The sequence below is a fragment of the Alligator mississippiensis genome, chromosome 2 (genome assembly GCF_030867095.1).
Source record: "Alligator mississippiensis isolate rAllMis1 chromosome 2, rAllMis1, whole genome shotgun sequence".
Taxonomy (NCBI): domain Eukaryota; kingdom Metazoa; phylum Chordata; order Crocodylia; family Alligatoridae; genus Alligator; species Alligator mississippiensis.
The window spans coordinates 152,016,629-152,160,807 of NC_081825.1; the positions used below are offsets into that span (position 1 = coordinate 152,016,629).

At 44.8% G+C, this 144,179-nt stretch overlaps 1 protein-coding gene and 1 pseudogene across 1 annotated transcript; both read right to left on the minus strand.

Annotated features, from left to right (window-relative positions):
* Nucleotides 1–437: 437 nt before the first annotated feature.
* Nucleotides 438–91,802, minus strand: GPRIN3 (GPRIN family member 3). The gene is made up of 2 exons (XM_019488100.2): nucleotides 91,542–91,802; nucleotides 438–8,989 (listed from the first exon to the last, which is right to left on the minus strand). The coding sequence occupies exon 2, from the start codon at nucleotides 8,878–8,880 to the stop codon at nucleotides 6,436–6,438; it is 2,445 nt and encodes an 814-aa protein (XP_019343645.2). The 5' UTR covers nucleotides 8,881–8,989; nucleotides 91,542–91,802; the 3' UTR covers nucleotides 438–6,435.
* LOC132248951 (5S ribosomal RNA) lies at nucleotides 69,638–69,756 on the minus strand (annotated as a pseudogene).
* Nucleotides 91,803–144,179: the final 52,377 nt, after the last annotated feature.

Genomic DNA, 144,179 nt, shown 5'->3' on the forward strand with positions numbered 1-144,179 from the left:
AGCCATTGAAGAGTTTATCTTGAAACAGTATTTTTATAGAATGTATTGATTGGCATGATGCTTTGTTGACATCCACAGTCTTTCCAAAGATGCCTGAGGGGATATCTGGATGCAGCTCCTTGGTAGTCCAACTTTTAAGTTTCAGTTTGCATGTGTATTGGTGGTATTTTACTTAAAGAGAGGTAATTCAGTTGTGATGAGGGGTGCCAAAGCTGGTAAGTGTACAGAGACAAAAGCAGCTGTAAGGCACTAGGAAAGATCTTGCTAATTCTTTATGAAGCAGAATAATTCCATTGATCAGGTCACCTCTATGTGTTTATCCTTTCCATCAAGCACCAAGACATTTTGGTCTAAAATAATATTCAGACGTCTAAAGGGGTTTTTTCCTTTTTTATTTTTTGCACAGCCCGACTAAAGGAAAAGGCCATGGAGATCTGTGAATATTCCGTAGCCGTTTATTCTTCTCCAGGATAATTTGAACAACTTATATATAGTCTCATATCAATGCATTTATACAGGGACAATTCAGAATAACTCAAATCACAGAATTTTATACTGAGAGAGATCGTGGAGGAACGGACAGAAGGTTCCTCAATTGACATCATTTCACAGGGGGACAAGCAGGACAAAAGCTAGTGAACACTTGGGTAGAACTGAGCCAAAGGCACAAGAATAAATAGCACAAAGACTTAGACCTAAACAGGAGACAGTAAACACAACAGGAAATACTGGGCACCTCTTCAGTGCCAACTCAGTCAGGAAGATGAAAAGGGATGCCAAATTAGTTGACTAACCTAACCAGCAATGATGCCAACATTTACTTCCATTCCTGTCCTCATAAAATTCAGATTTTAGACAATACTAAGAGGGGATGGAAATAAAGGAGTTCTCTCTCTAGCAGGTGTAGATGGGAAGAATTTCCTTATGTAGCAGCGTAAATTCAGCAGCAGATTTGGATGAGTGTGGTAAAAGGAAAGTTAACAATCAACTCAGTACTAAACTAAGTAGTAATAATTTTCGTTAAATTAGGATTTGAATATTGTAATGTACATAAGCTTTATGGGACCTTCATTCACCTTTGGAGATAAACTCTGTCCCAAAACAGCAGTTTGGAAGGCCTGAAAGCTGATGTAACCATAAATTTTATTCTTAAAAAGGTACTACCTCAGGGCTGTTTCAGAGAAAAAAATTGCAATATGTTTCCACTGTGTAAGGTTATAACATGATGCACAGCATAAAGGCATGTGACATTACAGATGGAAGTAAATTATCATTATGATTCATGAACAATCTTTAGTAGAATAAAAATAATTCCTATTTAATAGTCATCTTCGAAGGGATTACAAAATCCAAATCCACAAAGCTTTGCAGAGTTGAAAACTACAGCCATTTCCCCATATCTCATAAACTGTATCAGAAGTAGAAAGTTAATGGGAAATAAATTTCAGGCCTAGAGAATACTGTAAATCCTGCAGATGTGGGAAAAATACATTTGAGGCATCACTATATATTACACTTTTGAAGAAATAGTCATAGTGCTACAATTTATTATCCAATACTATTTATCACTTTTCTAATATTAACAATATAGTAAAGACTGTCTCAAGGACCTCTGTACATCTGCAAAATAATTATTTCAAATTAAAAATATAACATATTACAATATAAACAGTGTAATGTAAAATATGCACAGACAAATCACATGGAATGGACTTTATAAAAGGCAGCAATAGAAGCTTCTATTGTGAACATACTCCAAAAACAGATTTAGACAAGAACTCAAAAGAAAAAATCTGAACATTGTATAAACATGAGACAGCCAAATGTACCAGATTTACTGCATGGCCTCTTTCTACCTCAAAACTCTGGGGTGCATCATTAAAGAAAGACAGAGTCTAAGATTTTCAGTGGTGAGTTACAAAAGGCAGGTGGCTCAACATTTTCAGAGATTCAGTCTCCTTTCTACTGATTCAGGTTGATCACCCAAGACCACCAGCTACCACTTTTGAAAACTGTGGCTCAAATATTCTAATGCAAGTGATTGCGCACAGTCATCGGGTGGGAGTAACTCTAGCTAAATGCTCTTTCACTTTTCACATAATATAGTCTGTGGGCACGTCTACACATGCATATTAATGTGATGCAATAAACTCTGGTGCTTTTGTGCCGGAGTTTATCACTCCAAGGCACTGTGTTTATACATGCGCTTCAGACCACAGCATGTTCAGCCTGCCAGCTCGGGGCTACTCCAACTTAGCTCAATGTGCTGTGGAGGGGTTGGCTGGGGGACGAATGTGCTCCATTGTGGGGCTAGCTGGCAGGCAGCCCCCACACTGAAGCACCCTTCAGCCACATAAGTCAGCATCTACACGAGCTGCTGAGGAGTAAAAAAATTCTGCAGCTGCAGAGTTTATTAGTTTACTCTAGCCTAATAGCTCTGCATGTATAGATGCCAAGACGTACACTGCAGAGCTAATTAGTCTACTCCGCAGTAAACATCACATGTAGATGCAACCTGTATTGCCTCTGTGTATGGTTCACAAACTATAAGCACACATAACTGAAACAAACTACATTTCAGTAAAAGGCTGACTTGAGGTTTGTGTCATTAGAGGTTTGTTAGAAGTACTGAGCCTTCCTGTGTTACTCCAGTTTGTAAATTAAAAGTGGGGTAGAAATCAAGGATTCTGGAAATTGCTAAGAACACTCACAGAAACACATGCTAAATAATGAAATCTACACTTGGAAACCAATAACATCCCCTTTCCAGAGTTAGAAATGTCTTATTTGTAGGAGATATCACCTAAAGCACATAACACAAAAGGTACTCTCTCACAAGATGGTATAATACTGTCTGCATTATTCCCACCATTCAGGGCCAGATCCAAAGTCAACTGAAGTCAACAGGGATCTTTTTATTGGCCTAATGGAGTTTTGCACTGGGTGTTTAGGGCAATAAATTCCAAAATCAAAGTTAGGACATGCTTTCTACAAAACAGTATAATATAAAAACAATAATAATAACACAAGGTAATTGCTCTGCTCTATAGTTTTAATGCATCAGAATGAAGGGTTTTAACTTGGCTGTTATTTTCAGGTTTAAAAAAGCAGGACAAAAGTCCACAGCTTAGACCAAGAAAGGAACTCCTTTGCTCATCAGTGCATTAGGGTAATGTAAAAATGCTAAGAAAACTAACAGTCAGCAAGAACACCCAACATATAACCATAAAACCAACTGAATTCCATCATCACAATTTGTTGCCAGGGTTTCCTCAATAAAAGCCATTATCAAGAGGGAAAAAAACATTTTTTACATACAATTGAATGAAACTCTGCTGCACCAAATTTTCCCAGAGTGATGTGTTTATCAGGAACTCACACAATTAACAAGATTATCACGCTGTGATATTTACATATAGAAGGTCAGATCTTCAGCTGGGGTAAACCCACATAATTCCATTTACTTCAGCTGAATTTCTAGTTTATTGGGCCACCATATTTCAATACACATTGTGATATAATAAATATATGGCAGCCTATATTGTCATGTTACATTACATTACATAAACAGTCTAAATACACGTATGCCATGAAATACATTACGTTATCATGTGATAGCAGAGTTGTCACCTTACGTTGTATCGCATTGTATTTTATTTTTGGAATGTTATTGTAGAAAATAACTTATCTTTGAGTTTTGGTATTCAGCACCCTAAGGGCCTGATTCTGTACTGGTTTTGCCATCGATTTCAATAGGAGAGCATGAAGTCATACAGCAGTGGCAGAAATCACACATACATAAAACTAACGGGCATATTGCATATTGCTTGAACAGGACTGCAGGTCTGGGTGCAGTTAAAAGCTCATAGAAACACCTGCTCTACCCTAACCAGAGCAGCAGATGACAGGAGACATTACCACTGAGTTCCAATAGTGTTTCATGTCCTGTAACTTTGGGTATGTATCTGTTGAATTAGATATACCTGACAAAGGAACATGGGGCCGGAACTGTAGCAGGTGTAAAACTGGTTTAACTCTAGTGAATTCAGCAACTTGGATGAGTCTACTGATGTAGACTGGCACTGTACCTGTGGAATATCTGAAAGCAGATCAGTATTTCGCTCTCAATTATTTGAATTTGTTCAAGAAGTAGCTATTATATCTTTATTCCCCAAGTTGAATGCTAAAAGTTTGCTGCGTGTATTCAAGGTCACGTACTTGAAGCTCCTTCGGCTAGTAGGGCTCTGCTTTCTGAATGTGTAACACTAATAAATCAAGTGAAGGAAGCAGATGGCTCTCTAGGGCAAGGTAACATAAATCTGAATAGGGAATTTTAGACTAATTTTAACTTCTTTGTCTGTAGGTCACCATAGACCTTGCTGGAGTCATCTCTAGAAAAGGTGGGCGGTTGTAAAGTTTATTGTTGGGTAAAGATTTTAAATATAATCTCTCATCACAGTCACTGAAAGTAATGTATAAATGTCTATGGTTTCACCTGCCATAAGTGTAATGCAATCTATGGCTGGTTGATTTAATTTCTTCTGTTTAGTTACATTTATATGCAACACCCTGCTGGGATAAGCAGGGTCATACAATTTATAAAATGTATCCGTTCTCAGTATTTGTATGCATAAATGTGAAATGTATTATTTAAAAGCACCTGGGATTCACTTTTCAAGAGTGTTTCCATGAGTGAAACATAACTGCAAGAACATCTATTTAATGGGCTTACATTGCTTAGTATCTACAGTTTCACAACTAAAGTTCTAATCCTGCAAGCCCTGCAATGGAACTGCTCCTATGGGACATGGGCAATACTTAAGAAACTGCAAGTTTGTGACTAGGGTCTTAATCCTTCTGGCTCTTCTCATTTTGAACTTCTGAGTTGTAAGACCAAAGGATAATTTGTGATCAAGTAAGTTTCCCCCATTTTCAAAGTCTAAACAAGGTAGCCCTCCCCAGAGTTTGGAACAAAGATGTACCTTCATAAAAAAGTTGGTTTACTTTCTGCTGCAATTAGCCATAGAGTATGGAATAGGGAGTAGCAGGTTTCTCTGGAAGCTGTGATGATTTAAAAGCGCACACTGCATTTGACTTGGCCACCACACTTCTGTTTTGGAAGCTTATTTTTTGAACCCATTCTTTTTCTAAACAGCATTGTAAAACATACAGAATGTCTTGAATATGGCTTTTTTACTTTGGCATATTAAAAACTGTGTGTTGATTTCCCCCCTTTTTATATAGAAAGAAAATTACTATTCTCTATTGAAAACAAAAAAACTGTTACTGCTGCTGCAAAAAATATGACCTATGTGCCACTATAGACATTTTTGTGGTGGCAAAAAAACTAAGCATGGATGTTTATAGTCCATTGTCATGTCCCAAATGCCCAAATTTGTGAGCACAACCACACTTAGTGCTGGGAGGCGGGAGTCAAGAGCATGGCAATGAGATGCATGTTCCTGGGGAATCCCCTGACCGGGGATTCCTAGGGCACACCTGTGCCAGTGGAAAAACTTAGGGTTCCCTTGCTTACACCGGTATGCTCTCAGTTGGGGCATTGCCCCTAGGGCCATTTTTGCACAGGATCAGGTACCTGAAGCCCCGGGAGTGGCAGGGACTCAACCCTGTGGCACAAGTGGTCTGCAATGCCTGTAGTGGATCAGTTGTGTTGGGACACATCCTGGCACAGCTGATACTACTCCACAGAAGACGTCTGTTTATACCCTAGTACTAACCTTCATGACTTAACGTCAGGAATATCACCTATTAGAAGATGCTGGGATTGTCAAGGTAGCCTAACAGAACTAGGAAACCAACTTGTGTGATGTTTCAATGGGAGCAAAGCACCTAACTCCTTTAGATTCCTTTGAAAATTCCACTTGTAAATGTTATTAATAGAGAATGGTAAACCCTCTTATTCCTTTCATGCACTTCACACAAGACAGGTAATTTGATTTTAAAAATATTTGCTTTCTGGTGGTGTTAGAGAATCTCTCTGTTGACAGTTTTTCAGCAGTTTAAGCACTATCCGCATCCTCCAAAAAAATCCCCTCCAAGACCATGTAAAACTTTGCAATACATCAAAAATCACTTTTTAAAAATACATTTTTGCTAATCTTCTCTCAGTTTCACCTCTAATCAGGAGACACTACTCTCACTGCACTAAGCTGGCAATTGAAAATTGTGCTTTTGCTAAGTGCCTAACTCTTTACAGTAGACTAGGTGAGAGTACACTATGAAAATAGTAAGAGGGGGCAATACACCAGCTGTGGAAATAATATAGGTATGATGTAGCAACCAACTGGAAAACAACAGATGGTCATTTCCAAGTCACTGCATCATGAACCCAAACAGAACCAAACAGCAAGGTTTATTTTCCACTTCCGGGAGGTGTACACATCTTTGGACTCACACGGCCCGAAGCACACCATTTCAATCTAGTACAGAAGAAGGAGCAGGACGGACACAGCATTTGGGGTGTCTGAAATTCTGCAGCATGGCCTGGAACATGTTATGCTGCCTTCCTTTCAGTTTTTTATTTGAAGATGTATCTGAGGAAATGGATTTCCGGTTCTGAGTGTTTTGAGCCCGGATCAGTTTCTCGTGTTCTCGTATTTGTCTTTGTAAGTGATTTTGGATCGCTATACCCAGTGACTCTGGGTCAAGGGATGCCCCATAAACCTCCCACGTCATGCCTTGTTCATCCCATACAACATCCCTGATGTGTTTAGATTGCTTCACACGTACTTTGGCTTCCATGGCTGGAGTGGACTGTTTCTTCTTTTCTCCAAGTTTTAGCAAAGGCTGAGCTGAGGCCAGGTCAGGCATTGCATTTAGCTTGGGTTCATTTCTGGTGTCATTTGCTGGGCTGATTTGTTGCTGTGGAGCTGCATGTGCCCCCAGCCCAGAAGTGCAGTGAGCAGAATATCCACTCAAGTCAGATGTCAGTCCAATTTGCAGACTCAGACTACTGGCTTCCTTTGCCTGAGTAATTTCTCCCTGGACTTTATCCTGTTCTTTTTTAACGGTGACTGGTGTATATACTCTGATGTGGCCACAGGCAGCTGCAGCACTGATGTGCATCTCTCCTTTAGGATCAAGAAGCATTAACTTTTCTTCTTTTGGTTTCATATCCATTTTAAATGGGCTGGTCTTCAATTCATCACCACTCTTACCTTGCAAAGATTTTCTGTCAGGACAACCACCAGCCTTGGTGCCCCAGGTCTCTCCCTGCCCACTTTCCCTGTGTGTTCTACAAGATATAGGTGACTGCTTATTTCCTGCATCACTGACAATGTGCTGAAAGTTACTGTTGACTTTCGGAGCAATTGCAGAGGGAAATGGGATGGGCTCCCCATCTCTAGACTGCTGATGTACTGCAGGTTGATTATTGGTGTTAACTGCAATCTGGTAAACAGGTTTTGCTTTCTGTGATATTGGAGCATCTGAGAGCAACTGAGGAATATCACAGCTGTCTCTGACTGGACAGACTCCTTGTTGTCCTGCCCTATCAACAGGTGTTCTATGGGTATTACTGGCTGCTTGTGCACATGGATAGGCTTTTGTGTTATCTGGTAATGCTGGACAGATGGTGTCAGATGGGTCTCCTGGGTGCTTTTGAAGTTTGACAGTCTGAGCTTTTACTGTCTCCACTGCAGCTGGTGGAACATGCAGTTCTGGCATGACACCAGGACAACAGGGGGACTTTTTCAGTGATGAAAAGCTTTCAACATCCTCTGAGTGGGTCAGCTCCCCACAACCCTGATAAATGAAGTGCAAATTCTCCTTTTCCTCTGCAGGAAGATTTCCCATTAAGAATGCAGCAAGGATACTGGGACTGGTGGAAGCTGATTTACTCTCTACACTAGCCACAGCCTGAACCTCAGCATCTTGCCACATCCTCTTACTTGCTTCCTCAGCTAAAGAACTGCTCTCAGGTTGGATTGTCATTGTACCTATATCTCTGAACCTGGAGAGCTGCTGCTTGTCTACCCTTGTTTTCTCAGTGTCTGCATTACATGCTGGCTCCATGGCCTCAAGTCTGAATTGGGATGATGTCTCATCACTCTGGTCTAGGGCAGTATTACCTGTGGCACATGATTTCACATCCGTTGCAGCCCTCTTTTCTGCCTCCAAAGAAGCCTGAGGCCCTTTGCTCAGACCAGTTGCAAAGTCCTTTACCGGAGCAGTTTGCTGAGGGAATCCAGAGTCAATTACTTCCAGTCCCTTCTCCTTTTCCATGGGTACTCTTTGCAGGATATTTGTTGGAGCGCTATGATGACAGGAGTGACTATTCTTCATAGTGTTGCCTGGGGAAGAAGAATTTAATTCACCAACTGATCCTCTGACCCACTGGTCTGACTGATCCTCTGACCCACAGGTTTTCACTGCAGAATCATCAACTTGTGTCAGTGAACTTGTCTTTGGCTGGTCACTGTGCATAAGCTTGGAATTCTGGGTAGCTGGCATTGTATCTGGTACATGTCCCACTGTATATCCTTTTGTTACAATTTGCATGTGCCTGATGGGGGTGCTGTTGTCTTTTTGCTCAGAGGTACTAGCCGTCTTTGCGCACACAGGATATACTTCTTGATTTTGGCTGAGGGACCCAGAAGAACGGATGTCCTGCTGGCTGGCAACATCCTCACAGAATTGTTCTTGCCTCTGAACATTGGCAGCTGTCATATCTTTCAGGTCAAACAAGCACATGCCAACAGATTCAGACATTGTATGAGAAATGCCATTACTGCTCCTCTCTACACTTGGTTGTTTGTGCTGGTGCTTGGTGGACTGCAAATCTCCCAGGTGATCTTCCTCCTCAGAAGCTGAAACCAATGAAACTTTGGCAGACCTCAGAGGATCTGGTACAGTCCCCATGGAATTTCTTTGACCTGAAGCTTGCAGTCAGCTTTCTCCAGCAATGCTCTTGGGGAGCAGTCTGCACAACAGGGAAGGCAGTCAGGAACAACTTTTCTTTAGAGTTAACCTGTCAATGAAAAAGAAGAAAGCACAGTGTTAAGACCAATTAGGTTAAAGCATAAGAAATACCCAGTTTAGATTTAGAATTACAGGGGAAGTGTTCAAAGTGATAAAGGGTAGCTAAATACCTGAATGTCATTAGAAGCTGCCCCCCCATGGCCCCCTTGGGCCTAAGAAAATCTCCCCCTCCAATTATTTTTCAGTTTTAGAACAAGGGCTATTGGAATTTCACATATTTTTCACATGAACATTTTCAAAGTAGTATCCTAAAGAAGAGGTAGAGGCTAGTGCATCCAAATGTGCCCTGTTGCTCAAAACACGATGGAAAAGATGACACACGAAGACAACTGTGAACTAATTTGATAATGTCATTGACATGGCACCTAAAGTTTAAAAGAAAAAATAGTGAGAAGTGATGCTTGAGCTAATGCTGTGTGGAAAACATTCTTTAGTCAGAATTCACCAAATACTGTAACAGTTATATCAGCTTGCCCTGTGGTTAGAGTATTAGTGTATAGGACATTGGAAAAACAAGCATGGGATGTCCCATGTCAGCAAGTCATGTATTGTCTCTGCATCTCGGTTCCTCCTCTGCAGACTCAGCCACGAGAGCCCTTCTAGAACCTCACAGGGATGCTGAGATGCACACATTCAGGACAGTGAAGTACTCAGACAGGGCAATGCAAGTACAGAGGATACTGACAGCAAGTTTCTGGTAGCATCAGAATAATACTGGCGATGTGAAACCTAACAGCTAAACAAAATTATGACACGGCTGCGGATAGCTGATAGTTCAGATGCAATAGATATAAGTAAAAGGAAAAGAGAGCTTGTTCTAATAATGCTACAGGAGCATGCTTACACTCATAAAAATGAATTATTTTAGCTTTTCATACAACCTTCTGGAAAGTTTCCACAGGGGCTGACAAATGTAATAAACTGATGCACAGGGTGGGCATCATATGCAACACTCATTGTATACACTGCTGAAATGTAGCCATTTGAAGGACCAAATATAGAAACTTCAGAGAACAGCAGGGAACAAGAAGCAAAGGAGAATATCGTATCCCAGTGAAACCGCTGGGGGAATTTTAAATGCGTAGAGCAGGAGTATCCAGATTGAAATTAGGCCAGGACATAAAGGTACCTATCATTTCAAATTAGGGAACTGTTTCCAAATTTCTGATTCCTTTTGAGTAAAGTCAGTCAAAAGGAACCAGCAATGCCTGGTGCAGTTCCCACTGAAGTCAATGGTTTGGCTTCTGCTGACTACAGGAGAACATAGGCAGACAAGAGATGAACACTTCTGAAAATCCCACTATTGTACTTTTAGCCAATCAACTTTGACTCCCAGGAGGCATTCGTTTACAAGCCCCACTTGGACCTGTGCTGCCACTAGAGCACTGCACTGGCATTTGGGAGGCATGGGTTCCATTTCCAACCTCTGGCATTGGCATGCTGAAGGACTTTGGGTAAGTTACTTCACTGCTTTTTGCCTCAATTTTCCCCACCTGTGAAGTGTGGATAATGATACTATCCACTTTGGCAAAGCAGTTTGACAGCTATTGGAAACGCACAAGAAGGGTAAGAAACCAGTGCAGCTGAGCTGCTTCTAGCATGCTAAAAATGCAAAAGGAAAGCATACAGGCAATGGAAAGATTGGCAGGTCACCAAGGAAGCATATCAGGAAGCCGCAAGAACCTGCAGGGGCAAAATTAGGGAGGCAAAAATAAAAAGTGAGCTGCACCTGGCAAGGGAGCTTAAAGACAACAAGAGGGTTCTATAAGTATGTTGGCCAGAAAACAAAGACCAGGAAATCTGTGGGTCTTCTGTTAAATAGCCAGGGTGAACTCTCAGAAGAAGACACAATGAAGGCAGAACTACTTAACTACTTTGCCTCAAAGTTAAGCTGCAACAAGACACCTAATAAGGATTATCTAGATAAGGCAGGGGAACAACTGGAGGATGAAATAATAAGGAATCTTGTCAGAGAGCTTTTGATGGGTTAGAATGAATACAAATCAGCAGGGCATGATGAACTTGATCCCAGGATATGGAGGGAACTGGCATGGGAGATCTCAAAGCCCTTGGCAATAATATTTCTGAAGTTATAGGAGATGCGCAAGGTACCAGAGGACTGAAAAAGGACCAACATAATGCTTCTCTTTAAAAAAAGGCAAAAAGAAGGACCTGGGGAACTACAGACTGGTTAGCCTTATCTCAATACCTGGAAAGTTACTGGAGCATATTACAAGTTAATCTATTTACAAGCATCTAGGTGAGGAAAGGCTGATCACAAGCAGCCAGCATGAATTTATTGAGAATAACTCATGCCAAAGAAACTTGATCTCCTTTGTTAACAAAATAGCTGCTTTGGGGGATCAAGGGAATGCTGTAGATCTAGTATAACAGGACTTCATCATTGCATTTGACAGACTTGTATGAACTTCTCATAAATAAGTTGTAGAAGTGTGGGCTAAACAAAAATACTACAAGGTGGATAGACAACTAGTTCAATAGTTGTAAGCAAAGGGTAATTATAAAAGGATCCATGTCATAATGGCAGGATCAAGGGTCTGTTCTGGACCCCAAGCTGTTCAACGTGTTTATCACTGATTTGGATGCTGGAATTGAGAGCCTCTTGAGCAAATTTGCAGATGACATGAGACTGGGAAGCTTTGCAAACATGTTAGGGGGTAAAGTGCAATTCAGAAGGCTGTTTCTAGATCAGAAAGCTGGGATGGAGTTAACAGGATGAAGTTTAATTCTGAAAAATGCAAGTTGCCACACCTTAATCAAAACACAAATGCAAAGTGGGTGACCCATGCCAGCACTATGGAAAAGAATCTAGGAGTCTTGGTAGATCACAGACTCAATATGAGTCTGCCATGTGATGCAGCTGCACAGAAGGTGAATGCGGTTTTGGGCTGCATCAATAGAAGCATTAGGTAAACTGTGGAGGTGTTCAAGAAGAGGCTGGACAAGTATTGGTCAGGGATGATCTAGGAGTAGCTATGCCTATGTTAGGCTATAGGTATTAGGGCTGTGTGAAACTTTGGGTGCCGATTCGATTTGGAGGAGATTTGGCCCAATTTGGTGGCCAAATCTCCAAATCCGAATTGAATTAGGAGACCAATTAAACGGTCTGAATCGATTTGAATCTCTCCGAATTGATTCAGAAAAGATTTGGAGAGCTTCGGAGATACGGGCAGTCCCTGCTCACTGCTGCACGGAGCTGGACCTTGACTCTGTGCTGGTAAGTGGGGAGGGGGAGAGGGGGTGGAGGAGAGGGGAAGGGGACCATGGGGAGACCCCTGCCAGACCCCATCCCCTGCCTACTCCCCCAGATCCCCCAAGCACCCCCTGACCCCTGCCCACTCTCCCAGCCCCCACATGGCTGCCCCACCCGACCCCAGCTCCTGGCTCTTCAAAAAAAGCACCCCCATTCACCGGCTGCTGCAGTAGCTGTTGGGGCTCCTGGGGGCTCGTGGCAGAGCCCCCATGACAGTGGGGGGCAGCAGAGATTGCCCCCCGCCTGGCAGGAGCCAATAAGTGTGGGTTTTTGGGGTTTTTTTTCAAAGACCGGGAGCTGGGGTGGGTGGGGCAGCCATTGACAGGGCTGGGAGAGCGGGTAGGCGATGGGACCAATTTGGAGATGTGGCTGAATCTCCGAATTGATTCGGGTCAGTGATTCGAATCACTGAATCGAATCACTGTCCCCTGAATCGGCTGAATCCAAATCCGAAGTGAATAGTAGCCGCTTCACACAGGCCTAATAGGTATTGCCAATGCTTCTTTACTTTGCTGGTTGTCACATGGGGCCAGGAAAGCTTATCCTTCCTGTTGCTAAATGTGTTGGTTTTTGGTTTATTTTTTTTCCCCTCAGAAGCACTGGGTGTTGGCTGGAGCCAAGGTTGGGGATATTGACTGGAATGAGCCAATGTTTCCGCTGGGATGAAAACCTGGAGCTCCTGGCTAGAGGATCTCATCCCTCCACTCAGGATCAGACTGATTGCCACATCTGGGATCAAAATGGATTTTTAGAGTGCCATGCCTTGTAGTTGTGTCAGGATTGACTGTGTGGTTTTACTAATAGATTAAACATGGTTTTGTATGGGATGATTTGGCTAGAGATGATCTTGTCTCAGGCAGGGGGGTTGGATTAGATGACCTTCTACTTTTCTGTGGTTGTATGATACTGATCCAAAGGGCTGTAAATGTGCACCAGCATATACTGCTCTCTCCCTATTCATTCCCTGTAAAGTTCTCTTCCTCTATCTTTGCTCCAGAGTTGCATTAGTCTAACCCATTGACACAGCAAAGCTACTCCAAATGTTCAATGCATCCCTGTGAATGAGTCAGGCCCAAAGACCTTAATGAAAACGAATTTGAAATGAATACATCCAACCTAGTTTTGTGGATAGGAAAACAGTGTTGCTCATTACTAATTCATTAAGTTTTATGCCCTCAAGGTATAAATAATTTATTTAACTCTGAATCTCTAATCTGAAACGTTCTGGAGCTCTACCTAATCAAAAACAAGCTCAGTTCTCTGGATAAAGTCAGTCCTGGGGTCCTGTGGATATCCGACCCACAGCCCTTTTTTTTTTTTTTTTTTTGGCAATAATCTTACAGTTGAAGCCCATGAAAACCGAGAAATCTAAATTAGTTCAGTGACAAGTATTGATGAGCTCAAGAAGTGGGGAGTGTATAAAAAAAAATTAACCAGAAAAGCCTCTTTGCCTGTGGCTGCAAGTCCTCATTGCTCATTCATTGCTGAGCTGGGAGCTACTGTCATGTGGAAAATGAAAGCTGCTCCAGCTTCAGGCAGGAGTAATTGTCCTGTCCTTGACTATTGTGACTCCAACCTTTAGTAACTGTGCTCTGGGGAATGGCTGGGTTTGGCAGACCATCTTCCAAAGTTCCCTTCTCTTTCCCTCTCAATTTACTATCAATATCTGTGGAGCTAGTGCAGAGAAAGCCAACCCTGGGCTGGGCAACATTTTGGACTAATATTTTTATTTGCCAACAAATGCATTTTGAGGCTAACTGATAAAATGTAGGATTTGGGGTTGAATTTGGTAAGAAAAATTGGGGGGGGGGAATGCTTCAGAAAAATCAAAACATTTTATTTCAGCATCTTAGATATGAAACAGTTCCCTTCTTGTTCATCTCAAACTAGCATTTGACTTCAAAATGTGTCCTGCTTTAATTTTAAAGAAAGGGCAATAAACACCTAGAAATGAAGTGAAGTGAATACAATTTTATTGGTGAATTTGATATCTTTTATTAGACCAACCCAAATGGTTGGAGAATAGTTATTAAGCAAGCTTTCGGGTTCAAAAACCCTTTGTCAGGCTAAGGAAGCTTCAGCAGTTGGTGTGTGCTCTTTATTCACTTCATTTCATTTCTAGGTGTTTATTGCCCTTTCTTTAAAATTAAAGCAGGATACATTTTTAAGTCAAATGCTAGTTTGAGATGAACAAGAAGGGGAACTGTTTCATATCTAAGATGCTGAAGAAAGAAGCCAGACTCAACAGCAACATATATTTTCTAAGCCTTTGCAAGAAACACATCATTCCCCCAGGACTAAACATCTACAATCCCCTGACTACTCCACACAACTCCAAATATGCTTCACAGCTATGCTGAAGAACTTCAGAGAAAATTAGAAATCATCTACTTCACCTGCTCTACTCCAAAAGAGACCAACTCAGGAAGGAAATCTTCATACACTACAACAACTTAAAAGATAAAAATCCATGCATGTTCCCTGACAATATACAGTGGATACAAAGAGACTACAAAAAACTTTCTACAGCATTCATCCTATATAAAAAGAAGAAATGGAACAAATTACTCCAAGAACAAGCTCCCCAGCCACAAAACAACCATCAGAGGAACAACACCAACACCTTACAACATTCCAACCTCAGACTTGATGAAACTGAAAGCAGCAACCTACCCACAAATATTATCAATCTCTCCACACACACGCTTACCAAAACTGAAAAATCTGTCCTTTCTAAAGGCCTAAATTTCTGTCCAGAAAAATACCCTAATAAAATACTTTAATGTGGAGAACTAGAAGATTTCTCCTGACGCCTGTGCCTCAAAGAATATTTCCACGACCAAACTGAACCCACTCCCAACAACAACTCATCCTCTGACAACATTCAGGAAAGGATCAATGCCAAAAAGCCCCCCAAAAACATCAGATTGGACACCTCGCAGTGGACAAAACCCTAACCTTGACTGCTACATTGACTACTTCAGGGAAAGAATGAACAATGAAATAATCAGCAACACGCGCCACCACAACAACCTCTCTCTACCAGAGAGAAAGGCCATAGAATCCCTAAGATCTAACCACCAAATAGTAATAAAACCAGCAGATAAAGGAGGAGCCATAGTCATCCTAAACCGTGAGGATTACATAAAGGAAGCCAACAGACAGCTCTCTGACACCACCTACTACAAAGAACTACAAGAAGATCCTACTCCCCTTTTCACCAAGAAACTCAACAATACCATCAAATCATTTCCATCAAGACTACAAGAAAAACTACAGACCTTGATCCCCCCACTACCTAACACGGGGACTTTTTACATGCTCCCTAAAATCCACAAACAAGGGAACCCTGGCAGACCTATCATATCCAACCATGGGACCCTAACTGAGGAAATATCAGGTTTCATTGAATCCATCCTAAAACTGCTTGTCACCCACAGAGCAAGTTTTGTACAAGACACTACAGACTTTCTACGGAAACTGAAAAACATAGACCACCTTCCCAGCATCACACTCCTAGTCACCATGGACGTTACCAGCCTATATACCAACATCCCACACCAGGATGGCATCCAAGCCTGCCTTACATATCTACAGGAACAAGATTACAACTCAGAATACAGGCCCAAAAATATTACTGACCTTATACACTTTATCCTCACACACAATTTCACTTTTAATAATCAACACTTCCTCCAGATGATGGGAACAGCTATGGGCACTAAAATGGCCCCACAGTATGCCAACCTTTTTATGAGCCACCTGGAAGAAGATTTCCTCAAGAACTGCACCATCAAACCCTTACTATACCTAAGATATATCGATGACATCTTCATCATTTGGACTGAGAACCTGCAATCTCTGATTGAGTTCCACCAGAAATTCAACAGTCACCATCCCTCCATCCGATTTTCTTTAGAATACTCCAGCACCAACATCTCCTTTTTAGACACAATGATCAGTATCCAGAAGGGTAAAATACAGACCACAGTATACAAGAAACCCACAGACCAACATACATATCTGCACAGAACCAGCAATCACTCGAAACACACCAAAAAAGCTGTGATATACAGCCAAGCCCTCAGATACCACCGCATCTGTACTGAAGAGAACACCCGGGATCGCCACCTCACCGATCTTAAAAAGGCTTTCACCCAGCAAGGACACTCCTCCAGAGAGGTAGATCGCATGTTTGAAAGAGCCACCTGGATACCATGTGAAGAACTGCTGCAGTACAGAAGAAAAACACCCACAAATCGCACACCGCTGGTTATGACCTATCACCCCTCCCTTGAACCTGTACAGAAAATCCTCAAAAAATTGCAACCCATATTAGAAAGAGACCCTATTCTTAAAAAGATCGTCCCAGAGCCACCCATCCTAGCCTTCAAACAACCACCAAACCTCGCCAACCTCATCACCAGAAGCAAACTTCCTCGAGCCCAGAACACACCAAAAGGATCCAGACCGTGCCAGGACAAGAAATGCAAAACCTGCCAACACCTCTCCACCACCCCCACAATTACTACACCCCACAACAGAGCCATCAGCATCCTAGGATCTTACAGCTGCACCTCCAGAAATGTAATATACCTCATCCAATGCACCAAATGCCCCGATGGAAGATATGTAGGAGAGACCAGACAACAACTGCGCACCAGAATGAATGCACACCGGAAATCCATCAAAGACAAAAATACCCAATTACCGGTGGGGGCACATTTCTCACAGGAGGGCCACTCTCTCTCCAATCTCTCAGTCCTGATCCTCAAGGGAAACTTACACAACACTTCCCAGAGACGAGCCTATGAGCTCCATTTCATCAACCTGCTGGATACTAGAGATCATGGACTAAACATAGACATTGGATTTTTGATACATTATAATCTGCCTGGCAACTGACTCCCCAGCCCAGCCCCTGGCTTCTTTACTTTTCATTCCATCCCATCCAGGAAGAGCACACACCAACTGCTGAAGCTTCCTTAGCCTGACAAAGGGTTTTTGAACCCGAAAGCTTGCTTAATAACTATTTTCCAACCATTTGCGTTGGTCTAATAAAAGATATCAAATTCACCCAAGGAACCTTGTCGGCCTATGTCCTTAGACCAACACGGCTACAACCTAAACCCCTACAATTTTATTCATTTTTTTCCTCTCATTTCTGGCCAACTAAAAAGGATAGTAGTAAAGCTACAACCATGCATATGCCAAATGAAGGGACTAGTGCCAGGAAGGATAGGGGTCATGAACTTGATCACTCTATACTACAGAGTAATTCTGGGCAGGAGAGTGAGAGCCAGCACAGAGTGCATGCAGGACAGTGCCTAACTGGATAGTCCAAAGCTGCAGAAGTAGGGATATTCCATACCGAGAATTACTAGTAGCACCTCTGACCGCAGAATCCAGCAGTTTATATGAAGCAGCTTCAGATCTGTCAATTAATCTTTGAAGTTTGTGAATATACTTGCCAAGTGCCATAACAAACCCAGTAGGAAAAAAAGAAAAACACAGAAGCAGCTAAATTTAAGTGGCTCCCCCTTAGTAGTGGCATACTGGGCAAATGCTGCACCCACCAGCAGGATTCTCCTGTAAATCAGGCCCAAAGCCACAGCAAAGCAAAGCAAATGAAGTGAGATAAGATCAGAACTACACCTTTTCTCTTGGCTGAGTCTGCACTGAGTGGATTGATGGTGGAAGGAAGGAAAAGGGAGGAGGAGGAGGGAGAGAACCTGTAAGCAAAAAAACAACAAAAAGAAGAACACACTTGTTTCAGTAGCAGATATTACTCAGCAGCAAATCTTTCAGGCCTGGATTGATATAGCACACTAACTTGTGGTGGTTTGGATGCTTACACTTCGGCAGGCCTAAGGACGTGATGGGCCAAGGCAACAACAGCATACCCATCTTCTTAATCCCAAACCGTCATGGGAAAAAAACTCAAACAACTGTCTGACAAAGAAAAAGGTTCCAGAGTCCTGTATGCATTATCAGGGAGATGCTGATGAAGGGCTGAGATGGGAGCCCATGGCAGAGAAGGAAATGCTCCTTTACGAAAGGGCACATTTCAGGTTCACTTGGATCTCAGGGAGGGTTTTGCCAGATTTCTTTTCATTCTGCAAACCTGCTAGTCCCAGCCAGGTCCATGATTTTTCCTTTACTTGATGTCATTTTCTGGGCACGCAGAATCGTCTAGTTCCCTGCACTTACAATAGCTTAAAAAACCACCTAGCTCAGGTATTATTTCTATTACCACCAAGTGTGTTAGAAGGTGGCTAGCTGCTCGCCTAACACCTGCTTCATTTGCATGGGATAAGCCCATACAGAAAAATGCACGCATACCCGAGTTAAGTAGCGTGCTGGAAACAATACTATCATGTTAATGCATGTTCCTCCTAGCTACTTAACACAGTAAGAAATGAAGTATAATAGTTGAGGCATAGCACCATGTTACCATGGCTATATTGCTAATGGCATGCAAGCTAACTTGTTCAGAATTATCTTAGGTATTTCTGCATGGCACTGTTCTCAACTATGAAGCCTTCAAGCAAGCTGGGCATGTGCCCATCACCTTGAATGGAAAAGGTTTTGGAAGCACAGCTCATGGTCCTGTGTGATGTCTTTCAAAGATACCACAGGTTACCTGCATTTTATTTTTATATTAAAAAGTATATGCTTTAAAAATCATCCTTCTTATATGAATTTTACCCTCCCTCTGTCCACTTCCCTGGTCTCTTGTCTTTGCTTAGTTCAGTGGTTCTCAACTGTTTTGTACCTCATATCATAGTACTTACCTCCCTGCAGAGGGGCTGAGCATGGGGGGTAGAGGATTGGTTAGGCAGGGACAAGCTTGAGCCTGCCCTTACCTGTGTATCTCCTCATACTTTGCTTATCACCTCACACCTCAGAGCACCCTTCAAAGGATCTGGCAGCACCCCTGTGTGCTGCAACACCCTGGTTGAGAATCACTGTCTTAAAAGACACAGGAGAAGGAAGGGAAACCTGTAAAACAGGAGAAAAATCTTATGGCATTGGAGATTGCACAAAACAGGTTGATTTGAATGAGTGACAAAGACTCTTCCTGCATAACTGGAACAACACTTTGGGTGAGAACTCTGAATAATATTACCCAGCTTTTATACAGTCTTTTTATCCTTCAGTCTCAAAGTGCTTCACAAGGAAGCAAGTATGATTTTTAGGGCTGAAGGGGACCTCAGGAGGCCACCTAATCTAGCTTCCTGCTCAAGGCAGGATTGGCCCTGTCTAAACACAAGACAAGTATTTGTCTAACCTGCTCTTACAAGTTCCACGGATGGACATGCCACAACCTCAGTATGGGGCATGCCCAACCATGCCACAAAATCTGCTCTAGTGCTCAAATATCAGAAGGGGAAACAGACAGGGGCCAACTGACTTTGCCAAGAACACCTAGTTCAGTCAGCGTTTGTTTGAGAACTGAACCCAGGTGATTTGCATCCTCATGCCACCCTCAGTCCAGCAGACAAATACAACCACACTAAATCCCATCATATCTATCTATTGAGATTGTATGACACAACATAACATTAGGTATTCCTCCTTTTTCTATTATTTGAGTATCTTCATTATTACAAGTTCATAATCAACAAAATAAAATTAGTAGTCAGGGTGGATTTTTACCAAACAGTGAATGGTCTGGACCCGATGTGTTTATGGCAGTGGTGTTTAGCTTTTTGGCCTTGTGGGACAAATGAGTAGTGCAGGACCAGGCCACAGGCTGGATTGGACCCTGCCCCCCCAAAACTGGACCTACATGCCCAGACCTGGACCACACTGCCCCTGCCTGGCCCTGTATGCCAGGATTGGGGTCCCAGGACTCCATGCCACCTCCATTAAGTCCCATGTTTCAGGATCTGGGCCCTTTGTTTGGGCCTATTACTTTGTTTCACACCTTTCTCCCCAAACCTCAAAATAATTTAATAGCAGAATCACTAGGATTACCATATTTCTAGGTCCAAAAAAAGAGGATGCCTGTCACGGGGGAGAAGAGGCACAGGAGGAATATGACGGTAGAGGGGTAGTGACACGCCAGTGCCCTGCCCCTGCCCATTCTGTTGCGCCTCACTGACAAGTCACAAACCCCCAGTGTTGCTGCTGCCCCTCACTCTGGACCCACTGACCCCAGCCCTGCCAGTGCCCCTCACTCTCAAACAGCAGTACCCTGCCCTATACCCCTTGCTGGTGCCCTTCAGTCCCAACCTGCAGCCCCTTGGCACCATCAGTGCCCTGCACACCCAACCAACAGCCATTTGTCTCGTTCCTCGTGCCCCTCACTCCTGATCCACAGCCCCTGCACCTCTCCCAGCCTGCCAGTGCCCCTCATTCCTGACCCGCAGCCCCCTGCCCTGCCCCTTAGCTCGGTGGTTCCCCTCATTCCTGACCTGCATCCCCTGCCTCCCCAGTGCTGCCAGTGGCCTGTACTCTGGACCTGCAGCTCCCCCCTCCTCCCTCTCTTTCTCGGCTTGCCAGAGCCCTCACAGGGTGCACGTGACCCCCGACAGCCAATCACCTTGTCCGCTGCTCCCAGACCCAAGCAGCCAGTCCGAGAGAGAAGAAAACCCAGACATTTGTTCTTATTTTAAAAACCCACCCAGACGCAGCACAGGGGTCCAAAAAAGACAACCTATCCAGGAAAACCCAGATGTATGGTAACCCTAACAAGCCCACTGATTTTTCAGTTTGTCCATTTTCCACCCATGGAGATGAAGGCTACACGGTAAAGAAACACTGATATTAGCCACAGCCTACTGTGTCATTTCACTGCAAAATCCAGAAAAAGAAATTCGGCTCCCTATCCTTAGCACCCGTGTAATGTACCTAGGGCTATTGTTATTAAAGTCCAGAGAAGATCTCTTGCACAATACTGCATCTTTTCCGTTTACAGACACTTGAAACAAAAACAAACAAAGAAAAGGCATATGAAAAAGCAGATTGATGAGAAACAACAGACATCTGCCAGAGTGGAAACAGTACTTTATTGATGAGCTAATTTATAAGGAAATGCTAATAAAAATAATGGGAAATACTGATTTTGCTGTCAATAAATGGGAACTATTTCACAGTCCAATTTAAGCACGTGGGTCAAATGCTTCACTCATTCAGTTTGGTGAAACATCACTGAAGCCAATTGGGTTGCACGAATGCAAAAGAAAGCAATGCTTAGATCACACCCTTTGTATTATCTAAGAATAGTAAAAGAACAACAGGAACTATAGTATAAAGGTTCAAAATCAGAAGCAAACAGAAATACTGCATGAAGAAATACAAATGAACAGACTACAGTACCTTGAAGGAATCTTTATTATTGCCTGGAAGTAAGGAATTATACTAGGATCCTTGTTTAAACCATGCATAAAATTTCACTGGCACTGCAATAAAACTTCAGACTAAAAGAAAACCTGATGCACATGAACACTAGTAAAAGACTGTGAAAATAAAACTAGACATTAGGATGGAAAACTTGCCAAAACAAACCAAAATTTCTAGGGAATTGCCCAGGGGAAATATGCTCAGTGTTTAACTTGAACAATCATCCAAGATTTACTTTTATTAGAAAGAGATGCTAATATTTCAATAAAGCTTGAAATCAATTTTCAGTAATTAGCATGGATTTTCAGTACTATCCTCCCTCTAATTTCATTCAAATTATATCAGTCTGCCTGAGAATTTCACATCCCTTCCTTTCCTACAGTAGACCTTTTTTTCTGGACATTTTGCAACAAGCAAAAGATATTTCTGAAATCTCTCTTTGTCCAGGCATGGCTATTATGCTTTGACACAGTGACCTGCAGGGTTGCAGACCTCCTATCACTAAATATATATAATGGTTTTTTAAACCTAAGGAATTGCCCAGGCAAGCAGCTTTGTCAGCTTCACGTTATAGTGGAAGGAAGCTACCACTTATTTCAGCCAAAAGCCCTTTTAAAACAACATATCATTCCCTCCTTTGCCCAAAATGAAACCCAAACAAAATCAACAGCCTGCAAATGTAAACAAATCCTGAACTTCCATGTTAAGTTTCTATTTTTAAAAAGGCCACAAATATTTAGAAGTATGCAAAAACATACATGACATCATCACTTGTTGTAAACCTCAACATGTCGAAAACCAAGAGCCAGACCCTCAAAAGTAAGGAAAATTGACTTTAAAATCACAAGAATATTTGTAGAAACCTGGTTTTGTAGATGCCATCTGTTTTTTTAATCCCTAAGGTTTCATGTTTTCAAGCTTTTCTCACAACTGTGAGGGCTGGAAACTTTTTCTCCACACGACTGAAAGCAGAGTAGAAACCTCATCACACGACTCCACAGAATATCATAAGAATCGTGATAAAATTGAAAGAGTAGACAAGACAGAAGCCGAATGAACTCTGCCCACTTTGCAATACTAGAATTTCCTCTTGGTTTCTAATTGGTAGAAATGATACTGGCTGTTCTACAATTTGCAGTTGACTATGCAAAAATGCAAACCACAAAGCAGTTGTTTCCCATTAGATTTACACATAATACAACTAATATATGAAAACTGGTGTTTTTTCACTTCAGCCCTTCAGTAGCTCTTTCCCAATGAGTGCAGTCATTTTCATAGATTTCATAGACATTAGGGCTGGAAGGGACCTCGGAAGATCATCGAGTCCAGCCCCCCGCCCAAAGGGCAGGAAGTCAGCTGGGGTCATAGGATCCCAGCAAGATAAGCATCCAGTTTCATCTTGAAGGTGTTCAATGAAGGCGCTTGAACAACCTCCGGTGGCAGGCTGTTCCAGACCTTGGGGGCTCGGACAGTAAAGAAATTCTTCCTTATGTCCAGCCTGAAACGATCTTGTAGTAGTTTGTGACCATTTGACCTCGTCATCCCTTGGGGCGCTCTGGTGAACAAACGTTCTCCCAGATACTGGTGGTCACCCCTGATAAACTTGTAGGTGGCCATCAGATCACCCCTGAGCCTGCGCTTTTCCAGGCTAAAGAGCCCCAGGGCTCTCAGCCTGTCATCGTAGGGTCTGCTTCCCTGACCTCTGATCATGCGCGTGGCTCTTCTCTGGACTCTCTCAAGCTTCTCCACATCCTTTTTGAATTGTGGAGCCCAAAACTGGACGCAGTACTCCAGCTGCGGCCTCACTAAGGCCGAGTACAGGGGGAGAATGAAGTCCCGGGATTTGCTTGAGAAGCATCTATGGATGCAAGCCAGCGTTTTATATGCTAATATAAAATATTATATAATAGCATATTTTATATGCTAATACTTTACACTGAAGGCCACACAAATACTAATTGGCCTAGTGTTGTTTGGCTTAGTGGAGCAGTCACACCTTAAGGCAAAAATCCTTCTCTGACTGTCCTTTACATGCACAGCTCTGTGACTTGCCACTGAGCAGGGGTGGGCAAAATCTGGCCAGCAGGCTGGATTTGGCCCACAAAGGGACTTTGTCCAGCCCGCAGTGGGTCCCTTAGTCCCTGCCTAGCCCACCTGGTCTGTGGTGCATCCTGCTGCCCTCTAGGCACAGTAGGGCTGGGGAAGCTTTGCAGCTGGACTGCCTTTCTAGGCAGCTCAGTGGCAGCTGCTCCTTCTAGCTGCTGCCGCCACTGGCCCCAGCCCCATGGTAATGGCAGGGACTGGCGCACACAGCCCCGATCCTGACCCACCCTATGCCCACTCCAGACTTGGCTTGATGGAGTGGACCAGCTCTGGACCAGCCAGAACCTGCGCACACAGCCCTGATCCCTGCATGCCCCATGTCTGCTCCAGACACTCCCGCCCATGCTGAGCACAGAAGCAGCGGCAGTGGCTGGGCAGAAGCTGCTGCTTGGCACAGGGGAAAAGCAGCCCCTCCCTTCACCATGGCTGGACCCTTCTTGCTGCGGGAGCCCAGAGCCTGCACCCGGGCTGCCCAACAGCTTCTCTGTACTGCACTGCTGTGTAGCCTGGAGGCAGCAGTGACAGCAGTGGAGAGGAGATGCAGAGCAGCCCAGGTATGGGCTCCAGGCAGCTGCAGCAAGAAGGGCCTGGCCATGTTGGGGGGCGGGAGGGAGGCACTTTTCCCCCAGGCCCAGCAGCAGTTTCTGCCTAGCAACTGGTGCTGCTCAGTGTAGGTGGGCGCAGTCTGGAGAAGGCACAGGGTGGGCCAGGTCAGGGCTGTGTGCATAGGTTCTGGTGGCTAATCTGGAGCTGGGCCGATCTGCCGGGCTGAGTCTGGGCTGGGGTTGGGCTTGTGCATCCAGGTCCCTGACAGTACCATGGGACTGGGACCAGCAGTGGTGGCAGCCAGATGGAGCCACCACTGCTGCCTGGCCTGCCTAGAAAGGCAGAGAAGGCCGGGGTCAGGGCTGGGGCTATGCGCTGTTGACTGGTAGTGGGGAGCTGCAGGGTGCCTGGGGTCTGAGCTATTGTGGGCGGGGGGTGCTGACCGATCTGTGGTAGCTCCCCAGCACTGCCCGTGTGGCTCTTGGGCCCAAATAATTGCCAACCTCTGCACTAGAGGCTTGGTGAGCAGGGCAGGACTAGGAGCTAGGCAGAAATGGGCAGAAAGTAAGCCCACCACCATGTCATTTGTAGAAAGACCAGAGACCTGAGGAAGCAGCTTCCTTGGTTCTCACTGGTCTTGCTGAAACTGACAGTGGCTGTGCACTGAGAGCAGGGCCGTTGGGCCTAAGCCCTGGCAGCCCTGCTCTCAATGCATAACTGCCTCAGTCTGATGAGACCAGAGAGCCCTAGGGAAGCAGCTTGGTCTCTGGGGCTATGGTGCCTGCTTTGCCTTATGTCCCCAAAGGGCGAGGAACCATACCTGGCCCCACTGCACCCTGCCACCCCCACTTGCCTTGACTCAGGAGGGGCTACTGAAATCTAGGATGCTGGAAGACTTCAACTCACATGGAACAGATGCCTGGAGTGGCCAAACTTTAACGGAACAGGAGCAAAATTAGGCGGATTAGAGATAATCCTGCCTTGGAGAGGCATAATTTAAAGCCAAATAATGAGTGCATTAAGCCAGTTAAAAAGGTACCATGTAGCCAATCCAGGAGTTATGAGCCACAGAAACCAGCTAAAATTATTGTGTAACAAGGCCCTTAAAGTTGTGTTAGGACCTTTTTGTGCTGACTTATTTAATAAATTGTGTATCTCTGGGACCTAGGAGTAGAAACTGAGTGAATTAAAGACCAATGGAAGCTCACTGAAAATTAGAGAAATTCAATTAATTTGAAATGAATTACCTGTACTAAAGACACACAGGAATCTCAGCAGTCAAGCTAGTTTTAGGTAAACAGCTGAAAGAAAGGATGAAGATCCTTAAAAGATGATGCTGTTCTACGCTTACACTCGTGGGATGGCGAAAGATGATATGACACATGCAACTATTTGTATTTCCTTTGCTTTGTAGGGAAAGGAGGCATAGCTTTTCAAAATAAGGAATAGTCAAAGCCACCTCTCTCATTTAGCAGGCTTCATCACAAGCAAACCAAAGTGTAAGCAAGGATTTAAAGCTCCATTTGCCTTCTTCACTGGGAACACAGCTGTTAGTAGTACTGGTGTGCAAACAGCAGTCCTCAGAAGGACAGTGTGTGCTGGCAGGATGGGCTAGTGACAAACTTAACAGGACTTATCCATGATGCAGCTGTTGTACTGATTTCATAGTGACTATATAAGTCTCCATAATGTGCTCAGAGAGGTGTGCTGTTTTTCATTCAGGCTTGCCTTTCTTTCTGAGTACGTGTGTGGTAGGGAATGCATCTGAGATGGATCAGTTGCTGAATGAATGACGTGTTCATTGTGGATAGGACTAAGGCTCCTTTTGCTGTACTTTTGGTATTTCTAATTATAACTTGGCTCTGTATTTCTGAAAATCAAAGTGGATCCAGGGAGAAAAGCCACACGTGTATACAGCAGATTCACTATACTAGAATTCAGCAGTTGGCAACTTATTCAGCAGTTGGCTGAAACAACCCACTGGTGGCTGAGGGTGCTGGTATTCCAACCAGCTGCTGGTGCTACAGTGGTGACAGCCTTTCCCTGCCACCACTTTTTGCTTGGCCCCCTCTCCCCCTCCTTCCCTCTTCCTTCAGCTGATGCACTGGCACACCTGGCTCTGCTTCAGCTCCTTGACACTTGGCCCTGGCATGGGCACAAATGTGGGGAAAGCTCCTTGCTGCTGAAGCATTGCTGAACACCCCCAGCTCCACAGGGCAGTTCTGGCCTGCAGGCTGTATGTTGCCACCTCCTGTATTAGATGGGTCATGACTGAAGCACTCCCTATACAGATTTCTAAGAAACCAGTGACCGTATCTGCTGGCTTGCTTCTGACTGATCTCTGTTGTAGCTTAAGCCTCTAGGCTGCAGCTTAGTAAAACTGCCTGAAATGCTGCCAGGCTATCCACTTTCCCTTTACCATAAGGCCTGCTAATGACAAAATTATGATATTCATTTCAGGTGAGAAAATGAGTACAATGCTGCATATGTTCTCTCCAGGGAATACAGTACATTTTACTCATCACTACTCCTTTAAGCTACATATGCACAGTAGAGGGATATGGGGGGAGGAGGGGGGCATATTTCATTTATCTCCACCTATCTAGACTTTTAAACTGTGCTCATCACCAGGGTATCCAAGTACCTTTATTGGGGCATCTGAGATGAATGCTACAAGTGTAAAGCCACTTGTTGTATGAAAGGTCTCCAAGAGGTGCACCAGAGAGGATGGTGCAATGTTTGGGTAAAAAGCTGCTCGGCTTTACATAGAACATCTGCTCTTGCTGGGGGTATAGGTCTCCTCAACGAATACAACTTATGGAAAGCCTTCCCCGTCACTTAAGGAGCTTGTTAAGGGATGATCTGTACCATAATGAATGGTGTGAAGAAAGTAAATAAAGATTTACTATATGCCATTGCTCACAATACCAGAAGTGGGGATATACAATGATATCATCAGGAATTAGGTTTAAAACAAACAAAACGAAGCTGTTTTCCCATAACATGTAATTAAATAGTGGAATTAATTACCACTAGACATTGTAGAGGCTGACAATTTAACTAGGTTTAAAAGAGGATTAGAGAAATTCATGCAGGATTGGTCTGTCACTGGGTGTTACACATACAGTCAGAGGTGCAAACTCCAAATTAAGACTTTTTGCCTCACTAATGCTGTCAGCTGTAAGCTGAGTGAGACCCTCTTCCTCCTAACCTCTATGCTCTGACACTGAAACACAGGATACTGGGCTAGATGGACATATGGTCTGACCCAGCATACTACCTCTTATGTTCTGATGCTCTAATTCAGGCATTGGTTCAAATATGAAGGAGGCAGCAATGAGAAACTACATTGCTTCAGGAACAGTTCAAGAGAATGGGAGAAAGAGCCATACTTAAGGGATCTCTCCAGTATGTTGGGGAGTGCACAGCTTCACTATCTTTCTCTTATTTACCTGGATCAGATAATATGGAACAATTGTGAAACATTCTCCCCCCCCCCCCCCCCCCCTTTTGCCTTTTTGGGCATTAATTTATGAAAATGTTGCCACTGGGCACCACAAATAATTAGCTAGTTCTTTCTCAACTTCACAATTTTTTTCCCGAACAGATAGATTTAGTTCAATTTAGTTTGTTAATTGTATTAAAGAGCTTGTATATAGCACAGGACAAAAAATAAAAATGAGGATTTGTTCCCAATTCTGAGTATGCAGAAGTCATACCATTTAAGAGCATACAAAGCATGCCTTCTATGAACTACAAAGACTTGCTTTTAGCTAGACAGGGTTAAATCTGAGTTCTGTACAATTCTATGGTCAGGCAACACAGCAACAGTTAGATGGGAGGACTTTACAATCAGAGGAAACGTCAGTGCCCTAGCTTTATTATTGCTCTCTGGATCACATTGTTAGCTGGCATGAGTCAGTACAGCTCTGCTGAGGTCAATGGAGCTCGGAAAAGGCACAGGCCAGAGGATCTGGTTTGTTAGTTTTTAATACACCTTCCTCTCACCCCCATAAAGTCCAAATACGTCCCAGCACCTGTGCATAGCTCTCAGTACCTTTGACACAAATTATATCAATCTGCTGGAACCATTAGCTAACCCTGTCATCACTCCCCAATAAAACCTGACCCATGAGGAGAGCTCACAGAAAACTGCCCAACTCACAAACCTCAGCCTCTCCAATTCCCTCTTCCCAAATATCCACTAGTTTTCTAGTCCCAGTTTGAAGACACAATGCCTAGAAAAGATAAAGGAAGGGGAAAAAGATGAGGATGTGAGCCTCAGAGGAGCAACTGGGGAAAATACTTAGGAAAAAAGTGTCAGCTTGTGCTCTTTTGTAAGGGTAATGAGTGTATGAAAAATTAGGTGAGAAATCAAGGGTAAAATGCTAGGAATGAAGCATGCTCCAACATGGACTGCCATTTCTGGTGAAAGGACCTGGTTGCCAATCATTTTGCCAGCTACAAAAGTACATTTAGCATTAGTACAAGAAACATGGTTATAATGGCAGCTGAGCCCTCTCCTGAACACCTAGCTCATTGTTACAGGATTTAGCCCTACAAGGGGACTAAGCACTGCAGACCTGTTCTAGCACAGTGTGTGCCTACCTGTAAGTCTGGAAGGAATCCACCTGAAGTCTGTTACTGCGAGTCCTGTGCTTCCTCACATTTCATCCTGTATCTCACTACATTACTCCACATCCTGTCACATTTCCATGTTTCCACACACCTCGTGTTCCCTTTCCCTTACACCACATCCTGTTTCTTTTTTTTTGACTATTCTCTATATTCCATTCCTCATCCCAGTTCTTTCTGCTCTTCAGTCACATTTGTACACATTGCTTCTGCATTGCTGTACATGTCTCCTGTTTGTCCTCAGTGAAGCACATGCACTGTCTCACATCAGCTATTTTGTAAACCATTTTCTTCTATTGTAGCCCTCTGTTATTTGGGATCCATTTCTGGCTTGTCTCTACTTTTGCAACACAGCATAATGTCACTGGAGAAGAACACACTTCATCCAGTCTTTCCTCTAAACCTGCTGTGTCAAGACAACACACTGAAGTAGTAAATAGGAATGGGTTTAAGGCTGATCCTTACCTCAGGCCAGGTCCATACCACCTCCCTGCTAAGTTGGAGTCCCAGGAGAGTCTGAGAGTGGCACTGCGGAAAGTCTTCAAGAGAGGTACATAGACATGGTCATGAAGCTATTACAGGAAGAGGATCACTGTATCTACAGCTGTTTCTCAATATTTAGGACTAGTCTTTCTGGGACTGCACAACCACAGGCATTGCCATATCAATGCTCTAGGAACTCAGTCCCCTAAGCCTCTGTTAAGTCTGCAAATACTCTTTGCATCCCTCTCTGTACTTCTCCGGCAATCTATTGTTGAACTTCCTGGAATAAAGCTGAATGGGTTGCTGCTTACTTGAGGCAACTGTTCTTCACTACTGTCTTTCATTGATAATTCTCTGCAGGCATTCCATCATGTGACTCATTAATTTGATGGGCTAATATTTACTATCTTCTTGTACATCCCCTTTCTGCCTGAAGATGGGGAACAATGCACTTTTCTTGTACTCATTGGGCATCCAGAGAATTAAGTTGAAAAATGTCGCCATCTTCAAATTCCCTTTGGGTCCAATGTTTGAAATGCTTCCATTAACACAGTTTCCCCATTCCCATTATTTATATTTCCCTGGACACACTCTCCCCAGGTCTCTTTTCCCTCTGGCTTCAGTGCCAGTGGAATACAGGGAAGTAAAGATCATCTCTGCTAAGGCCAACTTAAACCAGCAGAGACTGTAGGGAAATGGCCTAACAGAAGGCAACTTGTGACTTCAGTCCCAACAACTGCAAAAAGAATTATTGAACATGCTTGAAAAATGACAGTTATGAAGAATAATGGTAAATAATACTGACCATTAGTGTTTTTTTAATGACCTATTGCACCAGATATATTCACAAATTTCCTTTCTGCAAATATTTATGAATTATTACCATTTTAATTACACTATGGCCTAGAGGTCCCAGGTAAAATTGGGTCCCAATTGTGGTAGGGGCTGTAAAAACACACAGTGACAGTTTCATCATGAAAGAGCTTAAAACACAAGACTGGCAATGCTATTTTCAAGATGCATGTTAACAAACCACCCCTGAAAATCTGGCCTGCTTTAGTTAATCTTAAGTGAACTTTAACAGTTTGTCTGTTAAAAATATAGCACAGAAAACCAAACAAAAATTCTACAGAAAATGTTGCAAAACAAAAACTAACATCATGTGAAATGTGTATGCATAGGGAAAAACAAGAATCTCTGTCCCATTTTAAACCCACTTCAAAACAGGCCCTTTATTATGGTGCTGTGCCCTACCTCTTCCTGATGCACACAATTATACCTGGTTTCTTCTACTATCCTCAATTTGCAAATGAAAAAATGAGTTAAGAGATCCCTCAAAAATAGCACAACACTCTATGGGCTTTATCCAAAGTAATGGAAAGACTAATTGATTTCAATGGGCTTTGGGCCAAGTTTTAAATAGGCATTTCCCAGAGTCCACATTAATGTAACAGATGATTAACCCCAGGAGGCCAGATATAATACATTTCTTGATTTATTTCACATATCAACTTTCCTACTGATGAAACAATCCCTTCAGACCATGTGATGATTGGTCAAACTTTGTTTAGGTGGTATCTAGGTGCCAGACAATGGGCTGCAAGCTGCAAAGTTCTTAGTGTTTTTTTGGTGCCACTGAAGTGCACTTGCCTCTCTCTGAATTCAGTAGCAATGTTAAGTTGCTAAGTCTTGCACAGGAAGTTTTTGACATCTGATTATAAGACTGGGGCCTTGAACATAGAACTAATAAGTACATGGCAGTGAATGTGAGAGCTGGTTAATTATGACTTCTGCATACTCCACTTTAGTGTGTAGCCTTGACAATGGATATACACTTATGCAGAGAATGCACTTACCTGAACTTAAATAACCAGCACTCCTGACACACACAGTGCTATCAGTGCCATACTATGAGCTGGCCCAAACTGATCAGGGTCCCCTCATTTTCAAAGTCCCTAAATACTTAATTTCTGGGCTGCTGTTAGAAATGTGTAAATGATGGGAGCCAGCCAGTTTTGTGGCTATTGATAGAACAAGGCAGAGAGCACTGTGTACTTACGAAGCATTATTTACAGAGCTGTCAGTGGTGTGGCACTAGCAGCTCTGAACCTTACCAGCTACTGGCATTTTCAAGATTTTTAATAGTAACCCTTGGCAGCTGCTCTCCCTTTATTTTTCTGGTTCAGTGAAATGGAGTACAATTAGTTAAAAAGCTGACAGTTACAGTGTGTATGCAGTTAACAGGAGTATACTTAAGGCCCCCTCCACACTTTACATTTAATTAACATGTTCATTGTGGCATAATTTGAAAGGATGCTACAACTGCCCACAATTTAAGAGGCCATAAAATAGTAGATCAGCCATAAAATATTCTACATATAATGTAAAATATTTTTATGGCTGGTTTGCATGGTGCCTTAAATTGAACACGTGGTACATCCAGGGCTGCTTTAGGCCCAGCACTGACAATCGCAACACCTGAGCTTTTGGCATGGGGTCTGGCCTTTGGCATGTGAGTGGCTCTGGAGCCCAGAGGGTGAGCACTGCACATGCCCTTCTTTCACTTGCTGCTGATTTCAGTAGGGAAAGGGGTAAGAAGGAAAGGGCAAAGAGCAGCAGCACTCATGCCCCGAGGTCTAGAGCAGAACGAAAGCAGGGGCTCCAGGCAGACCTTGCCCTGATCAGCTGCAGAGCTCAGAGCTCACTGCTCATGTGGAGCTCCAGAAGCAGCCCACGCTTACCGGGCAGTGAACATAGAGCTCACTGCACGTACAAAGCACAGCCAAAGGGGCATGTGGCTATACCTCCTTCCCCATTTCTGGATCTGCCACTGAGTAAGGAAATATCATTTCAACTCTGCTACAAGACTATATGTTCTAGGCAAATTCCCATCTGGTAGCACCTATTTTCCCCATGCTAGTGGAATTAAAACAGTCCCTTGCAGCTTTAGCTCATATTCTTACAGTGCTCATGAGAACTTGCTTACTATTCTCAACTCACTGGTATAAATGGGAGTTCATGAAATGTGGCTCAAAGTTCACTCTTTTTGGGGAGGGGGGGGCTCCTCTGGCAATAATTATTCCATATCAGGTTAAAATCAGCTTCTCTTTCCTCTCCTGCAGCTTAATGCATTGCACTTGGTTACAGATGATCATACCAGTCTTTTACACTCATGTTCCCATGTATCAGCCTACAGACTCAGATCTGATCTTACAAACAGATCCACCTGGAGGACCTTTACTCCTACCTGATTTCCTATTGAAATCAATGGGGCTTATGTGCTGGTGAAGGTCAATGTTGCTGAACTGCTTTGCAGGACTGGGGCCCTATGGCTATGAAATGTTTTAAATTATATCTGGCTCATGAAAATGTGTTTATGCTGATGACTCTGCCACCCAAGCTCGTGACTTTTCAAGTGTCGAACTCACACTTGATGGAGACATGAGACTGATGTCAGAGTACTGCCTAAAGTGGCGCCTCAAGCCAAATATCTCAAAGACTGTCTCAAGTGTTTTTCATCTGCATAATGCCAATGCTAATCATGAACTCACTGTCACTTTAAATGTCAGCCTCTCAAATTTGAAACCCACCCAGTTTATCTTGGAGTCATCCCTGACCAAATGTTAACTTATGAATCAAAACTCCAGAAAACTGCTTTAAAAATCAAAACAAGCAATAACCTACTTGCCAAACTTGCAGGCTCTACTTGGGGTGCCAATGCCTCCAAGCTACATTCACCTCATCTTGCACTGTGTTATTCAGTTGCAGAATATTGTGCCCCTGTACGTGTTCATTCATGACACAGAAAACTAGTAGACACCCAACTGCATGCTACAATGTGTCTTGTGTCAGGCACCTTGTTCTCCACTCCACTCCCATGGTTACCAGTCCTTGGTAACATTGCTCCCCCCACCCATCTCTGCTGCAGAAATGCTGAAGTAAACTACTATCCAGACCCCATGATAATGCTACGCTGCCAGCACACTGCAACATATTCCACCCACTAATAAATAACATGGCTCCCTTCAAGATGCCCAATATGCTCCACCCTTTCAAAATCCTCTGCCTTTTCCTTACTCAATGGCATGCAGAATAGTCAGCACAAGCACCAATCAATCACCACATCATCTCCGACCCTACAGTCGGTCAACCAGGATTGAACTGGCCACACCGTTATTGGGCAATTCTCAACCATTTTTGAACAGAACCAGGTCACTGTGCCTCAAACCTATACCAGTTGGGCCTTCGCAATAAGGCCCTTGTGGACAAGCTCAAACCATCCCACATTGTTGACTCACATTCATTTACAGTGCTACTTGGTGGCCTTCAAGCTCTTCACACTGGTGATGACATAGTCTTAAGATGGCTGAAAGAATATGCCAAAACTGTATACACTAATAAAATATCTGAAAGGTTGAAAGTAGAAGCTTGAATTTCATTTAGAATTTCAAAAACATTCTGATCTTGCAAAGGCATTTTAAGTTCCTTTGTGAAAAGGGTCCACTTTTACTCAAATAATGGTCTGACTTTGAATGGGAAAACTAATATTTAAGAATATATATTGTTTAAAATCTGGTAAATGGTCATTGTGACATCACAGGTTTGTTTTTTTGAGGGAGAGGGAATGCGGAATTTGAAAAAAAGAGCAAAATTCCCAGGTCACAAAAGTCACCTGAGGTAAAATACTGAATATTTTTGGTGAAGTTTCACTGGATAGTTTTCAGCACTTCTGAATACCAGGGCTGAAAACTGCTTGCTTGGTTTATGAAAGGAGCTTGCAGCCCATTTGTATATCAGATTCCTCTTGCAAGGTGATCCAGAACCATGGTGGGTGGATTCATCACCCCCAGGTTTTGTGCAACTATTTATATAACATTCCTTGCCACAAGGATACCACCGAGACTATGACTACCCAGGTGTCCTAGGGCAGGGCTGCTCCGTTAAGGGCTTAATGGGGTAAGAGGTCTGAAGGGGCAGAGAGCAGCGGAGAGAACCTCGGGTGAACAGAACTGTGGGAGGTCTTGGGGTAACTTGAAATGCTGAGAATCCCAAGGGTTCAAATATCAGGAGTCCTTTATTTGCCTTTGAGGACTTGAGTCTTTAGAGCATTTTCAAGGTTTTTCTGCAATCCCAATTGGTTTTGTTTTGTTTTTTGGAATTCAGATTCTTATCCAATCACAGATTTCTAAGGAGCTGGTACTTTAGGCAAAACGCTAGGCATTGTAAGACTCAGAATATGAGCACAAGAATTAGACACATGGTTGCAGGGGAAGAAGTACGCTGGGCAGCCTCCCTACTTCTGCTTGTCCTTCCTATTAACTTCCTCCTCCTCTGTCTGCTTTCAGCTCTTAACCACTTGCCCCTTTTCAGCTCTTGGCCCCCGTTTCTGCTCCTTATGTTTCCTTACTTCAATCCTGCAATTTGCTCTCTCTCTCTCCCCCACTCTTGTACTCTGTCAATCCCATTTTGCCTATGTGCTCCCACTCTGATGCCTCACCCTCCTTTGCTGGCATGGGACACCATGTGAAAATATACTGCCTTGTCAGCAAAGCTCTGTCTTCCATCTCACAAGTATGCAAGATTCCCTTTTATGTTTTCTTCTTGAAAGTGGCAATTTTCATCTCAATAGGTGTTGACCATGAAGACTCACAGCTGATGCTCTTATAACAGGTACAGCCAAAACCAAAAATGGTCTGCTTTCCTTTACTGTTCCAAAGGGTAGCAGAGAGCCTCACTCTGCAGTGCTCTCTGCAGACTTGATGCACTATGTACACAGGCTTCATTCCCACATTATTGTTTGTGTTAAAAGCACTTCTTTTTTTGGAAGGTGTGTGGAAGTATGAAAAATTCCCTGGTAAAAAGCAACCTCATTACACAACACTCCAAGAAAATGGAGCAATCATTTTTCTCCAAGGTGAAAGGAAAGGATAAATGGTTTACAAGGATTTAAAAATAGCCAGATCAAACAATAACTAGATACACTTCCAGTCAACTACAACATTATAGTTCATACTGTTGGGAAGTTTATTGCCAAAGCTCCAGGCTTTTTTTTTTTTTTTTTTTTTTAAATTGCACACTTTTGCCTCCCTACATATCAGCAGATTCTATTTTATCTTAATATCTGGTATCTGAGGTTACTTAAAAGGTAGCATGGGATCATTATATCTATGACTGATTTCTGGGGCAGACAGTTTCAGTATGCATGCATGCGCATGAATGCACAAAGTATTTAAAGGACAACAAATCACCTTTTATACAAGTAGAACTTGACTCCCTGGGCTAGAATACATTCTGCCTATTAAGCATTTAAATGGACATCAGCACCTAAGTAAGGTGTAACATTTTTGAAGTGCTGCACATGCCTATGTGTGCTTCAAAGAGTCAGCTGGACAGTAACCTTTGACATGCTCAAATAACCCTGAAAAAAGCAAGTACCATTTCTAAGTGCTTCAAAATGAAGTGCTTCTCATTACATATGCACATTCTACATAACATGGCAAAGGACCCCTGGGTCCTCCAGCATCTCACAGTGCTCTGTCCTTCCTTCCCTTACCTGACACGGGGAAAGTGGGGGTGAGCAGGGCACTGTGTCAGTGATCTTCAGGGATCTGGGTTTTCCAGTCCCTGCAGAAAAAGAGTTAGGATTTTCCCTTTTAACTGAGAAAAACACGGATTTTTCCTTTTTAATGGAGAAACACGTGGATTTTCCATTTTTGCAACCAGTTCTCTGTAGGCTGGCAGAGTTTCAGCCTGCAAGGTGCTGGAGAGAGCAGGAAGATGGCACTAAGTTAGGCAGGTAGCACTATGTGCATATGTGTGCTGACACATGCACATTAGGGTTGTGCAAAGCTTTGGTAGCCAATTTGATTCAAAGGAGATTCGGTCCAATTTGGCGGCCAAATCACTGAATCCAAATTGAAATGGGAGACCTGTTAATCTCCCCGAATCAAATCGGAAGCCCACAAATCGATTCAGAGAGATTTGGCCATGGACTGTGCAGGCAGGCACTAAACTGTGCCAGTGGGAGTGCTGAAGGAGCACCTGGATGAGCCCCGGCTTGAGCCACAGCCCTGGGAGAAGCCACAGCTTGTCTGGCTTCTCCGCCAGGTCGGGGAGCTGGGGGATCAAACTGGGAACTGGGGAATTGAACCGGGAACTGGGTGGAAACCCCTGTTCATTCCCCCAGCTCCCAATCATTCCCTCCAGCCCCGACAGCTTCTCCCAAGACTGCCAGCACTGCCTGCCTCGCCCTGACCGGGGTGCAGCCAGGGGAGCAGCCAGACAAGTTGTGGCTTGAGCCTGCAACCCCAGGAGAAGCCACAGGAGCTGGAGGGAATGATCAGGGAGCTGGGGGAAACCCCCAGCTCTTGGTTCAATTCCCCAGTTCCTGGATCAATCCCTCAGCTCCCCAATCATTCCCCCAACCCACATGGCGTCTCCTGGGGCTGCCAGCACTGCCTGCCTCATCCCAGCCAGAGTGGGGGGTAGCCGGCAGAGCAGCTGGACGAGCCGCAGCTTCTCCCAGGGCTCGTCCAGCTGTTCCCCCAGCTGTGCCCACCATCCCTGCCTTCCTATATAGTCTATGGCCAAATAAGATTTGGCACTGAATATCTTTGGATTTGTCAAATCAAATCGGGACAGCAATTTGAATCAGCAAATCAAATCACTGTCCCTCCGAATAACCGAATCTGAAGCAAATACTTTCCTCTTCACACAGGCCTAATGCACATGGCTGCTAGGCAGCCTGGAGAGCATCTCCCACAGGTAAGTCTGGTGGGACGGGGGAAAGGGGGATTGAGGCCCCCATAAGGAGGGAGGGAGAGAGGGGTGGGGCTGAGGCTGCTTCCCAGCTGGGGCAGTGTGTGGGGCTTGGGGCCCAGGGCTGAAATACACAACCACAGGGCCCTGGCAGGGAGGGGGAAGGAGCTGCAGGTGGCTCATCAAGAGGGTGGGAGCACCTGGCTCCCCACCACTGTGCACATTCCTGGAGGGGCATGGGGAGCACATGCCCCCCAGGTCTGTGTGCAGGGTGGGGGTGGATGTGAGCTGCCCACTGTGTGCTCAGGCTCCCTGCCCTGCTTGCCTCCCCCTGGGACTTCTGCAGCCCAGTAGGTGGGACCCAGCATGGCAGGGCAGAGCAGGGCTGGGAGGGAAAACAACAACAACAAAAACCAACAACTGCCCCTCACTTTAATTAGAGGGGCTCCAAGATCTGCTCTAAAGCGCCTGCTGTATCTCGTGTATCAGCTTCCCCGATCTTCCAAGTGGCAGGGGCGGGTTTCACTAAAGCTTGTTAAATGAGCTTTAGTTTAAAGTGCCCCCACTGCCATTTTGAAGTGTGGCAATGCTGATGCACAAGATGCGGAGGCTGGCTGGTGCACACTAATTATCATGCTCTAGCAGATCAATTAATTAAGTCTGCTCCAACATGCTGCGATTACAGCACGTCAGAGCAGCCTCCCTCCACATGTACAGGCACCCACTAGTCCTGTTTTGCCACAGAACAAGTACAATAAGCTTCCCCACATGACAATCCTATTATGGCTCAATCCTCATTCAGAGGACTATTGTCATCATGTCACCCCTCCTAATAGACTCTTTGAGGTGAAAGCATATTACAGTCTCAGAGATGTAGCAATTCTTCTCTTTTATGCCAAGACTGGATCCATTAATACCAACTGGGCTTCTATGAGGAGCACACATGGCTGGTGGCAACTGCACTGAGACCAACAATCCGTTCTCTTTGGGCAGGAGAGGAAAACGACTTTGTGTCACTAGTGAACAGCATTGGATTTGAACCGTTGACTCAGGAGGTTGAGTCTAATATGGTTTCAGTTGTCCAAATGTAAATTTCCTGAAACTACATACTCCTGTGGTATGTTTAAAAAAGAAACGATTCCTTGGTGAGTCAAATGTAAAAATCCAGCATCTGGCTGAGAAAAAGAACAGAAATAGCAGTAGCATCCAATTCAGTATGGATGGTTTAATCACAATCATTTTCTAGAGAAATGTACCATATTACCATGCTCTGTAATTCTAACAAGTTAAGAGATTCTGCCATTGGAAGAATCCACAGCAGGAGGTCACATATTGGAGCAATGGACCGATTTCCGTTTTCTATTCTAAGACACTGTTTGAAAAGTCAAGCCTTCCCCACGTTGCTACTTTTGGAAAGAAAGGTGTACTCAGTTTTGCGAAGGGAAACAGGTACACGTGGGGAAAGAAGTGCATATGCACAATAGTTTACAGCCATTACCTAGTGCAGAAGAATTACCCCAAATAGTGTGTAATTAGAAGAGGAGGATGCTTTGTCTAGCCAGCCATTACCATAGCAGAACTTTACTGGAGGGTGTGATTACCCCAGGAAAGGCACTTCTTTGATGATGATCTCTTGCCTGCAGGCTGAGAAAAAACACAGTTCTTGAGACGAGAGACTGAAACAGCTATCACAGTGGCTTTTATAAAATGGTTAAAAATATCTTCCTTCTTCCTGTCTGCCACCTCAGCTGTTGCTTCCTGTTTCTTCGTGTTTTTACCATGCTTCACTCACTACTATTTGTCAATGACAATGAGCAGAGGAAGAAGTACAAAATAACCTCTTCAGTAAATTGATAATCTCCTCAGTAAACTGTCAGCTTCTAAACACCTTTTCTAAAAACAGAGAGATAAAATACAATGAAGTAGAAGTGTGCTCCCTCTGATATACAGTACTGGGGCTCTGCAGGAAACCAGGCTGCAGGTCAGCAGCTTTCAGTGTTGGGTTAAAGCCGGGGACGCTCTTTTAAGGACACTGAGTCAAAGCTGTACATCACACTAAGCATAGAAGGCCCAAACCTGCTCACCTAAGCCATAAAAGTTCACTGTATCATTTCACAAAAGGCAAGCAAGAATTGGCCTGACTCTCTCAGATTCTTCTCTCACTGCTTGTGTTGAAGCTATTTGCTTTATTTGTTCTCTTCATAATTTGCTGGGTTTAGCCCAACAGACCTCTTATGCATTTCTGTGTCTTTTAGAAAACTGACTTAACAGAGAAAAAGAGCTAAGATGCTTATTCATTATAAACATTTTGACTAAGAAGGTGCCTCTAGTGCAGTGGTTCTCAACCTTTTTAGGCTCAAGGCACCCCTATTAGACTCAAGCTACCCCTTGAAAAATGCCAGCTCCTACTTTTCATGCATTTGACTACAGAAAGCCAATTAAGTAATTTTTTTCAGCTCCAAAGAGCACAGAAAGACCACAACAGGTCAGAAATGTTTATGACACTATGGATTCCTATTTGAAATCTCTAGGTTTATCTCATGAAATGTGTGTATGTGTTTGCACACCTAACAGTGGTGCAGTACCACATGCCACCCTTAAAAGGATCTCACAGCATCTACGATGCCACAGCACCTTGGTTGAGCATCACTGTTGTAGAGTGCCAAGCAGCACATGGAAAGTTATAAATCAAATGACAGTATAAAGTATTCCTGTCAGCAGGGTCTCTCCATGTAGTTCCAGGGGAAATTATATACTCTTGTTATATTGCTAAATAAATACATAATACTTAAAAAGAGACTTACATACACAAGCACCTCCAATTCCAAAATGATTGCAAAGCACATTGTAAGTTTTTAATTTACTTCAATGGATTTTGAAGTATCAGTGGGTAACTACTTATACATAGTGTTACAGCCTTCCCTGTGTTTGAAAGAAAATAGCTAAGCTTAGCATTTTCCTTTAATAAGGGACTTTTTAGACAAAGGCGCCTGGAAAAGTTTCTACTTTTGCAACATATAACAGAGTTTGGTCTCTACACAGAGCTGACAGATTACTGGTTTTGAATGTCTGAGAGTCTCATATACCTCACGCTTACTATTATCATGTCAAACCTGAGAAGATGAGACTGACTGTGTGAAACGCACCATTCTTTCCTTAAAAAAAAGAAACAAAAAAACAAACCCCCCAGAAAAGGTGAATTCAGCATTGGTAGGACATGCTGGATTGGCAAGATTTCTAACGAAAACCTTCTGTTTATCCAGAGAGGAGTAACAAAACAGGTTATGACAGCAACACACTCCCCATCTGCTCCGCCCATGTGCCTGAACACAGAACTGACAAAACCAGCCGTGGACTTTGGGAGACAGCTCATTCTTCATGTCCTTTGCTTCGCAGCAGATAAACCAAGTGCTAAAAGATTTCCTGTGGGTTTACAGACTCCAGGAATTAGTTCAACAACTCATTACATACTGCCCACCTCAAAATCATCTGATAGTAATGACTTTTTAGCATTATCTATAATAGACTTGGACAGGTGACCTAGAGATTTAAGATTATATATTAAAAACCTATTTGATCCATTTTCCCTCTGATTAGATTTGTTTTCTAATTATCTACTTATTTAAAATTAATTCATTTTGTGGTTTTGCTTATATTTTTAGATCAAGTTTCCCTTATCTCTTCATCCTCAGCAAAGTGGGTTAAGGCAGGAATTGGCTTCTAGCTTTGTAGAACATGTTTAACATTTATCATTTATGTCGGCTTGTGTGATAATTACATTCTTTGTTGTTAATGATCTGCTGATAAATTCTGAAAATAGTAATAGCTATCAGATTAATCCTTGTTCACAGGCTGACTTACACAGACAGTAGATATGAGAGAAAGGCATGGTAAAAAGAGATCTTTCATTACATTTTGGCTCCTGCAGTCTTGAAGTATTTTATTGGATCACCCATGTTCTGAAACGCTTTAAATTTTACTGCAGAGTAAGGGATCACCCAATAAGCTTACTCTCGCAGAGTACAGATTTTTTCTCTTTTTTTCCAAGCCAATAATCATAATTGAGTATGGGTTGTGGGCCAGATTGTTCTCCAAGTGTGTGTGTGTGTACATGTGAAATTAATGCAGCGCAATACATTCTAGTGCATATCACACTGGAGTTTATTGATCATGGGCACTGCTTTTACATGACCAAAGCATGCTGAGCCAGGTTGGAGCAGCCCCAGCTGGTGGGAGGTCCAAAGAGGGGCAGGGGGAAAAGGGAGAGTTGGAAATCATCCTGCCTGCCTGGGGCTGCTCTGACCCAGCTCAATGTGCTGTAGAGGGGATGGCTGGGGCATGAGGATGCTCCAGTGTGGGGCTGGCCAGCAGGCTGCTGCACACTAAATAATGCTGTTATAGGATAATACTTGTGTTTACAAGTATTAACTTACAGTAGAGTTAATTAGTTTTTTGTGGTTTAATAGAGCCACATGTGTAGATGCTGAGACTTTACCGTGGAGCTAATTAGGTAGCTGCACAGTATATGTCTTGTGTAGATGCGCCCCATTGCAAATAGTTTAGTACCCAGTGGCTTTTATGAGTAAGGAGTCACACTGGTGAAAGATTTGGCCCCAGATATATGAAATACTGATGCTTTCTAGAACAAGTAATTTATGTTTTTCACTATGCATGAATTCTTTCTTTTTTTTCTGGCATTCTTGCTAGTTATATTCTTGTGCACTGCTGCTCATAATAGTTGAAGACCAAAAATTATCCAACAGTAGGCATCACAGGGACAGCATCAATGCAAGCTTCAACTACAATGGGCCTCAACCCTGAGTTGGGAGATGTAGAGAGAACAGTCATTATCAAAGTATTTTTCCTGGTAAAATATTTTAATGATTACAGTTAGCATCAGCTGGTATTCTGGGGGATATGTCAGGTATATAGTACCCATGTGCACCAAAGCCAATGATTTATTACAGACGGGTTTCTTGCACCATTTGGCAAATATTGTCTTGCATTGCATTTGAGCTGGTGATCTGGAGATGAAAACTGTATACCATAACCACTCCAAAGAGCCAGATACTTAACCCACACTAACTCCAAACATTCTCATGCTGTCATGATATTCATTAATTACTGGCAGGCAAAGTTGGCATCAAAAAGCTCAAAAGAAATTATGTTAATATGGTCTGAAATAATTTGTTACTTAACACCCAGCTACAGCACACCAATCTAGTGCTTCTTTTTCTCCTTTCAAGCAGATATAGCTGTGCCCACTCCAACAACTCTTCCAATTTAGTCTGTAAGTCTTAAGAGTGACCTGAGGTCATGCTGTTCCTTGCTAGAGAATAGTTGTGAATGAGGAGGGCCTTGTGATATTTCTTTGTCCTTGTTTCTGAGTCAGCTGGAGTAGAACCTGGCAGAGTGTGAAAACAGATCATTCACAGTTTAGATTTCAATTATTGGCATCAGATTACAAGCAAATGCCACACGGACAAATGCCTACCTGAGAAACTGAGACAATATATGCCACTTTGCAGCCATCATGAAAAGTCAGATACTACAATTTATTTTCATACAGTGACCTCTGTGTAGACCATCACAAAATGCTTCGCAAGTTACTTGTCAGCTACAAAGAAAAGCAAGACTTTAAAATGGGTTTGAGACAGAGAGACACAGACTGTTTTTTGACGTTTTAAACATTATAAAAATATTAAAAATAAAAGATAAAAGTACAGAAGTGTGTGGCTCTCCCATGGAAAACTTTCAACAGTAAAAGCACGATATGCAGCCCTGCCTTCCATGAGATTACGCATTTAGGATTAGCTGTCCATTTTCCACCTTGCAGAGTGTCCCCTCAGTGCCCTAGTGTGATACAAACTGGTCAAGAGACAGGCAGCCCAAGCAAAAATATGTCCCAGCCAGAATAAGGAGTGGTGGAAGTGGCAACCAACCCAACTTCTTTTTAATGCTTCCCTTTTTATGGGCATATTTTACCAACACACAAATCCGATCTGTATACTTCCACTATTTTCTGTCTGAATAACTAATTCAAGGCTCCTAATTCAAGACCCCGTTAATGCTTACAATCTCTGGCCTTGACTAGGGCACCATTGATGTGGATGCTGTACATGCACACAGTAACAGTTACTATTTATAGTTAAATAGGACAAACACATAAAGTATAGGCAGAAGTCAGTTCTGTGATATCCATTCTACATAGAGGGAATGGAGAGACCAAGTGACCTGACCCAGAGTTGCACAGGAAGTCTGTGGAACTTCTTCTGCTTCGTGTCACTTGCTTAGGCACCTAAACAGGGCCTTAGGAATCCACCTTTAGGAACCTAGACATGAAGAGGTTTGCTTGATTAGAGCCATAGGGAAAGACTTGGATTAGGGTCAGTTCAGTCACAGCTACCTTCATATTGCTTTGGGGTCATCAAAGCTGAACCTAAGAAAGCAACTTGTTAGTTGATAAAGAAAGCTGGAACCAGAAGGACTTGCTGTCCTGCTAGTGACCTTCTTGAAAATGGTACTTCAGGAAAGAAAGCGTCCTCCTGGAAGCTCAAGCACTAATGCTCTTGCTGTTATTGCAACTCCATAAAAGTTCCCACGGAAAGCAAAAGGCAAACATGCACTATACTGCCCCTGCAAAAACCTCACTCCTTGGGAGGGAGGTAATAAAAACAGCAAGGTGACTAACAGAACAGCAGTCCAAGACGAACTGGGTATCAGGTACCTGGTATATATGTTTTTATTTAGAGGTATCATTTTTTTATTCTAGTGATGGGTGGTCTGATGCTTGCATTTTGTTCTTAAATTTCCTATTTATAAATCTGTAGAGAGCTAACAAGAGCAGAGAGGTTTGGAAGGAGACCAAGAACAGATGATGCAAACAGAGTAAGAAGCTAGGTGGGTCAGAAAGAGCTGGTCCAGCACTTGCTGGAAAGTCTGGAAACAAAAACAGGGCTTTATGATTGATATAATATTATTTATTTGTGTTACCATGGCAACAGAAAACTTCTGTATGGATAAGGATCCTGCTGTGCTTTGTGCTACAAACACAGAACGAATTCAGCATCCCTGCCCCAAAGAACTAGCTGTAGATAGGCCTGGTTTATACTAGTCCCCAGATTCTTAACCACACATTAAATTATTACAGTAAAAAGTAATTTCTTCAAATTTGATCCAAGATGGTTCTACAGGATCACTCTGCTCCCTAATTTACTAAAAAATTACAGACTGGGGGCTTGAGCAGCCATGGGAAAATGATTGCATTTACTGCACATTGAGCTAACCCTGTCCTTGGGACTGAGATAGGCCATGGAGGTGGCTAGAAAAATCAGCTGTTCAGCCAGAACCGCAGACAGACAGGAAAATCCCATCCCCCTACTTCAAACCTCTCGCCCATTTTTTCCCCAGTAAGATGCACATCCTTTTTTCTTCCCTGATAATTGTGAGGAAACTGACTTTTAATTTAGAATGAAGGTTCAGGCCACTGGAGAATCATTATCTCCATTGTCTCCTTTATGGGGAGTAGAACCAGGCTAGATAATCTAGCTAAATTTCAAAATTATCCAAAATTAAGCCTGTTCTACAAATTGAAAACAGGAAGCTAGTTCAGTATGGTTTGTTTCCTTGATTCCAGAAACAATGTCATTCTCCAGCACTAAGCGAATGAACTCTTACCTTAGTTGTTGCACATGTCTATTTGTACAGCCTGTGAGTGCGTGTGGAGCTGGTATGTAGACTGGAGGGAAACAAGAGGTGAAGGCAATCACTGCCTTCCTGGGAAAAAAGGGCAAGGGGGAGGAATGTAAACTATCCTCTTTAACAGAAAAATTTGTTGGCCCTTACCTCTGGGGCCTGAGCTTGAGTGCTCTTCCAGCTCTGAATCCCAGTGTGTTGTTGCTTTGAATTTTCTTGCCAGACTATTTCTCAGTTTAAAAATCTCCAAGCCAGGACATAATTCATGATATTCAACTTAAGTGGACAGTATCCTGGGTTTTCCCATAATTTTTAATTATCCCATTCTATACCTTCAGTGACAAACAGGAAGCGTAGCCTCAAGGGGCATGTCCAGATGAGCGTGGCCGTGCAGTAAGTGGCACTGCAAACACATTTGCAAAGCCACATACCGCACAGCCCGGTCTTCTCCTTGTTGCAAGTGTGCTACCTGATGCACTGGGTTTTTGGGCAGTGTGTGCTGCTAAAAAGCAAAGCTGGGCCACCTGGAACTGTGCTGAAGCTACCAGACAGGCTCTGCATGGCAGAATTGCCTCGGCTGCAGTCCCGGGAGGCCCCCAAGTGAGGCTGCTGGAGCCAGCCCAATGCTGGCCCCAGCCTACCCTACCCCACCTGGGGCAACTTGTCGCATGCCAAAGCGCGCACATTGCATGGGTGTTCCCCACAGACAGCTAGCTGTTGTGCAAGGTGCGTCACCGCTAGCTGTCCCTGGGGAACCAAACATCAATGCACACCTGGACGTGCCCAAGAAGGGCAGATTCAGTCTCTTGGAGCTGACAAGAGCATTAGGGAAGAACTGATCAGCTTCTTCTAAAATATTGAGAAACTGATTTTTTAAATGGGGAAAAAAAGAAAATCATTGTTGATAAAATCATAAAAGACAAGGACTGACTGATTGGTGTAGATACAATCATAATACCAAGCCATTTGGATCTCTTGGTAAGCTGGGCCCATTAAAACAAAGTATGTTTTAATCCAGTTTATGCAAGGTCGTACATTTTTAAACAAAGAACCATACACATACCATACATACACAAGGGGAGACTAAGCTGTAAAATACAGACTCTGAAAAGTATTTCAGGATCAGAATACATAATCAATCCATTATGAGTTCCCAGTGTTATGCTGTAGCCAGAAGAGTTAATGCAATCATAGAACCATAAAAAACAGGGCTGGAAGAGACCTCAAGAGGTCATCTAGTCCAACCCCCTGTTCAAGGCAAGATCATCCCTGTTTCAGTCATCACAGCCAAGTGTTTGTCTAGCCTTCTCAAATATTTCCAGTGATAGAGACCCTTCCACTTCTCTAGGTGACCTATTCCAGTGCTTAACACCCCCCCCCCCCCCCCAGTAGTTAGAAAGTTCTTCTTTCCTAATCCTTGGATGCATGAAGAGCAGAGTAATGCTTAAGGGATGGGAGGAAGGTAATTTTACTTCTGCTTACAGCAATGGTGAGACCAATTCTAGATCACTGTACAAAGTTCTGGTGTCCACATTTTTAAAAGGTACCAGAAAAAAAAAAAGAAAGCCCCACAAAAATCAAGCAAGTACTAGAAAAGTGCCTTAAAAGGGAGCGAGAGCTTGGTCTGTTCATTTGATCAAAAAGGAAGTAAACAGGGGACCTGATTGCAGTGTATAATTACTCTCACAAGGAGAAGGCACCTGGCACCACAGAGCATTTTAAACTTGTACAGAAAAGCATGACAAGAACCAAGGACTAGAATCTGAAGCCAAGCACAATGAACAGATCCTATGGCTTAAGTTAGTTTGAGTGCCTTTCTAGTGAATGGCAGATCTTAGGTTCAAATTAAAAATAAGCACAACTTTTTAACAGTGAGTAGTATTAACTATTGAAACAAACTATTCAGGGATGCGATGGGTTCAAATCTGGACAATTTTTATGGAAGATGATAACCTGTGCTTAACTAAAGTATAAGCTTGCTTTGGGTAAAATTCTACAGCCTATATTATAAAGGAGGTCAGACTAGATATTTTAAAGCACCTTTTTAGTTTAAAAGCAGAGAAGAGGGGGAAGAAAGGAAGGAAGAACATTACATAAATGGGACTTTTCCCCCACAATTGCATTCAATTTTCAAATGTCCCTGCAAACCAGACCTAGGATTAATTAAACTGAGTATATGTCACTATTTTTTTTTATTACCCTTTCATTGACTTGCCAGTGTGTGGTCATCCAGGAAAACAAAACAACACAAATTTAAAAACCCCAGAAGACAACCCTGCTAGGCTTGGTTTAATTCAAGAAGTGAGGAGAATGTGGTTCAATAACCACTAAGAAATAGAGGTAACAGAAAAAACACCATCTGCAAACAAAGTTAAAATGGGAAGCTTGCTACAGCACCCACTTATTTCTCCTTCCCCAAGTTTCCTGCCTCTCTAGTTCCAGATATTACAAACCACTGTTCCGAATACTTTGAACTTTTAACACTTGTACAAACACACTGCATCCACACACAGCAACTGACTCAGGTAATCTAGAAACATTAGTTGTACTGTTCTGTTGCAACACTTACAATGAGATCTTTAGCTGTGTTTCCACTACACAAGTGCATTATAAAATGCTTTCTTTCCAGCAGGGGTTTAGGTTGTAGCTGTGTTGGTCTAAGGATATAGGCAGACAAGGTTCCTTGGGTGAATTTGATATCTTTTATTAGACCAACCCAAATGGTTGGAGAATAGTTATTAAGCAAGCTTTTGGGTTCAAAAACCCTTCGTCAGGCCAGGAAGAGCACGCAGCAACTGCTGCAGCGTCCTTAGCCTGACGAAGGGTTTTTGAACCCGAAAGCTTGCTTAATAACTATTCTCCAACCATTTGGGTTGGTCTAATAAAAGATATCAAATTCACCCAAGGAACCTTGTCTGCCTTCTTTCCAGCAGGAGCAGAAGACTGATACTATATTTGCAAATGTTTGGCTGGTCCTCACTTTGTCCCACAGTGTAGATGCGTTTCATGATGTATGCCTATGTGGAACAAGTTGCTAGAATGCCTAAATTGTTATAAAAACAAATGCTAGAAAAATCCACTTGTCTAATCACTTGACTGCTACTGTTACTATTTAATTAAAGGGAGAATTGTTTGCACTAAACTCCTCTTTATAATTCCCCAAGGTCACAGGTGTTTGCATTTTCCAGTGTTTTTCTAGAACTTCTGACGATCAATTGCTGCTATTTCTATAAGATGGCTGCACGCCCTTGCAAATTCTAAGAGCGTTTGTGGGATCATCTAATTGTAATATAGAGGACAGGGATTTAAAAACTGGACAGATAGAGTGTAGAATCAACTAGTCCATCAAAACATCTCTAATTCATCTGCCCTCATTTCTTTCTGAATCAGCTCCCTATATTTAATCTGACTGCAAGGACACTGTTGATTGACCTCTTGTGTCAGGATGCTAATGATGGTGCTTTGGATAATTATATGAATATTTGTGTTTATACAACCCCATTAGCAGGCCAAATTTAGACAGGGTATAAGCTAATGTAACTGTATTGATTTCTATGGAATTATACCCTTTTAAATGGGTCAAATTTTGCTCATTTCATTAATTAATTCAGAGCAATTGTGCTTGCTAGCTCTAATGTGATTAAAAATAATGGGTATTGCCTTGGTTGCTAGCTTGTTGAACTATTCGAGTTGAATAAAGAGTGGTTAGAGGCTAGTTTTCTTGTGAAGCAAACTACTTGCTAAGACCACAACTAAATTAAAACTGTAGATATTTTGAAAAACTAGCTGATGTTGAATAGGTAACATTTGTCTTGTAAAGGTAGGTACCAGCCTTTTAATAGTAACTAGGATGTCTTAGAGTGTCAGTTCTGTATGACATTAATTATTCTCTTACATATTCCACTGTTAGCAATCTTAACAGAATGAAATATATCTTGTGTCCCCTTCCTTGCTGGCTACTTAAAAAGCTATTAACAGTTCTGTCCTCCTTTTCATCTTTTTTGCCTCCTGGGCAATTAAGATATGCAACTCAAGTAGATGCTGCATGGGTTCTTTTCCTCTTGTCTGCATATTTGGTTTGGCTACCAACACAAATGTCTGCTCACATTCTTACAAGATCCTACAAATTCAAACATCCATGGTGTGTACAAGAGACATGCTAAGGAAACATCTCAGTGTATCATTAATACAGTCTGTGCATTTGTCTTGTTTTGAGGGGCTAAGCGTGAGCATGCTGGGTGCCTGTTCCCTTGGCAAGGAGTTCTACCTTCCTATCTTGCCCAATTGAGAGAGGTATAATTCTAAAATGAATCACTTAGGATAGCGGGGGTTAACCTTTCTGGAAGATGTGCCACAACTTAAGGCTCATGATCTCCTGAGTGTCACTCTGATCCCCTTCCCCTGCGCAATCTGCCAGTCTGCTTTCTGTTCCCTGACCTGTAGCCTCATCCTGATCTGCTGTTTTGTTTTCTGATTGTGCCTTATTTGCCACAGTGCTACCTGCCCCTTTCCTGATCTACTGTGTGCTACACACAGAGCTGCCCATGCCTCTTGTGGCACGTGCCACAGGTTGGCAACTCTTGACTTAGGAATAAAGAAATTTTTTCCAGTGGCGATCTCCCAAATTATTCATAAAGTGTCTTGCAAATGGATGCACATTGCCCACAATTTCCCCAATACCAAGTCCGTACTGGTATTACCAGACTCAACCTGATTGAAATTTAGTTTCAAAATGTATCATTTTCCACAGGTACATTCTCAAAGGAATACTGGCGAACAACAGCAGACTCTCCCTATGCCTGAAGAGGGGTGTTTGCACTTGAAAGCTTGCAAAGAATAATTTTTCTACCTATTTAGTTGGTCTAATAAAAGTTACCACATTTACCCAAAGAACCTTGTCTTTACCAAAGGAAGGCTTTCCTGGCCTTTTTATCACTTGGTTGCAAGATTTGATTTCCTTACTGTGCTTGTAGATAGCAAAAAGCTATACTATCATAAGGACTGGGATTGTCTTTACCTCCTCCTCATCCCTTTTTGGGTGATATTCCCCCCTGGATGTGGCTAGGATGAACAGGTACCTAGTCTGCTCAGAACAGGGACTATTATTTCATGTCTTCATGCCCAAGATGCATGGGGGGGAGAAGAAGGCTGCCTGCCCCCTTCCCTTCTTGGAGATCTATATGAGGCCAGGTCCAAAATGACGCTTGAGGTTTAGTTAATTTCCCTGCATTAGGCACAGATGGCCAAACTAATCAGACTGATCCCTCTGTAGCTCCCTATTTCTGAAACCTTTCCATTGCAGCTGCTGATAAAACCTGTCTGACTCTCCTGGCCGGTTTTCACCCCTTAGTCACAGCTTACTGAACCCTCCTTCATGTCTAGTATTCAGTGTGACTACAGATGAAGGAGGCTGCATATAGCTGAAACCGAAGACAGAATTAAATCCTGAGAACTGTATGCATACAGAACAGGTACACGAGGAGCAGTAGGAACTCCTGGAAACCATCCCATCAATTGAAAGGGTCCAAAAGAGGGCCACTCGCATGATCCGGGGACAGCAGGGCAGACCCTAGGAGGAGAGGCTACAGGACCTTAACCTGTTCAGCCTTCACAAGAGAAGGCTGAGAGGGGACCTGGTGGCCATCTATCAACTTACTAGGGGGTACCAGCGGGGAATGGGAGAGACCTTGTTCCCCCGAGCACCTCCCAGAGTAACAAGGGATAATGGCCATAAGTTGTTAGAGAGTAGGTTCAGACTAGACATTAGAAGGCACTACTTCACAGTCAGGGTGGCTAGGATCTGGAACCATCTTCCATGGGAAGTAGTGCTGGCTCCTCTTACCTTGGGGGTCTTTAAGAGGAGGCTTGACGATTACCTAGCTGGGGTCATTGAGCCCAGTTTTCTCTCCTGCCCAGGGCAGGGGGTCGGACTAGAAGATCTGCAAGGTCCCTTCCGACCCTATGTCTATGAATATCTATGAATGTGCCTCAAATCTGGCCTAGAGTAATCATTTAAAAAAAGGAAGGGTTCAATCATTGACTGAGAACAAGGGTTCCAATTAATGCTTGATGTGCTAATGTGGGATGCCACAAGGCCCTTTAATTATACTGTTCCCTACTCTGCCACAGACTTGTTGGATGACGCTCGGAGTCACTTGACCTCTCTGGAAAGTCGTTTAATCATCTGTACATTAGGGCTGCGCAAAGTTTCGGTTTATGATTCCATTCGGAGAAGATTCGGCCCAATTCGGAGGCCGAATCTCCAAATCCGAATTGAATCGCTAGATGCTTTAAACTTTCCGAATCGATTCAGAGCCTCCGAATCGATTCGGAAAAGCTATGGTGATTCAGAGGGCAGTCTTTATGGGGAAACAGAAACTTAGAAGAGGGAGGGGGAGCAGAGGGGGAAGGACTGACATCTCTAGCTGGCCAGTGACTGTGACTTCTTTCTGACTGCCCTTCCAATCACAGTGTCTGGGGGGAGGGATATAGAAGCCTCTGTCTGCAGGCTTGCTGTGCCTTTTGTGAGCTGGTTCTGAAAAAGCAACAGCATCAGAAAGGTACTATACTGCCTGGCTTGCTCCCTAATCAGTCAGTTGCCTGCTCTTTTTTGTTCTTAGAAAGGATTGGATAGGATATAGCTTAGCTTAGCTTAGACTCTCTCTACTTAATACTTATCCAATTCATTTGTTTCAATTTATATTTGTTCTCTCTCTCTTTTTTTTTTTTTGCAATACTTTAAAAAAAGAAAGAAAGCCCAGTGTTTTCCCTTGCAGTGTGATCCATCAATGTGCAGGGAAGCACACATTACACACACACACACACACACACACACACACACATAGAAGTCAGATATTCATAGAAGAAGAAGAGATTCAGAATCAGATTATATAGTTATTAGTTATTACTATTATTATAGTTAGTTTACGTACAGACTAAAGACAGCACAGAAGTCAGATAGAGATTCAGATCGAGACTAACACAGAATTCAGGCTCACAGGCTGCATCTCATAGTCAGGGATGCCTTGGAGGGGGACGGGGCTGCTGATGATGGTGCTGCCACCACTACTGCTACAAGCCAGCTGATTTCAAAGTGCAGGAAGGTAGAGGACAACTTCCACTGAAGCATCAAAGGGGGCAAGATGCTGTGGGAGAACTAGGCAGAGCTCAATATCCTGCAGCACAAAATCATGCAGGATGTGGAGACTTGGTGGAACTCCACATACCTGATGCTCGAAAAGCTGATGGAGCAACAGAAGGCCATCCATGAGATGGCCTTGCTTGGGGAGATTGGGATCAGCAGCCCTCTAAACAGAGCTGAGCGGGGTACCATCTCCCAGATCCTGGTGGTCCTCAAGCCCTTCATTGAGGCCACCAAGTCCCTTAGCGCTGGAAATGCCCTTCTTAGCTAGGTGATTCCCATAGTGAGGGAACTTGAGAACCAAATGGAAAAGTTCCAGGGGATCAATGTTCCTGGCTGGGGCAGGCTGCTGTCACCAGACGTGCAGGCACTGGAGAGGTGGCTAAAGGAGGGCATTAGGAGCCTGCTGGATCCCTTGCAGTCCAGTACAGTCCACATGTTGGCGGGCATATGTCTCCCAAGGATGAAGGGAAGCATGTGCACTGGCAGCACTAAAACCCTCGATCACTGGATGCAGGTGCTTGTCAACAAAGTCAGGGAGGCCGAAGGGCAGAGGCGAAGGGATGTGGAAGAGGAGGACCACTTTCCTGTGCCAGCACTCCCAGCACCAGCATTGGCACCAGCACCAGCACCAACCAGTCTTCTCCATGTCAACCACTGCCAGTGTGGGCCATGGGCATGGCTTCAATGGTGGGGTCCAAACGCACCAGAGCCCAGCCTCGGGCAGGTGGCGCTGAGGCTTCGTGGCTACCTATCTTGCCAAGGATATGGAGCCACTGGACTGCAACCCCTTGGCCTACTGGGCAAGCCACAGCCAGATGTGGCAGGATCTGGCCACGGTTGCCCAGCAATACCTGTCCTGTCCGCCAGCCAGTGTTCCAAGTGAAAGGGTGTTCAGCATTGTTGGGGATGTTGTGACCCCCACTGCACCTGCCTGGATCCTGGTTTGGTGAAGCAGCTGGTGTTCCTAAAGGTGAACCTCCCGCTGCTGGGGTTCCCCAAGCTCCACCTGCAGATGGAGTGACTGCCACCCTCCTCACTCTGTCTGCATCAATTTCCTTTTTTCATTTTTTTAAATACCACTTAATGCTCTGCTCTCAGATGGAGGAGGCAGTCACTGCATCACCAGCCAGCAGGGGAAGAACATGCCCCTGCTGAGCTCACTCCCCTGCCAGGATGAACTTGGAGGTATGACCTGGAACTATGGGGAAGGAGGAGGCCCCAGGTACTGGGCATGACCACTGAAACTGCACCCTGCCAAGGTAGGGAGGCCTAGTGGAACTGCTGGCGCCGCGGCAGCCCCATAAATGCCAGGACCAATGATCCCCTGGTGAAAGGCAGGTAGGGGGTGCCGTAACCTCCAGCTAACGCATGCATGCACACAGTCCTGGCTGGGCAAAGCCCAGACCTGTCACGTCTTTGACAGGCCTGAGGCTTACTGGTTGCAGTGCAGTTGTGCGGCTCTGGGTGAGCTCAGCTTAGCTGCCTGGGATGCCAGCTTTTGCATTGAAAAACCCTTTGTCAGGCTGAGGAAGTACCTGCAGTTGGTGTATTCCTGGTCCTGGATGGAAGGAATAGTAAAGAAGCCAGAGGCTGGCCTGGCACGCAATGCAGGCAAAAAAGCCAGTCAGTGAAAATGAAAATGGAGGAATCAGGGGGTGAGGGACAGGCTGGCGGGGAGGGGATGGGGGATGTAGCAGCGCAGGTAAAAGTGCAGAGGTACCTGGGGAGTCAGATGTCTGGCAAGTTGCAGTGTGTCAGAACTCCACTGTCTAATCTATATTGAGTTCATGAGTTTCTGTACTTAGGTGGCTGATGAAGTGAAGTTCATAGGCCCAGCTCTGACAAGTGGTTTGTAATTTGTTCCCACTCAGGATCAGGCCTGAGAGACTGGAGGCAGAGTGTGTTTTTAGTGATGAATGTGCCCCCACAGGTAGTTGGGTATTGTTGTCTTTGATAGATTCTGGTGTGCATTTTGTGGGGGTACTAGAGATAGTTGGTAGGTTTTGTGTTTGGAGCTGTAAGAAGTTCGCTTCAGTTTTGGTGCTTGGTGCTTCAGGTTAGGTGCTTGTTTGAATGTACAAACCACTTTTCAGAGCTGGGCCTATGAACTGCACTTCATTAACCTCCTAGGCAATAGGTACAGAAACTCATGGACTCAATATACACAGTGGAATTCTGGCACACTGTGACCTGCCAGACATCTGACACCCCAGGCACCTCTGCACTTTTACCTGCGCTGCTACATCCCTCTTCCCCTTCTCCACCCCACCCTTCCCCCCCATCCCTCACCCCCTGACACCTCCATTTCCACTTTCACTGACTGGCTTTCTTGCCTGCATTGCCAGTCTCTGGCTTCTTTACTATTACGGACAAAGGGTTTTTCAACCCAAAAGCTTCCCAAGATATATTTCTCTAACTATTCTGTTTTTTTTCATAATAAACATATAAACATAAAAACACAAGATAAGCCATCACACACTACGACTAACATATATCCAACACAACATCTTTACTTCTTGCTGTCAATTCCTTTATAAAAAGAAAGGCTCTGTGACAGTTCTGTTTGGCTACCTTAGATGCTGCTGGTGCTACTGGTGCTGACTGCTGAATCCCCTACGTTATTTTTACCTGCTGCTGTTTACAGGGGTGGACCGGTTGAGGCTGTAGGGGAGGAGGAGACCTCACAGGGGCACACTGCCATGTTGTGCAGAGGCCCCAGTGCCAGGAGGGGCGCACCTGAACACAAATACACATAGTCTCACAGTGAGGGCACATTTAACAGACATGCATTAGGTGCTCCTACTTGAAGGGAAAGAAGGGCTGACAGTTCAGTTTGCCTACCTTAGATGCTGCTGGTGCTATTGGTGCTGAGCCACCTACGTTATTTTTGCCTGCTGCCATTTACAGTGGTGGACCAGAATGAGGCTGTAGAGGAGGAGGAGGCCTCACTGGGGTACACTGCCACGTTGTGCAGAGGCCCCAGTGCCAGGAAGGGTGCACCTGAAGACACACAGTGTCACCCAGCCATGTCACAAGTTTTGCCTGCCTGAGGCCAGAGGTGCAGGGCCCCAGAACCCAGACTCCCCCTGCACCTATCTCCTTGACAGCTGGCAGTCTTTGTGGCTGCCTAGCAGGCCTGCAGTTTTCACACCCCTCCCTGTGCCTTGACACACACAGTGTCACCTATGTCACGAGTGTTGCTTGTCAGCAGTTTGAGGTGTAGTTTCCCAGAAACCCCTGCATCTATCTCCTTGAAACTTGGCAGGCTTTGTGGCCTCAGCAAGAGCTACCACCCCTGTGGTTTTCACCCCACTGTGGCTTAACACACACACATGTGATATGAGTTTGGCTTTCAGGACTTTGAGGTGCAGTTTCCCAGAAACCCCTGCACCTATTACCTTGAAACTTGGCAGGCTTCATGCTATCAGCAGAGGCTACCATCCCTGCAAGTTTCATCCAACTCAGCCAAAGAACAACAAAGTTATAGATATTTCATTGATTCCCCATTATACTCTATGGTCGAATCTCCGAATCTCTCTGAATCGACGCCGAATCCAATTCGTCCGAACTAAATCGGAAAAGCGATTTGAATCTCCAAATCGAATTGCTGGCATCCGAATAGGCCAAATCCGAATTGAATAGTTTCCTATTCGCACAGGCCTACTGTATATATGCATATGAAAAGTGCTAAGTATTACTAGTACAAGATTTGTGATGCAACTTATTTTATAGTGCGCTGAAACAGATTGGCTAGCAATACACCAGACAGCTTTAGAATATTTGCTTGTACTAAAGCATGGGTTTCTCATAATCCCATGCTGAATTCAAACGCACCTTCATGGGCTTTTAACTGATTTTCATTCATTGCTATTCCTGCAGAACGTAATCTCACTTTATTTTAGTAATTTCAAAATGCCTCAGCATGATAAATTACTATTACATTTTTAGACTGCTCTTGTGAAACACTAGATTTCCACAGTGGTATGTCACTGTGTTCCCACAATATGCTGCTCAGAGCATCATTCTCCTTAAGCATGTTTTATCACACTTGTTCTCCCCTCTCCAATGCCACCCTGCAAGTTTACTATGTTTTATCATTTTCATAACGACTCATCTCTGAGATTAAACATATCAATCATGAAATATTTCCCAAAATGGATGCTTCAGTATGATGAGAGCAACTATAATAAGTGACCCCTTGGCTGCTATAACAGGGACTCAGACAAGAACCCTGTTACTTAGAAGATCGGGCCAAGCTGACCTGATGGTGAACCCAGCCAGGTGGGGGGAGTTGCACACCTGGGACACGACGAGGGTGATTAGCCTGCTGAGCAAGGCATATAACCCATGGCGGGAGACAGACTGATTGCCTTCGGGCACTAGAAGAAGATGTGAGGAGCGATGAAGTTCCAGAGAGAAAGGAAAAGACTTACCGGTGATCTGGACGGACTCCGGGAAGAGTGAAGACCTGAGGTATGTGGCAAGTTGGTGATGAAGAGGATCACCTTGCCGGGAATCCTGCTGGGTGGGAAAAAAGGGAAAATGGAGATGCCAGGTGGCGGATTCCTGAGGGACGCAGCAGGGCAGCAACGAAAGAGATTACCTTGCCAGTAAACTCTGCTGTGCTGGTGAGTACAGGGAAAAGCGGAGATGCCAGGTGGCGGATCCACCGGGACTTCTAAGAAGAAGGGATCGTGCCCCTTAGTGAAAAAATGGGGGGGGGGTGGGGATTGGGGTCATCCCCAAGTCTGAAGTCCAGGGGGACGGTGGAAGCTGGAAGCAATATGACAGATTGTGAGAGAAAGTAGCTAGAGACTACTCTCAGGGTCGTGCACCCGCGAAGAATGAGGAACACAGAGAGTATATGCCGCTAATGAGATAATTAGCGGAGAAGAATCTTTATTAAGTACCTGGTTTGAGTATTTCCTGATTGTAACTCTGATTACCCTTGCCAATGAAGTAATTGGCAAGGACGTTGTTATCTCACCACTGTTAAGCTGGAAATAAAACACACACTGTGACATAAGGGTGACATTATTCTACCCAAGAAACATGAAAAAGCAGTAACCTCCTTTCTTTTCTCTTTCATCCAAGTCGTGGCAGACGAGTCTAAAGGAGAGACGGGGAGATAAGATTGCCTATCCCGCTTAGAGCTGGATTAAAAGTTAAAATGTTAAATACTGCATTTACTTGAATTATTCTGAGCACCCCCCGCCACCCATTCAACAGCAACAGTGTGGGGGGGAGCCCTTTGTCTTGGATTTGAGTACAATGCCAGGGAGAAGGCAGCTCTTGAGGCTCCATCTCCAGCCCTGACTCAGGGAACCTGCAGCTGCTGCCAAGTAATTTTCAGATTGCTAGCCTTAACTTCTTTGGGCCTGTGAACTCACTTTAAACAGCAATCTCTGGGGTAGACTTGGTTTAATATCTGTTCCTTGACATTATTTACTTCTAAGGCAATGGTTTCAATGATTTAGCAGATCTGCCCCCCCCCCCCAAATAACATTTAACACTCATTTCAAGGATCCAAGGAGGTGATTTTGTCTCAAGTTGCAGCACGTTCCTTACTTCATGAAAATCATTTCCTCAGAGAACTGCAAGGCAGCATGAAATAGAGTCAATATTTTAATATAGTTTTATATTTTATCTTGTTCTTGTATTGCTAGTCACCCTGAGCCTTTTTTGGCAGATAGCAGCATGAAGCTAAGAAAATGAAAATGAAATTTAAAAAATATGTTGCAAAGACTGAGTAGTTCTTTGTGTTCTTATTTACTTGGATTGTCTTCCTCTCATACTGAGTTGAGTAATGTTTACCATGGCTTAAGAACTACATTTCTGTTAAAACAATCAAGGAAAAAAGGAAAAAGAAAAAAGGTGTAACTTAAGCGAGAGATGATTGCATGGATTTAGAAGCTGATGGTATTTTTTGCCTTTCTAGGAAAATGTTCATGGGCCACATGCTATTGCATATACTTGTTTATATCAGCTGAGGATCTAGTCCAATATATTTATTTCAAGAGGAGGCTAGATAGTCATCTGACCTCGGTCCTCTTTCCTGTCAGGGGCAGGGGGTCGGACACGATGATCCATTGTGGTCCCTTCTGACACTACAATCTATGAAGCTATGAATCTATTTTATTGCTTAACTTGGTTTTGAAAATATCTCACAGCCCTGACCCTGCTGCCCAAATGCAGCAAGACACTTCTCTTGAATTATTTGAGCTGTCAACTAAGATCACCTGGATGAATCAAGTGCCCAATGGATGTAAAATACCATCTTTCAGCACTAGAAGCTCTCCACAGTTACTTTATGGAGGTATCAATGACTACATAAAGGTGAAAGTAATGAGCAAATCTCACCAATTGAGGACCCACCAATCAAAGACACAGCTGAGCAGTTCTGTGCTGTGGGCGGCAGCAGTGCACAGAGCAGTGGCTAGATTGCTTTGGTGGTGGCTGCTATTTTTGCATCCCTTTTCCTAAACTGGCACCCAGGACTAGTACCCTGCACATCCCCCACTAGCCATGCTACAAACACCAGTTCCCTAATCTCACAAAACTGCACTTTGACTTCATCCCCACTCATGTAAATAACCTTACACTATCATCCCTTTTCCAGGCTTGTAGGTATTAGATTAGAAGTCAGAGCAGTAGCCCTTTCCAACCAATACATTCTCAACATCTTTAGTTTCATGCTTTGCTCATACCCAATACTAATTTGAGCCCAATTCCCTCTTTCACCAACAGTAGTTTTTTAACGCTGATTTCTCCAGGTATCAGACAACAATCAGGACCTTTAAGTATTCCCTGCCGGAAATTACAGTTGATCTCTACAGAAAGACAACCAGAAGCTCCAGGGGGATCTAAAAACAAAACAAAACAAAACAAAACAAAACAAACCCCAAACAAAACAAAGCTATGTCAGCTTTATTCCAGCATCACCAGACTTAGTTAATAAACTGGAACCCTTGCCCCTGATTGGAATCTTAACCCACCCCCCGCAACCCCCCCAAACATTCCTAGGGCACTGTCTTCTCCATTCTTGCCGCTTCTCATCCCTTCAGATGAAGAGATTGCTCTTCACAACTATGATGTACAGCAGGGCTGTGCGAAACGGTACCATTCCATTTCGACTTCCATTTCAATGGGACAGTGTTTTGTTTTGTTTTGTTTTGAATCCTCTGTTCCATTTCATCAAAACTGTTTCACTGTTTCGCCCATAGGCTATAATGGGGAAGCACGAAACTGCCTATAACTTTGTCATTTCTTGCCTGATTAGGATGAAACTTGCAGGGACGGTAGCCCCTTCTGAGGCCATGAAGCCTGCCAGGTTTCAAGGAGATAGGTGCAAGGATTTCTGGGAAACTACATCTTAAATCTTCATAGATTTCATAGATTTCATAGACATTAGGGCTGGAAGGGACCTTGGAAGATCATCGAGTCCAGCCCCCCGCCCAAAGGGCAGGAAGTCAGCTGGGGTCATAGGATCCCAGCAAGATAAGCATCCAGTTTCATCTTGAAGGTGTTCAATGAAGGCGCTTGAACAACCTCCGGTGGCAGGCTGTTCCAGACCTTGGGGGCTCGGACAGTAAAGAAATTCTTCCTTATGTCCAGCCTGAAACGATCTTGTAGTAGTTTGTGACCATTTGACCTCGTCATCCCTTGGGGCGCTCTGGTGAACAAACGTTCTCCCAGATACTGGTGGTCACCCCTGATAAACTTGTAGGTGGCCATCAGATCACCCCTGAGCCTGCGCTTTTCCAGGCTAAAGAGCCCCAGGGCTCTCAGCCTGTCATCGTAGGGTCTGCTTCCCTGACCTCTGATCATGCGCGTGGCTCTTCTCTGGACTCTCTCAAGCTTCTCCACATCCTTTTTGAATTGTGGAGCCCAAAACTGGACACAGTACTCCAGCTGCGGCCTCACTAAGGCCGAGTACAGGGGGAGAATGAAGTCCCGGGATTTGCTTGAGAAGCATCTATGGATGCAAGCCAGCGTTTTATATGCTAATATAAAATATTATATAATAGCATATTTTATATGCTAATACTTTACACTGAAGGCCACACAAATACTAATTGGCCTAGTGTTGTTTGGCTTAGTGGAGCAGTCACACCTTAAGGCAAAAATCCTTCTCCGACTGTCCTTTACATGCACAGCTCTGTGACTTGCCACTGAGCAGGGGTGGGCAAAATCTGACCAGCAGGCTGGATTTGGCCCACAAAGGGACTTTGTCCAGCCTGCAGTGGGTCCCTTAGTCCCTGCCTAGCCCACCTGGTCTATGGTGCATCCCGCTGCCCTCTAGGCACAGTAGGGCTGGGGAAGCTTTGCAGCTGGACTGCCTTTCTAGGCAGCTCAGTGGCAGCTGCTCCCTCTAGCTGCCGCCGCCATTGGCCCCAGCCCCATGGTAATGGCAGGGACTGGCGCACGCAGCCCCGATCCTTGAAAGCAAAACTCGTGTCATGTGTGCGTGTTAAGGTGCGGTGGTGTGAAAACTGCAGGCATAGTAGCTCCTGCTGAAGCCATGAAGCCTACCAGGTTTCAAGGACATACGTGCAGGGGTTTCTGGGAAACTGCCCCTCAGGCTGCTTACAAGCAAAACTCATGACATGGGTGACACTGTATGTTCAGGCGTGCCCTCACTGGCGCTGGGGCCTCTACACAACACGGTAGTGTGTCCCAATGAGGCCTCCTTGTCCCCTACAGCCTCAGCCTGGTCCACCACTTTCAATGAGAACAGGAAATAAAATAACTTAGTGAGCAGCACAGTAGCACCAGCAGCATCTCAGGCAGCCAAACTGACAGAGCCTTTCTTTCCTCTCCTGCAGAAGCTTCTTCTCCAGCATGTGTGTTAAAGCACGCCCTCACTGTGTGATTGTGTGTGTGTGTTAAGGTGCACCCTCACTGGTGCTGGGGCCTCTACACAACACGGTAGGGTGCCCCAATGAGGTCTCCTCCTCCCCTACAGCCTCAGTCCAGTCCACCACTTTAAATAACAAAAGTTGAAATAATAACTCAGTGAGCACTAGCACAGTAGCACCAGCAGCATCTCAGGCAGCCAAACTGTGACAGAACCTTTCTTTCCTTTCCTGCAGGAGCTTCTTCTCCAGCAGCTGCCAGACAACTCTCCCTGTCAGCTCCAGCCCTGGGGCTTAGATGTGCCCAGGGCCCTACGTCCTTCTGGTCAGGTGCTAGGGATGTTGGTCTAAGGGTATGACACTGGCAGACAAGGTCCTTTCCTGTGGCTCAGTCTAATCTGGTATGTTTTAGCAGACCAACTGAACATTTAGTTACAGAAATATATCTTAGCAAGCTTTCAGGTTGAAAAACCCTTTGTCAGGCTGAGGAAGCACCTGCAGTTGGGGTGTGTGTGCGTGCAGTTCCTGGATGGAAGGAATAATAAAGAAGCCAGAGGCTGGCTTGGCACACAATGCAGGCAAGAAAGCCAGTCAGTGAAAATGGAAATGGAGCCATCGGGGTGAGAGACAAGCCGGTGGGGAGGGGAGGGAATGTAGCAGTGCAGGTAAAAGTGGAGAGGTACCTGGACAGTCAGATGTAGTGTGTCAGAATTACACTGTCTATATTGAGTCCATGAGTTTCTGTACTTAGGAGGCTGATGAAGTGAAGTTTATAGGCTCATCTGTGAAAAGTAGTTAGTAAATTCAAACAAGCACCAAACCTTGCTAACTTAACCTCATCACCAAAAGCCAACTTCCTACAACTCAAAACACAAAACCTGCCAACAATCTCCAGTACCCCCACAAACCGCGCCCCAGAATCTATCAAAGACAAGAATACCCAACTACTTGTGGGGGCACATTTTTCACAAAAGAACTACTCTGTCTCCAGTCTCTCAGGCCTGATCCTGAAAGGGAATTCACAAACCACTTTTCACAGCCGGGTCTATGAACTTCACTTCATCAGCGTCCTAGCTAGTAGGTACAGAAACTCATCTCTCCTTCTACCCCATTTTCTGCCTCTCCCTGAAGGCTTGCCAGCTGCCTTTCCACTATACTTCATGGTGTGTTTCATAATGTCTTGCTTTTATACAAATATATAAATGTATCTGTGTTCCTATATAAATTGTCTAAGGTGTGTAGTCTATGCTACAAGGTATAAATGTATCTGTGTTCCTATACAAGTTCTGTAAGGTGTGTAGTCTATGCCGCAAGATATAAATGTATAGAAATAAAATATAAATGTATCTCCCTTCCTATATAAATTTAATTCTATAATGTAATATCCAATATAATTATAAAATTGAACAGAATAAATCAATGAATATAATAATAAAAGGGTCTAGAAGAAAGAAAAAGGTATTCTGGAATCCCACTTGCTAGGCTATCCTAGAAAATAGGAAATCATTCAAATCAATGCTACTAGTAGCCTTCGTTGTCTAATTCTCCTGAGCTGCTGGAAGACACAGTTCAGTAACTGTCACACCCCAAGGCAGAAAGCTGGCCAATTCAAACAATGCTGCCTTTTATGCTGTTTTTCCATCCCTCCCCCAGAGCACTGGAATTGGAAGAGACCTCAGGGAAGGATCACAATCACTGGCCAGCTACACAGTGAATATAAGAGCAGTCTTTCCCCCTCCCTCTCCTTACTTTCTGTTTCCCAGAAGGCAAGCCCAGCTTGAGCTTCGAAACTTAAAATGTTTTGAAACTTTCGAAATGTTTCAACTGCCCTCAATTCGTTTCAAGGCTGTTTCAAAGCCCTTTGTTTCATTTCAGTTTCGCTGTTTCCAGATCAAAACAAGTTGAAACAGTGTTGAAATGAAACAGCTGGTGAAATTTCGCACAGTCCTAATGTACAGCTAGATTGATGTAATATACTTTTTTTTTTTTAAAGAAAACTGATTCTTCAATGGGGAAATGCATACAAAAATGCAGACCCCAATTTTCCATTATCCTGCCCATGTGAAGATATTTACAACAGTATGAGAGTAGGTGTGTCCTTCCAGACAAACTAATGCCACTTTTTGCTAATGCTGTGCAAACCAGTCACTCCACCAGGCTAGTACCTTTTTGGGGTTGAGGACCTGGGAGAACTCTGTGCACTTGGGATATAGGCACATGGCACAGCCCTTTCCAAATCTGCCCTCATGAGGGATCCCACTCATGCACATTTACCTCCAGCACCTGGCCCATGACCTCTCTTGCTCTCTCTACAGCTGCTTTGTCCATCCACATGAGATGAGTGAGCCTACCAACCTGGAACTGCTCTGACAAGGTTCAGTGTACTGCAGAGGCGCTCACTGGGGCACAAGAGTGCTTCAGCATGGAGCTAGCTGACAGGTAGCCCCCACACTGAAGCACCCTCATGTCCCAACCAGTTGGGATGTACCTGCACTGCACCGCACTGCTGTGTATGAAAAAACTCTGCAGCAGGGTAGTACTTGTATTTACACCTGCAAAATTTATCAGTTTCATGCAGTCTAATAGGGGTGCATATGTAGACAAAGACATTTACTGCTAAGTTAATTAGTCAATTGCACAGTAAACATATTGTGTAGACATGCCCAGTAGGTTTTTCACCCAATTTGCATATCTGTTAACAGAGAAGACCTGAGCAGGGTGCAGGACCCAGGGCAAATCAGTCTGTGCAGGGCCCTGACCTCAGATGCAAGGAAGCTGACAGTGGATTTGGTGGGGGGGGGAGGGAGGGGGAGATGCTGATCGGCTGGACGTGAAGCCGGCAGCAGAGTGGAGTCACCATGGCTGCTCTGCTGAGCTCCACTGGGCCCCCCAAAGCACGGGGCCCAGGGTGGTCACCCCGATATGCCCCTCCCAGGGGACGGCCCTGGCTGTTAATAATCATATAAGATGCATGGAACAGGGTCCTGTGTTAACAGTAGCTACTCACAAACCACAGATTATACACAAATAAAGTTGACCAGAAGCAAAATAATTCAGGAGGGTTGGTGATCTGGTTCTAAAATTGCCACCATGTTCCTCTTGCTCAAAGCTTTTCTATGGGATTACTTGCTGTTCTAGTCAATCTGTAATGTACACCCATTTCCCTCCCTCCCCCACTCTACTGCTAAGCATGGTTCTTCTGTGGCTACCTATATAGAGATTTGCATAGCGTTTGCACCTTCCAACGGTAGGATCTAAAAGCTGTGCAAGGGGCCCCAAATCCCATTTGTGTAGCTAAATTAACTGCCTAAATGCTACTTACCCATCTAAAACTGCAGTCAAATTTAGACGCCAAGTGTATACAAGGCTCTACAAAGTGGCAGAGATCTAGTACCTGCCCTAAGCCTTTGAAGGGCTGGTTCTTGTAAACTCGTTCATGTGAATCCTCCTTACTCACAGACATTCTCCCATTAAGTCTTATTCTTATGAGTAAAAATGTTTAAGACCTGAACTCAACTATGGCTCAGTGGATGTTGGAACAGTTCCACAGATGCTTAGAATTATGACAAGAAAGAAATCCATTTTCTTTTACAGTGCCCGTTTTTGGCTGGTCATCTCCGGATGGACCAGTTTAGCAAATGAAGTATGACAGACTGGTACTTGGAAGCAGTAGGCACTCCTGTTCCCTATTAGAATCAGCAGTCCTTTGACACAAAGAAAAGATCAGTAGCAAAAACAATTGCGTAACACCTTGCACAGGTTGTTTACTTTATTTTTTGCCTTTTCTTTTATAAATGGAGCTCTTTGTTTGCTGGTAATGTCCACGTCATTGGAAACGATGAGCAAAATGCTCTTTGTCACCAGAATACAATCTGGGATCCTAATCATGATAACTAATATTTGTCTGACACACTATTTTAAAGAAAAATGCTATGCACAAGCATGTAAAAAGCCAGTCTGTTCTCTGGATTGTAATTGTAGCTAGCATTATAGGACAGTCATCTTTATACCACAAGGAATGCCACTGAAATTAATTCATTTCCATGAGTTACAGAAGGATCTGATTTAAAAGATAAACACAAGTGTACTCGTGCATATACATGTGCTGTTTAAGTGGAGGCTCATCACTCTCAGCATATGAAATTTCAAGGAATTCCTGCTCCCCTTAACAGCAAGAGGGACAAATATTAAGAGATGACCTCCTCAAACCAAGCGCTCTACTGTATAGATGCTTTCTGCCTGTCAGGTGCATTTTGCTTTTCAGACAGCAGAGATGAAATGTGCCTTATTTCAGCCTCTCTCTTAAGCAAATTATTATAAACTATTGATTTTCCTTTCTCATCCTACATTTATATGGAAAAGCTCCATAATTGTTGCTACCAATAAACACTAGGAAGAGATGCTTCAGGCTTAATTAGGTGCCCTGCTAACCCTTTGGAAAAGGCAACCTTTCCCACTTTCCCTTACATAGACTTAATCCTCCACTACTTCTTTAGAAGAAAAGTCTAATAAAAAGACTTTTCTGATTGACAGGATGCTATAAAAAGGGTCATTATGATGTATAATGGTATTAATAGCACAATCTGTGGGCATTATTCATCAGAAATTAGTTCTCTGTGAGCACTGACTGCTCTCCAGGCTGCTGCGACTTGGACATATTGTTTGCCAAATCATGATACATGAGTTCCACATCCCTGACCTGGAAGGCACTTTATAGAAAGAAATAAAATATGGTAGGAGAGATTAGATGATTTTCCAAGACCACTGCAGGCAACAAAGCATTTAAACAAAGAAAAACAGCATGCCACTAATATAAGGCCATTACAAGAGGTATTAATTATGTGGTACCCTCTGTGTAAGCAGAGAGAAGCTTTTTACAAGAACTACAGTAAAAGTTTTGTTATCCAGCATCTTACAAGCCAGCATGCTCAATTAATCGGCATGCTGGCTTGTAAAATAAAGTGAAACCAGAAGTGCCCCCCGTGGCACTTCCGGTATCTCCGAGCCACCACGGCCTGGGGCAAAGCAGTCTGCACTGCCGAGTCCCCATGGCCCAGGGCCATAACAGGCTGTGCGGGGCCCACCTCCTTGTTGTGCGGGGCAGCGATGCAGTGGGAGGGGCGGAGGGACACTCCAGACGCGGCAGGAGAAGCAGCAGCCCAGGCCGCTCAATTAACCGGCATATTTTGTTAGCCAGCATCCCCCATTCCTTGGGGATGCCGGATAACAGAGCTTTTACTGTAGTTTATTTTGTAATTCAAGAGCTCAACTGAGACCCAGAAGCTCTGGTTCCATATTCTTTGCCAGATTTCATGTTGTATATTGGAGAGCAAATTAGTTACTTCTTGGGGGTAAATCTAGGGTGACTCTTTTCATATGGTTCCAAATCTGTAAACTGAGGGTGATAATTTCCTTTTCTCATGTGTACATGTGTGGGCATGCATGTGTATATTTGCTTACCTAGGCCCTGGTCCTGCAACCAACAATGTGCAGGCACATTTTACATGTCCATATTACATGTTACAAGTACAGTTACATGCCTAAATATAAGTACACTTACTTATAGGATTGGGGGTCACATGTCTGGATTCTTGCCTAGCACAATGGGGCCACATCTTGGTTTAGGCCTCAGTACAAAGAATTATCACTTACTGTATATTCCTAGCTAGGTCATAATAAGTGTGTAGGTTCCAGCTGGTTTCCTAAGGGACCAATGATAGAATCCTCTAGGATAGAACTGGCAGAGTGAATTTTGGCCTGGAATGGTTTTTTTTGGTCTGTTTTTGAAAAATCTCTCCCAAGCACCACCAAAAAATGATACTAACTTAGATATATATCCATTTGTCTCATTTGGTGTAGGCACTCCTATGCTAAAACCCTTATAACCCTGAAGTTCGAAGGTGATGTTGAATCAGACAGTCAAAAACTAAAATCCTACCTGTTTTTTCCTACACTTAGATCTGAGCAGAGGTTAAAAAAAAGGGGGGGAAAACCCTTGTGATTCTTTGAACTCATGTCAGCCAAGTCTAGAGGCAAACATACACAGTGGAAAAGATGCCAATATTTTCTGATTAATTCTAACGCTAATGCTGTAAGAAACTGAACTGTCCTTGCCTATAGAAAACCTATGAATTAAACAAGGAAGAAAATATCATATTTGCTCATATACACCTTTCCCACAAAAATCAACCCTCTAGTATTTAGGTACATGATTTAAATGTGGAAGCTGTTTTCTTCACCTGCAAAGGAGCACTCCCGGAGATGCTGTGCATGCCAAGATAGTGGCAGATGATTGTATCTGCTCAGCTAACTGAAGGGTTGGAGCCCTGTGTTAAAGTTCTCACAGCTCTAGCTGTTGGCTAAGCATTGTACCTTGTGCCAGAGGTAGCAAGAGAGCTGTTGGTAGTATCTTGATGAGTCTTGTGGTGTAGTAACAACACTAAATTCTCTCTCTATATCCCTGTAAACTCAGTAAAGAAGTAACAGTTTTGCTACTGCCCTTTGCAAGGATATGGGTCCTAACCTTATATAATATAAAGTTCTGCTGGAAACCAAGTGCCCAGGAAGCATGACATCCCAGGCGACAGTCTGCCACACCAGACAGTCTGTCAGCCAGTCAGCCTGAGTCTGGAAAAATCTTTTTTATACATTTTGTCTTCCAAAAGCAAGTTGCACATTTTCTTTGGGGTGTTTTACACAGAGAAAACACAGTAGATAGGTATACCATACTCACTCACATAACATATGCAATTTCCCCCCCTTCAAAATCAGCCTTCCAAATTTGGTGTTTGTCTTAAGCAGGGAAGCTGATTTTTCTTCACTGGAATAGAAAACATTCAGACGCTGTGCTTTACTGGCTGTCATGATGGCTGCTGCTTGTCTTTGGCCCGGCAAGCAGAAGGGGCAGAGTGCTGTGCTAACCCCCTGACAACCATAGCTATAGGCTGAGTAACGTAGCTTATGCCTGAAGCAGCCAGTGAACTGGCTCAGGGCCAGCATGCTGCTGCATGCAGTCTGTAGTATCTTGAGGCCTGTGGTATAGAAACAACACTATTATTTACAGTAGCATATACAGAACTATTTACAGTAATGTAGCAACAGTCCTGCTACTGCCCTTGCAGGGGTAAGAGGCCTAGCTTTGTTGGTGTTCTGCCACACCAGGAAGTTCCTGTTGCCTCACCCAGAGTGCAGACAAAAGTGCAGATCCCAGGTCTAACTCACAGCAATTCACAGAAATCGCCGTGAGTTAGACTGATCCTCCCAATCCAACAGATGTTAGTTGTTGGATTAGGAGGGTGAAGGGTCGGATCCAGTTCTGAACTGATCCAAGGAGAGAGGCTCCATCTTCCCCTGGCTCTTCTTCTGTCTCTCTTCGTCCCCTGGCTCTGCCCCCATTCAGGTGGCTGTAGGTCTTGTTTTACATTGAACTGTTCTGTTTTTAAACCCTTTGTTCCTTATCCATTTCTCAGTGAGGACTAGACTGTAAAAAGTCCTGTTTTTCAGTTCATTGATGGAAATACACGTCAATCACTAGTCCTCGTAATTCTATTGGGTATGCCTAGAGCTAGGGCATGCGCAGCCAGGAAGAGCAGGATTCCCAGACACAGGGGGAGGGAGAGAGGGAGGTGGCCCTTTTGTTGTGGACCCACCCCTCACTACTGATTGGCTGAGGAGACAGTCCCACCCCTCACTACTGATTGGATGAGGGGGCCTGCCCTAGCCCCCAGAATACAGTGTATTCTGGGGATGTGTCAGTGACCACCCTAGCCCCCAATCTTGCAGCTCTGCTGCTATCTCTAGATGGGAGGGGAGTCACTGTGGCGTTCTCAGCCCTGCTGGAGGGGGGGTGGGCAGGTAGACTGGACCCCCTCCGAGGTGAGGGGCTCCAATCCACCACCCTTCTCACTCCAGTGGGGCTGAGAAAACCCCAGAACAATCTCCCTCCCCTGCCTTCTCTCCCTTCCATCCAGAGACAGCAGTTCCGTTGGGCTGCTGTTGCAGCTGGAGCAGACAGAAATTAATGATGTTGTTTTGCTTAGGAGCATCTTCATTTGAAGCCTCATACAATGAGGGTTCATTTGTCATGTGACTGGAGGGCTCTGCAGTCGTGCTCTTCTGTTTGAGCATAGCTTAAGAGCACTTTCAAGGGGCTAATCACGTGACAAATGTCATTTCTGTCTGTGCTCCCAGACTGTCTCCCAGGATGCTACACTTCTTGGACACTGTTTTTAGGAGGATTTACTCTGTATCACATAATTGGCCGTGACTCTGGATGGAACAATCTCTTTCTTCTGTATTCTTCCTTCCAAAAAACAAGGTGCATATCTTATTTGGGGGCATGTGGTATGCAAGAAAAAATATGGTACATCATAAGACTATACGAGGCACTTAATTGCTATAATATAGCTTGTGAACTCCAATCCCACTAAACAGTGGTGCTATTATGTTGTATGATCAGACAAAGCATCACTGGGTTGATAAAATGTTCTATCTTGTGGATTCAAAGACCCTGACAGCACATTTTCAGTATGTACCATGAAGTTAAACAATACCATATGCTTACTTGGTACAGGACAGATTTAATGGTACTGCAGACGGATGGCTAGCTTTCAGGAGACCCGGGCTGGTGAGAAAGAGTCATGTAATACATGTGACTGGTTATTCTCAGGAAAGCATGTAAAACTGGTCCAGTAACATGTTTTACAAGGCTCTGTTTCATAGTATTATAGTAGCTAGGATCAGGAGGGACCTGAACAGATCATCTACCCTGACCCCCTGCCACAGGCAGGAAACTTACGCCTACAGCACCTGGGATTCCCAGGCAATCTCCCATCCAGGTACTAGTCGGGCCCGGGACTGCTTAGCTTCCAAGATCGGACGGGATCAGGTGCAATCAGTCCAGTCTGGCCATAGGCTTGCTCCATCTTTTATTGCTAATGAAACGGTTAACCCTTTCTGAAATTGGGATGGAAAGGGAAGACTAAACATGAGAGAGAGCCTGGGGATTCTGTACATTTTCTATTGCTCCTAACAAACCTTTTAGTAGCTATTATGAATGTTTGAGATGTGGGGAAAAATAAGCGTAAGGAAGGAGTTGATGAAAAAAAACAAAAAACCTCAGCAAACAAAACAAAAAACCCCCACAACCCTAAAAGCCACGTAAGAATTCAAGGTATCTTAAATGCTTAATGCTTATTTTCTGTCTGCCGGATACAGGCATGAAAAAAATGGAAAATAAATTTGACTCAAAAAAATCATTTTTCCAGGAAGGAAAAGCCTGTAGAGTAGGACAACGAGAGAAAGATCTCCTACTCCAAGTGCCAGCCCCCTCAACCTAATCCTGCTATCACTTTGGAATTACTGAAAATCTGAAATCTGGGTTTCCAGGACAGAGAGTGTAGTGTGGTTCATGGAGTAGTCTTTCCTCCTGAAACTTCCCACCTCAACTCTGATGTAAAATTATTACTCTGCCCCTTAAATCCCAAGCTTATTCTTCCCACATCCATTTTAAAGCTCCTATCCTCCACACACATCACAGCCAACAAATCAGTTGTTATTTTCTCCTACATTAATCCTAATGCCCCACTAAATCCTCTCTCAAGTGTTCTCTATGTCCCCTCCAATTGACAAACAAGTCTCTTCCAAATTTATATAATTTTACAACAACCCTTCCTTGAGTTTCCTTATTGTGATCTTGGCTCTTCAGTCATTTATCAAGAAGGCAGACCCTTGCAGCAGCCAAACAAGAGCTCCATTAAAATAAAACCACCACCACCCATGAAGTTAAAAATATCCTCCATATGTCTTTGAGCTCCTCAAGTCAACTAAGTTCAGAGGCAAAATACAGCAGAAAGGTCGCCAGTCTTTTGGGATTAATTCCAATCCTTAAAAATGTCAAGAAACTGATGTATGAAAAGCCCACGAACAAAGCAAAGATAAGAGTAAATACAAATCATGTTACTACTCACGATGCTTTATTGCAGTAATATAGCGGGTGAACTCCAGTAATGACAAGCAACAGAGTTACTATGTTGAATGATTTTTATGTTGTCTACAGATCCATAGAACCCATTATCTGTCAAATGCACAAAGATTACAACATTGAACTTTCTGCATGTTCAAATAAGCCAATCAACACGATATGATTAATGGGATACAGAATAGGAAAGAAGGCCAGATTTCCATGAGGACCTAGAGGGGTAGGAACTAGGGCTGTGCAAAGCTTCGATCACTGATTTGATTCGGTAGAGATTCAGCCTGATTCAGCGGCCAAATCTCTGAATCGAATTAGGAGACCCTTTTATCTCTCCAAATCAAATCAGAAACCTCCGAATTGATTTGGAGAGATTCAATGCTTCAGATATATACACAGCGTTAAATGTTTTTTCTACATACCTCAAGGTACCAGGAGGCTCAAGAACGCTGAGATGGTGGGGCGGATGGGGCGCCCCATGGGAGCGCAGTGGAATCCCCAGTGCACTCAGCGGTGGAACCGGAAGTGGACCAGAAGCACTTCTTGTCCACTTCCAGGTCTGCCGCAAAGCACGCAGGGTACTCCTCCTCCGCCATCCGGCTCAGCAACTGGTGCCTCCTGGGTCTGGGGGTGGGGGGGTGGGGGGGGGCACCCAGGGTTCCCCTGCAGCCGATCACTGAGCCAGGGAAGTGCGCAGGGGGAGGTGCACCATTGAGCATGCAGGGGTCTCCAGGCACTCCTGTGGGACACTCTGTCCATCCCACCATCTCAGCATTCACGAGCTGCACATTCTTCGAGGTGTGTAGAAAAAACATTTAAAGCTGCGAATATGGCTGAATCGCTGATTCTCCAAATCAGCATTGAATCTTCAGATTTGGATTTGGCCGAACTGAATTGGGACAATGATCCAAATCAATAAATCGAATCGCTGACCCCCAAATTGGGCCGGATCGGAATTGATTGTGGCTCGCTTCACACAATCCTAGCTGGAACCAGCACCACATTGGCCTTCTTCCAGTCTTTGGGCACTACACCAGAGTGCCAGGAGCTGAAGAATGCAACCATGAAGAATGGCATTCTCCTCCTGAATCCTTCTCAATTTGAACTCAGGCTACTGTAATCAGAATGGTATCTAATATTAGCAAGGTAACAGATTCCTTCCCTGTCAGTCACTTTTTGTATAGTATGATCACAGTTCCTAATGGAGAAGACTTAAAGCCCTCAAGTCTGTGTCGTGTGTTGCTGACCTGCCATTCAGTCCTTTCTTAACCTGCCGCAAACTTGCAAATTTGAACACATAGCTGCTGATTCTAAACAAGTGAGTTGCTCAACTTTAATAAGTAACTGAATGTCCATGATTAAAATACCAATCAGTGCAAGTCTTTGTTTCCATAGAATAATTTCTGAGTTCAAAGTCTATATGTACAATGGAACAGATAACAGCCATCCCATACATTTTATTTTTGAGACACAAATAAAAAACACTTGCTTTTATCAAGGCATGGCTGTAACTGTGTAAGTTAGTTTTCTTTGATTCCATAAGTACCTGGAATTATTCTATTTCAGAAAAAAAAAAGTCTTTTGCTCCCACTGTTCTGTCATAAAGATTCTTTTGGAGAAAGTGACACTTACCTTAATGTTCCAGCTTACAATATAAAAATGGGAGGAATTTAAGTGTCTTCTCCCATTATATAGGTGTTCATTTGGTAAATGTATTACATCTAAGTATAGTATAAAGACAATACAATGAAGACAATTACTGTCAGGTTTTCTGTAGAGCCTTGCTCTATGGAATATGAATGCAGCAATATGAAACTTGCTGCTTTTGAGGTCATACTCATTGAAGTAAACATCTTCTAAGCAGGGTACAAAGACTGTTTTACAAATAGGGGTGTGGGCTGATAAGAAGATGGGGACCTATAAGCTATTGATGTTCTGGTGATAGCTCTGTCACCAAATTCTTCCACTGTCTTTGGCAAATCAGCAGGGACCACATTCTCAGCTGATGCTTATCAGTTCAGCACATGGAACTATATCAGTGAACAGAAGTTAAGAAACTGGCCCTTAATTTCCCTGTTTCTCCTTATATAAAATGAGATGATAAACCTTCAGCCCCGCTCTCATTGGAATACTGTGAGTCAGTTAGTTAATGTTTGTACAATGCTTTCAAGAGAAGAAGCACTCTATTACATACAATTTAACAATACTACAAGACAAATTCAGGGTTACTCTTAAGTCCTCAAAAGCAAAGAAATCCAGCAGATGGCCAAGCTCTGTTTTTAATGCATGCAGTTACAAAATAAGAAAAACTAAAAACACAAACAAATGATTTACAGAAAAAGGTTTACTGTCACTCTGCAGTTACAATTCTGAAAGCAGTTCTTTTTTTGGCTCTTAAATTAGTAAGCAATTCCACAAGTAGATAATAGCAGTATATTGTTCTTAATATTAATATACTATAGTTTCCTTTGACTTTGAATATTTTGGGGAGTGGGCTGTGGAGGGGTGGGGAATAATGGTTTCTACTGCTACTTTTATTTTTGTAAAAAAATAAAAAAGCCTTTAAGGCCATACTTTACAACACAATTTACTAGCAAAATTGACCTGATTCCAAGACATTTCTTGCTCTTCTTCTTTTAATATCTCGCTATTTAGAGATGCACAAAGATACATTATTCTGTGTGCCTTCAATGGAAGCAATTAATTAATAATCACTATTCTCACAGTAGGACTGACGTTCTTTATACTAATAACTACTCACATGTAATAAAGTTTTTGGATCATGTTTTTTATTAGACTGTTAAGAGTTTGGAATAATAAAACTGGAAATGGAATATTTTGCCGCAAACAAAATGTTTCTGAGAGAGAGAGAGGGGGAACAGAGTAGTTGCCTGTAGGCTGAGGGTGGAAAACTTCTAAGAGTGATCTCTGGGGGAAGGGTAAATTTAAAAAAGAGTTCAGACTGATTAAACTGGAAGAACATTTTCAGACCTATCTTTTGGAACAAGGGGAACCATAGAGACAGCACAGATGGGAGTCATATTTAGCTTGAATCCCAGTGTAAAACACAGAAGAGAACATAAGCAGTAATACCCTGAGTGCATTCTTCAGTGGCTAAATTGATGTGCTCCCATTATGGAAAAATAAGAGAGCATAATGTTCTTCATTGGGCAACTGGGGGGGGGGAAACATACAATCATGGGGGGGGTTTCCTGTCTGTGGGTACCAAAAGGGAAGGTCTGGCTAAAAAAAGGGAGATGTACAGAAGAAGGATCTACTCTCCCCTCCTACATGCAACTATGAAGGTAGAGAGCATATCTGGAAAAAATGGAAGAGAGATTGAGAGGATATGTGAAGAACGAGAGTATGAATGGAGTGTAGAATAGAATGAAGAAGGAATTACCTGCCAGAACTGGGAACTTATGATTCATTTGATTTGGAAAATTACATTGTTACCATTTTGGCAGAACAATATTTTCAAACGTCCAGGCTATCATCAGGGGTACAGGTTGTAGTCATAGTGGTCTACAGGCAAAAGGAATCAAAACTTGTGGCAGAGGTGATATCTTTTATTAGACCAACTAGATATTTGCAAAAAAATAATAAAAATCTTTATTTGCCAGCTTTTGGGTGCACACACCCTTCCTCAGGCATAGGAGAATGCAAAGATTGTAAAATTTCTCCCAGGTGGAAATGAACATTCATATTTCACAGGAAAGCTGAAGGTATTGTAAGACTTCCTGGTTAGAATAGTTCATTTTGTGCAAATAAGGCTTAGATAAAAGTTAGAACAGTCTATTTACCTCAATGTTGTCTGGTATCAAGCAGGATGTTGAATTATGTTTCCTTATTTTCCAACATGGAGGTGAATAGACTGTTCTAACTTATCTGAGACTAATTTGCACAAAATGTACTACAGTATTCCAACCAGGAAATCTTACAATACCTTCAGTTCTCCTGTGAAATATGAATTTTCATTTCCATCTAGTAGAAATTGTACAATCTTTGCATTCTCCTGAGAAAGGGTGAATGTGCCCAAAAGCTTGCAAATAAAGATTTTTTTTTTTTTTGCAAGCTATCATCAGCATTGGTAAGGATTTGCAGTGGTGAGTTTGGAGAATTCATTGGTTACCTCAGCAGGCAGGGAGTGGCCCAGGAGACCCTATCCAGTCCTATATAGTAAGCAAAATTTACTATCTTTCATGAGAGGGTGGAATGATTCTATTAAAGCAGGGGCAGGCAATTATTTTGAGTGGAGGGCCGCTTACCCAGTTTTGGCAGGCTGTCGAGGGCTGCATGGGTAGTCCCGCCCCTTGACAGGTGCCCCACCCCCTGGTCACCATCTTGGGACCAATGTCCCAGGGCCAGCACTGGTGGGGCCCAAAGCGGGGCACAGGCTGGCAGGGGTCTGTGGAGCTGGGCTGGGCTGCACCAGCAGGGAGGGGGGGAGCTGGCCAGGCTCCATAGAGCCCCTGCCAACTGGGACCCTGTGCTCGTGCCACTCTGCTCTGGGCCCCACCAACACTGGCCCCGGGGCACGGGTGCAGACCCCATGCTTCCACTGGCTCCCACCCCTGCTCTCACCCAGTGCCCCCCAGCCCTGTGGTACAGGCGGGGGGCAGCACACACACTCAACCCCCTGCTCGCCAGCAAGGAAGAAGCTGGTGCTGAGCGTGGGGAAAAGCAGCCCCTCACCTGCCCCATGGCCGGTGCCCCACGTTGCAGCCGCTCACAGCCTATGTGGAGCTCTCTGGAGCATGCACAGGCAGCCCCAGGCAGGCTGTGAACAGCTGCAGCACAGGGCACTGGCCATGGGGTGGGCGAGGTGCCACTTTTCCCTGCGCTTAGCACCAGCTTGTAACCCGCTCCACTGCCAGCCTGGGGTGGGGGGGGGAAGGGGGAGAAAGCAGCCCCTCCCCGCCCCATGGCTGGCACCCCACGCTGCAGCCACTCGCAGCTGGCCTGGGGCTGCCTGTGCCTGCTCTGGACAGCCCTGCACAGGTTGTGAGTAGCTGCAGCGCAGGGCGCCAGCCATGGGGCGGGTGAGGGGCCACTTTTCTCCGCACAGGGAAGGAGCCCAGGGAAAAGCTGAGAGCGGGGTGGGGGAGGCGGCTCCTCCCCCGCCCCACACCCAGTGCCCCACGCTGCAGGCGCCTTCCTTGCCTGGGGTCCCCCCCCAACTTACCTGTTCTTCCCACGCAGGGGCAGCCATGTGCTTCCAGCCCAGAAACCCCGGCTGAGGCTTCCGGCTGCGGGGCGCGGCCGGGTGGGGCCCGCTGTTGTGGGAGCCCACTGGGCTTCCCCTGGGTCCTACTGCCCTTGGTTCCTGTCATTTTTGACAGGAACCAAGGGCAGAGAAATATTAATTTTCCAAATTTTTTTAGGGGCCCCACAGGCCATATTTTGCCCACCCCTGTATTAAAGCAACTCTAATCTACCTCAAATAGGTATTTGAAAAGGCATCTCTTTAATCCATTATCATATGAATCTATTACAATCTTTTGCTTAAGCATAGACATGGAGGGACATAATACAAACCTTTGTGAAGCCTCAGGGTCTCACTTACATTTTCTATCTTTCAGTGCTTTAAAGACAAGTAGGCCATTTCTAAAAGCTAATCTCAAATTAAATAAAGGGCAAGAATCCCTGTCTTGATGAACACAGGTAGGATCTACACACAGGAATCATCTCACTGACTTCAATGGTGTGGGCTTAAATGAGTAAGACAAACCTGGGTTTGCAAATAAAACAATTTATATTACAAAGTGTAGTATGAAAATACAGTTAGTTTTCACATTCAATGTAAAGGTCATTTCCAGATTCAACTTGCAAACCCTTCAAAACATTCGGTTATGTCCGTAAATGTTATACCCAGTGAATGTGTTGGGTAACACAGCCTAACACAGACAGACCCTGAGACAAGGGATTTTTGCATTTTTATGTCTTTGCAAAGAATGCCTCCTTCGTCATACCACAGAAGTGGTAAAAATATATCCTGTAGATACTTTGTAGATTGCTAACTGGTTTAAATCTCCGTGTCAGCCTCAGAAAACTATTTTTCATAGAAAAGCAGGCCTGGAAGGGACCTCAGGAGGTCTAGTCCAAACCCTTGCTCAAGGCAGGATCCCTATTTAACCATCCTATTCAAGTATTTAAGTTAGCCTTAAAACTGCACAAATAACTCTTGCACAACTACCAGGTACAATACCTGAAAACACAAAAAGACCCTAACTTGCTGCAGATTAAGCAGGAGTATGAAGGCACCATCAGTGTCCTGCCACTACAAGGACAGAAGTAAAAACACACTCAAGACATTCAAGGAAAAGGACTGTGCCCCATGCTAGATGAAGGCAAAACCCTCCACAGGTCATCCCAAATACAGCAATCAATCTAATGCTGTGCAGAAAAGCAAGACTCTCAAGCCAGGAACCTCCAGGTTTTTAAAGTATCAAAAAGAGAACTGGCACACCCTCATCAAAATCCCTAGCCTTGGTTGCAGCCAACACCCAATGCTTCTAAGGAAAGTGGAGGGGAAAAAAGCCCTGACGCCTGTAGCAACAGACAGGAAAATTTTCTTCCTGGCCCCATGTGGCAACCAGCAAAACCCAAGAGCATGGGAAAACTAACCACCCTCCTCTCTCTATTGCAACTTGAGGACTGCAAGCTCAGCTCCACATATCACAACACATATCCTAACTGGAGAGCCAGAGCACCCCTTTCTGTCATCCTATACCTTACGTATACTTGTTTCATAACCAAGCCAGTTGTGAAACTCTGCTTCATTCTCCTGCTGCTGAACATTGTTCTGTTTTCTACCCACTGTGGGCTGCAGAGATCTTCTTGTGATTTCCAAGCAATACATGTTTTGCAGAGAGGGGAGGGGGCAGGAGAAGGGGGGGAATTCCTGGTCTTCTACCTATTGCTCTTCACAGCCCACTCCAGAAATGGCTACTCCTAAATTATCCCTGAACAATGCTTACCCATCCTCTTCCTGAAAACCTCCAATGAAAGAGATTTCACAATTTTGTGAGGCAGTCTATCTCACTGTCTTAACATTTGAGAAGTTTTTCCTGGTATCCAAAGCTTTCATCCATACGGTCTCACATATCTCAGTTCTCCACCGTACCATTATTCAGTTATATAAAATCATTGGGACAGCAATATATGGAAACACCCAGCTCTCTATCCTTCTTGTCACCATCTTATATGAAAACTGTATTTGACTGAGAGTTGTCTATTCTGAAACTTCAACTGTCCTTGAGGGAGTCTTCCCTGAAATTGCTAAACAGTCCCAACAGATATCTGAACGTTAACAAATGTCCTAAGAGCTACAGTGAGTCATGTCCTACTGAACACAATGCTGTCCAAAAGTTTGATGTATTCAACATCCACCAATATATAACTTAAGAATGAAATTGATAAAGCTCCAAGTGGTATGAGAAATTTGGAAACAGGCCAGTGTGAACACAACCCCAAAAGCTCCATATTTGGCACTGAGCTCATTATTTTGTAAAAGATAGCAAAGCAAATCCCTCTTTCTAGATACCAGCAATATTTTTTGAAAATAGTGCTACTTTTCCTTATGTTTGAATTGGCTTATTATAACCTCTACATTTGCCATCATAAACATATAGCTTTGGAATCAAGCCTATAAGAGAGTCTTTTTAAAAAAGAAAAAAAAATCTGTTCCTGGTTTGAAAAGCAAGAAAATACATGCCTTACTAATTTATCCTTATTTTAGAAAGAGCATGAAACAATCCACTTATCTGGCCCCAGGGACTTCTAGACTCTGCTTTAGACACCAGCGTCAAAAAGCCATCCTTTCAATGGATCCTTATCCGGAAGGGATAAGTAAGTATTAAGTGTAACTGGGTTATCTATTACAAGGAAAAAACCCAAACTACAATCTCCACAACATGTAACTGTTCAGTTTCATGGCAGTTATTCATTCTTGGCATAGCCAAATGTATGGGCTAGCACCAATACTGGTACAAATGGAAAGACTTTGGAGTACAAAATAGATACAGCATGACAAAAGATACACAAGCAGAAACATTGCTTATTATCCTGGACTGGTAAAGGGTAACATATGGTTGGCCAGAGAAACGCTGGCATCTTCAACATGTAATAGACAAATCTCTTATTAAAAGATGATTGCTGTAGGCAGCAGGAAGTGGAAGCTGGAGGAGACAGGGGGACTCTAAAGGGAAGGCAGTGATAGCAGCACCAGCAGACAATGGAGAGCAGCAGTGATGGCCTAAGCAGTGATGGCCTGGGTAGCCAGCACCTGGGTAAAGTGCAGGGAGCCAAGTAGATGAAGGTAACAGGAGCCTGTGAGCAAAGAGTTAATGACTTAGTTTGCATTTGGCTCACAGGTCACCAGCTGGACAGGCCTGCTGTAGAGGATGAAAAATCAGAGGTAGCAGATCAAAGTACTCATGATCTTGTCCTCACATGTGGTTTCTTACTTAAGACCAGTGAAACCTGGAAAAGGATCCTCTGCATCTTCCTTTTAACTTGAAACAAAACAGAATGTTGTGCGTGATCCATTTTCCCTGTAATGGTCAGGGAACCATTATGGTTACAAATCCCAAAAAAGGGGGCAAGTATTAGTGAAATCTTTCTTACCTCCTGCCTTTCTGTCTACGTACATGCTCTTGGCTACAGTAACTAGGCTGGGGGTGCTAGCAGTTGTAATGCCGTTGTAATGATCAATATCCTCCTCTCACCCCTTCCTTCAAAACAACTCTTCTGTTCATTATCCTTTCCACCCAGCTAAAGCCCCAACAGTGAAGAAGCGAGTAGAGGAAGCAGAGGGAGAATAGACCCTAAAGACATTTTGAGAAGATAATAAGTAGCCTTTAACACTATGCCACATTTTCCAGAAGAGAAGCAATTTTCCCCCACCTTCATGAAAAGCTATGATGCTTTGGGATTGACGGTGTGATATAATATATACAATATATACAATAAATATATTGTTTATTTATATAAACAGGCCAGGCCAGCCTGGAGAGAGTTCAGAGGAGGGCCACCCACTTGGTGAGAGGGCAGCAGGACAGGCCCTATAAGGAGAGACTGAGGGACCTGAACCTGTTCAGCCTCAGCAAGAACAGGCTGAGGGGGGACGTGGTGGCTGCCTACAAACTCATCAGGGGAGATCAACAGCAAACAGGTAGAGCCCTTTTCTCCCCAGCACCACCTGGGGTGACAAGGAACAATGGTAATAGGCTGATGGAGAATAGGTTTAGGTTAGAGAGCAGAAGGCAATATTTTACAGTTAGGGCGGCCAAAATCTGGAACCAACTTCCCAGGGAAGTGGTCCTCGCCCCTACCTTGGGCAAATTCAAGAGGAGGTTGGATGATCACCTGTCTGAGGTCTTGTGAACCCAGCATTCATTCCTGCCTGTGGCAGGGGGTCAGGCTAGATGATCTGTTCGGGTCCCTCCTGACCCTAGCTACTATGAAACTATGAAATAATGGGGGGGGGACAGAAATACTAGGAGCAACACAAGTACAGAACCTAGACGCAGCTAGATTAAAAGTTCCCTCATGACTCCTGTAGCTGTACGCTCACCACAGGGCTTCTCTACAACCTGTCCTGCAGCATGCTTGCTGAAGCCCTACACTTCGTAGACTTCTCCTAGCCTTGGCAGATCCTGTAGTACTTTTGGCTCCCAGATTTCCAGCCATCCTATTCTGAAGTATCTGCCCACACTCACACTGGATCTATACAATGGTTTCCGAGTTCAAGATTTGGCTCCCTTTCACCTCTTTAAAAACTGCAAGAGCTATTGTGGACCTGAGCAGAACTGGCCTGGAGAATGATAATAGCTACAATCAAGACATCCACAACATACACTTCCTTCATTTGCCCTGAACACTCGAACTGCCTTAATCCTAGTAGTTGGGATGACTGATGTTCTCATTGCAGCTGGACAGATACTACCGCATCACAAATTCCTGTTTAGACAAACATTGCACACAAAGGCAATGATTCTCTGCTTATTAAGATTCAATGGGCCACTAATCATTAAAGTATAACATACAGGCAACCCCTGCTTAACAAGGTTTCAGTTAGCGCTATTTCGCTATAGCGCTCATTTAGAATTGATACCCGATTCTGCTGAGCGCTCAGCCAGTCTTACTATAGCGCTCAGTGGAATCAGAGTTTTTGCAGGCAGGCGGGCACAGAGAAGTGGCGGCAGTGGCAGCAGCAACGGGAAGGCGAGTGAGTGGCAGTGAATGGGCGAGCAGGCATGAGGGCCCAAGGTGGGACAGCAGAAGCATGGGCCCAGGCTGGCACATGGTGCCAGAGTGGGTGGGGATGGAGACAAGTGGCTGCAAAAGAGGGGAGGAGCAGTCCAAGGCGGTGCCCAAGGCTAGGGCTGGCAGGGGCCCGCACCTGGGGTGGGGGCAGGAGCATGGGGCCTGTGCTGGTGTGTGGGGTCCGTGCCATGCCTGGTGGAAGCCTGCACTCAGAGCAGGGTGGCATGAGCACTGGTGCCCGGGCTGGAGCAGGCAGGGGGGTGGTGAGTGTCAGAACTCAGTGGTTAAGTGCCTTGGCACAGTGGAATTTTCTAGCACAATGAAGCTTTTCGGCTTGGTGAAATTTTCCGCTACGGTGGAGAACCCCGATGCAGAAAAGTTCCTGCCATCCTTATGCAAATACGCACACCATTATTGGCCGGTTCTAAATTATTCCTACGTGGTGACTAGCAATTGGTTCGCTAGCCGTATAAAAGTTAGAGCAGTTTCCGCCCAAGTCGGAGAACTCCGCGCCCATCTTGGAGTGAACTTGGCGGACTGATCAACCACCAACGACTTCCTGTCATCGACTTTCCCGATGTACCCCGTGTCCTGCATGCTCGTTGAATTGTTGTATTCCGTGTCCTGCATGCTTGTTGAATTGTCTACGGACATCTCACCCTGGTTTCCAGAGCTCTCGTTCGGTTTGCAACTGTAACGGAAGTTAACTCCTCGCCTACGCTGTGTCCATCGACAGTGTAAGTAAAGTAATCTTGGTTTAATAGATACGCTTCTGCGCCTAATTCTGCTCCATCGCGGGAAAATACCCACCTGCCGTTTCCCGGCCTACCACTCGACTGCTACATGGCGTCACGAACAGGATCTGGGGAAGACGCGATGGAGTTAGAATTAGTTAGAAACTGCCCCTGGTGCAGTGAAAGGCGCCACATGACAAACGCCGTGGAACTAGGGGCACACATCACCTATCACCAGGCAGGCGGAATGGGTGAAAGGCTCGTCAGCGGTTACCTTTCACTGAAGGGGGAAGAGGGAGCTTCGAAACAATGGGAAGCACATCTTCACCCCGGAGCGTTCGGGTGTGTGATGGGTAGCGAGCGGGTCCTATTTAGGCCCTGCGAGGAAATAAGTACCGCATCCCTCACCAGAGTCATGCCGGCGGGCGCAGTAGACCCGACTCTTAGCCAAGAGTACGCCCGCTGTATGCGGCTCATGCGGGAGGGTGGAGAACCGACGCCGATCGACCGGTTCAGTCCCTCAGCTCTGGCGTCTGGATTGAGGTGCTGCGAGCTTCTTTCTGAGCTCCATGAAAATTTAGAGGTGGAGGGACGCGCCACAACTGAGAGGGCAGGCCCAAAGAGCAACAAGGGGAGAATGTTGAATGTGATGTTCCGCACCATAACAACTTTGCTGCGGGAGAATGAGAATTTGGAAGCCCAACTGCTCACAGCCGTTCAGGTGGCTAAAGAGGTGGCAGTAAAAGAAAACCCCGAGTCGATGCCATTTCAAGATGGCGCCAAGGAAGGAGTGAGCCACCCAGAGAACCCGGAAAAGAAGGGCGGAGCTTTAGAAGAACCGGCGGAAATCCACCCAGCAGCCCCGCCCACTGAGGTGACATCACTCCTGGTGGCCCCACCTCCTTACCACGGGGAGGGGGCATCGAGCGGAGGATTGCATCCGCCCCTCCCACCAGACACAGCAACAGCTTCGACAACAGCTCATCCTGTAGCGATAGTCAACCGAGCAATCAATGCGCAGGGTGCAGTTCGCACCACCATCTATCGCGCTCGTACTTGGACTGAGTTACAGGAGTTATGCAAGGAATCAAAGATAAAGCCTGAAGAAACTCTGGCCGTGTGGCTAGGATGCCTGGTCGTGGAGTTTGGATCCGACTTGCTAGACTTGGAAGAGGCAAGCTTCCTGACCCGGCAAGCCTCGTGGAGTGGGGGGCACGCCACCGACATAGATATAGCGACGTGCAACATTCACTGGCCCATCCCACTTCCAGCGCTTGTTGCGGGCCAGGTCAGCCACAAATCCCACGCATGGCACAACGGTCACCCATTGAAGGCCAGAGCAGAACAAATTTTATTAGCAATAGTAGGAATTTCATACTGCTCCTGGAACTCCAGAGCACACGCACTGGGACTAACACCGCCCCAGCAGAGAGGACCGTGGCCTCACCGCCACCTGCGAAATCCTGGAATTGTTCCGGTGACTCTCAATGGCATGGAAGCCTGCGTTGAAGTTTATGGAGGAAGGAATGCCATCATCCTTCGGATTCTCCTCAAACCACTAGCTGGCCAACCAGCGGGTAACCTCTTACGTCAACTCCCGCGATTACAGGCCCTTATAAAATCGGACACAGGAACTTCCAGTGATTTAGAACATTGACCCACTGAATGCCCGATCGAGGCTCAGAGCGCAAGACATCGCAAATCTGACCTTCGACGAACATTGCAACCGTTGCCCCAAAGAACGCCAGAGGAGAGGATCATGTTTGGATCCCTCCTACACCATTCTAGGCTCACTAAACGGCAACTACAAATCCTGGGAGACGCAGGCCAATGGCAACTAGCATATGAACTAGGTTTCCAATATCCAAAAGAGCCAGATGACGAATCCACAATGTTCTCATCTTGCTGAGCGCGGACAAAACCATGCAATGCCCGAGGTTCACATTGGGTGAGATTGTGTGGATCGTCATTCCATTTCTGTGTCGGTCGCATCCGTGAGCATGCGAGAGGGAATCGTCCAGAGTAGAGCCATGTCCGAGCACCTGTATCGTGTGCTTTAAAGAAAGTGGGAAGCAGCGGAAAAATCCAATTGGCTGTCCCGTCGCGCACGCGGTTCCATACAAACACTGTAGTATAAGTTAATTAACTGTTTTAAGGAATTTTTCTTTACGGTTTTTTGCCCGAAACCCAAAGTGCATGGCAGAGGGAAACCCCGAGAGAGAGAGACAGAGAAGAAGAGTACCGGAGACGCGGGGGCCGGACGTGTAACTTCACCATGACACCTACCGAAGTCCTCATAATTGAACTTTTTATAACTAATATACTTATGTGTATTTGTGTTTGCATTGGTTATTATTTAATTCGATCCATTGAGGACGAACTTTTTTCGCTGTATACTTTTGTATATACTCGTTTACCATATGTACCCCCCGAGAGAGATGATGACGATTTAATCGACGTGTATGTGCTCCAATTCCAGCTGTGCCGTCGGCAAGGGGGCATGTTAGAACTCAGTAGTTAAGTGCCTCGGCACAGTGGAATTTTCTAGCACAATGAAGCTTTTCGGCTCGGTGAAATTTTCCGCTACGGTGGAGAACCCTGATGCAGAAAAGTTCTTGCCATCCTTATGCAAATACGCACACCATTATTGGCCGGTTCTAAATTATTCCTATGTGGTGACTAGCAATTGGTTCGCTAGCCGTATAAAAGTTAGAGCAGTTTCCGCCCAAGTCGGAGAACTCCGCGCCCATCTTGGAGTGAACTTGGCGGACTGATCAACCACCAATGACTCCCCGTCATCAACTTTCCCGACGTACCCTGTGTCCTGCATGCTCGTTGAATTGTTGTACTCCGTGTCCTGCATGCTCGTTGGATTGTCTACAGACATCTCACCCTGGTTTCTACAGCTCTTGTTTGGTTTGCAACTGTAACTGAAGTTAACTCCTCGCCTACGCTGTGTCCATTGACAGTGTAAGTAAAGTAATCTTGGTTTAATAGATACGTTTCTGTGCCTAATTCTGCTCCATCACGGGGAAAATACCCACCTGCCGTTTCCTGGCCTACCACTCGACTGCTACAGTGAGAAGCAGCGGCAACAGAGGCAAGTAGTACAGGGCCTGCGCTGCTGCCCAGGGCCAGGGCCAGGAGGGGCCAGGGCCCAGAGCAGGGTGGCAGGAGCGCGGGGTCCACATCAGTGCCCAGCAGCAGGGGCCAGTGCCTAGAGCGGGGCAGCAGTAGTGCCAGTGCCCGGGCTGGCAAGTGGGGCCAGAGAGGCCGGTGGGCAGGTGAGGGGGTGGGGAGAGAAGCAGTAGTGAGAAGCAGCAAGGGAGGGCCAGGCATGAGCGTGGGACCCGTGTCAGTGCCCAGGGCCAGGACCAGCGGGGGGCCCAGAGCAGGGTGGCAGGAGCACAGACCCGGGCTGGTATGTGGGGCTGTAGTGCCGTGTTATGCCTCAGCTCTGTATTCTTGGGCAACCCTGGTACAGGATGCAGTCTGTCTGACTCACAAAGGACTCCCCCCCCCCCCTCCCTCCCCTCCTCTACATAAACGAAACTGATTAAGATGCAGTGAGAGACGCACCTAAAACTCTCCAGATAAGGGTGATAAGAGTGAAACAACTGCCCTAGGTCTCATTTACATCCGAGATGGAACCAGATGACCATTCATTTACATGAGAGATGGAAAACAGAAAGCCTGAAGCAGAGTCTGCAGTGAATTCTGGGACCAGAGAAGCAGGAGAGCGCTGCATGATGGGGAATCTGTGCTTCCAATGTTAATCAACCCATGTTCACACACACCCAGCTCAGCATTTATCAGACCAGTTCTAATCTGGATTTGCTAAGGACTTTTCTCCCCCCAGGCACACACACACAGCTCTAAGTTTAATAGGCATCTCGGGCCGTACATTCCCCGGTCCCACTATGGGAGGCCTATTTAAACTTGATTGACTAAAACTCGGTTGCCGGGTTAGGGAATGCTGAGGCAAGAGACCGAGTCCGAGGGGGTACGGGCAACATTTGAACAATGGTTAAGGGTTCATCACAGCATCCAGCCTGCTGGAGCCCTAATCCCAGGTGTTGTCGTATCTTTCCCGAGACGACTGGTGGGAGTCCTCTCCACAAAAGGTTATGAGCACCCCAATAATTGCTTTAAGTCTGTTAAAAGACTATAGTAAAATCTGGAAAAGTCATGCTAAGCTGAGGCTTGTGCACAACAAGTAAAAATCCAAAATCCTGATGCTGCAAGCTATCTATTGTTCCTGAAGAAACCATGAGATATCCCATCAGGATATCTGCCATTCATAGGAATCTCAAGCTGGCTCCCAAGTATTTGGGTTACTCCCTTATCTTAAGTGTTTCCTGATTATCAATCAGTTTCCTGAGATGGTTCAAACCAGATAACCCCTTAATAGAAAAGGCAATGATTTACATTACTGAGGGTGCTTCGAAGCAGCTGAACTGAGGGTATAAAAATCTGTAAGTGTGTGTGCTTAAAAAAAAAAAGAAGAAAGAGAAAGAAAAAGAAGAAGCAGGAAAGAAAAGGGAGAAAGAAAGAAGAAGAAAACTCCTGTGCTGACACCATCCCCTGTCGTTCTTGGGACGCTGGAAGAACAGATCGTCTCTCTCTTCAAGGATTGTGCTACGGACTGTGCCTGTCAGCTTTGCAGCTTGGGTACCGTGGACTCGGTGAGATTCCCAGCGTTCTCTCTTCTTTCTAGGCATAAACTTCTGAACCTGAACTGTATCAGTTAAGCTTGAGCTAAGTTTCCCCAAATACTTAGTGAAACCAGGGTAGTATTGTCATTGTTTGTGTTTGTTTTTCTTTTGCATGTCTATTACTACTAGTACTATTATATATTTCATATGCTTAGCAATAAATAACTTTTATAGGCAAACTGGTAGTAATTGGGTATATTTTTCCTTCTCTGCTTCTTTTTCCTCCTGTGCTCTGCAGCAACGCTTCTTTTACCTATGCTAAAGATTCCTGTGAAGCCTAAATTATTGTGGGGTCTGCTCATCAAGAGGCCAAAGATTGGGACGTGCTGAGTTTGAAACACATAAGGGGATCAGCTTGTACAGGCCGATTGACCCAGTTTGACTCAGACGTGCCCTTATGAACTGAATGCTGGCCCATGAGGGTGTCAGCTGGACACCCAGCCGGATTCAGAGGGATTCTGTTTACCTGTGTGCTTGTGTTTGACTGCATTTTATTGTTGCTCTTATGAACTGATTCTTGGAATATGAGGGTGTCAGCCTGTTCATGCTGATCAGCCTGGCCAGGTCAGGCGTGTCACGTTAATGTGTGTGTGTTTGTGTGTATGACTGATTTGGTGACTGGAGGAACCCAGTCCCATTGAGATTGAGTCCTGCAAGTTAGCTCCACTGGGGGTGAGGGCTTGCAGAAGGGAGAAATACAGCTCCGTATAGTAACACAAGCAGCACATTGACAGAATCACTAAGACCCTAGAAACTATCCCTAATAAATGAGCACACCCCAAAGTAATGGACAAATTTGGTAACAGCCGGCAGGTGGCCAGGGGAGTGGGGAGAGGCAACGGCGGGGCAGGCACTAACCAATTAAACTCTACTTACATTCGTTTCTATGGGGAAATGGGATTTGCTTAGCGTGGTTCCACTTAACGCTTAGTTTTTCTGGAACCAACTAAGCACGTTAAGCAGGGATTGCCTGTACAAAAATTTTCTCTGAACCGAACATGAAATTATAGCACTTGGCATGAAAAGAACAAAGCTCTTCTGTGGTAGGTAAGAACCAGATCAACACTTAGGTACATATGGATGAAATCAGTTATGCAGCCAATGCTCTGTTGTGCACATTGACAATACTCAGCCCACATTATCCATGTACAGGTTCATCTCCAGATAAAGTATTTGTAGTCATAGCTTGCAGGTGAATTAAATCTCTTATGAAAGAAATACTACAAAAAGAAAAGAACACTGCTGGTTTTGAAAAAAAAATTACTAGCAAACTCCATCTGACTTCTGGAGAAGGAAATGCTGGTGCCCCATTATAAAGACCCCAATAGATATGGAGAAAAAGATTGTTTTAATAGAAAAGAACAAATGCAAGTCACATTACAGAATGGCAGACTGTATTCTGGAAAGGACCCACTCTGCAAATGATTTAGAGATCCTTATAGACAATCAACTGAATGTTAACTCTCAGTGGGTGCACTAACACATGAAATTAATTCCACACAATAAGCTCTGGTGCAGTTCACATACACACACTCCCAGGCTCCCAGGAACAGTGTTTCCACGTGCACCCGGGACCGCAGCATGCTGAGCCACAACGGAGCAACCCCACCTTGCAGGGGTCTGGGTGAGGATCAGTCTGCCAGCCTGGGGCTACTCCACTCTGGTTTAACATGCTACAGGGGGCTGGCTGGGGCAGGAGGCTGCTCCAGTACAGGTCTAAATGGCAGGCATCCCTGCACTGGAGCACCCTCATGCCCCAGCCAGCTCTGGTCAGTGTCTACACCTGTGTTGCAGTGGAATAAATAACTCCGCCATGAGACAGTACTTGTGCTGGGCAGTACTATCCTATGGCAGAGTTAATTAGTTTACTCTGGCCTAACAGAACCACATATGTAGACAGTGACACTTTACTGTAGAGCTACTTAGCCCACTGCAGTAAATATCTCTGTAGAGGTACCTAGTGTGTTACAAAAACAAACAAACAAAACTTAACAATCATTGGGTGCACAAACACAGGAATGCTAAGCAGCACCAGGAAAATGTTCTCAACTCTGTAAAAGATGTAAGTGAAAATGTTACTGCAGTGCATTCAGTTCTGTTGTCCACACTTTAAACCATATGAATAAGTTGTATAGGATGCTGGGAAGAACTACACAATGATTTGTATTTTGGAAAGTTTTACTTTTGGTGAAAAACTAAAGGAGCTTGATTTATATATGTTTTCAAGGATACGGTTGAGAACTTGCACAGAGAGAAAATATCCAATCTTAAATGGTTATTTAGTCTGACTGACAAAGCTATTCTGAGCTCAGTGGCTTGAAAAGTCTGAGTTAGAAAAATAGCAAGATAAACATTTTTAATAATGAGGACAATTAATAATCGTTGCCAATTAACTGAGAAGTGTGGTAAATTCCTCATCACTGTCGTTAGATTAAGAGGGCTGCCTGTGTAAAGTAATCCTTATAGTACAGTCAAAGGTATGACTGTAACACATGCCCCCTCACCCCCCAAAAGTTAGAAAGTTAGTTGGGATACTGACACCATTAAGGACGTAGCAGTAGGATCAAGCTGAATTACAATTTGTTAAACTTGATAAGAATCTAGCATTTTGTGGCTTTTGGTATGCTCACAGTATATTGTCATAACTATTTCTTATGACCCTAAAAAGATCTGTAAAATCCTTTGTTAAGTTTGTTATTCCTTTATTATTATTATTATTTCTTATCTTAGGAAAGAAAGGCAGAAGATGTACAAAAGAGGGATAAAAATATAGCTTTACTTATGGACAACTTGTATTTTTTGAGTGTGGTCTTACCTCTAGTGAAATCAAGTGGCGTATAACCACTGATTTCAGTGGAAGTAGAAGCAGGATCTCAAGAGATGTATATGAACTTGAAAGTATGGAAGGGTCAAAATGCTCAAAGCCAGGGTTCTCAATATTTTTTTATGGGATGGACCACCTCTCATTACCAATAGCATCTTCTGGATACCTGGATACCTTTTGGATTCCTTCATGAGCAAAACCTCCCTTTCCACTGGCAATTATATGACAGCCACTGGGCAACTACAGTACAGGCTTTCAAGGGAAAATAGCATTAGGAGAGTATTTACGTGTTTTTAGTCTCTTTTAATGCAATTTACCAGCTGGAAACCGAGAGGACACACATCATGTGATCAGCCAACTCTCAGTGGACCACCACTGAGCATGCAGTTTGGGAACCTCTTTTGATTTCAGAAATACCAGGGCAAGAGTATGGCAATAATTCAACATATGTATTTTCATTCACGAATAAATATGTCCCAAGAGACATAGCTGGGAGCGGGGAGGAAGGAAAGTGAAGGGACAGAAAATAATTTCTCACTGCCTTCTTTCTATCCTGTTCTAGGCTGGCTTTTTGAGGCCACATACTTCTCTCATTTCACCCAACCTTTACTTTAAAAACAAGAATCTGGGCAAAACGCCCTAATAATTTTGCAATTAAAAAAACCAAACAAACCATTACTAGAATGCCTCTTCTGTGGTAAAGCTCACATGGAAAGTTGTTTTGTTTTGCTTCACCTGTATCAGGGCAAGTATTTATACAGTGTGACAGTGCCGTTGGTATGGTAATTACTCTTCACCGCTGGAAAGCAAAGCAACACTGCAACAAAACCACAAACTGGCCTTACCATTCAAACTCCCGTCTTTTGCAGATGGAAACACTGCACGTTGTTTTCCTCTTTCTGCTTTTATTAAACCCAATCATTCTGTTTTATTTCGCTGTTTTATTTTGCTGTCGGGTGAAGACGGGGGATGACCATACCTTCCAGAATGTAACAATGTCGGTAGAGGCAAACCACAGAAGCAAATAATAATAATAAAACATGATGGGATTAAGACACAATCGAGCAATTATCTTTTCACGACTCACATGGATCCATCTGCCTGGATTCACTATAGAGCAATGATTGTTTGAAAACCAAACAAAAAAATTGTGAATGGAAAGAACAGATGGCTTGTGCCAACCCTTACTCAGGCAAAACTCCCCCTGAAGTGCCTGAAAAGAGAATTCTGCCCTCCTTTCCCTGCTTGTCTAAACAAACAGGGAATGAAGTCGTCCATGACTTCAGGGAGTTTCATCTGGGGAAGGCATGAGCGCCACATTTATCCTTCCCTGGATTGCCCAAGTGGACGGAGAGGCCCAGCTCCTTATGGATGCCTCCTTCTACTTTGAAGTCAGGATAAATGCATACCTTGACAAACTAACAAAATGAGTGAGAGAGAAACAGAGGGAGCACAAGCTTTGGCAAACCCAAGTTCACCTCATCAGATGCCGTCCTCCTACTTGGCCAAGACCAGCCCCTGCCAGCAGACAGGACCTGGACAGGCATTCAGAGTCACAAAGACAGCAACAGCAGCAGGGCCCACTGCCCTCTCTCAGGGGCGGTGTCTGTGTGTGGTGGATCCAGGCACCTGGCTCACCTGCCCGCTCCACTACATCCTCAGCAAGTCCCAGACCCCAGCAGGAGAGTGGCAAAAGTGCCCGGGTGGGGGGACTTGAGAAACCAGTGCCCGTTGCTTTGGGACAGGACCCTGAGCAGTGCTGCACTGGAGCAAAGGGGAGGGTGGCTTGCTGCCTCCAGGGCTGCATCCAGCCAGTGAGCAATGCACAGCAATCACCTGGGGCCCCGCAGAGACAGCGACACACACAGACGGCAACACACACGCATGGACACATGCAGACACGGACACACAGAGACACACAGAGACAGGGACACACAGTAAGACGGACACACAGAGACACACACACACACGGGGACATACGCAGAGACACCAACACACAGAGACACAGAAACAGCAACAGACATAGATATACACGGATATACTCGCACAGACACCGACACACACATATGCACGCACATGGACACACCCGGACAGAGAGAGGGGCACACACACGGACACTGACGCGGACACGGACACCCCCTCCCGCGCCCCATCGTCGCGGGCCGGGCCGGGCCGGGCCGCTCACCTTGAGCCCGGGGCCGCTGCCGCAGCGCTGACCTTGCAGGGGAGCTCATGGCGGGCGGCGCCGGGCCGGCTGCAGGCAGAGCCGAGGCGAGAAGGACCGGGGGCCGAGCACAGCGCGATGCACCCGACGGGGCTGCCGCTGCCGCCCGCGTCTCCTGCTGCTGCGGCGGCGGGGGGCGGCGCGGGGCGGGCTCTGCTGCCAGCCGGGGCTAGGGCACCATGCGGCCGCTTCCGCCACCGCCACCGCGCACGCCCCAGCCCCGGCCCCGGCCCCGGCCCCTGAGGCAAGCACTTGCGCCGCGGGCACGGGCTGCTCCTCCCCTGGCGTCCCCGGCCGCCTCCCCTCTGCCTGTCTGTCGGGGGCAGCAGCGCGGCCAGAGCCCCCTCTTAGCCTGGCGAGACGGCTTGTGCCCTTCTGCCTCCTTGCAGCAGGTGACTGAGCCCCTCTCCCCACGCAGGGCCGGGCGATGAGCCCCCTCCTGTCCCCTTGGGCAGGAGGGGGGGTGAAGGGAGCTGCTTTTCTCCCCCCTTCCTACCCATCTTCCAGGAGGCCTGTCCTTACAAGGAGGTATTTGGTGGTGCCACCTAGCCAGAGCTGCCTCCCCTTGCCTCCTGGCCCCAGCGCTCCGCCCCGAGGCACTTTCCTGCCAGGGGCCCCTGGTTCAAGAGAACCCAGAGCGCTGGGGACCAGTGACTTTTCTCTCACTGGAAAGAAATATCTCCTATGTAGTTGCAGTGAACCTGGAGCTGCTGAGGGTGCACAGGCAGCGCACTTTGGGGCTGCTTTGCATGAGCTGTTGCATGGTTGTGGGGGTGTTATCTTTATTTGGGGTGGGGGGAAGGTTCTGGCTTATAATGTTCCAGAGCCAGCCTGACATTTGTATATGGGACGCCCAAGGCCTGCGCCAGTAACATCCATTAAATCTGCACACATTTACTACTTCCGTATGTGCCAGCTGGCAAAGTGCTGTCTGCAAATAGCTGTTTAGGCATCTGAATAGCAATTTGTTTGCATCCTTATGCCACACATATCTGGGGTTGTGGTAAATGGGGGTACAAATGCAAGGACTTCTGCAGTGACTTTTTTTCAGTATACAAATTTGATCCCCGTAATGAAAAGCTTGTCTAATTGGCCTGTGGTGAGCCATAAAAAACAGATTCACAACCTACCTCCCCCCCTGCCCTGTGTAGTGGGCAAACTAGCAGATTCTATTTTTAAATCAAAATTATTTAAAATTCCTATCTCTTATTTCTTCCCCTCTTCCTGCTAGAACAGAATTTTATCTATATCTATTTACTGAAACCTCGGAAAGTGATCCTATATTTCTAGGGGGCAGAGAAAATTAGAGATCATAGATTCATAGATTGTAAGGTGCTGCAAAGGACCTCACAAAATTATCAGGTCCCCTGCACAAGGCAGGAAAGACAACTGGGGTCAGGTAACCCCAGCAAGGTGGCCATCCAGTCTCCTCTTGAAGATTTCCAGGGTAGGTGATCACACCACCTCTGGAGGAAGTCTGTTCCACAATCTGGACACCCTGACTGTGAAGAAGCTTTTCATAGTGTTAAGCCTGAAATGGTCTTCCAGCAGTTTGTGGCCATTACTCCTGGTTTTCCCCAAGGGTGCCCTAGTAAACAGTTGTTTGCCGAGCCCTTGATGCATTCCCCTGTTATAGTGGTAGTGCCCTTTCAGCCTTCTCTTTTTAAGGCTGAAGAGTTCAAAGTCCCTCAGCCTTTCCTTGTGTGGCTTGCCTTGCAAGTCTCTGATCATATGGGTGGCCCTTCGCTGGACTCTCTCAAGATTTCCCACATCCTTGTTGAAGTGCGACACCCAGAACTGGACACAGTACTCCAGCTGCAGTCTCACCAATGCTGCGTAAAGCGGAAGAATCACTCCCTTCATTTTGCTTGAGATGCATCAGTTGTTGTATGCCAGAGTATAGTTTGCCCGGCTGGCTATAGCATTGCACTGCGGGCTCATGTTCATACTATAGTCTATTATTACCCCAAGGTCCCTTTCAGTCACGGTATTAGTCAGTTTGGTGCTGTGCCAGTAGGCATGTTGGGGATTGTTCATCACCAGATGGAGCACTTTCCACTTCTCAATGTTGAACTTGATCTGGTTTTGATCTGCCCAACTTGCCAGCCTGTTTAGGTCCACCTGTATCTGCAGCCTGTTTTCAAGCATGACCACGCTCCCCCATAACTTTGTGTTGTCTGCGAACGTGGCCAGTGAGCTCTTCACCCCCACATCCAAATCATTGATAAAGATGTTGAAAAGCACTGGACCAAGCACAGACCACTGAGGGACATCTCTGGCCACTAGGGCTATGCAAAACAGCACTGTTCCACTTCGACTTTCATTTCAACGGAACAGTGTTTCATTTCAAGTTTCATTTAATTTTGAAAACACTGTTTTGTTTTGTTTTGTTTCGTTTCGTCGAAACTGTTTCGCTGTTTCAATGTTGTTTCAACGTTTCGCCCATAGGCTATAATGGGGAATCATGAAAATGCCTAACACTTTGTCATTTCCTGCCTGATTCAGATGAAACTTGCAGAGATGGTAGCCCCTTTTGAGGTCATGAAGCCTGCCACATTTCAAGGAGATAGGCATAGAGGTTTCTGGGAAACTATGCCTCAAGGTGTTGACAAGCAAAACTCCTGTCATTTCGTGGCAGCAGCAGCCTCCTGTCATCCAGCCCACAGATCTGGGGGATCTCACCCCCGGGAGGACTGCGGGGCTGTGCCGGACTCCTCCCAGGGGTGCAAGCCCCTCATCTGCCTGCCAGATGACAGGAGGCTGCTGCTGCTGGCAGGAACTGATGCTGGGTCCAGCCTATGCCAAGTGCCAGGAAGACTGATGCTGCTGCTGGCCCCAGGAGGCAGAACCAGCCTTCTGTGATCCGGCAGGCAGATTGGGGGCCCACACCCCTGGGAGGAGTCCAGCATAGTCCCTGCAGCCCTCCTAGGGGTGTGGGCAGGCCCCCTATCTGCCTGCTGGATGACAGGAGGCTGCTCCTGCTGGCTGGGACTAGCACTGGGCGCAGCCTGTGCCAGGCACTGAGAAGACTGGTGCTGCCACTGGCCCCAGCCAGCAGCAACAATATGCTGTCATCTGGCGCACAGATCTGGGGGCCTGCACCCCTGGGATGGCTGGGGGCTGTGCAAGAATCCTCCCGGGGGACATGGCCCCTGGATCTGAGCTGGATGACAGGAGGCTGCTGCTGCCAGCTGGGAGCAGCGCTGAAGCCAAATAAGCCCGCTTTGAAACTCAAAACATTTAGAAACTTTCTAAATGTTTCGAGTACCCTTGTTTCATTTTGAAGCTGTTTTGCACAGTCCTACTGGTCACTCCTCACCAGGACAACACAGATCGGTTCATTAGAACTCTCTGGGTCCACTTCTGCAGCCAGCTTCCTACCCACCTCACTGTCAAGCAGTTAAGCCCACAATTCTCCAATTTTCATGACCTCTCTCCCTTTCCTTATGCTAAATCGGAGTAATATCCTAAATCCATTATTGCTCAGTGAGGGAGGTTTCTATTATTATCTGGAGTTATGGTGTGGAAAAAGAGTGAAAAAACACTGGACTAGATGGGCCTGTCCAGATGAGCGCACATGGGCAGGGGCGTGCGTTTCCTGCGGCACAAATAGCAGCAGCACATATTTGCACCGCTGCTTTGTGCCCCAGGGCACACCCCTGCAAATGTGCTCCGGTGCATACCAAATTATCCTGGGTGGGGTAGAAGAGTCTGGGGCCAGCACCTGTGCTGGCCCCAGCAGCCTTGCCTGGGGCTCTGGGGGCCTCCTAGGGCAGCAGTGGTGCCAATCCGGCTCTGGATGGCTAGGCTCCATTTCTGGCATTACACGCTGCGTGTACCACACCAGTTTTTTATGTGTTTTTTTGTTTGACACTGGGCTCTCCTAGTGTCAATTTTTGGCACCACACTGCACATTAGCAGTGTGATGAATGGGTGCATGTGTGCCGTGTGTGGTTTGTGGCACCTCAAACAGCTTTGAGGCACCATAAACTGCACATACACACTCATTTGGATTCGCCTGATGAGACTACAAGTTATTTCTGTCTATGAGGAGAGACTTTGGGAACTGGGCCTGTTCCGTCTGAGTAGAAGAAGGCTGAGGTGACTTGACAGCCGCCTACAAGTATGTTAGGGGTGAGCATCAAATCTAGGGGAGCAACTCTTTAGATAGGTACCGCAGATAGGGAGGATGAGGACCAATGGGCACAAGCTAATAGAGGGAAAATTTAGGCTGGACATAAGAAACAAACTTTTTTTCCATAAGGATTATCAGAATCTGGAACACACTTCCATCAGAGGCAATACAGTCGCCATTTTTGGAGGTGTTTAAGATGAGGCTGGACAAGCACTTTGTTGAGCTCATTTGAGTCCAATAACTTCCTGCCCATGGCAGGGGACCAAACTTGATGATCTTGTAGGCCCCTTCCAGTTCTTTGGTTCTCTGATTCATGCTAATAGAAATGTCTGTACTGGGAATGAAAAAAAGGCTTATATCCAGCAAACTACAGAGAATGCCTCAGGCATCATATTGACTCAAAATCTCTCCTACTCACAAGTGGTCATCCTTGAATCATAAAAATGGAACACTTAATACACCCCCTACTATTATATATTCTATTTATAATCCCACCGGCAGCTATAAACATTAGCACATATTTATGTAGCTGGATTTATTTGAGAATGTGGCTTCCAGAAGTCTATTTAACTAACAGTGTGAAATCCAAGATATACTGTTGATAATCACTATCAATTCTTCTACGCATGTGCCAGAAGCAAACAGGCATTACTCTGATTTCCCAAACATCCAAGCACTAAGGAAATGACTTCATAGAGGAAGATATGTTTAAAGGACAAGAGATAAAATCTTGAAAAGACCAATGATGATTGAGGAACTGGTGACTGATGGAAAGCTGATTAAATATAGGTTCCTAAGTCACTTGGGTGTTTTGGAAATTTCACCCAGGTTTTCGAAGCTGAGTACCTAAATCCATGATTCTCAACCTTGTTAAACTGAAGGGATCCCTCAGAAAACGTCAGTTCTTAACTTTCACTTGTTTCTTGACTATGGTAAAATAATACAACATTTTTTCTGTTGCAAAACAGCCTAAAGAAGACAACAATAGGGCAGAATGTTTTTGACACTCTAGATGCCTGTTTGAAATTCATAGATTCATAGATTCATAGATGTTAGGGTCGGAAGGGACCTCAATAGATCATTGAGTCTGACCCCCTGCATAGGCAGGAAAGAGTGCTGGGTCTATCTTTGAATCTTGTGAATCATGTAAATGTTTCCACACTTAACAGTGCTAATATTGCATGGATCCCCAAAACACCCTTAAAAGGATCCCACAACACATTGGTTAAGAATCGCTGACCTAAAGCCCAGCTTCTAAATCCACAGTTGGGTACCTAGCGAAAGGCAGCTTTACTTCCTAAGGAGCTTAGTAACAAGCCATTTCCATTTACTTTGCTTTTTTGAAAATGCTGCCCATTTATTTAGATATTCAGGGAATCTAACTTAGCCCTATTCTTAATGGGAGTTTTGCCTGAGTAAGGAGTGAAGGATCAGGCTGCCAGACAGCATGTGTTTGACTTCCTCCTGCTGCTGCTAACATTACTTCAGATAAGCTTTTCCTTACTGTTGAAAAGGAAAAGCAGAATGAGTCAGTTTCCTTTTTTAACAAGTACAATCCCTGACAAAGAGACAGCCCCAGGCACTTGCAAATCTTGCAACTACAGAGGAGGTCAGTAGTTCACCCTAGTGGAGAGGGTTCATCAAGCTAGGGTGGTTAAGGCATTCCAGTGGCCCACATGGGAGTGATGAGTCATCTGACCAGCATGGGATCTGTCTGACTGACTCCCCAGCCTGAATAATCAAGTACCCATTTGAACCTTGGTATGTTAGGGACAGCTTCTGATGCAAATCTGGAACTCACACTTATGGAGCCATAATAGGATGGCCTAACTGCTCCCCCAAACAAGGAGTTCCCATCTAATTTTCAGAGGTCCAGAGGACAAAGTTGAAGCAGTTTCCACTGCATCTTTTTGAAGTTGCAAAGTTCTCTGTTTAGATTTTTTTAAAGGGCCTATATAGCCTTGATTTAGCATGTTTGCTAATAACATCTGGGTAGACCCTGACACTACATTTGTCTTTACCTTTCGCTAGGCATGTGTGAAGTGACTAGTATTCACTTCAGATTCAGATTTAGCCAATTCGGGGGACAGTGATTCGATTTGGTGATTCGAATCACTGTCCCGAATCGATTCAGCTGAATCTGATTTGGAGATTTGGCCACTGCCGAATCAGCTAAATTTCCAAATCGGCCTCATTCCCTGCCTGCTCTCAATGGCTGCCGTGCCTGCTCTCCCAGCTCCTGGCTCTTTGAAAAAAATAGCCCCCACTCACCACCTACTGCCAGGTGGGGGCGGGGGTGGGGGCAGTGATCCCCACTGCCCCTGTTGCCCCACGCTGTGTGGGGGACTCTACCACGAGTCCCCTGATCCCCGCCCACTCTCCTAGCCCCACCATGGCTGCCCCGCCTGGCCCTAGCTCCTGGCCCTTTAAAAAAATACCAAACAAACCTGACTCACTGACTCCTGTCAAGTAGGGGGCTTTCCCCACTGGCCCACACTGCCCCATGCTGGGTGGGGGCTCTGCCACAAGCCCCCAGAAGCCCTGAGGCCTCTGCAGCAGCCAGTGAGCCCGCAGGGGGGGGTTGTTTTTTTTAAAGGGCCGGGAGCTGGGGCAGGCAGGGCAGCCATGGGGTAGGCTGCGAGAGCAGGCAGGGGTTGGACGACACATGGCAGAGCCCCCCACACAGCATGGGGCAGTGGGGGGGCAGAAGGGATTGGCCCCCCACCTGGCAGCACCCAGTGCATTCAGGCTTTTTTTTAAAGGACCGGGAGCTGGGGGGGGCTGGAGAAGCAGGCAGGGGATGGGGCCTAGCTGGGGCCCTCCCCATGGTCCTCTCCCCACTCCACCAGCCCCTCCTCCCCCGCCCCCTACTTAGCATTATGGAGTGCGGGTCCAGCTCCCTGCTGCAGCCAGCAGGGACTGCCCAAATCTCCAAAGCTCTCCAAATCTTTTCCACATCTTTTCCTTTCACTCAGCCATGCTCTCTACAAACTTCTAGCCAAATAGGGGTGTTCTTCACTTTCCACAACAGAATCTGAAGCATCCATTTGCCCTCATTCTGTTGTCCTAGCTGAATTTTTCTCTCCCATCAATCCAGAACCCTTAGTTTATTTCCTTCTACAAGGCAATGGAAAGGGTGAGGGGACTGGGGGATGTGACTTATGAGGAGAGGCTGAGAGAACTGGGCTTATTTAGTCTAGAAAAGAGAAGACTGAGAGGGGATTTAATCACAACCTTCAACTACCTGAAGGAGGTTTGAAAGAGGATGGAGCTAGACTGTTCTCAGAAGTGGCAGATTACAGAACAAGGAGTGACCATCTCAAATTGCAGCAAGGGAAGTTTAGGTTAGATATTAGGAAGAACTTTTCTCACTAGAAGCCTGGTAAAACACTGGAACAGGTTACTCAGAGAGGTTGTGGACTCTACATCCCCGGAGGTTTTTAACACATGGCTAGACAAAGCCTTGGCTGGGATGATCTAGTTGGGGTTAGTCCTGCTTTAAGCAGGGGACTGAACTAAATGATGTCCTGAGGTCCCTTCCAACCCAAACTTTATTTGATTCTATGATACAACTATGTTCCATGCCCAGCAGGAAATTAGATGCCACATGGGTGTCAAATGTGTTCTCTGGAAGCTCTTATTCTGGCCCTGGCACTCTTTGGAAACCTACATTTCTTAGTTCTTTGTTTTTTGTATTTTAAGTTGACTCTTCCCTCTTCTTTGTATTGCCACCTCAAATCTGATTGAAATATATATAAAATGTACAGTAGTGTTTTTAAAAGGCAATTAGAGTCAAGCATCTAACTGCCTGGGGAAGTCAATGGACTTTGAAATATCTCACCTACACATGCCTAGGTGACAGTTGTGTGACAAGAACAGTGCACAAAGAGGAAGTTTGTTCTTATTTTTTTAAAAGTTCAGTGACCTTTCACAGTAATGCCTTCTAAATGCTGTGGTTTGTTGTAAGGGGGACAACTTGTTATGTGCATCAGAGTGAAAACAATTTTTCAATTGAAAAATTCTCTCTCAAAATTCTTGTTTCAAAACTAAAACCAACCCTAAATCTACACACATTTTTTCTGTGCTTTCCTAAGTATGGGTTTGGTATGCAGACTTACATTAATCTAAATGGGCTTGGGATCATGCTCTATATAGCAATACAGTAAAAACTCTGTTATCTGGCATCCCCTGGGAATGGGGGATGCTGGATAACAAAATATGCCACTTAATTGAGTGGCCTGGGCTGCTGATTCTCCTGCTGTGTCTGGGGTGTCCCACCGCATCACCACCCCTCCCACTGCATCACTGCCTGTGGGACAGGGAGGCAGGCCCTGCACAGCCTGTTATGCCTCCAGGCCATGGGGGTTTGGCAGTGCAGGCTGCTTTGCCCCAGGCCGTGAGGGCTCGGAGAAACCGGAAGTACCACAGTGGGCACTTCCGGTTTCACTTTATCTTACAAGCCGGCATGCCGGTTAGTAGAGCATGCCGGCTTGTAAAATGCCTGTTAACAGAACTTTTACTGTACTTAAAATGCATTCTGTATTGCTTTGATTTGTGCTAAGTATAATTAATATATATATATATATATATAAATATATATAATATACACACACACACACACACACAAAGGGCTTACTCCATCTGTCTGTGTCTGTCTGCCTGTCTGTAACACTCTTGGAGCACTCTGATTGGTTGTGTTGAAAGCCAATCACAATGCTTACTGAAACAACCAGAGTGTTCCACACAGACAGACACACAAACACTGAGGGAATGGCAGGGACAGAGTGGGACAGCGGAGCACCGCCATGATGGTGGGGATGGCGGGGGCGGAGTGGGGGGGGTGGGGCAAGACCAGCATTGCTGGCTTCGCCCCTACTCTGGCCCTGCTCCTTGCAGGCGGTGGCACAGTATGCTGGCAGAGGGGGATGGAGGGGACAGTGGGGCAAGCTCCTCACCCCATGCTCCTGGGAGGTGGGGGCAATGCGGGGTGGTGGGTGGCAGCTCTCCTTCCCTGCCTGCCCCTCCCCTGTCATTCTTGATGGGCAATTCACTAGTATATATATAAATATATATAAAATGGAGGCAGAGTATTTGTGTTTATTATACAAAAAGACACTTCAGGAGGGCACGGTCTCTCTTTGAGCTTGGTCACTCACCTGGTCCATTCAACAGGTCAGTACAGATGGGGAACATCACTTCACTGCCTCCCGCCCCTCCCTTTCCTTTTTTGGGGTGTTTTGTACCCCAGGATACACGGAGGAACTGTTCCCTGGACTCACTTAAAAGCAACTTGTAGAACACATAAAAGGAGGAAGCATTTCTTGCTCCACCTCTGCTCACATCTACATGCTCAAATACCTCCTACAATCCAGTTCATTATTTCTTAGAGTGCCCACCTGTTTTCTCCTTGAGTTTCAAATAGAAACTGCCTTAATTAAGTATTTCTAAATCTATCTGAATGCAGCATTGCTTTATAATGTTGTCTATCGTCACTGTGAACATCCTCACTGGATACACTTAGTTAACTACTTCCACTAATGAATATGCCAGGCATGGGATGGAACTGGCATACAAATCATGGAGGATTACTGAGCACATGGTAGTTTAATTGAAATAGAAAATTATCATAGCTCTTATTAAAAGTATCAACTAATGTGCTTAGAGACTTGTGCTTTTCCATCAGTCTAGTAAGGTGTGGATCCTCACAAGCCAGTGATTTTGCTAAAACTTCTGTCAGGGAACCTTTTCATCAAGCTAGGGATGATGATCAGTGATGTTCAAGATGTCTTTGCACAATTCCAGTAAGGTAGAAGTACTAATTTACATTGTACATGCAGGCAAAGACATTTAGCAGGTTCTAGAGCTGGCATCTTTTCATGATCTCTTTTCAGACAGACATATCCTCTTATCCCAAGTCTCTTTCCTATGCCAAAGGCACAAAATGATGTCACTTCAGCTTGTGACAGCAACTTCTGACAACACCATTGTTGAGATTAATACTTCCAAGGGCGTTAAATGTTGATTGGTGTTAGTACTAGTTCAAATTTGGAAGTCACACCTTAAGACTAAAAAACTTCTCTGACCACCCCCCACCTGCACAGTTGTGACTTGCCGTGAGAGGGCTGACAAGCAGGAGTCAGACTAGGAGCTATAGCTGTAAGTTACCCCTACAAGGCTAGTGACCCAGGACAGGCTTCTATCCATGCTCTGTGGCGGGAGAGAGATGAGTTGGGGGCAAGAACGTGAAGCTGGGAGTCAGAGAGTTAATGGGATGGGGGTGGGTAATGAAATGGGAGGTGTAAAGGAAGTGGGGATGTGGGATGGATGGTGAAATGAAGGAATCAGAATCATAGAAAATGAGGATTGGAAGGGACCTCACTAGTGCTGAATAAAGGGGAATAATCATTTCCCTCAATCTGCTGGCAAAACTCCTACCAATGCATCCCAGTATGCCATTCAGGAAGGAGAGGCAGGGGAGAAGGAGAAGGAGTTGTGCTTTATGTAAAAGAGCTGTATGATTGCTCAGAGATCCAGTATGAAACTGGAGATAGGCCTGCTGAAAGTCTCTGGGTTAGGGAGAGCAACAAGGGTGATATCGTGGTGGTTGTCTGCTATAGACCACCAGGCCAGGAGGATGAGGTGGATGAGGCTTTCTTCAAACAGCTAGCAGAAATTTCCTAATCAGAGGCTGGTTTTCATGGGGGACTTCAATCACCTTGACAGCTGGTGCAAGGGCATACAGCAGTGCACAGGCAATCCAGGAGGTTTTTGGAGAGTGTTGGGGACAACTTCTTAGTGCAAGATTTCTGGGGAATACAGAAGTAGATGGCAACTCAACCCCTCTGGGTTAAAATCCGTGGGGAACACGGCACAGGGGACACAATGGTGGGAGTCTATTACAGACCTCCCACCCAAAGTCCTGAGCTTGACCAGGAGTTTGCCCAGGAACTGGCTGAGGCAGCTTGCTCCAGGACCATGGTTGTCATGGGTGACTTCAATTACCCAGACATCTCGTGGGAGGATCGCTCAGCAAAATCTGAGCGGTCGCAGAGCTTCCTCTCGTGTGTGGATGACCTCTACCTGACTCAAGAAGTCTATGGGCCAACGAGAGGCAAAGCGCTGCTCGACCTGGTACTGGCTACTGGGGATGACCTAGTCGGCAACCTAGTGATCGATGGGAAGCTGGGTGACAGCGACCACGAGCTGATCACCTTCACCATCCGCCGAAAAGCTGGCAAGTCAGTCAGCAACACGGAAGTCCTTGACTTCAGGAAAGCTGACTTTGACAAGCTCAGGAGGCTTGTCAGTGAGGCCCTAAGGGACTGTGACCACAGGGAGAGGGGAGTTCAAGAAGAGTGGTTGCTCCTCAAGGGAGTGATCCTCAATGCACAAACTAAGTCTATTCCATCTCGGAGGAAAAGCAGCAAGAGGGCACAGCAGCCCCCCTGGCTCTCCAGGGACCTAGCAGACCTCCTGAGGCTAAAAAGAAAGGCCTACAAAGGATGGAGGATGGGAGTCACCTCCAAGGAGGATTATTCTGCACTGGTCCAGTCCTGTAGGGAGCTGACCAGGAAAGCCAAGGCTGCAACTGAACTCCAGCTAGCTTTGAGCATCAAGGACAATAAAAAGTCCTTTTTCAGATACGTGGGGAGCCGGAGGAAAAGCAGGGGCAACGTTGGACCCCTGCTGAACCAGATGAGGCAACTGACAACTGACACCCAGGAAAAAGCCAACCTATTAAATAGGTACTTTGCGTCGGTCTTTCATCAGCCCCATGGGACGTCCATGCCCGCTACAGGGCCGGGAAGTCCGGGTGAGGGTGATCCCCTGCCCTCCATTAATGCTGACTTCGTGAAGGAACTTCTTGAGAAGCTGGATACCTTCAAGTCAGCCGGCCCTGACAATCTTCACCCTGGGGTACTCAAGGAGCTGGCGAGCATCATAGCCCAGCCTCTAAGCGTGGATCTTTGAAAACTCTTGGCGCTCTGGTGTAGTGCCCGAAGACTGGAAGAAGGCCAATGTGGTGCCTATCTTCAAGAAAGGGAGGAAAGTGGATCCGGCTAACTATAGGCCCATCAGCCTGACTTCCATCCCGGGGAAGATCTTAGAAAAGTTTATTAAAGAGGCCATCCTTAATGGACTGGCCGACGCCAACATCTTAAGGGATAGCCAGCACGGGTTTGTTGCGGGTAGGTCTTGGTTGACCAATCTCATTTCCTTCTATGACCAGGTGACCTATCACCTGGACAAGGGAGATGAGATTGATGTCATATATCTTGACTTCAAAAAAGCCTTCGATGTGGTGTCCCATGATCGTCTCTTGGAGAAACTGGCCAATTGTCGCCTTGGGTCCTCCACGATCCACTGGCTGGAAAATTGGCTCCAGGGTCGGACCCAGAGGGTAGTAATTGATGGAAGTCACTCATCGTGGTGTCCTGTGACCAGTGGGGTCCCCCAAGGCTCTGTCCTTGGACCCATACTGTTCAAGATCTTCATGAATGATGTGGACACTGGAGTCAGAAGCGGACTGGCCAAGTTCGCAGATGACACCAAACTTTGGGGCAAAGCATCCACACCAGAAGACAGGCGGATGATCCAGGCTGACCTGGACAGGCTCAGCAAGTGGGCGGATGAAAATCTGATGGTGTTCAACGCCGATAAATGCAAGGTTCTCCACCTTGGGAAAAAAAACCTGCAGCATCCTTATAGGCTCGGCAGTGCTATGTTGGCTAGCACTATGGAAGAAAGAGACTTGGGGGTCATCATTGACCACAAGATGAACATGAGCCTGCAATGCGATGCTGCGGCTAGTAAAGCGACCAAAATGCTGGCTTGCATCCATAGATGCTTCTCAAGCAAATCCCGGGACGTCATTCTCCCCCTGTACTCGGCCTTAGTGAGGCCGCAGCTGGAGTACTGCATCCAGTTTTGGGCTCCACAATTCAAAAAGGATGTGGAGAAGCTTGAGAGAGTCCAGAGAAGAGCCACGCGCATGATCAGAGGTCAGGGAAGCAGACCCTACGATGACAGGCTGAGAGCCCTGGGGCTTTTTAGCCTGGAAAAGCGCAGGCTCAGGGGTGATCTGATGGCCACCTACAAGTTTATCAGGGGTGACCACCAGTATCTGGGGGAATGTTTGTTCACCAGAGCGCCCCAAGGGATGACGAGGTCGAATGGTCACAAACTACTACAAGATTGTTTCAGGCTGGACATAAGGAAGAATTTCTTTACTGTCCGAGCCCCCAAGGTCTGGAACAGCCTGCCACCGGAGGTCGTTCAAGCGCCTTCATTGAACACCTTCAAGATGAAACTGGATGCTTATCTTGCTGGGATCCTATGACCCCAGCTGACTTCCTGCCCTTTGGGCAGGGGGCTGGACTCGATGATCTTCCGAGGTCCCTTCCAGCCCTAATGTCTATGAAATCTATGAAAACTTGAGCAGCAATGACCACAAGATGATTGAATTCAAGATCCCGAGGAAAGGAAGGAAGGAGAGTAGCAGAATAAGGACCCTGGATTTCAGAAAAACAGACTTCAACTCAACTCAGGGAGCTGATGGGCAGGATCTCCTGGGATGCCAGTGTGAGGAGGAAAGGAATCCAAGAGAGCTGGTTGTATTTTAAAGAAATCTTACTAAGGGCACAGTAATGAACCATCCCAATGCTTAGGAAGACTAGCAAGCATGGCAGAAGACCAGCTTGGGGTAGCAGGTTATTTAAGAAAGAACTTACCTTAAGGGCTCCTCTTCAAAGAGGAGGATGGCCAACTGACCTGCAAATTGCCCAGTTTGCTGCCCCTGTTTGCTCACTCCCTGGTCACTCTGGAAGTGTCTTTTTATACCCTTCTAGCAGTAGCATAGCATAGTGATAGGGAGTGGGTGGGAGGGGGCCATGGCCCTGGGTGCTGGCCTGTGGGGTGGTGCTGACTGGGCGAAGAGGCTGCAGCACCTTCCGTGTTTGGTGTGCGGCCCACCTGCCTGCCTGGCGGGCTGGGCGTTTGTTTACCTGTTACGGATGGAAATTCCAGCTGCCACCCCTCCTCCCGTGTCCAGTGTGCCGCAGCGTCAATTTCCCTGCGGAAGTGCCATGGGGTGAGAGAGGGGGCACTGCGCCACACTTGGATTGGCCCTGTGGGGGCGCAAATACAGGCATTGACCCCTGGGCGCCGGAGGGCCACAGTACACCACTGCCTTCTAGACTTGGACTGGCTCCACCCCCTTGCAATGGTTTTTGTCAGACATAGGCAGAAATCACCCAGTTAACAGCATCCCCAGCTGCTCGGAGTGCATGCCCCAAAATACAGCCCACCAAACAAACACTCAGCAGGTGAAACACAAACAGCCCTGGCTCACTTACCTTCCCAGAGCAGGATCTGGCACCAAGCTCCTCTTCCCCTTTCCCCTCCTCCACTTGCTCCTAGTGAACTGCTTGCAAACTGCCTTGTTTTCTCACTCAGGAAGCCAGCCACTGAAGACTAATAATAAAAAGAAGTAAAAAGAGGCAACTTTATAAAGAAATATAGAGGAAGTAAATTAAAGAAGGACTCATGTTTTAATAAATTGGGATTGGGGTGTAGGAAGTGCTGATCGTGCTTCCTGGGGTGGCTGTGAGTGTTGGCTTAGAAACGGTATTTAAAGTTCTGTTTTTTGGGGAATTGGCTTATAGGTATAGATATATGCACTATAAGGGGTCAAGATGGGCAGCAGGGGTTAAATGGATTTCTAAAGAGCTTGGGAGACATGCACACAGCTTCTCATGGCCCTGCTAGCAGACGGACTGTCTAGCACAACATGACTGAGGGATGGACACAGCCTGAGAATTGAGGGGGGCATGCCATAACACGAGATCACAGCCTTCAAGGCAGACAGGTTGTCTAACACAATAAGGACACACAGTCTAGGAAACAGCTTGGGACCCAAAGAAGTATGTACCATACTGTCCTACAACACAAGATAAGTGACACCAGCAACAAGGCCTCAAGGAGCAGGAGGGCCTAAGTCCTGGTTTTGAGGGAACAGACCAAATTAGGAGAAAGCCCAGAAGGCTACATGGACATGTGACCATTGAGAGACAGCCAATCAGATATAACCACAGATGAAGAGTCATTAGGAGTCATCAAAGGGAAGGAAAATACAAAACCAGAGACTTGAGATTAACAGTGTCCCTCCCTTTGTCTCTCCCATCCCTCCCTTTGTCTTGTCTATCCCTCCCTGCCCCTCCCTTTGTCCCATCTCTCCCTGTTTTGCTCCCTGAGAGGGGTCCCCATCCCTGTCCCCCAGGGAGGGTCCCTGAGGCCACCATGGACCAAGGGCATACCAGCAGCCCATCTCATGTACCCCACTGGAGGGGGGCTGCGGGCCTCGGCATCCCACCTCCAGATTGCTGACACCTAAGAGAGAGAGCCTCAGGGCGGAGCCTGCATCCTGACCAGATGTACTTTAACTCTGTTGACAGCCCAGGGATTGGTAGATATAGAATTGCTTGATTGTTTGTATTGTTGTTATTTTGTTCTTACTCTGTATCAATAAATTCGTTTATTATCAATGGCAGGTGTTGTCAGTCTGGGGGTTGTGTGTCTGCCCAGAACAAAGGTATAGATGCTGGGTCCAAATCCAGTGTCAACAGAGAGGTGGGACTGGTTTGGGTGAAGTTACTGCCCCTGCCTGGAGAAGGAAGCCCCAGCTCATAAGGACTCAATCTGGCTCCCTACCTTTCTCCCTCACCCCCTCTCCCAGGACCCCATTCCCCAACCTGTCCATGCCCTGTGACCTGGCTAGCTGGTATGTGCTCTGCAGGATGTTTGCATGGGGCTGCAACCCTGAGGGTGGGAGGGAGAATTGGCTTGGTGCCAGAACCCCTCCCCCCCACTCTGGCAGTAGAATTCAGGGGGTGGAAAGGTTGGCCACATAGAACAAGATGTTGGAGGAGGGGATACTGCATCCAGGGATGCTGCAGGACTGCAACTGGGGTGGCTCATCTGTGGGAAGTGGCCATACATCAATGGAACATGAGCTGGGTGACATGGATCAGAGATACATCTGCCCTGGAGTGGTACAACTTTAGGCTGCCTAAAATGTGCTTAAAACTAGTTTCAGGTGTTACTGTGTGGACAATCCAGGGGCTAAGAGCTCCAGGAGGTGCCTAAAATGAAGGTATGACAAGGCCCCATGTCATGTGTCAAGATGTTTTAGATATTGATCACAATACTGATATCCTAAAGCAGTGAATTTCAAACACTACACTATGCTAAGCTAAGAATGTGCCTAAGCGAACCTGCCAGCTGCTGATAATAGCTAGGCAGGTGTCCATTAGGCATTACCAAGATCATTTAGTATATCTGGTTGGTTTTGTTTGAAGTATAATTTTTTTGACTGAACACCTGCTGGCTGTCACATAGCCAGTATATTTTATTCACATCCATTACTGTTACCGATATCCTCCTTCCTTTTGTCTAAGTGCTTGTTATATCCACTGATTACATATTTTCTTAAGTCCTGATTCAGGTAAACATTCTTGTTACAGCAACATTTAAACAAATGCTTAACTTTAAGCTGTGATTTGATCCCATTCAAGTTAATGGCACAGGCATAAAGTTAAGCATGTGTTTAAGAGTCATTCAGAATAGGAAAGATATTGTGGGTTTATCTGCTTGTCCGAATTGGGATAAGATTATAAGTTTCTTTGCACAGAAAGGCTGCTTTCTAATATGTATTTACACAGTTTTGAGGAAAATAGGAATGTAATCCTCATTGGGCCTTATGGGAGTTACTAGAATACACATAATACCTGATAGTGGTAACAGTGCTTCTATAGTGTTCCCAACAATTAGTGTAAGGCATAGACATATTTTTGAATAAGGAAGGATGGTTGAAATAAATCAGATATGAGGTATATCACCATCATGGTGAAAGAAATGAAAAGTAATTATGATATCTAACAAATAGGATATGGAAGAACTGAGAGCTCTTCTCATTTAAAAGCAGTAGAACACACAGACATAGTTACATTTACTTTAACAGACACACTTTTATTAATTATCGTCTGTGAATGCTGCCCATTTTTTCTTACTCTGTTTATACCATATTTTTATATGTTCATCTGAATGAACTCATAAGGAAAATTTCTAATTATATAATGTATGTTTCATATGGCATATTGTCTGTGCTCTTTAAGAAAACAAATACACATTTTTTTCAAAATAAATTAAAAAAAGCACAAATGCACAGACTGTTGATCTGATCCTGTACTTTTCTCAGGCAAAACTTCCACAGAAGACTGGGTTCAAAAGATCCATGAAAATCACACTTTGAATTTTTCTTTTTAATCTTGTTAAAGTCCTTAATTCCCATTCAGAAGGAAAATGAACAAATGAGCGAATGAATGAACAAGTGAACAAACATATTGTCTTTGGACTGGGAAGAGAATACAGGCTTCTGATATGACAGCTGCATTGTAAAATTCAGTCACTGTATCATTAGGGACCAATGCATCAGGAAAGAAAACAATACATGAAGTGACGTGGTATGTGTGTTCCTCTTCTGATCATGCACTCTGTGTACAGCCCACAGAGTAGAGTAAATATTCATTTCACATGCTGCACAGCATCTCAGGCTCTTTCACCTTTCACATACTTAATGGTCTGTACTAGGCATCTCACAAATGAATGCACAGTTCAGTCACAATAATGGCACTCATGTCATTAGACTGGGATGGGTATGGGTTCTACGGAAAAACATTTTTTGTATAGATTTATTTCTGTAAATCTTTCCTGGAAAAAGACCAAAATATGAAATGGGTAATATACTAATAAGAGCCAAATCTGCATTTTGGAGATTATTTGGCTTCACTGTGTTGCATTAATAGTATACATCTCTATACCAGTGGCTGCAACTGCAGCAGCTATGACACATTTGACTTCTGAAACACATTGCTACAAGATCACAGAACTGTAGCTGGCTCCCAGCATAAATTTCCTGATGTTTCCCGATTTTGGCCAGGCTGTAGTGCACCCAGGGTTACAGGAGTCTTTTGGCTGACCTGTCATTACAGTTATGTTGTCATTCTAGCTGTTAATGCAGTGCATTTACATAGGTTTAATTCCACATCCTGCTATATTCATTTAATATACAGCCTGCATATTCAATATTATTATTGTAAATGTGAAACATACCATGCAAAACAACATAATTCTCTGCCTCCTGAATGGCTTAAAACAATCATTTGGTGGGTCAGTAATTTATACGGTTTATCTCCTTTTTTGCTGATAAAAATGAAATCTAGAAAAACATATAATCATTAAGTATATAAATGTTGTGTGTTTTTTTACTATGCACCCCTCACATGGTGTTCTGGTACGTATACAGTAGTACAACAAGTCCTTCCTGCTTAACCAACCTCCTCCTACCTTGGGCAATAAATCATTTCCTGCTGGCTATAACCCAAATTAAAGGGATACTTCTTGCAGTATAGTCCAATAATGAAAAGTTAATACAAAAACTGAAGGCTTTCCACTAAGATAATAATTTGGGAAATAGTTCAAGCCTTTGGATAGATAGCAAGTACATCTCCACTGATAACTGCTACAACTGATGTAGCATTGGAAACCACTGTATTCTGGGTCTCTGGAAATTTCACAGGCGAAAGTGAATATGTAAATACCATATTTACTCAAATACAGGACAAGGATTCATCTTATATTTGCACACAAGGAAACCCGATTAAATACATTGTCTACCATTAAAATGCTGTCAAAAGGAGCATGTGCTCAGTAGTGGAAACCAACTATGAAGTTGATTAAATGCAGCCAACACTGAACACGACTATAGAACACATGACCCACGTTGGGCAAACTTACTGGTGCCCCCCCGCCCTAAATTATTATTATGAAAGTATCAATAACTTAAAAACCTGCTTCCATCAGCTTACATTGCATTAAAAAGACCCTGGATCAATTACAGACCAACAAAACAATAAAGTATGGAAACAAAACACGCTTCCATCCCCTTACATTACCTTACAAAAACTGCATCAACTAAGAAGAAAATTAAACAATAACATGTCAAAACTTAAAGCATGCTGCCATTGGTTTCCAACTTCAACAGACAAGACCAATGTAAAACATTTATATGTTATCCAATGATTCCTTCCTTCCCTAAATTCCTAGGTGGAGCCGGACAAGGTTGCCCTCTGCCTTATCTGCATATAAGTTTCTGGAGGGTCCCAGGTTAGGCTAATGTCACGCATAATTTGTACTACATACACTAATTGCAAAAGTATTGCTTAAAAGTATATTTATGGAGTACCTGTATTAAAACTTGCAGCAGTTTCCAAAAAAGTAAAATGCATCAATTCTGGATGAACTAAGTCTATGGGTACCTGCAGTAATTTGCCTTATTTCCAGGTCAGTGTTTTCAAATTTGCCCCTCACTTCCATGTGCTCAGGGAGAGCAGAGTCTGACAATAAGGTACTGAAGGCACTGGCTGACGTCATTGCACAGCCACTGGCGGGAATATTTGAACACTCATGGCACACGGGCCAGGTCCCGGAGGACTGGAAAAGGGCCAGTGTGGTCCCCATTTTCAAGAAGGGGAGGAAGGAGGACCCGGGCAACTATAGGCTAGTCAGTCTCACCTCCATCCTTGGCAAAGTCTTTGAAAAAATTATCAAGGCTCACATTTGCGAGAGCCCGGCAGGAAAAATTATGCTGAGGGGAAACCAGCATGGGTTCGTAGCAGGTAGATCATGCCTGACTAATCTAGTCTCTTTTTATTACCAGGTTACAAAACACCTGGACGCAGGAGCAGGGGTTGACGTCATTTACTTAGACTTCAGGAAGGCCTTCGATATGGTATCCCATCCCATACTGGTGAACAAGTTAAGAGGCTGTGACTTGGATGACTACACAGTCCGGTGGGTGGTGAATTGGCTAGAGGGTGGCACCCAGAGAGTCGTGGTGGATGGGTCAGTTTCGACCTGGAAGGGTGTGGGCAGTGGGGTCCCGCAGGGCTCGGTCCTTGGACCGACCCTCTTCAATGTCTTCATCAGCGACTTGGACAAGGGCGTGAAGTGTACTCTGTCCAAGTTTGTGGATGACACAAAACTGTAGGGAGAAGTGGACACGCTGGTGGGCAGGGAACAACTACAAGCAGACATGGACAGGTTGGACATATGGGCAGAAAACAACAGAATGCAGTTCAACAAGGAGAAATGCAAAGTGCTGCACCTAGGGAGGAAAAATGTCCAGTATACCTACTGCCTAGGAAATGACCTGCTTGGTGGCACGGAAGCAGAAAGGGATCTTGGAGTCCTAGTGAACTCCAAGTTGAACATGAGTCGGCAGTGTGACGAAGTCATCAGAAAAGCTAATGGCACTTTATCGTGCATCAGCAGATGCATGACGAACAGAACCAAGGAGGTGATACTTCCCCTCTATCGGGCGCTGGTCAGACCGCAGTTGGAATACTGCGTGCAATTTTGGGTGCCACACTTCAAGAGGGATGTGGATAACCCGGAGAGGGTCCAGAGAAGGGCCACTTGTATGGTTAAGGGCTTGCAGGCCAAGCCCTATGAGAAGAGACTAGGGCACCTGGACCTCTTCAGCCTCCACAAGAGAAGTTTGAGAGGCGACTTTGTGGCTGCCTATAAGTTCATCATGGGGGCACAGAAGGGAATTGGTGAGGTTTTACTCACCAAGGCACCCCTGGGGGTTACAAGAAATAATGGCCATAAACTAGCAGAAAGCAGATTTAGACTAGACATTAGGAAGAACTTCTTCACAGTTAGAGTGGCCAGAGTCTGGAACGGGCTCCCAAGGGAGGTGGTGCTCTCCCCTACCCTGGGGGTCTTCAAGAGGAGGTTAGATAGGCATCTAGCTGGGGTCATCTAAACCCAGCACTCTTTCCTGCCTATGCAGGGGGTTAGACTCAATGATCTATTGAGGTCCCTTCTGACCCTAACACCTATGAATCTATGAATATGAATCTATAAGGATAAGGGGAAGGGGCTGCAGGGGGGAAAAGCTGGGAAGGGCAAGAGAGCTATCTAACCCCTCAGATTTATTTTCCTTGCTGTAGAATAGGAAGAGGACAAATTCAAGGCAAGTCTCCAATAATTAGATTCTCTACCTGGAAAATTATAAACACATTTATAAATTCTCCATATATAGAATCTAATTATGTATCCATGTCTTTTGTGTGATTTCTTTCTGCCTGTCTTCTGTATGGACATGATCTGCATCAGTATAAAAAAAACTTCCTCTAGTGTGTTTATATTTTTAACTTAAAGTTTTAGAGAAAAAAAAATCAAAGGATGATAAAAAAATCCCATAATTATAGGGATGTGAGAGGCAAGAATTGTTCTGAGTGATATCTTTTATTGGACCAACTGTATGGTTGGTATAAACATAGTTAGGCCTCAAGTCATAATTACAGGGAGCATTTCACTCTTAGGCCAGCACTATTAGATTATTTTTTATGATGTTTGACCTTGTATCATATACCTGTAAGAATATAAAAATACTACTAGTGCCTTTTTTATTTTTTTTTTAATTTACATCCACCAAAGCCTGATTTGTACAGGCATGAGTGAGTGTAGAGTTTGTTTCAATATATCATGGGGAATCATCTTGCACTTCCAAGAGAAAAAGAGTTGGCCTAAAACTGGTAGACCCTTTCCCCAGATTAGCAATGTAGATTCTTCAAAACCTTTTGATATTTTGATGGAAAAACTAACCAGGAATTCTTTTAAGGAGAGGTTGGAAGTGATGCAGGGATCTGTGCATTAGAAATCAAGCCTCTTCAAAATACAAATCTAGTCACATGGTAGCTTTAAGAGTCCCATGTCCAGAGGACTGTGTGTAGTGCTGCAACCTGGAGCAACTCCTTCAGGTAGCAGCAGCAACAACTACTTCCAGATCTTTCAAATGAGCTGTAGTGTACAGGAAAGGTAGGTAAAGGATTCCCTTGCCTACTGCACCCAAGTGCATCATTGCCTGGCCAATGTTTATGGATGGGATTATCACTGCAGTTTTAGGCCAGTGAGAAGAACACAGATGTTGCAGGATGAAAAGATATGAGAAACAAGTGGTGGGAGCATAATCAGACAAAACCTGTAAATATTTGAGCGAAGGCTCCTGAATAGGGGAAGAAAAGAAAAAATTGCCATTCCAATCCTACTCCCCTTAATATTCACAGATCAGTTTTAATTTGCAAATACAGAACCCTGCCTCACAGTGGGTACATCTACATGAGCTGCCTAAATTATCTCTGCAGTAAACATCTCAGCATCTACACATGCACCCCTATTAGAGTGCAGTAAGTTAATAAACTCCACCGCAGGTTACTGCTTGGAAATACAAGTGCTATTCTGCTGTGCAGTTTTTTTTGTTTTTTACTCTGCAGCAGCCCACATGTAGATGTTGTCCTGGCTGGCTGGGGCATAAGGGTGCTTCAGTGTGGGGGCTGCCTGCTGCCTCAATCAGTCCCTCTCCAGCGTGTTGAGCCAGGTTGGAGCAGCCCTGGGCTGGTAGGCTGACCTCTCATGCCCTCTGCCAGCCAGGGCTGCTTCGACCCAGCTCAACGTGCTGCGATCCCAGAAGCACATTCAAATATAGTGCCCAGAAGCAATGAACTCTGGCATCTAATTAATTGCATGTGTAGACATGCCCAGTTTGAGTTAAATTACATCTTGAAATTGATATATTTAGCACAGGGCAGAAGGGAGCAAAAAAACCTACAGAAATGTAGCAATTGTCATAACAGATCAAAGCCTTGCTTCATCCAGTGAGTGTATTTTATGTTCCACTGTCTGTTGTATCTTCTTTTTCCCTCTACCCCTATCCTGGCTTGGAAATTTAGCAGTCTCTTCAGGAAGAGATATATCCATGTTATAACATATGCTCAAGAAGAGTATTTAATCTTTTTCCAGTTAAGCATCAGATGGGATATTCCGTCTCAAACCTATGGTCAGAATATATATTGTAGGGAGGTCAAAATGATAAAACCTTTGTATGCATTGCAAAATTTTTGAAGATCATCATCAAATCCCCCCTCAGCCTCCTCTTCTCAAACCTAAATAACCCTAGTTCTTTCAGCCTGTCCTTATAAGCCTTGCTTCCCAGGCCTCTAATTATTTTTTTCAATCTGCCCTGAATTTTCCAATCCATCCACACTGTTAGCACCACTGTCTAGCCGATAGTGCTTAGGAATTGTTAAAGCACAATTAACCCTTACATGGAATGTGAAATATGAATACAGACAATTTAGTGTCCTAAAATCAAAGTCTAAGCTTACTAGTATAACAAGTATTATCTTAGTAGTTTCTATATTCAGAGAGAGAAAAACATTCAGTGCAATAATCTCACCCAATCCCAGAGGTTACTTTGCTTAACAGAAAAGACAGCCGCTCAGTTCCTGGAAGAAAAGGATATATTGTGGGCTGGGACAGTCCAGACAGGTGTTGAAGGCTGGATTTATGATGATGACAAACCTTCTTGCTGTCCCCCTCTTATCTTGTCTTCAACCTCACTTCTTTGATGACTGCTTTCGGATTGGTCTCTCTGCAGACAGCATATTGCCCATCTTTTATCCTGTCAGCATATTTTATTGTCTAACAGCATCACAAGCATACCTCTTAGCTTGGCCTTTTTCCAGCGTCTTACTTAGGGCATTCATCCCTCTGATTCAGCTGGTTAGTGCCAAGTTCAGTTAATTGGAGCTGGTAACAAGGCCAGTGCTACGTTATGTTAAAAGAACTTCTTACAGTGATAAAAAGAAAAGATATAATATAATAAGCCATGGGCGACTGGTGCCACCTTAGTCAGGGGGGGCATGTGCCTCCTCCCGACCAGTCAGCAACCTGTGGCCAATCTTGCTGACAGGAAGAAGAGGGGAGGCTGGATTAAGGCGCTCATGGAAGTGGCAGCAGCGCTTCATCTGGCACTACCACTCCCCAGCTGGTGCTCCCAAGGGGAGGCACTGGCACTCCCGATGGCCCCCCCGCCTGTACCTAAGCAGGGAGTGCAGCCTGTCAAGGGTTCACCAGCACTCTCAGGGCGTGCATGCGCATCCCCATGTACTCCTATATTGTTACTGTAATAAGCACCTATGAACTCTACAAAAATAACTCAAAGCCAGCTAGTAATAAAAATCAAAAGTTAATAAGGACAAAACTTAATGATTATATAAGGCTAAATATAAACAATACTATAAGCAGGTGCAACTTCAAAGCATTAAACATAACAAGCTACCCTAACAACATCCTTCTTGAATTGTGGGGCCCAAAAGGGGACATAGCACTCCCGGTTAGGCCTCACCTGTATCAAATAGAGTGGAAAAAGCACTTGACTTGATTTTCAAGTGATGACCCTGTTAATACAACCCAGTCCACTGTTGGCTTTTTTTTTTTTTTTTTTTTTTGGAACAAGAGCACATGGTCTCATATTCAGTTTATGATCTACTGTAAACTCCAGGTCATTCTTTATAGTTGTCTTTTAATCCCATCTGATTGATTGCAGACCATTTTTCAAGTCTATTCAGGTCATTCTGAATCTTAGCCCTGACTTCCAGCATGTCTTCAACTCCACCCAACCTGGTGTCATCCACAAATTGGCTAAGCATGCACTCAATCACATCATCCAAATAATTTATAAATATGTTGAATAATACTGAACCCAGGTCAGATCCATAGGGAACCCCACTTGATACCTCCTCCCAACTTGAAATTGAACCACTGTTGACTAGTTGTTGAGCATAATAGTATGACCAGCTATGCATTCACCTTAAAGTACTTTAATGTTGTCTATATTTCATTAGCTTGTTAATGAGAATGTCATGGGAGACTGTGTCAAAATTCTTGCTAAAGTCAAGTCCATTGATCTTTCCCGAATCACACAGCCTGTCACTTTATCATACAAAGAAATTAAGTTGGACAAGTATGACTTGCTTTTGGTGAAAACATGCTGGTTGGTTCTGATCACCTTGTTTTCCTTCAAGTGCTTCAAAATAGATTCCTTGAGAACCTGCTTCACGATCTTTCCAGGTACCAAGTTCAGGATGACTAGTCTGTAATTCCCCAGATCCTTCTTCCCTTTCTTAAAGATGGGAACTATATTTGCCCATTTTTTGTCATCCAGGACCTCATCCAACCTCTATGAGTTCTCAAAAAGGCTAGCTAATGGCTATGAAATTACCTTAGTTAATTTCTTCAGTATCCTAGGGTGCATGCCATCCAGCCCTGCTGGCCTGAAGTCATCTAGTTTCTCTAAGAAAGCTAGAAACCCCTAACCCAAACGTTCTGCTGCCATTCTAGGCTCTTTGTCTCCTTCCCTATCTTTGTTTCTAACTGCACCTATCATGTAGAGGGGCCCCCTATTTGTGAAGGCTGAAGGAAAAAAAAAAAAAAAAAAAGCATTAAATACTTCAGCCTTCTCTGCAGCATCCATAACTAGACTGATTTCTGCATTCCATAAGGAACCTATGATTTGCCTGGTCTCTCTTACTTTTGACACACTTGTAGAATCCCTTTTTAGTACATTATGTACCATACCACTTGTATCTCAAATCATGCCTGAGCCTTCCTAATGTTCTCCTTTCATGCCATGTAATATTCTTATACTCTTCCTTACTACTATGAAGTTCCTGCTTTTTATAGGATTCAATTTTGAGTTTCAACTCATTGAAGAGATTACTGTCTAGCTAGGCTGGTCTCCCATTGCACTTCCCATTTTTCCATCACATTAGGGTAACTTGTTCCTGTGCCCTTACAAGGGCCTCCTTAAAGTACAGCCAGCTCTCTTGGACTCTTTTTCCCATCAGATTTCCTCCCAGGAGAACTTGCCTACCTCTTCCCTGAATTTGTTAAAGCCTGCTTTTCTGAAGTCCAGGGTCTTTATTCTGCTGCTCTCCTTCCTTCATCCCTTTTGGATCTTGAACTTTATCATGTTCTGGTCACTGTCACCCAAGTTACTTTCCACCTTCACAGCAACCAATTCCTCCCTGTTTGTGAGCATCAAATCGAGAAGATTTGCTCCCCACCCCCCCAGTTGCCTGGTTACATCTGTATCAAAAAGTTATCCTCAAAATACTCCAGGAATTTGCTGGGCTGCTTGTGCTTTGTTGCATTTCCCTCCCAGCAGATGCCTTGATAAATAAAGTCCCTCAGAAGAATGAATTCCTGCAATTTGGAAGTGTAGCCCAGATGTGCTCGGGCATGTACTCCCTTCTCCAGTTGAAGGGGATTGTTAGCAGGGCAGGTGCGCTGTGGGGGGAAACTACAGGTAGAGCACACTTTCCCTCCACTCCCTATAGAGACAGCCAGGACAATCTGAAACTTAAGTATATAGAAAGGTATTAATATAATGAACCGTAAAGAGAAATATAAATATAAATATATACATATATACATGACAAAAACTATGGATAATAGCTACACAATCTACTCAAGGTACAGGTATATAACATGATAACATCCCAACCAGGGTTTCAATAAGGCTCATACAACTTTAAACTCTATTAAAGTTTCACTTACAAATATAACTTACAAGTTCACAAAATATAAGGTGCTCTCTCACAAAATACGAGGCACAGAAATATCAAATTCAAATCACCCTTTAAGAGACACCAAGGCCCAGTCTATCCTGGAGCCATGACTGTACTCCACTGACAGGGAGGAGAAAATCCCTAGTGCTTCTCAGGCCTGCCTCATCCCAGTTAGAACATCCCACTCTGGGAAACTCCAACCCCCCCTGGGGGCCCCTCCCTTCAGGGGTCTTCTCTCCAAAGGTTAGTATGGGGGGGAGAGGGGGGCAGGACGATGGGATGGAATCCCATGTCCTTGGGTAACACATGGCTCCAGGGTTGGAGCAAGGTGTCTCCTCCTTTGACTGAGGCTCACTGCCCCCCTGGGCTCCCTGGGCTATCTGCCTGCTTGTAGCCCTGTGCGCTATCGTGTGCAGTGAGAGCTCAGCCTTTTGCTCAGGGTTGGAGTCCCAGGCCACCTTATGTGGTGCCAGAGTCTGTCTACTCCCAGATCCTTGGTGCAGTGCCGCCTGCACCGAGTTCCTCGCCTTGTGTCAGGGGTACAAGACCCGAGCTGCTTTGTTCAGCTCCCAAGGTCTGGGTCCACTCCTGGACCCTCTGTTCAGCACTGTTTGCACCAGGTTTTCTGGCCTGATCAGCTCCCAGGGTCTCTCTCCATGCGCCACTTCTGCACTAAAAAGGCTAGCCGCTTGCCACAGGTTATGGATCAGAGCTGCCTTGTGCAGCTCCCAGGGTCTTTTGCTCCATGTACCGAGCTGTGCACCATTTGCTGTGCTTCTCTGTGGCAGGGCTGGGGATGCAGCCACTTGCTGCTTCCGTCCGGTAAGGGGGGTCCTCAGGGCTCTTGGGGTAATGGCTCTGCCCTGCTGGCCAGCTTTCACCAGCTCTTCTTGCCAATCCTCTTCTCCATCCCTCAACACAGAAGCCCTGTGTGCCGGGCACACTGATCTTTCATTTCCTCCGGAGGCTTCAACCCCAGATTGTGAATGAACCAATCAGGAAGAGGGGATGTGCAGTCTTCAACCAGGTCCAGCTCTTCGGTAGGGGCAGGGCAAGCTTCTCCCCTGACATTTAGTTGTATCTAAACAGTGTTAGGATCAATGCTGGATGTATACACAAAAGAGGTTAAATTGCACTTCCTGTCAATGTCAATGAAGTTGAACCACCAGAGTGTTTTTAAAAGGCAGCAAAACCAAACAGAATACACAGAACACTACCTGAGATACTGGAAATTTCAGAACAAATTCCATTAGCTGCAGTCAGAGAACAAGGCCCTATTGGCAAAGTAATTTGATTAAGGATTCGGAATATTTCAGTAACAAAGTGAATAGCCTAATTATGAATCATACACTACTGAAATCTAGGTGCTGTTCAGGAAAAAGAAGTAAAGATAAAGGTTTATGAGAGAGAGCTGTGCTAATGGTGATTTATCTTGTAAAAATAAGCAATTGCAATTCCGCTAAAAAGAATTTTAATAGCTCTACCAAGTTGGGATGGCATCATATGACTGGTACCTTTATTTAAGAATGGGGAAAAGGGATTTGGGTGTGTTAATCTGATTTTAATAGTACACAAAGCTATACAGCAAATTTTGAATAAAAGACTCATACAAAGACAGAGGAAGAACTGGGCAGCCCTGAAAACTGAAATAATACAAATGGTCTGAAATGTAATAATATAAATAAAAAAAAATACATTTAAGAACAAACAATACCATTTCTGCTATCAACTGGAAGCTCCTCAGGTGGAACTAACAGGCAAGGAGAAAGAACTGGATGTATTATTTCAGTGTTTTTCAACCATGGTGCCATGGGAACATTTTAGGGTTGCCATTCAATGTTAGCACTGTCAGGTGTGCAAACACTTGCACATAATTCACAAGATAAAACCAAAGACTTTAAATAGGATTCCATAAAGTCAAAAACATTCTGACCTGTTGTGGTTTTTCTGAGTCCTTTGCAATAGAAGAATTGCTCTATTATTTTTCTGTAGTCAAACAAAAAAAAAATGAGTGAAAGCAAAGAACTAGCAAATTCTCAAGGGTGCCTCAAGTCTAAAAAGGTTGAGAACCACTGTATTACTTGATCACAGGATGATGAGCCAATAATGTGATGAGGTTATGAAAAAGGCAAATGCAGTCTTATGAGGTCTGAGCTATGTATTGCCATGTAGAGATAGCGGCATCGTCACCAAGTCTGACCCCCTGCCAGAGGCAGGAAAGAATGCTGGGTTCAAATGACCCCGGCTAGGTGACTATCTAGCTTCCTTTTGAAGACCCCCTGGGTAGAAGCAAGCACCACTTCCCTTGGAAGTTGGTTCCAGCTCCTAGCTGCCCTGACTGTGAAGTAGTGCCTCCTGATATCTAACCTGAATCTTCTCTCAGTCAACTTATGGCCATTATTTCTTGTTACTCCCAGTAGTGCTTGGGGGAACAGGGATTCTCTCATTGCCTGCTGGTCCCTCCTGGCAAGTTTATAGATAGCCACCAGATCCCCTCTCAGCCTCCTCTTATGGAGGCTGAACGGGTTCAGGTCCTGTAGCCTCTCCTCATAGTGCCTGCCCTGCTGCCCCCAATCATGCAAGTGGCCCTCCTCTGGATCCTCTCAATACTGTCCACATCCCTCCTGAAGTGTGGCACCCAGAACTGGACGCAGTGCTCCAACTGCGGCCTGACCAATGTCGCATAGAGAGGGAGGATCACCTCCTTGGACCTGCTCGTGATGCATCTATGGATGCATGACAAGGTGCGGTTAGCCTTTCTGACTGCATCCCCACATTGGCGGCCCATGTTCATCTTGGAATCAATAGTGACTCCAAGATCCTTTTCTGCCTTTGTACTGACAAGAAGGGAGTTTCCCAGACTGTAGGTATGCTGCTGGTTCTTCCTCCCCAGGTGCAGTACCCTGCACTTGTCAGTATTGAAACCCATCCTATTCTCATCCACCCTCCTCTGTAACCTGTCCAGATCTAGTTGTAGCCTGTCTCTCTCTTCTAGCATGCCAACTTCTCCCCACATCTTAGTGTCATCTGCAAATCTGAACAAGGTGCTTTTCACCCTCTCGTCCAAGTCACTGATGAAGATGTTGAACAGTGCGGACCGAGGACCAAGCCCTGGGGAACCCCAGGTTGAAAATGACCCATGCACCACCACTCTTTCAGTGTGGCCCTCCAGCCAATTTGAGACCCATCTGACTGCGTAGGCGTCGACACCACAGTTGCCTAATTTTTTAATGAGAATGGGGTGAAAGACAGTGTCGAAGGCCTTCCTAAAGTCCAGAAAGATTATGTCCACCACAACACCTGTGTCTAAGGATTTTGTGACCTGGTCGTAGAAGGCCACCAGGTTGGTCTGACAGGACCTGCCTCTAGTGAACTCAAGTTGGTTGCCCCTAAAACATAATCTCCCCTTCTGGTCCCTTGCAAATGTGCTCCTGGATAATTTTCTCAAAGAGCTTTCCCAGGACCGAGGTAAGACTAATGGGCCTATAGTTTTCTGGGTCCTCTTTCCTCCTTTTTTTGAAAATAGGGACCACATTGGCCCTTTTCCAGTCCTCTGGCACCTCACCAGAGCACCATGAGCGCTCATAAAGCTGTGCCAGGGGTCCCGCAATGACCTCTGCCAATTCCCTTAGCACTCTGGGGTGGAGATCATCAGGACCTGCTGATTTGAACATGTCTAGTCCCACCAGAAGTTCCCTGACTAGGTCCTCACTGACCTTGGGCCTGGCTGCATCTCCCCTGGGTCCATCCGGGATTCCGGTGGGGGGAATGTCCCAGTCCTTGCTCAGAAAAATGGAAGCAAAGAATCTGTTAAAGAGGTTATCTTTGTCATCTGGTGTGACCACCAGATTTCCAAGCGTGTCCTGCAGAGGCCCCATGTTACTTGGTACCTTCTTTTTACCCCCTATGTATTTAAAAACGGGTTTTGTTATCTTTGATCCGGGTCGCTAGTCCCAGTTCCATCTCCACCTTAGCCTTCCTAACGGCCCCACTACAATCTCGAGCAATGGAGGTATAATCATCCTTCGTGATGGCCCCTCCCTTCCATTAGGTGTACGCCTCCTTTTTGGCTTTGAGACATTCCTGGATGCTTTTAGTGAGCCATGGGGGCTTTTGAGCACTCTTGCCCCCTTTGATCTGCGTGGGGATTGTCACCCTTTGGGCTTGGAGGATCATCTCCTTAAGGAACGACCGCTCTTCTTGGACTCCCAAATCCCCTCCCCTCCAGGACCTCAGTACCTCCCTGACTAGTCTCCTCACTGTGCGGGCTGGGCCCCGATCCCGCCCTCGTCGCCATGCGCGGCGGTGATTCCGATCCCATTCTGGCCGCTATGGGCAAGCCGGGGGCGAACCGGGGTCGTACCGGACCCGTCTCCGGTGCACGTGGGCTGTGGCTGTCAGCCCGGGCAAGCGGGGTGGGAGAAAACCGCGAAGCGGCTTGCGCACGTGAATTAGAATTAGTCATGGAGGCGTAACGGTTGATTGAAAAGATTGTTTACTTACACCCAAAGATGGTATCGGTGTAGGCTGGATAAGTTTCCAGGCACAGCTCCCGCTTGAACCCTCGTTGGAGGACTCTGACAAAACGATTGCTCCCACGGAGTTTGCTAGGCTCCGCGGGTCCGGTTAAGTTGGGTTCGAAAGTTTCCCTGGAGTTATTCAGGCTCCGCGGGTCCGATAAGTTTTCCCCGGAGTTTGCTAGGCTCCGCGGGGTCCGAAATTACAGGAAAGGGATACGTCTAGGATTGCGCTCGGCGACAGGGAGAGGCGAGAAGCGAAAGCTCCGTAGACTCAGTTCCATTGCCTCTCTTGCCTGCTTAGGGGAGGCGCGCCGGGTCCGCGAGGGCCCACAGCGCTTGGAGATCTTCACACAGAATATCTCTCTCTCTCCTCCCTCCTCCGGCTTGGGTGGAAACTACCCAAGCCTTTTATACGGCTAGCAAGCCAATCGCTAGCCGCCACGTGTGCCTAAATTAGGAGTCGGCCAATAACATGGCGCGGACCCTAATACAAATGGCGGGAACTTCTTTGTAACGTGTAGCACTACAGTGCAAGAAAGAGATGCACCCTGCAAAGAAGCTGCAATTCGGCAGGAAATCCCCCGTTGCACCAGAGTTCTCTAACAGCAGAGAACTCTACTGTGCAAAGAAAATGACAAATTTGGTGGGAAATAATTTAGCAGTGCCGAAGCGCACACACAAACAAAAAATCACAACTTTGGGTTGTGACACTCACCTCATTGAAATCTGCCATCCTGAAGTCCAGGGCTGCTGCCTTGCTGCAGGCCTTTGACACCCTGCACTGGATGGTGAATTTGAGTAGGCGATGATCGCTATGGCCTAGGTGGTCAAGAACTAGGATCATCCCTTTGTACCAGGCACTAGTGAAACATTATCTGGAGTACCATGTACAATTATTTTTTTGAAAAGGGGTAAAAAGAGACCAAATCAAACAAGAAGAGAGGAAACCATCTGAGACCTACTTCTTGTATCAAGTCACATCTTCTCTATGAGATGAGGGCACACTGGGCAGTCCCAATTAAGCAGTTCCCATTGACTTTGCCATTACTTCATGTTGAAGTTTATTATGACTTAATAATTTCATCATTTATTCCATGTCTCTTAATGTGGCAGCTTTAGGGTAAGCAATACTAGGATCATTCTCAGTAGATGGCCCACTTCAGGTTATAGGGAAGGTTTTGATTCACAGAGACCAAAGATAACTCTTCAGGGCTGGGATGTCAGGCAGATAATTTGCTCAGACAAATGTGTCTAAATTGAGGAACAGAAGGCAGAAAAAAAATCCTTCAGCTGAGAACCTTGGGTGAATATTTTGTTATAGTGAATATTGACAAAACACTTTTTAGAACAGGGAAGAGCACAGAGACAGAATTACTTTGCACAGGCCCTGCTGTGTGTGTGAAATTGCTTACAACATCACCACCCCCTCATTGATCCTTATCCACCTAAGCACTTGCAGAGTGTGTGATTGCATGAGCTCTCCTGCTTAGCTGAGGTCAGAATCAGCTGAAAAAGCCATGCATCCTACTGCATAAGAAATTCCCCTTTTGCTTTAAGTCCACTCTGTGTCTTGAGCCCTGACCCTGGCAGGGCTCAAATTACTGGTGTGCCCCTAGGCAGGCAAGGTTCTTCGGGTAGATGTGATATCTTATTAGACCAACTAAATAGTTGGGGAAAAAGTTCTTTGAAAGGACACAAACACCCTCTCAGGCACTGGGAGACTGCTGCTGTTCTGAGATTTCCAAGGTAGAAAAGAAGCTAAAAGTGTGACAAGAAATCTGTGAAAGTGTAGATAGGTGGAAGTGTGGAAGACAATGGGTGGAGATAGGAGGCTGGGGGGTGGGGGAAGGAGAGGGAAAAGTGTGAAGGAATGCAGGTCTTCAGCTAAGGGCAGGTTACCTGGTGTGTTAGATGTCATGCAGGTTGTAGTGGTGTGTTAGATGTCATGCAGGTTGTAGTGTGTCATGAAGTGAAGTTTGAAGGCACATCTACAAAAGGTGTTTTGTAAGTTCCTGGCACCCCACTGTGGTCTCCTTATTCATCCCTTCTAGCCAGTCCTGGTCCACCAAAATACAAGCCAACTGAATACAACTAGAACTCTAAGCCCCCAGGCTGTATAACAAAGCTTCATCACATTGGGTCATGCTCCCCTGCAAGCCATCAGCTCCTTACTTGCAGTTCCCAGGGAAGCTCAGATATCAGCCAGCCAGACAGACAGCCTCTCTACTTTAGCCCTCTTGCTCAGGACATCTTTGCCGTGCTGCCTGCAAGGCTAGCCTGACTGCTTAGTCTCAGGCACTGTCTTTATGTGCCTTCTAAGCCCTGCCCCTTCCAGTCAGGTGACTCTACAACCACATACAGGTGTTCCCATTTGGGATCTGATTACCAGTGTGCTGTCCCTACTAGTGCTTAGCTCAGCTCCATGCAACTTAGACAACTTCTGTGCTGCCTTGACACCTGTGGTGGTATGGCTTGCTGCTCTGTTCCTGTTACCCAGGAGAGTTACTCCCCACCCACCCCAGGGTCAGCTTGTGTTTTTATGGCTGAAAATCTACCTGCTCTTAGCTGCCAACTCTCCCTGAGCTAGCTCAGCCTGCTGCAGTTTTCTCTTAAAGTAACAGGACCCTCTTGCTCCCTGGTACAGATGCCCATGTGGCACAAACCTTGGGGGCAGCCCCAGTGGCACACTTTCCCACGTTACACATTTGCCTGGCTCCCCACTTGCCTCAAGGTCCAAAATGTACTATGTCCTGACCTTTCCAGTTATCAAAACATCCCCACCACACCAAGTGATAAATGCAAGATGGCTCCTGGCTTGCTCTTGGGGCTGTGGTTGAAAATAAGCCTTATTTACCTACATCTGATCTACAAACTCCAAGCCTGGAAATACAGAGATGAGGTTGCTCCAGGGATTCATTTGCCATGGCTCTCTAGCCTGATAATGGGGTGTGCCCTAGTTGTTCCAGTTCTGAAGCATGAAGAATGGATGTGGGTGAATGGAGCTGTTTTATAGTAGCAGCATCAAGAGTGGTACAGACCCAGTACAGAGATACCCACAAGGGACCTCTCAAGGTTGTTTAGTTTTTCCTAAGCTCGCTCTAAAAATCACCTCAGTCCCATCCTCATTTATTGAAACCCTTCACTGTCCAGTCTTAGCTGCTAGTGACAAGTATTCTATAGCTATCTGACCTTTCTTCCATCGTCCTGATATGGTAAATCTGCAAAATCTGGGTCTGGTCCTAGTTCCCATTTGGTCAAGATCTTCTACACAGCTACCAGATATGATTCACATGTCCATGTAACCAAAGCATAAATAATGAGGCAACATGAAATGCTCTTGGCTTTACAACTTCCTTATTGTATGAGGACTGATAATATAGTGAGTCCTTAGTTTTGCCATAATGGCATGTACACCCCAGGAATATGTATACCTGGTACCTGAAGGCAGCACCATACCTAGATTCCTGGCAGCACTCGGTGAACTGTTAGTATTGGGCCCCTCTTCACCAGACATAATGATAATAATAATCAGACGTCGGGGAAAAAAATTACCATTTTCAGCCCCCCTTTCTGTCTGGGCCCCGGGGCAGCTGCCCAGTTCACCCATGTCTGTGTCCAGCCCTGCCTGAAGGTAAGGATTTTTATGCATAATTCCTATCTTGCACTAATAGACAAAACCAAAAATCAGGACTCAATTTTCATCTCATTTTCTGACTCCACAGACATTAGGGATACCCAGAGGTGTGACTGGCCAGACTGCACCTTGGGCAGGAGCAGCAGCTGGCTCACTGTTGAGGGAGGAGATGCTACCTCCTTTTTTGCCTCCAACACGTTTTTTGAAAGCCATTTAAATACTGATTTGCAGCAGCAGCAAAAGGACATGACATTTCCCGCCCCACCAACACCAAACCTCTGGCCATCACTTCTATAACATGTGCTGCCACTACCGCTACATGCTTTGCATTGCTGAAGCCAAAGCCAAAAGCACTGCAATGAAAGTGCAGAGTGTGGGGGAAGGGAAAGGGATGCAAGGGTTAAATGCTCCCCATCTCCATTCTAGTCCCTGCCACTCCTTAGGCAGAACCTGAGAGTCCTGCCCTGCTCACCCTGCCATGATTATACTACCGGTGGAACTGCTCCTGATTGGTGTAGATGAGAAGATGTCAGCCTGTTGTTAAAATAAGCCCACTAGATGAGCCAGTTCCTTCATCCAATTAAGCCTCTGTTTTGCTACTGCAAGAAACAGATCCTCAGGTGGAGTAAATTGGCAGACTTACTTGCTCAAGCCCAGGTGCGTCCTGGGCTCGAGAATTCTCAATTCCAATTGGTGGAGCCCATCCACCAATCGGAGATGGGGTGGGGGAGAGCCGGTGCTGCCCCTTTCCTGAAGGGAAGGGGTGAAAAGCTCCCGGACCGAGTTTGGGCCTGCAAACTGCAGGTCTGCTGAATTTCATGGTGTGGAGCCCACTGAGGGCATAAAAGGAGTGGTGTGAGCTGCACAAGAGGTTGCAGCAAGAGGCGTTGGAGAGGGAAGAGCTGGAAGAGGGCCTCCACCAGGATCCTTTCTTTGCCCCAGTGGTGCACAGATTGGCACATGGGACTCAGGCTCTGGGAGCTGGGTCAAGGTGGCTCAAGCCTGTATCCCTAGAAGGGGGCTGGATGAACAGGTGTGCAGATCGGCACATGGAGAGCTGGCCCTGGGAGCAGCTCAAGGCTGCTCAGGCCCCACCCAATGTGAGGACTGGCATATGGAGAGCCAGCCCTGGGAGCAGCTCGAGGATGCTTGGGCCCCACATGGTGTGCAGACCAGCACACGGAGAGCCAGCCCTGCGAGCAGTTTGAGGCTGTTTGGGCTCCACACAGTGTGCAGACCAGCACATGGAGAGCCGGCTCTGGGAGCAGCTCGTGGCTGCTCAGGTTAGCCCTGGTGTAGGCCAGATAGCCAGGGCCCCACAGTGCAACCCAGCCAAGGAACTAAAAGAGCCCCAGAGCCTAGAGCAGGGCCCATGAAAGAGAAGGCCGAGGTGTAAGGCTGGGTCAAACCCATTCAGCAGCAGCTCGATTCCCCCTGGGAGCTGGAAGAAGCCTCGGTTCCCAAAGCAGGGCACAGGGCCAGGAGGGGAGGTCTTGGCGTGAAGCAGACAGCATTGGGGAGCCTCTGACTGAGTGGAGGGCCCTGAGGCCTGGTCAATGGCTCCTCGGAGAGAACTGTGAGTGGCTGGCTGGCAGAATCGGGTCCCGCAAAGAAGGCATTCCTAAATAAGGCCCCCCCCAGAGGGAAGCCCCAGGTGAAAGGTTCCCTCCTGGCTAGACCCATAGGAGGGGAGGTACCCCTTGCTAACTGGAAACCAGTGGTAGACACGCCTTATATTTTGTAAGACTGTTATCCTGTTTGTGGATATGTTGTACAATATGTGATGGGATTAGTTTAGTTTTGTATAATTGGTTCCTCATTGGTGCGCTGCTTGCTCACACCTTCCCCCCCCCACTTCTTTTTTTTATCCAGTTGTACTATGCCAATGGTTCCTCTGGATTCCTTGTAAACTACCTGGTGACCCTAACTTACGTGGTTCACCCATCTGGGTATCCGCTTATCCTCCTCGCATGGGCATCCTGAGGACTCCCCAGCTGCACCAGGCCTCTGTAGGAAGGCCATCCCTGAGGTGGGTTGCTCATAGGACAAGCATTCCCAGGAGGTGGTTCCTGGTGTACCGTTTTGTAAATATTTATCTGTATACCCTTAGTGCTGTTGAATGATATCACTGGAAATATTTACCGGAAGCCTACTGTAGATACTTACCTGTATATATTGGATAAGGATAGTATGTATATGGTAATTTAAAAAACTGTAAATAGTTAAAAGCATTGGTGTGGAGCTGACTCCATAGAGGGAAGAGTGACCCAAGCTCAAATCACAGGTATCACCTGCCTCATTTATCCCTTCCAAATAAGGGCAGGCACACCCTTGCATGTTCCCAGGTTACAGTCATAAATCCATTGAAGTAAATAGATCTATACAAATAGAGAAGAGAGGCCTTAAGGTTGGTACAAGTGGCTCAGCAGGGTAGGTAACTCCTTATCTGTCATGGCTAATTTTTGGCTCTGCTCTAAAGCCCTGGGTGAAGTGGGGATGCTGGGGGCCTCCTGGCAGTCTCTAGGTGTTGTAGCACTACCTGAGGGACACTGCAGTTGAGACTGCTCTTGTGCTGGGCTCTGAACTGGCCCTGGAGGACTCCAGGGATCAGGGGAATGCAAAGGTGATATTAACCTGCCTTTGATCCCAGCAAAACATGATGAAGTTTAACCACAAGCAAAGACTGTGCCCCTAGGAATTTAAAAAATTCTATTGACAATTTTGAATCCATTTCAATCATTACTTTTTGAAATAGTCAGTGAGATTTTTGTTGTTTCCTTCAAAATAGCATTTTTTATATCACTAGAATAAATAAAACCTTTAAATTTACTGGGGTTTTTAATATCTTATATTTGTCTAAGCTATAAATCATTTTTAATTGCTACTGAAAAAAAGCATAAATATAGCCTGACATTCTTATCTTCTACTTAGTTTTAAAACCAAAGATTTATGGGATAGCTTTCTGGGAAACATGTATTAGTTAAGAAACTCAATTAGAAGAAGTCACTTGCAAAGTAACCTTTTCTATGAGAAAGATGTAAGTTAAGTTATAGTCATTTCAGTAAGCCACAATATATTATTTACAGGGTAACAAATACTGTATAAGGATCGAGTGGTGTTCAATTTACTTTGACAAAACCACATTAAATCTGCAATTCTCAAAGAGTGTTATTACACTTGACAATCTTACTATGGTTTTAAATTAGCAAAGAACACTTTATCTTGGTGTGGAGTAATGTAATTTTCTCCAGCCTAATAGGGGCACACATGGAGATACATGATGTTTCCTGTGGAGCTAATTAGTCTACTGTGCAGTAAATGTCTCATGTAGACATGCCCACAGTGTCTCAGCTTGAGAAAGACTGGTTTTCTTTTGTAGAGTCTAAGAAGACTTGCCTCTGATATTGAAGCAGAGCTGAGAAGCAATTGGTCTTTTCAGGTTGAAAAGAAAGTGGTCCGGTTAGTCCTGCTGACCATGACCTCGCATTGTCGGCCCATGTTCATCTTGGAATCAATAGTGACCAATTTCTTTTTCACTTCTAACTCTGTATATAATTGGGATGAAATGGGATGAAACTGAGGGAAAGAAAATTTTGGCTGGAGATGGCAAGAAACATTCATACTGCTGAGGTACATGAAAGGGGCTCATGGGAGAAGCAGCAGGTGCCCCATTATTTCTGCTACTTCAAAGAGGATAAACCAGTGGAAATCATTACACTGTGGGAAATAACCCTGCCTAGCTGGGGACAGAATGTTAAGACAGCTGGCATTTAAATGTTGCTCTAAACTGTTTAAGTCACATCCCAATGAGATGAATGGAAGCCATTCACACTTTTCTGAGTCAGGCTGAAATAGTCTTACCAACATTTGGTTTCACTGTACTTCATATGTTGCTCCAAAGATTTTGATGGCATACTCACCACAGTGCAAGGTGCACCACATTCTGGGACAGATTCTGGGCTGACATAGTCTAGTGCAGCAGTTCTCAACCAGGGAAGCTGTGAACAGGTTTCAGGGAATCCATCTGGCCTGGTGCAGGGAGGAACCACCTCAGCTCCCCCTGGGCTGAGGTGAGTCTTGAGGAAGGGGCAGGGATGGGCCCACCTCACACAGCCTCACCACCTCCGTCCTGCAGACAGCATTGCAGATGGGTGAGCAAGGCTCTGTGCTGCTGCTAATTAGGTGAGCGGGGCCCCAGGGCTGCCTGCCACTGAGCCGTGCCTGGTGCACCTGCGGCTGTGGGGGCACAGCTGGGGAGCTATGCCAGTCCTCTCCCATGCAGAGAGTGTCACAGGTGGACTGTGGAGTTTTTATAGCATGCTAGGGGGGACCTCAGGAGGAAAAAAGTTAATAACCCCTGGCCTAGTGCACACTTAGAGTTAATCCGCACCGAACAGCTTTAATAAGTCCTGTTTGCTCTGTGGATACTTGTTCATATAGATAGTGAATTGTGCTGTTCCTTAGCCATTTGCTTTTTTGCATGAGGACTTTGGGATGAAGGAGGGTCAGAAGGCTTACAAAAAGGGCTTAACATCTCAAGTAACTGTCTTGCCCCTTAAGTCAGCTCCATCTGCACCTTTATTTTGGTGAGTTGTCTTCACCTCAGAAACACACAGCCCAGGGAAGTGCATACCCTTTTTTTCCCCCTGTATGAAACTTTCATGAAATAATTCCAGGAGGAGCATGACCTACGGCCAGGGTTACTGACTCTAGGAAGTAAGTGTACATGAGCCTCTGTGGAAACAAGATGAAAATCAGTTTGGCAAACAATACGATGCTAGCAAAATTCACATGCTGCTGATCACTGTGGAAAAGCAAGGTACTGATTACACTAAAGCCAATGCTTTTCCATAGGGAAACTTCACTCAAGCTCATTTACCCCAATTAACTTTATAATCCTGTGTGGATAAACTTCTGGGTAAAGCCAGTCAGGCAAAGCCATTCTAGAAAGCCTAAGCACAAGCAAGAAAGATGATTTTTCATAGAATCAGCCATATAAATATTTCGTATCCCACTCCTCCACATAACAATCTGGTATTTTTCTTAAACAAGACTTAGCTGGTATACAAAACACCACCACCAATATATTTGGAAAAATAGTATTTTCTAGGAAATTTTCTTTTTTAAGGTAAACATGTATTTATGTACTGATGTATAGAATATGTGTTGATCAGTGGTTGCATCTACACATGCATTTAAGTGTGACTAAATTTACTGCACATTAAACTAATGCACAGTAAGTGATTTTTGGCAGGTGTCTACATGGGCAGTAACTTGGCACTAAATCCAGTGCCAAGTCCCTCTAGCCCTACAATGTGCCACTGTGGCCACCAGAGGAAGTTCCAGCCTCTGGCCACATGTTGAAGCTAGAGCCACCTGCAAGCACTTGGCAGCCATCTTGGAACCCCCCCTCATCCCCCCCCCACATACTCTGATTCAAGGCCAGCTCCTTCCCAGCCCAGGAGCTGTGTGCAAGGGCAGCATACAGCAGTTCCCTCCTTGCCTACCTTGATTCCCCACACCACGGCTGCTCCAGTCCCTGCTCTTGCCAGTGATGACCAGTGCCCTGCACTCCTGCTGGCCATGGTGCTGGCCCTGCTGGCCCCAGCAGACACCTCCCCACCCAGGCCCCAGGACATCCATGCACCCACCAGTGGGGGCCAGGGCACTGGCTTTGGGAAGTCCTACCTGACCCCTTCCTCTTGCACTCCCTGCTCCAGCTCTCTTGCCCCGCCACCCACAAACCCCCTGCACCACTGCCAGGCCAGGTACATGTTTGAAACAAAAAAACTTTATTTCCCTAACAACACCAATTCCATCCCTCCCCCCTGTCCCCTCAATAAATATAACCCCCCCTCCTCCGCCCTCAATCAACAGAGACCCTCTACCACCTTCTCCATCCACCAACAATAAAAAAATCCACTTACAATTAGAAAACTATTTGTAATTGGAAAATTATTTATAAGCAGAAAATTGCTGCAGGCTTTTATAGTCTGCAGCAAGCGGCTGCCAGAGAGCAGCTAAGCTCTAGAGCTGGAAAGGCAGCCAGCCAGGAGCCCTGGGGCTGGGCTCAGGCCAGCCACCTAGTGGCTGGGCAGACCTGGCACTAAAGGTAGTTCCAGGTTGTGTCTATACATGTATTACTGCACATTAACTAATCACAACTAAATTTGATACCTGCATTTCCAGGTATCAAATTGAGTCACAGTTGGCCATTTTTACTGTGCTAAACCACTGTAAAAAAACATTTTTACAGTTAGCCATTTTTAGCCTTCGTCCTGCATGCAGATGTGGGAGCACATGCCCCCACCCAGAATGCCCTCCTGGGGGTGCATATAGTGGCGGGAACTGCCACCCCCCTACACGTGGCTCAGTCCTGCGCCCCATCCCCACTCCCTCCCTCACCACAGAGGCTTCAATCTGCACCTCCCCCCCCTTAAAAACAAGAAAAAATATAAAGGGGTACATGAGCTGAAGCTTTGAGACAGAAGGGGTACACTTGTTAAAAAAGGTTGAAAACCCCTGATGCAGTGTCAGTTACACTCCTTCTGCAGGCCCCACAGGGGCAAATTCTATTCTGTCATGTTAGTATATCTGGAGTAACTTCAATGACTCCTATGAAGTCACTGGAGAATCTGGCCCAAGTTCTGAAATATTATCCCTACCATAGGAGAGGTAATGGAGCTATGTCAATTTATATCAGTTGTGCATCAGGCTGGAGATTCTCTTCCATCTTCTACAAACCAGCTTAAATATTATCATTGGCTGAATTATATTTGGCCATTGACTACAGTGTTTAATTTAATGATTTCAGAGTACTATGCATGGCTGATGAAGGCATGTAAATAATTTATTTCAGCAAGCTGAACAGAATCCGTTATAATATAACACTTCAGGCAACTTAAATATAGTAATTTATATTAGTTCTCCCAATAACAAATAATAATGAGCCAGACATAATTGCCTTCTTAGAAGGGAACTGTCTTTGACTCAAAACAAATAACTTAACTTCTATTTTAACAATCATTTCTGCTATGAATTTTCCCATAGGTGACCTTTTCTACTTGAGAGAGAGATTAAAAAAAATAGGCAAGAAAACAAAAGAAAGTAATTTTATTGAAACACTAATTAGGTAAGACACAATGTTACTCAGGGGCATGTAAATAATAACTTTTCTGCACAGCATTGAAAAGTCTGTGTGCTCACAGTTGCCTTGGTCAATGGGGCAAAATATCTGCTGCTCAGCCATCCCTACAGAGCTTCCTGCCTATGACATCAATGTGGTATTATCATGAAAACTGCTGTAAAGATACTGACAGAGCTGATGGGCTGGCAGAGAGAAACTGTGACAGCTGTTTCTTGTGTGTCACTGTGTTTTATCACTCCCATCCAAGATAATATAATGATTATCATAGCCCAGCTCTCAGAAAGGAAAGAGGAAACTGATGGAAGAAAACAGAAATTATATTCAGGCAATGCAACAAAAGTTCAACAATCACCAATAGTTCTAGGGGAAACATTAATTGTTATTATTAGGGTTGTGCTAAAACTGTGGTCCTGTTGTGCTAGCTGCTGTACATATATAAGACAACCCACATTTCAAAAAGCTTACATGTTACACATAGACAAGAGGGAGAGTGGGTGGGGAAGGATTTATGTCTGGTCGTAGAAACTAACATACATGAGTTCATAGTCTAATCAGAAACTAATTGGTAAAGGCTGAATCTGCTACAAAAATCTCAGACTGGTTTAGATCTGACAGCAACATCAAAGTAATAACTCACTGGAAATGGAAAGCAAAGAATGCTCAATGATATTTCTCACCAGAAATCATACTTCTGAACTTTTCCCTCTTCAAAGTTCTCTTTTGAAGAAGTGCTTAGTGCTTTTTCCATACATAAGCCAGAGAACATGGCACCTTTCCTCTCACCTCTACTATATAAAACAGGAAACTATCAGGCATAGTTCTATTTGTTTTTTTGAGAGTATGGAAAATTATTTCACATTTCAGTGGAGTATTCTTTGCAGTCATCTCCTTCCTTTCTTACAATGATAAAAAACTTAAGCTGAAAACAATAGAGCCAGAGACACAGTTGATATAAACTCAACGTAGCTCTACTGACCTCAGCAATGCTTCACCAGCACAAGGTGAAGATTCAACTCCATGTACTTGTTCTCGAAAGAGAACCCAGCCAACAGGTGAACTAACAGCTGCATCATAGATTGCCTTATCTTGATAACTACTCGGTGGGTACATCTACCCACAAAGCAATAAACTCCGCAGAAGTCTGAGCCAGAATAAACTACTCCCAGGTGCAGCATCTATACATGTGCCTGGGACAGCAGCAATTTGAGCCATGGTGGAGTGGTTTACACCAGGACTGGAGGTATGGGTGGTCAGCCCTGAGCTCTGGGTGGCAGTGTCAGACAGCAGAGGCTTACTGGGGTACAAAGGTGCCGAAAGTGCAGGGCTGTATGGCTAGGCAGCAGGAAGGAGTCTGTCCCTGTTTTTACTTTTTCGCGTGTTTTTTAGGCTTTATACAGGCATTACATCTAGAAGCTTGGAGGGGGGTGGTTAGATCAGATTAAAAATGCCCCCCAATCTAAATTGGTAATTAGAAAGGTGTCAGGAGCCTGAGCTAAGGTAAGTTAGGCTAGGAGGAGGGGTGGTCAGGATGGAGTCTAGCAAGGGTCAGGGCGGGGGTCTCCATGGGGAGGGTTTGGTGGGATCGGGAAGGGGGGGAGGGTTCTGTCTCCTCTGACCAGGGGTTATTTTTGGCCCCTAACCCCCACACCTCCAGATGAAAAATCCCCCCTCAGTAAACCAACCCCTCCCCTCTCGCCCCTCCCCTAACCCTGTTTTCCTTCAATTGGCTTCCAGCATTGGTGAATGCTGATAAAACCAGAACAGGGAGTGGTTTGTGGGATCATGGAGTATGGTGGGCTTTGTGTGCTGGGGGGTGGGGAGCTGGCTGGTATGCAGGAGGGTATCTGTCTGGGGGCTAGGAGAGGGGCCAGAGGGTGCTAAAAATAGCATGGGTAGGAAAAGCACAGCCCTGGAAATGGGGCTGGGTCCAGAAGCTGGGGTTTCCCAGCCCTGGGGCTGCACTTGACATGTGTACAGACGTTCAGTTAGATGAGGCTGCCCATACCCATTCTAACTAAGTGAACCTCTGAGGTACAGTAAAATCAGATTGGGTCGGCCATTTTTAGACCAATCTAATCTTCCTGGAATTTCTGTACAGTTCACACTTAGGTGTAATGCTTGCATGTGGGCTAACTAAATTAGATCTGGTGGCCATTTTAACATGATCTAAACTCCCCTTAGCCTCTCCAAATGTCTGTATGTACTCTTAGATGAGCCATGAGGCTAAAGTATTGATCTCTGGACTTTATAAAACTCACAGAGCTGTGTATAAGAGAAGGGAAACTTTAACATGGGCACCATTTTATCCTATTTATACAGTGAAAAATATCTACGTGGGTTTTTATGCTAATCCTACCTAAAATTGTTTCTGTAATTTAAATCAGGGACATTATCCTTCATGTCCCCTTCTGAAATCCATTTGCTGTGTCTATGTTCAAAGTTGGAGATGGCTGCATTTCAGTGGCAGATGGGAATGTTGCCTTGGTGTACAACTGTCTGTCATTTGTGCTTTGGGATCTTTGAAGATGAAAGGTACTCCATACAGCTATTAAAACAGTGTGGTATGTGGTACTTATCCCATAGTGCATCCTCTCTTTCATATGTTTCTTATGTTTCATCCTAAATTTTTTCTCCTAGTTGCTCTCTCTCTTTCTCTCTCTCTTAACCCCAAATTCCATTGTCAAGGCTTTTCTCTGCAGCTAGGTCCCTTCCTGCTACTTCCAGCTTTTTGTTTGCCCCTCCAATTTCTGCTGTATTTCTCTTTCTTGCTATTGTGCGACCTCTTATTATTACAGGTCCTCATTGTCTCCCTTCAGATCCCTCTTAGATGTACATTGCCTGTTCACTCTGTTATATGTTAAAGATACCAAGCTTCTACTAACTTTTGTCCACTGCTGTCATAACTTGGCTGTCATTTATTTCACCCTCTAGTGCAAAGACGGCCACATACTATATTTGACTGGGTAGCTGCAGAAGCAGTTAATGCTGAGATAGACAAAGCTATCTAAGGTAATTGAATTCCCAAGCCTTACCCACTCACTCCACACTTCTATCCTCAGAAATGAGGCAGTGAAGACAACTTGTTATTTTACAAAAAGTACTGGGCAGTGTCTGTTTAGCACACTTATATGCAGGGAAATAGATTACTCCTGAAGTATACAAGGCCTGCTGGCAATCATCCTCTGTAAATTTAGTAACTCTGGCACTGACAAGACATAAATCAAAACATAAGCCATGATTCCAAAGATCAGTGCAAGCCAGTAGATACTAAAAATGTAAGATGTGTGTTCTCTATAGAGAAAGTGCCTTTGCATATCAATCAGCAGAAAGTGAAGCAGAAGTGCCAGTTTGCACCCGACCCCTAAACACTATGAAGAATATAAACTTGAGTATTTTAGTTCTATATTAGCCTCATTAGATATGAGGCTTGAAGTCTGGCTTCACACCAGTTTCTGGTTATTCATTTGGCATGCCACCACTTTCTTTAAACAGAAAGAGAAATGGCTTTGAGTTCAGAAGATTCATGAACACAAGAGGCTTGTTTTGATCCCATTTTTTTCTCATTAATTGTATGTTTAGCTTATAGTAGGTACGGTGCCAAAAAGCAAAATTGCAACTTCGCCAGTTCTCTTGGCTTGGGCCCAGCAGTTGTATTTAGAGCTACATCGTACTTGCTGCTTCTGATAGTATGAGTCCCTTACAATATTGCTCTAATTTAAAGTCTCTCTGATCAGCATAGAGAGAATACATTAAGATTTGGTTTTATATAGTGTATTTCATGCCCAATGTATCCCAAACTGTATTTCTGAACAATGGTCTAGTGACTATACAGGCAAATGTAGTAATGGGCTCACTTTAATTCCTATCACAAAAATGTTAGCATCTGTTCTCCTCAGACAGGAAAATGGTATTATACCTCAAGGGTTTTATAAAAGTACCATAGAACATGAAACTTCCATCTGGACAGAACTACTGAAAAAGAACAGAAAACTGGGGTTCATCTCTCCTTGCAAATATAGAACTTGTGCCATGTGTCCTTCCCTCAAACACCTCCTTAGGACTCTGGTGTTGTATCAACCTCTTATGGATGTCCTACACTCTGATGGAAGCTAAGACTTGACCTCATCATTTTTCAGATGTAGACACTTGCTCTTATTGGAACATCCTGGAGAGTAACTGCTTTGTTCAGAAACAGGTGAGGTCAGAATACAATAACTAATTTTACCTATGGGTAGTTTCACAAAAAATCTCACCTTAAATTCCTTTCTGCCACAAGGCCTACAACACTCTGATTATATTATGTGGATCTGCACTCTCCCACAGTTTCCTTGTGCACCCCCCCTCTGTTTGTTGTCTCCATCTGTTATCTTTTATCTTATATTTAAAATTGTCATCCATGCCCCAGATGAATTTACAATCTATTATATATTTATACTGACTTGTGCAATGGGGCTGACTGCAAATTGGGGTTCCCAGGTGCTGCCACAATACCTATTTATCTGATGTAACAAAGAAAGGTAAATAGCATAAGTGAGTCCTCTGTTTGGCTTGGTATAATAGCAGAAGATGGAAAAAGGCTCTCTTATAAGATATTCCAAGAAAAGAGAGTCCTGAGGAAAGGAGAAGGATTCATGAGTATCAGTGTTTGAAATGAGCAATAAACTTGGGATAGCACAGTTTCCCATAGGTGAACTATGGGTTATATGTTTTTATTCCATGGAATAATGGAGAATAGATTCCTTGCATGAAAAGAATAAAGTGGATTATTATCCTCCTTATAAAGAAGGATTTACCTTGAGGTTGTGTTAGTCACTGTCACGCCTCAGCCTTGCTGGTGAATGACCAGGTGAGTACCCTGAGCAGGGCCATTCCCCAACTCTCCTGCCACATTGGTGATATTTGAAAAGAAGCAGGGGTTCAGTGATGTAATTGGTGGGCCCCCTAGGGGTATGCACGGTACAGCCACAGCTGACTTGAGGTTCTGCCTCCCCTACACACCATCAGCCCTTTTGTTATTTACTTCTCCTTGTGCTCTTGGTTAGGGGTTTGTTTGTTTGTTTTTCTTGGGGGGGGGGGGGGTTGGAGACCCATTGGGTCAAGAAGAAAGGGCTACTTTCCAGTAAGGGAAGGGCCAAGCCATGAGCCCAGGGATAGGAGTTGGTGTAAAGTGGTGGAAGAGGATGCCAGGCACACCCATGCCACACCTTGAATTGGCCCACCATAGAGCTGGACATCAAAGCTTCAGTCAGCAAGAGGCAAATGGGGCCAGAGAGCTGGAGCAGCTACTATGGATTGCAAAGTATGCACAATTACATGACAGTTTTTTGGCATTTGGATTGCTCACACAACTTCCTCAAGCACCAACATTGCAAGCAATAGCAATATAAGCCCCTACTCAGTAAGACACTCAAGCTTGTGCCTGAATTTAAGCTCATAAGTAGATGTTCTTATTTTATGCGTTCATTGAAGTACCTTGTGAAGCTGGGGCTATGCTGCTGATGAATCAGGACTGGACTGGTTAAGTTTGACATGAACAATGGCCCCTAAAAGACAGATTCTGAAGTTTAGAGGTCAGGTTTAGAAGTAAATCTCTTTGATCTTAAGGATTTATGCCTTTCTTGTGAAAGGACAGTTTTGTCTTCTATGCAGTGCCTGTCTAACAACCTTCTGTTGTCAAACAACCTGTAGAACCACAATGTAGTCTCATAGGAGCATGGCCAGTGATGGCAGAGGGGCCCATGATGCAGAGCTCAGAATCAGCATTGAACCATTCCAAGATATTTGGGGCTTATGTTCATTTATAAATATTTCATTATGTGTTTACCTCTTGAGCTCAGTGCTCCTAGTGTTATTGTCAGAGTACCAAACACATTGCTTTGAAAACATCTCTGGGTCTTTTTAGCACATCAGTTTGAATTATGGAGATCTCAGTCAGTTTGGAAAATTTGTCTTGGGGCAGAAAGTCTGTTTATCTAAAGTGTCACTGAATCCATAAATGTCTGCATTAGGATGTGCGACCCACAGAAATGGATCAAAATTTCTCTACGTGCCAGTTTACTTGGAAGCATAAATTAAATCTTGACATGTATCCCCAAATGGATAGGCCATCCTTCAGGAAAGACAGTTTTTCATTTCATTGGGGTATGCCCTTACAGAGATATCAGGACATTGTTTCCTTATAGCAGAGTCTCTCACAGCTACATCCTGAGGATGCTTTGCCATTCATTCCTTCTTCTTTCTAGTTAAAAGCAGAGGAGAAGTAGAAGGACGGTGTTATAATTAAAGCTCTGAACTAAGTCTGAGGAGATATGGTTTCAGTTCCTGACTTTACTGCAAACCTCTTGCTTAACCTTAGGCACATTGCTTGATTTCTATGTGCCACATCATCTATAAAACTGGGCTAATAAACTTCCTTTCTCCCAGAGTTTATTTTAAACTCTTTGAGCTGGGGGCTGTCTCTTATATGTGTTTGTATAGTGTCCAGCACAATGGGTCTCAAATTTTAGTGTGGCTCTTCATACTAGTAATGCAAATAATATATACTCATACCTCAGTAATATAAGTAGTACACAAACAGCCATGTTTTCTCAGATGCTAGCTACCCCAAAGTATGTGGGGAATGCATGGGTTTGGGGCTCTTCCCCTTTAAGATGCAGTTGTTGAAACAGACTAGGTAGGGCTCCTAAATGAGGATGCAATGGGCATGGTCCTCATGGGAGTTCCTGTAGGACTTCAGATCCTGCCCTGACAGGCTCTGCAGCTTCACAGCTCCATGCTGCATGCTCTGAAAGCTTTTATAAGGAATTTCAGAAATCACTTTTTAAGTTCATTAAAGGTGAAATCAGGCAAAATTATCACTTTTGTTTCAGCATCTTCAGCACCTTTGCCAGCAGGAACCCCATTGAGGCACAACCTGTTCTTCCTTGCTTTGGGGTCAAGCTGGAGCCAAGAAGAACCTGTTTCAAATTTTTAGTTGATGCAAGCAAGAGGAAGAGCAACTTTAAAAGAAAAAGAAAGATTTGATAGGTCTGATACAAGTACACAATTGGGAATATTGTTGTTCAATATCACTGTTGTGATGCTAGGCAAGACAACAAGATGACTATAGCATCACCACCATCAGCTGCCCTGTCTGGAACCTCCCACAACATAAATTCAATCTATTTTTTCACATCATTATTTTCTATCATCATATTTAGCTGCTAGTGGTATGAAACTTCCATTCCTACTCTCAGAAACACAGAGGAAGAACCAAAAATACATAAACTACATACCCTCAAGCCTGCAATGGACCACTTCAATGCAGAGAAAATGGGGAAACAAAAGAAGTTCAAGCGTTTTCTAAAGGAAGCTAAAACAATGTAATCTGAAGATATGCTCCACCCTTGGGAGTCTTTTTCCTCATGAAACAGGGAGATTGAAAAGCAGCCTTGCAAATAATGAAGCAGATTTGCAGTTCTGTAAGAACTGTAGTCTCAACAAAATGAGTCTGTTGCTGACAGATAATACCACTTCCATGGGAGCTGTTATTGACAGGCAATCCTCTGTCTCCAACCTTAGTGAAAACCATTAATCTTCTCAGTCTTCTGTTGTAGGACATAAGACTTTGTGCCGCCCACCACAACCATCTTGGCATTACTCTGCTAATGGTCTGTGTCACTGATGCAGGCTTGGAAGGGTTTGCAGAATCCTGGGAGACTGACTTGTAAAGTTAAAGGAAAGCTAATGGCGAGGGACAAGAGGGCAGGAGAGACTTGACTAGGATGGGTAGAGAGCTGTTTCCCTTGCAGAAAAAGAGGTGGGCTGAGCAGAGATCCAAAACACCAGGCTTGAATACTTAATGCTTTAATACTAGAGCCAAGACTGATCCTGCGATCCACCTGTGAGAAAAAAAGGTTGTGGTTGTGACAGACCCTCCCTATTCAGTAGCTGCAGGGCTCATATTGCTAGGCTCCTGTAGTGATCTGTACAGAAATGGGACACATGCTCAAGCAAAAAGGGGTGTTGGGGAGTTACCAGTCTCCTTGAAAGAGTCCCCTGTGGCAGAACTCCAAGCCCCCCAATGGAGTTTGTTGGTTTACACAAAGGAAAGTCTGGGTTAAACAAATCCTTGGTATAACTTAGTTGGCTCCAGTGGACACCAGCCAGGCACAAATATGGTGTATCAATTGTCTGGGATCGAGATGTGCTTGTGTCCTCACATAAAGGCTAATAGTTTGCTCAGAGTCTGAAAATCAGAGAATGAGTCCAATCCAGGCATACTTGGTTCACAGGCGATCTAACCTTCCTCACAGGGGGCCTTAGGCAAGCTCATTCCTAAAAAAAAAACCAGCAAAAGGAGCAGGGGAAGGGGATGGGGGAGCCTTGTCCCTAGCTGTGTGCCCCTATGTTCATGCTGGGCATAGCCCTGTTAAGGGATGCAGGCACTGTTACCCGAATTTAAAGCCAACATTATGGTTTTTGGAGTCCAACTTGTGACTTTTCAAGGCAGTGTAAATACTGTGAACATTTGTGCATCTTAGGAAATTCCTGACTTCCTAGTGTCACTGCCACTGTGATAGGGGCCTCTCACCTGAATGTCTGTATTCAGCTGATGCATCTTTCATGCATTTTGAGAATGGCATGATTATCCCCCTGGTGGAAAAGTTGATGTGCAAAACATCCATTTATGTACTCACCTATATTTGAATTTTAGAGCGAAAGATGATGGCTACGGTAGAAGGTTCTTGCAGCTTTAAAATATACACTTCCATGTGTGTTAATTTAATTAATTTTAAACACCCTTTTGAACCTGAATATTTTCCAAGTGTCCAGGAAGTACAATTTAGTACCACCTGTAGGATTTTTCTGCCTCCTTACATGGAGCCTTATTTCATCAAAACCCTTGAAAAATCATTAGTAGGATTTAATATCTCAGACCTTAGGATGATTCCAGTTTTGAAAAATAAATAACCTTTGGGTTAACAATATTTTTCCATGTTATCAGGTTTTCACTTAGCTCTGTGGAATTTCTTAAATGTATTGGACAAGGTTCTTTGGGTAAATCTGATATATTTTATTAGACCAACTAAATAGTTGGAAAAAGTTTTCTTAGCAAGCCTTCAAGTTTAAAAACCCTTCATCATACTGAAGAAGCATCTGCAGTTGGTCTGTGCTCTTCCTGGATGGAATGAATAGTAAAGAGGCCAAAGGCATACATGAAAGGCGGTCAGTGAAGATGTAAATTGAGGAGTCAGTGGGTGAGAGACAGGCTGGGGGAAAGGGGCGAGGAAGGGGAATGAATGTAGCAGGTAAATAGTGGTGAGGTACCTGGGTAATCAGATGTCAGAGAGGTTATAGTGTGTCATAAATCCAATGTTTATATTTAGTCGATGATTTTTTGTATCCAGTCCATGATTTTTAAATGTGTCAGGAATTCATTTGGGAGAAGTGGTATTTGATCAGAATGTTCAGTGACATTAGACAAAACGTTTATCTTGTGAATAAATTTAATCTGCTCTTCTCAGAAAGGATTTGCAGGGACACTTGCATCATCAGAAAAAAAACAACAAACCTTACCTTGATCTGATTACTAAGTCCATAGATAACTGTGGCTCGCATTACATGTCCATAGAGAGAAAAAACAGCATATCCTTGTCTGTGACATGCAATTCCATTTTATTAATCTGTTCTGCCACTTAATACACTGAAATGTAGGATCATGCTAAACATACTTATAACAATTATTTTTTCATGTTAGGTAATATCAACCTTCAGCATTTTAACTTAATCAGAAAATGGTCATCAGGGTTTATGTTAAATAGAACTGAAAATTGTAGCTAAGTAAATTTTTTCCATTTGAAAAACTTGTTACACTTAAAACACAGATCGGAGGTTATAAAAACATTTTGGCACTTTGTGATTGTTTCAGTAAAAAAAACCCAACAAAACTGGTAAAAAAGTTTAAATATTTCTGGCATTTTCAAAATGAAATATTTGTATTTTTCATTTTAAAACACTATTTAATTAATACATTTACTTATATGCATTTATAAGATTTTTAAAACTTCAAAACAAACCCAAATAAAACATGTATTTGGCTTTTTACCAGAATAATGATTTTGGTTCCACAAAGGTGCAAAATATTTTTTTGACTTTTTTTTTAATCGAGACAAAAAATTAAAAGATCAATTATTCATACTGCCACCCTGAAATCACCTTAAAAAGCAACCTCTTTAGCCAGACATGTTTTTACTGTAAATAGAGGCATGTAAGCCTTCCATTCCTAATTTATAGTATAGAAAAAGTTGCTTGGGTTCTGTTATAGACTCCGAAATCAATCCATACTTACAAAAAGGCTTCTGATCCCTAGATAATTTCTTGTTTTGAATGGAAAGTAGTATAACATAGTAGATATTTTTGCATGGTTGCACCCCAAACTAGTAAGTGCTGAGTTCAGCTGGGATCCTTTGGATGAAATCTTGGCTGCATTGAAATCAAGGAAGTTTTGATCTTGACTTCAGGAGGGCCACAGTTTCACTTGTGGAGTTGTTGCATTAGATGGAATCAGCAGCTCAATTTCAAATTCCTGGGATGAGAACACTTGTGACCCCACATGGTTTGCATGATCCTCTGTGAATTGAAACTGC

Bases quoted from the DNA above. Each gene is read 5' to 3' on its own strand.
- GPRIN3 (XM_019488100.2), bottom strand. From the start codon at position 8,880: ATGGGGACTGTACCAGATCCTCTGAGGTCTGCCAAAGTTTCATTGGTT.